Below are 144179 nucleotides of genomic sequence, written 5' to 3' on the forward strand. Positions count from 1 at the left end.
CTCGGCCATCACTCATCCATATACTTATATATACATATTCTCATTCAACCCTTTAGATTTATGTATTAGGTAGTTGTTGCCGGGATTGTTAGATTACTTGTTAGATATTACTGCACTGTCGGAACTAGAAGCACACGCATTTCGCTACACTCGCATTAACATCTGCTAACCATGTGTATGTGACCAATAAGATTTGATTTGATTTAGTGCATTGTGAACTACGATGAACAACCATACTGGGGGTCGAAGAACTAAACGTCATAAGTTAAGTGCATCCACAGGAATGGAGTCAACAAGTTCTTCTGGCCAAGCCCAAGAGATGATATCAACTGGTATGGGGATGACCAGAGTGTGTTTGTGTCTGATGCCAAAGTCGTTGCCAAAAGATCAGCTCAGATTGACCACGGTATCTGGAAGTACTTGGAGGAATGTGGGAAAGTGGCAGATGTGAACTGATTGCCAGAGAAGAAGCCATCAGTGGCTAGAAAGAAATAGAGAATGGAGAACAGATGGATGTGACACAATAACATGTCAAAGACAAACAATTCTCAAGTAAAAGTTAGAATGGGAAATAATTTGTACAGGAAAATGTAGAGGAAATAGGCCTATTCCATGAACATGTTTTACTGCATACAAAATGTTTCTCAGTGCGCTCGGGAAAACTTAGTCTTCGTTTACATTCATTGTTGTGTTTTCAATTGTTCTATACCTCTAATAGACATGTTATATGTTTGTATGACAATGTTGTGTTAGGAAAGACATTTTAGTCAATAGGCTTCATCTTTTGGTCTTAATCTTTGACCAATAACCTTCCTTTTAATGTTCATATGAAATCAACACATGGTATAAAATGATTTGTAATAAAAACTATTACTAAATTGATCAAAATTGGATGAAATAATCATAAGTTATGTCATTGGTTTCACATTCCGTCACTGGTGTTACTGCATGGCATATTGGTGTTCTAGCATCAGCGTTGCCAATTTTCATATGTTTATGTGTATCTACCCAAATGTTGCTGCATTCATTAGTAAGCATTTTAAGTTTTAAGAATATGATAATCCAATTTTGATGACTCAACCTCAATTATTTCTGTTACAACACAAAACACGTGGTAGAAATATTAAAATGTTGCACAATAGAACTTTACACATACCGGTTCAAAGTAAATTATTACTAATCAAAACAATGTCTTAATATTAGCATTAACCTTTTACATTCAGGAAAGCCTAGTTCACAATGCACCAAATCAAATTCCTCCGATGGCATTGAGGAGCAGACCACATCAGTCATTGGCTTCATCAATAAGTGCATCGATGATGTCGTCGCCACAGTGACCGTACGTACATACCCCAACCAGAAGCCATGGATTACAGGCAATATCCGCACTGAGCTAAAGGCTAGAGCTGCCACTTTCAAGGAGCGGGACTCTAACCCGGAAGCTTCTAAGAAATCCCGCTATGCCCTCCGACGAACCACCAAACAGGCAAAGCGTCAATACAGGACTAAGATCGAATCGTGCAACACCGGCTCTGACGCTCGTCGGACGTGGCAGGGCTTGCAAACCATTACAGACTACAAAGGGAAGAACAGCCGAGAGCTGTCCAGTGACAAGAGCCTACCAGACGAGCTAAACTACTTCTATGCTCACTTCGAGGCAAATAACACTGAAACATGCATGAGAGCACCAGCTGTTCCGGAAGACACTCTCTGCAGCCGATGTGAGTAAGACCTTTGAACAAGTCAACATTCACAAGGCCGCAAGGCAAGACGGATTACCAGGACGTGTACTGTGAGCATGCGCTGACCAACTGGCAAGTGTCTTCACTGACATTTTCAACCTCTCCCTGTCCGAGTCTGTAATACCAACATGTTTCAAGCAGACCACCATAGTGCCTGTGCACAAGAACACTAAGGTAACCTGTCTAAATGACTGCCAACCCGTAGCACTCACGTCTGTATCCATGAAGTGCTTTGAAAGGCTGGTCATGGCTCACATCAACACCAATTTGCATACCGCCCCAACAGATCCACAGATGATGCAATCTCTATTGCACTCTACACTGCTCTTTCTCACCTGGACAAAAGGAACACCTATGTGAGAATGCTAATCATTGACTACAGCTCAGCGTTTAACACCATAGTGCCCTCAAAGCTCATCACTAAGCTAAGGACCCTGGGACTAAACACCTCCCTCTGCAACTGGATCCTGGACTTCCTGACGGGCCGCCCCAAGGTGGTAAGGGTAGGTAACAACACATCCGCCACGCTGATCCTCAACACAGGGGCCCCCCGGCGATGCGTGCTCAGTCCCCTCTTGTACTCCCTGTTCACTCATGACTGCACGGCCAGGCACGACTCCAACACCATCATTAAGTTTGCCGATGACACAACAGTGGTAGGCCTCTCCCTCAACATGATCAAGACAAAGGAGATGATTGTGGACTTCAGGAAAAAGAGGACTGAGCATGCCCCCATTCTCATCGACGGGGCTGCAGTGGTGCAGGTTGAGAGCTTCAAGTACCTTGGTGTCCACATCACCACCAGACTAAAATGGTCCAAGCACACCAGGACAGTCGTGAAGAGGGCATGCCAAAACCTATTCCCCCTCAGGAGACTGAAAAGATTTGGCATGGGTCCTCAGATCCTAAAAAGGTTCTATGACTGGTTGCATCACTGCCTCGTATGGCAACTGCTCGGCCTCCGACCGCAAGGCACTACAGAGGGTAGTGCAAACGGGCCAGTACATCACTGGGGCCAAGTTTCCTGCCATCCAGGACCTCAATACCAAGCGGTGTCAGAGGAAGGCTCTAAAAATTGTCAAAGACTCCAGCCACCCTAGTCATTGACTGTTCTCTCTGCTACCGCACGGCAAGCGGTACCGGAGCGCCAAGTCTAGGTCCATGAGGCTTCTAAACAGCTTCTACCCCCAAGCCATGAGACTCCTGAACACCTAATCAAATGGCTACCCAGACTATTTGCATTGCCCCCCCCCTCCCACACCGCTGCTACTCTCTATTGTTATCATCTATACATAGTCACTTTAATAACTCTACCTACATGTACATGTCAGCAAAAAAATAAACTTTTTCAGGACCGTCTTTCAAAGATAATTCGTAAAAACCTAAATAACTTCACAGATCTTCATTGTAAAGGGTTTAAACACTGTTTTCCATGCTTGTTCAATGAACCATAAACAAATAATGAACATGCACCTCTGGAACGGTCGTTAAGACACTAACAGCTTACAGACGGTAGGCAATTAAGGTCAGTTATGAAAACTTTCTACTGACTCTGAAAAACACCAAAAGAAAGATGCCCAGGATCCCTGCTCATCTGTGTGAATGTGCCTTAGGCATGCTGCAAGGAGGCATGAGTACTGCAGATGTGGCCAGGGCAATAAATTGCAATGTCTGTACTGTGAGACGCCGAAGACAGCACTACAGGGAGACAGGATGGACAGCTGATCGTCCTCGCAGTGGTAGACCACATGTACCAACACCTACACAGGATCGGAACATCCGAACATCACACCAGCGGGACAGGCACAGGATGGAAACAACAACTGCCCGAGTTATACCAGGAAAGCACAATCCCTCCATCAGTGCTCAGACTGTCCGCAATAGGCTGAGAGAGGCTGGACTAAGGGCTTGTAGGCCTGTTGTAAGGCAGGTCCTCACCAGACATCACCGGCAACAACGTCGCCTATGGGCACAAACCCACCGTCGCTGGACCAGACAGGACTGGCAAAAAGTGCTCTTCTCTGACGAGTCGCGGTTTTGTCTCACCAAGGGTGATGGTCGGATTCACATTTATCGTCGAAGGAATGTGCATTACACCGAGGATGGTACTCTGGAGCGGGATCGATTTGGAGGTGGAGGGTCCGTCATGGTCTGGGGAGGTGTGTCACAGCATCATTGGACTGAGCTTGTTGTCGTTGCAGACAATCTCAATGATGTGTGTTACAGGGAAGACATCCTCCTCCCTCGTGTGGTACCCTTCCTGCAGGCTCATCCTGACATGACCCTCCAGAATGACAATGCCACCAGTCATGCTGCTCGTTCTGTGCGTGATTTCCTGCGAGAGGAATGTCAGTGTTCTGCCCTGGCCAGCGAAGAGCTCAGATCTCAATCCCATTGAGCACGTCTGGGACCTGTTGGATCAGAGGGTGGGGGCCATTCCACCCAGAAATGTCCGGGAACTTGCAGGTGCCTTGGTGGAAGAGTGGGGTAACATCTCACAGCAAGAACTGTCAAATCTGGTGCAGCCCATGTGGAGGAGATGCACTGCAGTACTTAATGCAGCTGGTGTCCACACCAGATACTGACTGTTACTTTTGATTTTGACCCCCTTTTATTCAGGGACAGATTATTCCATTTCTGTTAGTCACATGTCTGTGGAACTTGTTCAGTTTATGTCTCAGTTGTTGAATCTTATGTTCATACAAATATTTACACGTTAAGTTTGCTGAAAATAAACGCAGTTGACAGTGAGAGGACGTTTCCTTTTTTGATTTGTTTATGACCTCAACTAACCGGTTGACTGTGTACCGTTAACCCCCTATATATAGTCTCGCTGTTGTTATTTTACTGCTGCTCTTTAATTACTTGTTACTTTAATTTCTTATCCATATTTTTTTAACTGCATTGTTGGTTAGGGGCTCACGTGTAAGCATTTAACTGTAAGGCGAACACCTGTTGTATTCGGCGCATGTGACTAATAAAATTCAATTTGTCATCCAAAATATCGTTAACACCAGTGACAAAAAAGGTAGCACTTGCACTTTATGTAATTTATTAATCTTAAAATTAAGGTGCCACGTTGATTTATAATGGTTAAGGGTTAACTATTATCTGACTAAGTGTTGGGTAAAAAAAAAATATTTGAATGGATGGCTCTTCAGAATCCACCACTTCCGTAGAATCACCCATTTAACACATTTGGGATGAATTGGAACGCCGACTTGCGAGCCAGGCCTAATCGGCCAACATCAGTGCCCGGCCTCACTAATGCTCTGGCGGCTGAATGGAAGCAAGTCTCCGCAGCCATGTTCCAACATCTACTGGAATGCTTTCCCAGTAGAGTTGAGGCTGTTATAGCAGCAAAGAAGGGACCACATCCACATTAATGCCCATGATTTTGAAATGAGATGTTTGACTAGCCGGTGTCCACATACACTACATGACCCAAAGTATCTTGCAGTATAAATCATGTATAGAGGTTCCAGAGAAAAGCTGATTATATGGAAGACTAGAGGACTTGCTGTACATTTGACATCACAGACGACTCTGAAACGAGATCGAAAGCTAAACTTGAGTTTGTTCCAAGTTTGCACTCCCACCTAGTGGAGAAAACGAACAAGTTGCTCATATTCAAGGCAAAAAAAAAGAAGAAAAAAAAAGATGGATTCAGATCATATTAACACAGCGTTTGATCTGAAACATTTAGAGAAAAAAAAGTGAAATTCCATGTTCGTGCAATGCTTTGGCACATCTATTTTGAAGTCCAGTTAAGAGTGGAGGTCGACCGATTAATTAGGGCCAATTTCAAGTTTTCATAACAATCGGCATTTTTGGACACTGATTGTGGACAATTTATTTTACACCTAGGCAAGTCAGTTAAGAACACATTCTTATTTTCAGTGACGGACTAGGAACGGTGGGTTAACTGTCTTGTTCATGGGCAGAACGACAGATTTTTACCTTGTCAGGTCGGGGATTCGATCTTGCAACCTTCCGGTTACTAGTCCAACGCTCTAACCCCGTTTTTCATTGCACTCCACAAGGAGACTGTGTGGCAGGCTGACTACCTGTTACGCGAGTGCAGCAAGAAGCCAAGGTTAAGTGCTAGCTCGCATTAAACTGATCTTTAAAAAAAACGTAACATAATCACTAGTGAACAACACATGGTTGATGATATTACTAGTTTATCTAGCGTGTCATGCGTTACATATAATCGGTGCCTGTTAATTTCTCATCGAATCACAGCATACTTCGCCAAACGGTTGATGATTTAACAAGCGCATTCGCAAAAATAAGCACTGTCGTTGCACGAATGTACATAACCATCAATGCCTTTCTTTAAAATCAATACACAAGTATATATTTTCAAACCTGCATATTTAGTTAATATTGCCTGCTAACATACATTTATTTTAACTAGGGAAATTGTGTCACTTCTCTTGCGTTCCGTGCAAGCAGTCAGGGTATATGCAGCAGTTTGGGCCGCCTGGCTCGTTGCAAACTGTGAAGACCATTTATTCCTAACAAAGATCTAAATTAATTTGCCAGAATTGTACATAATTATGACATAACATTGAAGGAACCACCAGCTTTCATATGTTCTCATGTTCTGAGCAAGGAATTTAAACATGGCACATATTGCACTTTTACTTTCTTCTCCAACACTTTGTTTTTGCATTATTTAAACCAAATTGAACATGTTTCATTATTTGATGTATTATATTAAGTTAAAATAAGTGTTCATTCAGTATTGTTGTAATTGTCATTACAAATAAATAAAATCGTCTGATTAATCGGTATCGGCTTTTTTTGGTCCTCCGATAATCAGTATTAAAAAGTAAAAATAATCGGCCGACCTCTAGTTAAGACAGTAAACATTTTCGTAAATTATTTTATTCCAATATATTGGTATCCAATTAGGGCACAGGCACAGCAGGGTCTTCATAGAACAGCAGCATAAAACATCAAGGTGGCAGTATGGTTCACCATTAGGTGACTGAAGGGGCAAAGGACCACTCACCGGGAGATACTGGTGTAATTTCACCGGGAGATACTGGTGTAATTTCATGCAAGAAAGCTTTAAATGCCGAGTTAAAGGAATCCTTCAGGATTTTGCCGCAGAGGCCCATTATCTACTTCCAGAGTTCGATGAACCCATGGATAATAAAATTGTGTGTGTCCAGTATGAAGGAAGTTAACATTGGTTTGCAAAACTACCTTTTAACTGGTGTTATAACAAGGGCTGCTAGCAGATACCCATAGACTTCCAGGCATTGTTGTAATTATCCAAGTAGTAAGTTAAGCATGTGTTTCGTATCCGATTACCACTTTATCTACATGTTAAGTCAAACATGCTCAACATACACAAAAGACATATGGATGCAATGCATTCAAATAAATCCTGTGTCATTGTATTTGTTCCAAGATTGCCATTCTTGACATTGAGCGACTGGATGTGTTGCCATGACCTTATCCCCTGTGGAAACTGTGGCTCCCACCATGAATGTGTGCAACATCAGCTAATCAGATTCATTTAATATCACCTCTTTTTCCACAAACTTCAGTTAATAGCCAGTCAGAAGAGCAGCTTGATATTGACTAAACCATACTGCCATGCTTGCCAAACTTGGATCATTTGACTTAAAACCCCTACCCCATCAACCCTCCTATACAGGCTTCTCTCAATGGCCATCATCGGTCAAGTCCTCTGGCCAGTACTGGTCCTGCATGTAGTGGTTTAAGGTAGCGGGGTCTGGGAGAATGCCTGTGCCTCGGTCCGTCATTCTCTCTCGCATGTCCTGTTCCCACTCCCCCTCCACGAGTTTATACAGGTCCAAGGAAGCCAGAGCATCCTCCACTGAACTGTGGCCCCTCCTTCCAACCTGTCAGGGACAAGACAAAGACCACGTGACATCAGATTCAAAATGACAAACGTTAAACGCCAATGACCAACCCAACACAGTCAAGACTCTTAACTTCTCTAGGGTAGAGGGCAGCTTTTGGAATTTTGGATGAAAAGCATGCCCAAATTAAACTGCCTTCTACTCGGGCCCAGAAGACATATGCATATAATTAGTCGATTTGGATAGAAAACACGAAAGTTTCCAAAACTGTTAAAATAGTGTCTGAGTATAACAGAACTGATTTGGCAGGCGAAAACCTGAGAAAAATCCATTCAGGAAGTAGGAATTTTTGTGTGTGTAGTTTTCTATTCAATGCCATTACAGTATCCATTGACTTAGGACTCAAATTGCAGTTCCTATGCCATCCACTAGAAGTCAAGTCTTTAGAAATTGTTTCAGGCTTGTATTCTGAACAATGAGGGAATAAGAGCAGTCTGAATGAGTGGACCCTGCCGTGTCACAGAGAGAGTGCCTTTCTTGTATACCTTTTAATATGGACGACGTTATTGTCCGGTTGAAATATTATAGATCATTTAGGCTAAAAACAACCTGAGGATTGAATATAAAACATCGTTTGACATGTTTCTATGAACTTTACGGATACAATTTGGATTTGTCGTCTGCCTGTTGTGACTGTTTGAGCCTGTGGATTACTGAATAAAAACAGAGGTTTTCAGATACAAAGAGACTTTATCGAACAAAAGGAACATTTATTGAATAAATGAATGTCTTCTGAGTGCAAACATGAAGATCAAAGGTAAGGGATTAATTTTCTCTCTATTTCTGGCTTGTTTAACTCTTCTACTTGGCTGGTTACTGTTTGTAATGATTTGTCTGCTGGGCTATGTTCTCAAATAATTGTACGGTATGCTTTCGCCATAAAGCATTTTTTAAATTTGACACCATGGTTGGATTCACGAGAAGTTAATCTTTAAACCTATATTTTCTGAATTTTTATAATGAGTATTTCTGTATTTGAATTTGGCGCTCTGCAATCTCACTGGATGTTGGCCAGGTGGGACCCACATACCCTAGAGAGGTTAAGATATCCATCGATCTTTTCAGATCCCTAACCTCAGACGCTTTTAAAAACATGGTCACCAAACACACAGAGAGGAACGCTCACCTGTATTTTCCTGTTTAGGAGGCTGTTGGCCAGGATCTTGAGTGAGACGCAGCGCTTTGTGGGGAAGCCAGCCAGTCGCCTGAGCAGACGCATACCACTTGTGTCCCTGATCATGTGACCCGGGTGGTTGAAATCCAAGGCCCGGAAGTCGTTGTACAGAGCATGGCCGATCACCACTTTCCCATCCAGTATTCCTAGTATCTGGACCAGAAAAGCAGACATAGTATTGGTGGCCATTATCAACAGGAACACACTTAGAAGACAAATAGGAATAATCAAAGTATTAAACTAACCATAAACGGCTTCAAATTGCACATCTACTTTCCTTTGAGACCCTGGCTAGGTCCAGTTGGGATTTTTAGCATATAGACTACTGTAATCTTTGGTCCAGAAGTCACAAAGGAAATAATACTATTAAAAAGGCCAAATAGAACCAGACAATCTTGTGATGATTAGGGGTTAGTTCTCTTCTTACCTCTGTCCTAGCCTTGGGGAAGGGCAGAGCGTTCTGTAAATGGTGCCTCTGGATGCCACTCCAACGGGTCCTGTAGTCAGTCACAGCCTGGCACGGACGGATGTACTTATCATAGAGGACATTGCCATGGTAATCTACCAAGCTGCAGCGTGCCAATTCACTAGTGCGCCCAGCCAGCCCTGTACCAACCATCTCGCAGTCCATTGCCACCACCGTGGTCGGGCACATGGTGAGGCAGGGAGAAGTGCGTCCACTAGCAGGAGGGCTGGCCTCAGACGAGAATCCACTGTCCACCTCCCATAGTTCACTCAGAGCGGACCCAACCAGCTTTTTGCCTTCTGAAGTCTGCTGGTTGGCTACACGGTTGTCCCCAGAAGCAGCTATCGGTAAACCCTCTACTGTGGGGGGCAATGGCAGTCCAAATTTAGCAACATGAGTCCATGAGTCTGTGGTTTTTAGAGTGCCATCAACTTCTAGACACGTGTGTCTCGCAGGTAATTTTATATTTTTTACTCTTTGGATAGTGTCCGGCGTTTTATTGTTTTCCTCTATCCTTTTTCTCTTATTGGAGATGTTATTCTTCTTTTGATGCTTCTTCCGTGCTCTGGCGTTCTCCACTGCACTGAGGAACATGGCTTTCCGGGATAAATATCTGTAGTTGTTGATAAGTCCCCAAAATTTGCGATGGGTTTTACTTCCAGTTGAAGTGCATGCTTCAAACATCGCTCTTTCCATGTAGTATCACATCTGCAACACACATTTTAATTTATTTCATTGGCAAAAAACGAACAAAAAGACTAAATTAGACTATAAGTTTAAGTATGGCACAATAGCTAGAACTAGCTACCACAATTGAGAAAACTAACAAATTCATGACTAAAGAGTAGAAATTATGCCAAAGATAGTGTCTAAATGTCACATCTGTCCGTGCTCCGGACCGCGTGTTACCAACGTGGCAAAATCCAATGAATAATCAAAATGTCGAAAAATAACATAATAAGGTAATTGCTTAGCTGTATGACATTGACTAACCAAAACATTATGCTAACGAATTAATACATAAATTACCTAAATTACCTGTATGCTAGCATGGATAGCATACAGTACCTCTGCTGACACGTCCACCGTCCCGAACACTCGACTGAACAAGCCCAGGCAAGGTTTACTGACTTGGCACTGATTGGCTCGTAGGCAAGTAAAGCCCCGCCTTTGGCCTTCGTTCTCAACTTTGATTGGACCATAGTTAAACCAATCCTACCAATCAGAGAAAAATACCAACTCGTGGCCTGATGTGAGTCATTTCACAGAATCACTTCCAGGTTAACAAAATGTGCTGAAAAAGCCCAAGATGCTGCCCTCTACTGGAGAGGAAAATCAGTTAATTCCAGCGTTCAAGTCTGATTCACACAGATTGGAACTCGGAGACATAGCAACAGGAAGTAGGGGTACTGCAGCACCCCCCCCCCCAAAAAAATAAAATAAATGAATACAAAATATATTTTAGGCAAAAATATTGTTTCACAATAGTAGTGCACTGGGCCTTTACAAGTCCTGTATTTTTATTTTCCAGGCAAGTAATTTCAGAACAAATTCTCATCTACAAAATTGCTTCCAACACTCTACTCAGCAAACTGGATGCAGTTTATCACAGTGCCATCCGTTTTGTCACTAAAGCACCTTATACCACCCACCACTGCGACCTGTATGCTCTAGTCAGCTGGCCCTCGCTACATATTCGTCGCCAGACCCACTGGCTCCAGGTTATCTACAAGTCCATGCTAGGTAAAGCTCCGCCTTATCTCAGTTCACTGGTCACGATGGCAACACCCACCCGTAGCACACGCTCCAGCAGGTGTATCTCACTGCTCATCCCTAAAGCCAACACCTCATTTGGCCGCCTTTCGTTCCAGTTCTCTGCTGCCTGTGACTGGAACAAATTGCAAAAATCGCTGAAGTTGGGAGACTTATCTCCCTCACCAACTTCAAACATCTGCTATCTGAGCAGCTAACCGATCGCTGCAGCTGTACATAGTCTATCGGTACATAGCCCACCCATTTTTTCCTACCTCATCCCCATACTGCACACCAATATCTCTACCTGTACATGACCATCTGATCATTTATCACTCCAGTGTTAATCTGCAAAATTGTAATTATTCGCCTACCTCCTCATGCCTTTTGCACACAATGTATATAGACTCTTTTTTCTACTGGGTCATTGGCTTGTTTATTGTTTACTCCATGTGTAACTCTGTGTTGTCTGTTCACACTGCTATGCTTTATCTTGGCCAGGTCGCAGTTGTAAATGAGAACTTGTTCTCAACTAGCCAACCTGGTTAAATAAAGGTGAAATAAAAAATAAATAAAAAACAATGACGGGCTAGTTTGAGCAAGTGGGTTAACTGCCTTGTTCAGGTACAGAACGACAGATTTTTACCTTGTCAGCTCGGGGATTCAATTTAGCAACCATTTGGTTACTGGCCCAACGCTCTAACCTCTAGGCTACCTGCCACCCCAAATGGAATTAGCAGTTCGATATAGCGGTCTGTATGCAGACCTTTGCCACCTAGGAAATGTGACAAGACCTTCTCATATAGTACTCAATTACCCCTGCTCTTAACCATTCAGGTGCTTAATCTATGAATCAGTGGTCACAGAAGAATTTCACACCTCTGCTCAAAGATCAATGACATTACACAGCAACATCTGCAAAGTACAAACTGTTTTCACAAGAGGAAAATAAACCATTACACTCGACTTTGTTACAAAAGATAGTGCACACTGGTGTCTTTGGAAATGGCCTCTCATAATCAAGGCCGGTTTCCTGGAAACAGAATAAGCCTATTCCTGGACTAAAACACCCTTTCAATAGAGTATCTCCATGGAGCATGTTTTTAGGTCAAGGAGTAAGCTATAAAAACACTCCCATTAAAAGTGCAACATTCTACAGAATGGTCCTCTGTGGTTTTGAAGAATATGTTTTAGATTTCTATTCTACTACTAGAGTCATACACAGCTTAATAATGTTCTATACACCCGACTGAAAACAGATACATTTCTCCATAAATTCAAATAAAAACATGCATTTTGTTTTGTGGGCCTTTTATTCCCAATCCTTCCAAAATGTACAAAAATGTGGTTAAAAATAAAATTACAATAACCACCCCGCTTTCAGAAAAAACTAAACAATAGATGACTGGAAATTGGTCTCAAACCAAAGTGCATCAGAGGTACAGACCAGGGGAAATAATCTCAATTTCAAAACTGTCCCTCTTTCCATACATTTAAAAATCAGGCAGGCCCTGGCCACCACCACCACCACCTTCCAGTGTTCCCAGAGCAGCAGGACCCAAGGGAGGGTTCAGAGCATTCTGTAGTTCACTAAAAATTGGAATATAATTTAGTTCCGTCAGTGTTTCCCGCCTCGGAATGTTGGCTCCAGTTGAGCTTTTATAGCTCCGTCTGCTTCTTCTTGGACTTCTCTTCTTGAGCCACCAGAGGGTTGGTGGCCTCCCTCTTCAGGTAGGAGATAAAATCACTGACCTCGCGAGCACCCTGAAAAAAAAAAAAAAACATCAAACCCAGGTAAGCTGCTGCATCAACGTGAGACAATGAGGTCTAAGTGGGAGTACCCTTTCACTCTTACATGAGCCAGATACTTTAACCCAAGGCGTATATGTTATGTATACTCGGGACAAACCTCATATTTCTTTGGGCTCATTTTCTGTCCAGCTGGAGCAAAGAAGATGGTGGGGAATCTGAAACAGTGGTATGGGGGGGGGGGGGGGGGACATGAAGAATGAAGATCAAGGTGTAACACAGACGGGACTTGTTTGACATGTAGGTCCTGTGTGTGTCAAGTACTTTCCAAATAGTTCTGACTTGGAAGACTTATCACTCACCCCCTGACTTCGTATTGAGATGGGACATCATTGGCTGTGGCGTCCATCTTTGCGATGACAATGTTGGGATCACTGGACAGCTGTGAGGTAGGGGAGGGAAAGGGTTTGTCTCACGTGCCAATGTAGAATGGCCATGACATAGTCAAGATTTAAAAATCAGTAGCCCTTACCTTCTCTCCCAGCTCTTTCCACTTGGGCTCCAGGCTCTTGCAGTGGCCGCACCACGGGGCGTAGAACTCAATCAGCACGTCCTTTTCCTCGTTGTTCACAATGGCGTCAAAGTTCTCAGCCACCACAGTCTGGAGAACAGAGGAAAAAAAGAAAGTTAGCCTTGGTGAGAATGGTTTACACAGACAAACCTTGAGAAAACACGTGCTTTTTAAAAAAAAATGGCGTAAACTAGGGGAATCTCTCAAACAGCACAACATAAACCTAGGCCCTCCCCCCCAACACACTGCTCTCATTGGAAATCATTGAGTTGCAGTGTTTCTCCCCCAGGTTTGGGAGCACCCACCCTTAACCACTTGCAATTTCAGTCTCAAGTGCTGACTCACCTTGACGGGGCCGTCATTGTTCTCAGGGCTGGGCTCAGACTTGAGGTAACGCTTCAGCTTGCCGTCAAAGTAGTCCTGCAGGAAACGCTCCAGGGCCTTGCCGTCACGTCTGTGGAAGACCAAGACATTGGACTGAATCAGTAGGGAATAGCACGTGGGGAAATAAAACCCAGACACAGGACGTTTCTACTTCCACCGAGGTCATCAAGACCCATTAGTGCTTCTATATTGGGTGGAAAGTGTACATGATATCCTTTGCCACAGAGTTTAAATGTCACAAATTTGGCTCCAAAAGCACCAAGTGCTTTTTAGCATTCTTCAAGGGTCGCTTGAAATGTTAAATGGAATTCAATGGCAGGTTGTACTCACTGTTACGTGAAGGTGATGAGTGTGTGTGAATTCCCTAGGTAAATTACAGGTAGATCAATAAACTCATAACCACTAAATCATTAACCAGTCTGTCACCCTAGAGCTGGAACGATACAACGAAAAATTAGACATCCACATTGTCTTCCTCTTACCAAAGCATTTTGGCTTACATTGGTCATTTTGATACACAACGTTCCTGTAGATTGTTCTAAAAACCATTATTTGGTCAACAGTAATAGCCTATGCATTATGTTGATTCCTGCTACGAAAGTATCTGTTAAGTTCATGTTTTAAGTATCCCTATATTTCTGTTATTACGGGGCTATCACTCTGTCAAGAGTGCGCCTGCACAGGAAGTTTGGTTGTTGATGGACCTAGCCTTGAGTGGAATGGCTACCTTGTAGTGTGTTCATACGGTATAGTAAACTTTGTTAAACTGGAACCTTGTTGTGTCATTTCGAGTTAACAGTATCTACCTGTCCCTGTCGGCTGCTGACGCTCACTCCCTCGCCCCACTGTGCACAAAGACGAGGGAGCGATGCATTTTGAGAACCCCAAGCATACAGTGCCTTCAGAAGATATTCACAACCCTGGACTTTTTCCCACATGTTGGTGTGTTACAAAGTGAGATTAAAAATGGATTTAGTCGTTTGTCAACGATCAACACAAAATACTCATGGGGGGGAAAAAATCAAATTGATGTTAAAAATTTTTTTTGATTACATAAATATTCAACCCCCTGAATCAATCATGTTAAAATCACCTTTGGCAGCATTAAGTCTTTCTGGGTAAGTCTCTAAGAGCTTTCCACACCTGGATTGTGCAACATTTGCCCATTATTCTTTTCAAAAATCTTCAAGCGCTGTCAAATTGGTTGTTGATCATTGCTAGACAACCATTTTTCAGGTTTTGCTATAGTTTTGACTTAAATCTGTTTGAAAATCTAACTCAGCCACTCAGGAACATTCATGGTCCTCTTGGTAAGCAACTCCAGTGTAGATTTGGCCATGTGTTTTATGTTATTATCCTACTGAAAGGTGAATTCATCTCCCAGTGTCTGGTGGAAAGCAGACTGAACCAGGTTTTCCTCTAGGATTTTGCCTGTGCTTAGCTCTATTTCGTTTATTTTTTTATCCTGAAAAACTCCCCCTTAACGATTACAGGCACACAAACATGATGCAGCCACCACTATGCCGGGAAATATGGAGAGGTACTCAGTAATGTGCTGTAGCAGATGTTCCCCAAACATAACACTGTATTCAGGACAAAATTCAGGCTGCAACAACAAAACGTGGAAAAAGTCAAGGGGGTGTGAATACTTTGAAGGCATTGTATGACCGTTGCTCAAAATGCTATTGCGGGAAAAAGACAGAAAAACGACTGTCGTTATAGTTACAGAGGGGAGTGTAACAGCTTTCCTGAGAGTACATCATACATGCCTCACCTCATAATACTAATTTCATGGCGCCACTTTACAGCCGGAGTAGGCTGTAGTGTGGTATGGTGTTGATGTGCCGCGGAGCACACCGCTCACAGTGAATAGCCCTGCATCAAGTAGCCTAGCCCTGGACAATGTTTTTGTAGGACATTAGCCTACATTTACTGAGAGAGTCAGAAATTAAGCAGCAATACCATATTTTAGATTTAGCAATCTAGCTAAGTGTTTTGAGTTCCCACTTCCTCGGGTGGTCAATAATACGTCCCTTAGGCCAATGTGCACAAAGACGTCAGCAAATTCTCTGAGGAGTCGAAAAATACATAGATTATTCTGGATCAATTTTGACAGGTTGCACATAATATCAATGATGCATTTCCTAGATCAAAGAGTTTACTTTTTTTGAATCATAGGCCACCATCTCAGTTGTCTTGTCACTGGGAAGAAAATGTAAATTTAAAATTAAAAAAAAAAAAATAAAGTAAAACTCTAGAGCCCTGCTGCTTGTAATGTAAAGCAACTGTCAGTTAAATGTTATGGTATTTGTTGTTATCGAGCAAAAGTTACATTTATCGCGATATGGACAAAGTTATATCTCCCAGCTCTAGCACCCCCCCCCCCCCCCCCCCCCAAAAAAACATTGGAATTTATCGCATTTGTGTCTATATCGCCCAGTTCTACTTCACCCTAACCTAAGAGATACCATGTCCGAAGTGCCATTTTGAGTTGCATGGTGAGTGACACTTACGAGAACTCCTCAGCCATGACGTATTTGTCTCCCTTGGCAGTGCGGATGCCGACCACGGGCAGCTCTCCGGAGCTGGCATCCAGGCCCATCTCAGAGATGTCGTGGCTGAAGCTGTTCTTGCTGGCCACGGCAAAGTTCAGCGTTTTCCCCTGGTCCAGGAAGCTCTTGGCCACCTTCATTACCCTATAGACAGCAAGAGAGAGGGAGCTGGGTTCATACAACAATGCTTTGGAACATTTTGTCATGGATCCCAAAGAGTCCACTTGTATGCAAATCTGTTGCAAATCTCCATTGAACATGCTTTTCCCCATCAGTGTCCAGGAAACCAGAATTCAGAGTAAACTTGTACTTCATTTTGTGTAGTCTTGGGAACTGACAGCTAGAGAAAATACACTAAGGCACACAAAGGAGGTTCCCTCCTGGGAGTAAGTTATTTATTAGGGACCCTACCGGTTCCTCCAGTAGTTGGAGCCTTTGGGGTTCTTCTCATAGTCCACATCATAGTAGGCCACCAGCAGGTCCTTGTCCTTCATTTGGTCCTTATTGTCATCAGTCATGTGGGGGCACATTCCAAAGCTGATGGAGAAAAAAAATAATTATATCAGTGTAAGAGGGACAACTCGTTTCATTAATGTCAGCATCCAAAATGCAGTGTAAAAGATGTACAACTTGTTAGAAATATGTCACCACCTCATCCATCTCGACTGTGGGATTGAAAAAAAAGAAAAAAAATAAGGGCTGCTCTTCAGAGAAATTGGACTTAACTGGCCCATGCATCTCCCAAGAATTCATTAAATACACCAACAACAAAAATCAATTCAAACTGCCTATGCTTTTTTACTGCTGGCAACACGAGGGAGAACATTTTGAGGTGGTAAAACTCACATGTTGTCCTGGACAAACTTCTTGATCATGGCATTGGTGAACTTGTCCTCACTGAACTTGATACTGCTCTCTTCAAATTTGTTGCTGAGGCGTGCTGGACGGAACAGAATGATTCCCCTGCAATAAAACAGAACACAAGCAGTCAGATCGAGAGACAAGGACACTCAAACATAATCTATGAACTGATACACAAAACACCAGATTCAACATTTGAGTTTTTCTATATAAAGAATACAAAATTCTCGCAACCAATGGAATTAATTATATATATATATATATATGATACAAGCATCCCAGCTCTGCATATTCTGCTGTGAAGAGACAGAATCATTAGATCATTTGTTTTGTCCATATGTAGCTTGTTTTTGGTCACAGGTTCAGGAATGGCTGAAGAATTGCAACAATTACCTGGAGCCAACTCTGCAAAGAGCACCGCTGGGTGATTTGAAAAGTCATAGCCACACATGCTCTGAGCAAAAATTGTTCCATTTAATTTACAATCTGTAGAAACTATGCGCCTAGAAAGGTTCAGAACTTTAGTGAATCACAGCTGATTAATATATAGCAAATCATCTGGATGGTATTCAGAGATAGGAGGGGTTGAGGGTAACTGAAGGATGAGACTAAAAGCAAACAAAATAACTAATGTTGTCAGGGTCTGAGAATATGAAATATACTTATTCATGTCACTGAGGGAGAGAGGGTCACATTAAGGGAGAAATAAAAAGTGAATGGCCCGTACCACTTAGTGTGCTGCCTAGCAGTAAAGACAATGTTTTTACAGATGTGTAAGTGGACACTCAGCCTAGGAGGAAGGGTTAAATATCAGTGCTTGTGTGAAAAGGTTTGTGTCTAATGCAGCTGTATCGATCCTCTGGGAAGAATAAACTTGGTTGAGCTTTCATAGCGTCCATTGAGTTTTTTACTCTGAGAATTAGAACCTAACAATGTAAAATATGGTGTTTGTAAAATGTATATAGTATGTATGAGCTGGAAGTAGAAGCCTAAGTGTTGTTGTGCATTAGTTTACTCCAACTAGGGGAGGGGTTAGGGAAATTTAATAACACACAAATATATGGGGAATTGGAAATGATACAGACAATTATATTGGTAGAAGCCACAATCTGCAATATTAAAGCTGGTCTATCCTCGGGGTAAGTGGAGAAAACACAATGTTAAGAGGAGCACTCACTCTCCCTCCACGCCATGCTTCTGGAGAAGCTCCCCAGAGTTGGTGTGTGCAAAGCGGAAGGACTCTCGGAGGGCACTGGCCGACTTAAGGAACTCTGCTTGGGCTGGGCTTCCACCGTCAGCAAAGAAACCTGGACAGGACAAACACAGGAAATATGCCATACAGTCAAATATGATTGACAACAAAGGAAAAAGTTGAAAAACTTTACTCTGTCATTTAGTTGTGTTTATTTATTGAAGAGGTCAACTTCCAAAGGCTTAACCTACCCACAACACTTGCGTCACGGTCTCCGACATACTTCGTAAAATCTGCCTCGGTCTTGAGCTCTACGGAAGATGGGCCAGCCTGCTTCTTTAGATGGCTCACAATCCCATCTGACAGAGAGAGAGACCATTGAAATACCTGGTCAAAACATGCAATAGGTTACAGGCATGTATTATGCTTTTGTATCTAAGCGTATCAGACTTAACACGGCATGTTAAGTCCAAATACCTGCAGTTCTGGGCCCATCGTAGGCACCGGCATCCTCTCCGTCTTTGAAGATCTTCAGTGTTGGGTAACCGCTAACTCCGTACTTCTGGCACACATTGTTTTGGACCGTGCAGTCGACCTAAAGCACAATGACAGGTGGCCATTACTTAGTGAATGTGACAAAGAGCACAAACTAGGTGACTAACTCAGTTTATAAACCTTGTAGACATGGCTGTCTTTACAGGAGTATGGAGATTTCACACAACCGGTTGTAATCCAAAGGTAACATTTTAATGTACAAAAGGTAGGTGCATTAAGTGACTAAAGTACCTTGGCCAATGCGACAATGCCTTTCAGACGCGTTGCTGCCACCTCAAACTCCGGAGCTAGCCGTTTACAATGGCCACACCTAAGGGACACACAAGTGAGGTAAACTGAGATCAGTAAAACAAAAGCTTGACCCTTATGTTGCTGTTAATAATCCATTCAGACCTTAGTTTGAAATCTAGAGGATGGGTGGGCTTTAAAAGCAGGTGGAATTTGATACCACCGTGATGGATTAAATGTATGGGTGTAAATTAACGTTTTAATAAACGCAGCCGCAATGTTGAGGAAAAAGGAAATCCACATTATTGCTGGAAAATACAAATCTGTGAATGAAGTTATCAAATATGAACTATCTTGAAAAGGATAGATGGTTCTGATCACCCGATGAAGTCTTGTTCAAGTCTGACAGCATTGAACTACCTGCTAACTGTTCTGGGGACCAATCAGGAGTAGCCACCCAAACTTCACTGGCCAATCATAAGGTTACAAAAGTGGTATGCCAAGCCCCCACGTTAGGTGATTTTAAACCCATTTTAGCTCGCTTTTAGCCTCCAAGTTAAGCTTGAAAAGGTAAACAAGTTACATTTGAGGAAACTCATGCTCAACCTGAAACTCTACGAAATAAAATTCAATTTTCTATTATATGAAACATTGTGGCTTGCCAGGCCACATCCAAAGTAGCCAACTTAGTATGTAACTGTGTCCATTCTGAGACACCCAGCTAGCTAGTATAACATATGACATTTGATAACGAGCAACGCTATGTAGCCAGCAAAGTGCATGTAAGAAATAAGAAGCAGAAATGGGTCACTATGGCCAATTTGACATTCACTTCCTAGCAAATGTTATGAGTTAACCATTAAGTAGGTAACGTTAACGTTTGAAAATTGTTTGTTTCCTCAACCAGCTAACGTTAATACATATAGTTAGCTAGCAGTTAGCTAACAGTTAGTTGACAGCCAGAGTCAACTATTCAATTCTATAGAGCGTTAACTATTCTTTTTGTGTGTGTATGTATTCCTCTTGCGCGAGTTACTGGACAGTAGAGCTAGCTAACAGTGTATATTCACTGGAGACAAAATTGTAACAATTTAGCCTCAACATGTAATTAACTATGCGTTTCTGTAGACCTTACCATGGCGCAAAGAATTCCACTAGAATCATCCCGTGATCTCCAATTTTACTGTCGAAATCATCATCAGAGAATTCTATCACATCACTCGCCCGGGCAGCCCCGGCGAGAACAATGAAAAAAAACAATTTCAACATTGCAAAACGTGCCAAAAGAGGAGCAAATTCAAATGTTTTTTTTGGAAACACTCCTAATGTGATAATGTGCTAGGCCCAATGTTGGAGGCACTTGTGGAAAGAGAAAGAGAAAGGGCTATTAGTGGAGATGGTAAGGATGTGAATGACTGCGCTGCTAAACAAAGTGTGGCATCTCACCATTGGATTTTGAACAGCGTCATACTGTCTGAATCAGCCAATAAGAGTCAGGCACATATGATTTCCTTGTTCACTACCAATCCCCATTCATCCCCTTTATTTAATTTAAATCGCAAAAATGATACTGATAATATTGATCACAGACTTCAATTAATCTAAATACAGTACAACGAACGTTATTTGTTGTGGGAAAAATATAAATCACAGATATTAAAATAGTATGCATTATAATGTTCATTGCTTATTCATTACTATTGATACATTGTGTCTTTCTTTCCAAACAAAAATGTTCTGTGTCAGATGATACAATACTTTTTACATGTATTAATCACTACAGTATTTTGAACTAAGAGCCTGACAGAGTTGATTGATTTATGGAGTTACAGACAACGTAATAACAGGTGAGAGATTACGTTGTAGAACGATTATACTGTTGTGACATCACACATAGTAAAATATCATTTCGATTTATGACACATTTGTGTTCTGTTGAAGAGAACATTTCAGTCATGTCAAACTGCTTTGGTGAAATCATGTCAAACTGCTTTGGTGAAATCATGTCAAACTTATTTTGTTTTGCTTAGCTGAACGATATTCATATAGACAAATGGGGACACAGGTAAGTCATAATTTAACAATCCTTTTTTTTTCACCTTTATTTAACCAGGTAGGCTAGTTGAGAACAAGTTCTCATTTGCAACTGCGACCTGGCCAAGATAAAGCATAGCAGTGTGAACAGACAACACAGAGTTACACATGGAGTAAACAATTAACAAGTCAATAACATAGTAGAAAAAAGAGAGTCTATATACATTGTGTGCAAAAGGCATGAGGAGGTAGGCGAATAATTACAATTTTGCAGATTAACACTGGAGTGATAAATGATCAGATGGTCATGTACAGGTAGAGATATTGGTGTGCAGTATGGGGATGAGGTAGGTAAAATTGGGTGGGCTATTTACCGATAGACTATGTACAGCTACAGCGATCGGTTAGCTGCTCAGATAGCAGATGTTTGAAGTTGGTGAAGGCGATTTTTCAGCGATTTTTGCAATTCGTTCCAGTCACAGGCAGCAGAGAACTGGAACGAAAGGCGACCAAAAGAGGTGTTGGCTTTAGGGATGATCAGTGAGATACACCTGCTGGAGTGCGTGCTACGGGTGGGTGTTGCCATCGTGACCAGTGAACTGAGATAAGGCGGAGCTTTACCTAGCATGGACTTGTAGATGACCTGGAGCCAGTGGGTCTGGCGACGAATATGTAGCGAGGGCCAGCCGACTAGAGCATACAGGTCGCAGTGGTTGGTGGTATAAGGTGCTTTAGTAACAAAACGGATGGCACTGTGATAAACTGCATCCAGTTTGCTGAGTAGAGTATTGGAAGCTATTTTGTAGATGACATCGCCGAAGTCGAGGATCGGTAGGATAGTCAGTTTTACTAGGGTAAGTTTGGCGGCGTGAGTGAAGGAGGCTTTGTTGCGGAATAGAAAGCCGACTCTAGATTTGATTTTAGATTGGAGATGTTTGATATGAGTCTGGAAGGAGAGTTTACAGTCTAGCCAGACACCTAGGTACTTATAGATGTCCACATATTCTAGGTCAGAACCATCCAGGGTGGTGATGCTAGTCCGGCGTGCGGGTGCAGGCAGCGAACGGTTGAAAAGCATGCATTTGGTTTTACTAGCGTTTAAGAGCAGTTGGAGGCCACGGAAGGAGTGTTGTATGGCATTGAAGCTCGTTTGGAGGTTAGATAGCACAGTGTCCAAGTGTAACAGTATTATTTTTAAACCGTCCCCTCGCCCATACCCGGGCGCGAACCGAATCTGCACACATCAACAACTGACGCCTACGAAGCGTCGTTACCCATCGCTCCACAAAAGCCGCGGCCCTTGCAGAGCAAGGGGAACTACTACTTCAAGGTCTCAGAGCAAGTGACGTCACTGATTGAAACGCTATTTAGCGCCCACGCTAACTAAGCTAGCCGTTTCACATCCGTTACACTCACCCCCCTTTTGACCTTCCTCCTTTTTCCGCAGCAACCAGTAATCCGGGTCAACAGCATCAATGTAACAGTTTAATTTTTAAACCGTCCCCTCGCCCATACCCGGGCGCGAACCAGGGACTTTCTGCACACATCAACAACTGACGCCTACGAAGCGTCGTTACCCATCGCTCCACAAAAGCCGCGGCCCTTGCAGAGCAAGGGGAACCACTACTTCAAGGTCTCAGAGCAAGTGACGTCACTGATTGAAACGCTATTTAGCGCCCACGCTAACTAAGCTAGCCGTTTCACATCCATTACACAAGGACGGGCCGGAAGTATACAGAATGGTGTTGTCTGCGTAGAGGTGGATCAGGGAATCGCCCGCAGCAAGGGGGGGGGGGCGAAGCTGTTGGCCGAGGTTGGAGTAGCCAGGAGGAAGGCATGGCCAGCCGTTGAGAAATGCTTGTTGAAGTTTTCGCTAATCATGGATTTATCGGTGGTGACCGTGTTACCTAGCCTCAGTGCAGTGGGCAGCTGGGAGGAGGTGCTCTTGTTCTCCATGGACTTTACAGTGTCCCAGAACTTTTTGGGGTTCGAGCTACAGGATGCAAATTTCTGCCTGAAGAAGCTGGCCTTTGCTTTCCTGACTGACTGCGTGTATTGGTTCCTGACTTCCCTGAACAGTTGCATATCGCAGGGACTATTCGATGCTATTGCAGTCCGCCACAGGATGTTTTTGTGCTGGTCGGGGGCAATCAGTTCTGGAGTGAACCAAGGGCTATATCTGTTCTTAGTTCTGCATTTTTTGAACGGAGCATGCTTATCTAAAATGGTGAGGAAGTTACTTTTAAAGAATGACCAGGCATCCTCAACTGACGGGATGAAGTCAATATCCTACCAGGATACCCGGGCCAGGTCGATTAGAAAGGCCTGCTCACAGAAGTGTTTTAGGGAGCGTTTGACAGTGATGAGGGGTGGTCGTTTGACTGCGGATCCGTAGCGGATACAGGCAATGAGGCAGTGATCGCTGAGATCCTGGTTGAAGACAGCAGAGGTGTATTTGGAGGGCCAGTTGGTCAGGATGACGTCTATGAGGGTGCCCTTGTTTACAGATTTAGGGTTGTACCTGGTGGGTTCCTTGATGATTTGTGTGAGATTGAGGGCATCTAGCTTAGATTGTAGGACTGCCGGGGTGTGAAGCATATCTGTTTCATGTTGTAAATTTATGGCTATTCAAATTGTCATATGAATGGCATTCTTTAAAAACTTTAGTGTAAATTCAGGGTCTAATCACTGACAACAATTGCCGTAATTTGCATGGTCATTTTCCAGGAGCCCCCCTCCATGGATCTTCCCTCCTACAACAGCCACAATGAGATGGGCAAGTCAACCAATGAGAAGTTCCTTCCCAGAGCAGAGGTGGTCAGGTCCAAACTCATCCAGAGCTTCTACCTGCTGGACCAGTTACAGGAGGAGCAGAGAGGAAGCCCCAAATACTGCACCAATGATGTTTTAGGTAGCCCACAGTAATGACATAGCTTCCTATTTGGTCTGAATGAAACCGGCCTGAGTTGTTTTGAGAATTGAGGTGTTTGTCTGTGAAGAGATTTGTAGAAGTATGTTTACTTCAGATGATTACACACTTTGGTCCTGCTTGGCCTACACTTTACAATACAGGAATACTGTTACTCCATCGTGTGTATTTGTTTTTAAGAAGGCATTGGTAAATAACAAGGATGCTTATCTCGTCCGTCTGTCTGTCTGTCTGTCTGTCTGTGTGTGTGTGTGTTTGACAGAAGAGGAGAACTACACCAGTCTGATGGGGAAGGACACACACCAGCTGGTGCGTTTCGAGATCTCCCCCCAGAGGGGCAGCACCATCACCATGGACCTCCGTCGCCAGGGACGACTGGAGAACCTCCATGCCAACTATCCGCCCTTGAACATGTTTGCCCACTGGATTCTAGAGAGTATCCTTGCACCCAGTCCTGAATGGAAAACCAAAGCCTTGGGTTTTAGTTGTACCTGTAACTGCAATGACGTAAAGTGCGTAACCATATAGATGCAAGCCATTTCAAAACAAACCCTAAACAAACTACCTATATATATAGGGGGGGGGGGGGGGGGGACTCATGTATGTCTTTTTTGTTGTTTGGGCTCAAGAGTTTTTCAATGTTTTTCATGATTATTCATAGGAACATTACAAGTGTACAAGTGTTGTCTCAGGAAATAGCTTTGTACATATTCCTTTCAAGTGTACTGTTTACTTGACAGAATTCTCCAGGTAAAATATTTATGAATATCATTGTCATCCTCATCATTCTGAACACCATTGTCTTGGAGATACAAGCAGGTAAAAAATATCAAAGTCTCTCATCATATCAAGTCAATGTCAAATAAATCATTAACACTTGTAATGCATTTCATCCCCATATTTCCACAGCCGGGGTCTATGAGCATTGACTGGAATTTTCAATATGACATAAGATGTTTCACTACATAGATAGAATGCCTACTATATTGCGAAGTGCACGGTCCGGTTCTGTTAGTGCTCCAGTCCCCCCTGTCATAGTTAGCAACAGAGGACATGGAAAGCATGTTATTTCCCGTAGAAATGGTTATGTGGTCAATGTCAGTAACCTAATTTATGTTCCTCTAACTCCCCTGTCTAACCACTGTCATTCCAGCGATAACTCTGTCAGCAGAGAGCCGTTAGCTCGACCAGTGCTATCAGTTCCTATGTGAATTCAACAAATGGATACTCCCCTCGGTTTTCAAATCAATTAGAGGGCTTGGGCTGTTGCACATTATAACGTCACGTCAAAGATGGACCTTCTTGATTTCTGGGTGCATGACACATACCCTGATATTCTGTTTCTCACAAAGACCTGGCTCAGGGGTTCGATTATGAATAAGGACATTGGAATTGGGGATTACAACATCTTCAGGTGTGATATCCTGAAAAAAAAGAGTGAGGGGTGGCTATACATGTGAAATCAATGCATGTTCTCTAAGTGTCACTATCCACAAAAAAAGTGTGAGTGTTTGCTTATAGATGTGGCTTTATGCCAAAATACTAACTTGTTTGTAGCAGGGATTTAATGCCCTCCTGCTGCATTGGCGAATGCTGTTGGTACTATTTCTGAGTATTTATAACATTTTATGTAATCTAAATTAGTTATGTTAGAAGATTTGAACCTGGATTGGCTTAACATGGCCTCTGATCCTTTGAAGAATATTTGTCTGGGCTATAACCTGACTCAACTAATCTCCCCAAACCTACAGTGATTCATGTAAGAAACCCAGCAAAGTCCTCGCTGATGAACCTAATTTTGACAAATAGCTCCCACAAGCACTTATCAAGTAATGTTTTGCTAATGACATCAGTGATCATTGCACGTATTAGAGATACGAAACACAACACTTTGATCTTGATATAATTATGAAGATGAATTTTAAAAAGTTAACTCCCCAAGTATCTCTTCAAGATACTACTGTATGTTTTGCTCCAAGCTTTCCTCTATCGGCTGCATGCCTGACCCTAAACTTGCTCTATAACTTTTTTCATCGATTTTTATACTGTGTCTCTGGCAGACAAACTGACTCGGTAGCTGATTGGCAGTGTTTCAGGCAATTGAGAAATAGATACACTTCCTTAATTAAGAAAGCTAAATCAAGCTACTTTCTATCTTAGACTCTGCTGGTGAGCTGTAAAATTTGGGGGAAACAGTTAATGCACTGAAACGTGGAACTTCCTCTCCTTCCCTGCCTAAGCAAATCGTGTCAGACTGGCATCATTACTGAGAAAAATGAGTTAAGCTATGCTTTTAATCATCATTTTATCTCTGCAGGTTTTTTATTTTAAAGAAAAGGTGGTTTAACTGACCCTGGTCAGTTAGTCGACTGCTCTTCCCTCTCCCAAACTCCAGTTGGCGCAATGAAAGATCAGTCAACTTCTAGTGAATCTTTGTTCTAATTTCAACAACTTTCTACTGAGATGTGCTTGATGTGTAAAAAAATGTTTTTTTTAAAAAATCCACTGGAGCTGATTTGCTTAATCCTGTCTTGCTGCATCTTTCTGCTACCCTGATTGTGGAATCATTGAAATATTTTGTTATCTTGGGTGCTATTCCTAGGGTTTGGAAGGCTGCCCATGCGCAAAACAAAATGTAATCAACACTCATCTTATATCTTTCTTAGCTTCAAAATGTATTCTAAGGTTTGCAGATGATTCATCTTTGCTTTAGCCAACTCATTGACGGTTGTTGGCAGGACAACAAGCAGACCTGGCAACTTGACTATTCTTTCTGCCCAAGAGGTGTTTGACAACATGGACCCCAAGCTGGAGATTGTGAAACTGGTTCTGGAAATGTTGGACTGGAGCATCCTGGCCATCTTCTTCCTGGAGATCTTATTGAAGTGGTTGGACAACTTCTGGAATTTCTGGAAAAGCACCTGGAACATCTTTGATTTTGCTGTCACCATGCTGGTAAGAGCCAAACCAGCAAATAATTGAATAATGACTTGTCTCCATGTGAATGTACTGTAGATGTGATGTAGATAGATGCACATAAATAAATGCATACCTATATATAGAGGCCTATGCATTATGTAGATATACACATACAGTGCCTTCAGAAAGAATTCAAACCCCTTGACATTTTCCACATTTTGTTGTGTTACAGCCTGAATTTAAAATAGATTAAATTGAGATTTTGTGCCTACGCACAATACCCCATCATGTCAAAGTGGAATTATGTTTGTAGACATTTTTACAAATGCATAAACAATGAAAGGCTGAAATGTCTTGGGTCAATAAGTATTAAAATCCCTTTGCCTTGCAAGCCTAAATAAGTAAAGGAGTAAAAATGTGCTTAACAAGTCACATACTCAATCAATCAAATGTATTTATTAATCCCTTTTTACATCAGCCAATGTTAATAAGTGCTATACAGATACACAGCCTAAAACCCCAAACAGCAAGCAATGCAGATGTAGAAGCACAGTGGCTTGGAAAAACTCCCTAGAAAGGCAGGAACCTAGGAAGAAACCTAGAGAGGAACCATGCTCTGAGGGGTGGCCAGTCCTCTTATGGCTGTGCCGGGTGGAGATAACAGTACATGACCAAGATGTTCAAACATTCATAGATGACCAGCATTGCTCACAGTGGTTGTAGAGGGTGCAACAGGTCAGCATCTCATGAGTAAATACCAGTTGGCTTTTCATAGCTGATCATTCAGAGTTAGAGAGAGCAGGTGTACTAGAGAGAAAGTCGAAAACAGCAGGTCCGGAACAAGGTAGCATATCCGGTGAACAGGTCAGGGTTCCATAGCCGCAGGCAGAATAGTTGAGACTGAGGCAGCAGCACGACCGAGTGGACTGGGGACAGAAAAGAGTCATCAGGCCAGGTAGTCCTGAGGCATGGTCCTAGGGCTCAGGTCCTCAGAGAGAAGAGAAAGAGAGAGAGAGAATTAGAGAGAGCATACTTAAATTCACACATGACACCGGATAAGACAGGAGAAATACTCCAGATATAACAGACTGACCCTAGCCCCCCGACACAAACTATTGCAGCATAATTACTGGAGGCTGAGACAGGAGGGGTCAGGAGACACTGTGGCCCCGTCCAACGATATCCCTGGACAGGGCCAACCAGGCAGGATATAATCCCACCCACTTTGCCAAACCACAGCCCCCACACCACTAGAGGAATATCTTCAAACCACCAACTTACTACCCTGAGACAATACCAAGTATAGCCCACGAAGATCTCCCTCACGACACGACCCCGAGGGGGGGGTAACCCAGACAGGAAGATCACGTCAGAGACTCAACCCACTCAAGTGACGCACTCCTCATAGGGACGGAATTGCACCAGTAAGCCAGTGACAGCAAGGGTGGTTCTTCGCTCCAGTGCCTTTCCGTTCACCTTCACACCCCTGGGCCAGACTACACTCAATCATAGGACCTACTGAAGAGATGAGTTTTCAATAAAGACTTAAAGGTCGAGACAGAGTCTGCCTGGCCTGCACCCTATCCTGCTGCCTGGCCTGCACCCTATCCTGCTGCCTGGCCTGCACCCTATCCTGCTGCCTGGCCTGCACCCTATCCTGCTGCCTGGCCTGCACCCTATCTCATTGTGGAGCTAGAGGAGTTAGAAACCATACTAAGTTGCATGGACTCACTGTGTGTAATAGTGTTTAACATGATGTTGGAATGAACACCTCATCTCTGTACCCCACACATATAACGTAATGTCCCTCAGTCGAGCAGTGAATTCTAAACACAGATTCAACCACAAACATCAGGAAGGTTTTCCAATGACGAATCAAAGATCAGGGAGGTTTTCCATTGACAAATCAAAGATCAGGAAGGTTTTAAATGCTTCACAAAGAAGGGGACCTATTGGTTAAAATAAAGAAAGCAGACGTTGCATATCGTTTTGAGCATGTTGAAGTTATTGTTTATCAATACACCCAGTAAGTACAAAGCTACAGGCGTCCTTCCTAACTCAGTTGACAGAGATGAAGGAAACCGCTCTGGGATTTCACCATGAGACCAATGGTGACTTTAAAACAGTAACAGAGTTTAATGACTGTGATAGTAGAAAACTGAGGATGGATGAACAACATTGTGGTTAATCCACAATACTAACCTAATTGACAGAGTGAAAAGAAGGAAGCCTGTACAGAATACAAATATTCAGAAACACCCTTTTGCAACAAGGCACTAAAGTAATACTGCAAAAATTGTGGCAAAGTAATTAACTTTTTGTCCTGAATACAAAGCATTATGTTTGGGGCAAATCCAATATAACACATTACTGTGGACCACTCTCCATATTTTCAAGCATAGTGGTGGCTGAATCATGTTATGGGTACGCTTGTAATCGTTAAGTGGGGAGTGGGGAGTGGGGACTGGGGAGTTTTTCAGAATAAAAAATAAAGCTGAATGGAGCTAAGCACAGGCAAAATCCTAGAGGAACACCTGGTTCAGTCTGCTTTCCACCAGACACGGGGAGATTAATTAATTTTTCAACAAGACAATAACCTAAAACACAAGGCCAAATCTACACTGGAGTTGCAGTGAAAGTTCCTGCGTGGCCAAGTTTCAGTTTTGACTTAAAATTGTCTTGAAAATCTATGGCAAGACTTGAAAATGGCTGTCTAGCAATGATCAACAACCAACTTGATTTAGCTTATATAATTTTATATTGTACAATCCAGGCTAGCAAAGCTCTTAGAGACTTACCCAGAAAGACTAATTGCTGCTAAAGGCGATTCTATGTATTGACTCAGGGGTGTGGATACTTATGTAAATGATACATTTCTGTATTTCATTCTAGATAAATGTGCAACAATTTCTAAAAACGTGTTTTCACTTTGTCATGATGGGGTATTTTGTGTAGATAGGTGAGAGAAAAAAAATTAGATACTTAATCAATTTTGAATTCAGGCTTTAACACAACAAATGGAATCCGTGAATGGATGTGAATACTTTCTGAAGGCACTGTACATACACGTCCAAATCCCAGTTACAGTACTCAGGTTACCTCTCTCCTCCCCCAGTCTGTTATACCAGAGATCGTGAAGGTCTTCAAAGGGGTGGACACTGACGACCTGGAGATTGTGGCACTCCTAAAGAAGTTCCGTATCCTCCGCTCCCTGAAAATTATCTCCAAATTCAGGCAGATCCGCCTTATCGTGTTGGCCATCTCCAAAGCGTTCAAGGTAGGGAACCAACCATAGAAATACAGTATAATTGTTTATTCTATGTCTATGGATCCAACAGTTTTACACTCCCACTGCATTGGTGTCAGCATTTATTGTGCAGTTAGAGACTGAGTGATACAGACTTTGGGAGTAGGACAAACATGAATGACACAACTAATAAAAACATTAAAAGGTAGGCCTAATGATAAAACATGCATTTGCTGTAAGTATATACTGCACCTGTACATAGCCCACCTATAATTTAGCCCTATCAACTACCTCTTTCCCAACTGTATTTAATTTATTTATTTATTTTGCTCCTTTGCACCCCATTATTTTTATTTCTACTTTGCACATTCTTCCATTGCAAAACTACCATTCCAGTGTTTTACTTGCTATATTGTATTTACCTTGCCACCAAGGCCTTTTTTTGCCTTTACCTCCCTTCTCACCTCATTTGCTCACATTGTATATAGACTTGTTTATACTTTATTATTGACTGTATGTTTGTTTTACTCCATGTGTAACTCTGTGTTGTTGTATCTGTCGAACTGCTTTGCTTTATCTTGGCCAGGTCGCAATTATAAATGAGAACTTGTTCTCAACTTGCCTACCTGGTTAAATAAAGGTAAAATAAAAAAATAAAAAAATAAATATCACATAGCAGCAATTAGCCTAATATGTTTATTTTACTTGTATTATTTAGGCCCTAAATCATAATCGTATTGCAGGGCATCTCTCCTTTCTGACATGACTGGTTTATTTCCTCTACACAACAAATGAAGCTAACATTAATTCCATCTCTCAATCAATAGCCTGAGTATGCTCGAAAGTAATTAGTAGCCTACTTAAAATAATTGTGTGATAAGAGAGCGACATCATGGCCTGTAATCTCAGAGTTTATCCCAAGGCTGGATATTATACCAAGGCTGTATAATTTATTTTGAAATGGTTCAAAATGGCAATCACACTTCCAGAATGCGACGCCAGTATTTGGCACTCGCTATAGATGGCATGCATTTTTGGTTTGAAAAAAGTCACTGCAAAGGATTTAAACACTCTGCTCATGGCCCAGTTCCAGCATGTCCAAATTGTACAGCAAATGAGAGATTTTTTTGTCAACACAAAAGGTGAATGGATGACGTTTTTCAGGTGGGTATGTGTCTGATTTATCAATGAAAACATGCGTATATGTGGTGTGTGACAGTTTGATGAATCCCAATAATTTGTTGTGCACTTAAATCCTAGAATCTCCACGTACGCCAGATTTAGTGAGACATTTACACCGGTTTGTAAATGAGGCCCCAGCCAGGTAACATGGTCAACTTCTAGCCATACTATTATCACATATGACTGCCAAGCACTTCTGGATATCAGATTGACAGTTACTAACCTCGATTTCAACTTCAAATACGACTTCAACTCAGACTCAGCTGTTCCACTGCTCATACTGGACCATATTTCTTTGTTCCATGGGCTACCAAAACGCCGCGGGCGTAAACGTGGGAGACGAGGTGGAGTCCTGGTGAAATTGAGGCAAAGAGAAAACTGAAAGGCGTTCCGGTCTGTTCTATTGGCAAATTTCTAGGCACTCGAGAATATGATGGATGAGCTTCGTTCCAGAGTCTCCTATTATAGAGACTTGAAGAAGCTGCAATATTATATGTCTTACTGAAATATCACATTTACATAAGTATTCAGACCCTTTATTCAGTACTTCGTTTAAGCACCTTTTGGCAGTGATTACAATCTTCTTGGGTATGACGCTACAAGTGTGGCACTGTATTTGGGGAGTTTCTCCCATTCTTCTCTGCAGATCCTCTCAAGCTCTGTCAGGTTGGATGGGGAGCGTCACTGCTCAGCTATTTACAGGGATGTTCGATCTGGTTCAAGTCCGGGCTCTGGCTGGGACACTCAATGCCTTTCAGAGAATTGTCCCTAAAGCCACTCCTGCGTTGTCTTGGCTGTGTGCTTAGGGTCGTTGTCCTGTTGGAAGGTGAACCTTCGCCCCAGTCTGAGGTCCTGAGTGCTCTGGAGCAGGTTTTCATCAAGGATATCTCTGTACTTTGCTCCATTCAACTTTCCCTCGATCCTGACTAGTCTCCCAGTCCCTGCCACTAAAAAACATCCCCCACCGTAGGGATGGTACCAGGTTTCCTCCAGACGTGACGCTTGGCATTCAGGACAAAGAGTTCAATCTTGGTTTCATCAGACTTGACAGTTCTTCAAATACCTTTTGGAAAACTCCAAGCGGGCTGTCATGTACCTTTTACTGAGGAGTGGCTTCTGTCTGGCCACTCTACCATAAATGCCTCATTGGTGGAATGCTGCAGAGATGGTTGTCCTTCTGAAAGGTTCTCCCATCTCCACAGATGAACTCGGGTTCTGTGGGTTGGGTTCTTGGTCACCTCCCTGACCAAGGCCGTTCTCCCCCGATTGCTCAGTTTGACCAGCCGGCCAGCTCTAGGAAGAGTCTTGGTGGTTCCAAACTTCTTTCATTGAAGAATGATGCAGGCCACTGTGCCCTTGGGGATCTTCAATGCTGCAGAAATGTTTTGGTACCCGTCCCCAGAGATGTGCCTCGACACAATCCCATGTCTTGGAGCTCTACGTACAATTCCTTCGACCTCATGGCTTGGTTTTTGCTCTGACATGCAACTGTGGGACCTTATATGGACAGGTGGGTGCCTTTCCAAATTAATTGATGACAGGTGGACTCCAATCAAGTTGTAGAAACATCTTAAGGATGATCATCTTAAGGATGATCAATGGAAACAGGATGCACCTGAGCTCAATTAGCAAAGGGTCTAAAGGGTCTCATAGCAAAGGGTCTAAATACTAATTTTAAAAAGGTATCTGTTTTTTTATTTGTAATACATTTGCAAAAAAAAATCTAAAAAACAATTTTTGCTTTGTCTTTATGGGGTATTGTGTGTAGATTGATGAGCAATACAATTTCTGTAATACATTTTAGAATAAGGATGTAACATAACAAAATGTGGAAAAAGTCAAGGGGTTTGAATACTTTCTGAATGCACTGCACATACCATATACACACTCTATAACTAGTGCACTGAGAGTCGGGAAGCAAGTTCATGAAGTGAGTGTTTCAATAAATAAACGCAACTAAATACAATACAAAACAAGAAACACAATGCACCGACATGACACTGGAACAGAAACAATAACGCCTGGGGAAGGAACCAAGCGGAGTGACATATATAGGGAAGGTAATCAGGGAAGTGATGGAGTCCAGGTGAGTCTGATGACGCGCAGGTTCACGTAATGATGGTGACAGGTGTGCTCCATAACGAGCAGCCTGGTGACCTAAAGGCTGGAGAGGGAGCACACACTACACTGTCTCTCCCACACATTCACTACACACGGATACCGACACAACACAAACGCATACTCTTTATTTTACTCATATTATTATCTATCCGGATGCCTAGTCGCTGTACCCTGCCTTTATGTACATACACTATATATACAAAATGTGGACACCCCTTGAAATGAGTGAATTTGGCTATTTCATTCACACTCGTTGCTAACAGGAGTACAAAATCGAGCACACAACCATGCAATTTCCATAGACAATCATTGGCAGTAGAATGGCCTCACTGAAAAGCTCAGTGACTTTAAACGTGGCACCATCATAGGATGCCACCTTTCCAACAAGTCAGTTCGTCAAATTTCTTCCCTGCCAGAGCTGTCCCGGTCAACTGTAAGTGCTGTTATTGTGAAGTGGAAACGTCTAGGAGCAACAACGGCTCAGCAGCAAAGTGGTAGGCCACACAAGCTCACAGAACAGAACCCCCGAGTGCTGAAACGCGTAAAACTTGTCTGTCCTCGGTTGCAGCACTCACTACCAAGATCCAAACTGCTTCTGGAAGCAATGTCAGCACAAGAACTGTTCGTCGGAAGCTTCATGAAATGGGTTTCCATGGCCGAGTAGCTCAATGCCAAGTGTCGGCTGGAGTGGCATAAAGCTTGCCGCCATTGGACTCTGGAGCAGTGGAAATGCGTTCTGTGGAGTGATTAATCACGCTTCACCATCTGGCAGTCCGACAGACTGTGTTTGGCAGATGCTAGGAGAACGCTACCTGTCCCAATGCACAGTGCCAACTATACAGTTTGGTGGTGGTGGAGTAATAGTCTGGGGCTGTTTTTCATGGTTCGGGCCAGGCCCCTTAGTTCCACTGAAGGGAATCTTAACACTACAGTATACAATAACTTTCTAGACAATTCTGTACTCCCAACTTTGTGGCAACAGTTTGGGGAAGGCCCTTTCCTGTTTCAGCGTGACAATGCCCTGTATACGAAGCAAGGTCCATACAGAAATGGTTTGTCGAGATTGGTGGGGAAGAACTTCACTGGCCTGCACAGAGCCCTGACCTCAACCCCATCAAACACCTTTGGGAAGAATTAGAACACCGACTGTGAGCCAGGCCTAATCGCTCAACATCAGTGCCCGACCTCACTAATGCTCTTGTGGCTGAATGGAAGCAAGTCCCTGCAGCAATGTTCCAACATCTAGTGGAAAGCCTTCCCAGAATAGTGGAGGCTGTTATAGCAGCAAAGGGGGGACCAACTCCATATTAATGCCCGTGATTTTGGAATGAGATGTTTGACGAGCCGATGTCCACATACTTTTGGTCATGCAGTGTACTTACCTCAAATACATCATACTTCTGCACATTAATCTGGTACTGGTACTCCCTGTAAATACCGCCATTCTAGTGTATTTTAGTTTATTCCTCATGTTTGTTACTATTTTATTTTGTATTATTATTTTTAAAAGTTCGTAAGCAAGCATTTCACTGTAAAGTCTATACCAGTTGTATTCGGCGAATGTAATACATATGATTTGATTAGTCCTACCTGTATACATGTGTGGTCCTTTTGTGACCTCATGGAACATAGAAATGGTCCCACTGTTATGAAGAGCCTCTATTCTATTATATTCTACTGAAGGATGACAAAATATCTCTGTGTGTTTACAGGCTATGACCTTCATATTCTTACTGCTGCTGGTGTTTGCTTATATCTTCGCTGTGGTTGGAGTCATCCTGTTCGAGAGTTACACTCGCTCCAACATCGAGGGCCTGGTCTACAATATGAACTTTAAGTGTGTGACATTTGCTCTTACTATGAAAGCTTGGTTTCTTTGGAAGTATTTAACAGTAGTATTTCTCTCTTTCTCAGTTAAGATAATATAATATTAATGTGAACAGTGGTCATTGAGAAACATCACATTTTCCTAAATCTCACACATTTTAAGATGGCTTCAAGAATAGAATGCAAAGACTTGATATTACACTACAGATAAGGTTAAAGTCCAACCAGTCAGAATCCATTTCCGTTCAGGAACTAAACCTACTAAACCTGTTACATCTTTGAAGATTTTTGACACGTTTTCATGAACCTTCATCACCTCCCAGAGATATCTACAACTCCTTCATCACCCTCTTCATCCTCTTCACCATGGATCACTGGTACGCTCTGCTCGCCGACACCCGCAAAGTTCCAGAACTGGACAAAGCCATATGTGGCCTATACATCATCCTCTGGCTCCTCATAGGCTCCTTCGTATTCCGCAATATCTTTGTGGGTATTATGGGTAGGTACTTCCCCGTAATGCTTTGATAAAGCGCATCCATTTAGCTATTTCATTTTCTTTTTTCCGTATTCTCAGACTTGACTGTTTGTGGGTCTTTTATCTTTTATCTAGATATTTCACATTAAAATGGAAATTTAAAAAGTTCTCTAACTTTGAAGGCCAGCTGGATATAAAACGGTTTTATATCATACTGTTCCAATGTCCATGCTACTTGCATAAATACTACTGGGCATGCAGTCTAAGTGGTATGCTAATGTGATAGTGCTCAGATTTTTTTACCTAATTGTCTGCTTCCTTTTTGTCCGTCCAGTGAATAACTTCCAGGCCATCCGGAGTGACCTCTCTAAAGAGGTACAGCAGATTGAGATCCAGGCCAAAGCTGATCTCTTTAAAGCTGAGATCATAAACAGGTGAGTGTGGAGATGTTCTATTGGATTCTTCAGACCGGTGTGATTGGCTAATAGCGTTACAGTAAAGAAATGAAACCGTATTATCTTTTTCAAGATAGAAGTCTTTGATGTTCACCATTACTTTCTGGGCTAATATGTGAAACTAACCAATATATTATCTTTGTTTAGATAAAATATGTTGTCATTGAAATGTCTTTTGACAAATACCGTGAAACATGTATGTTTTTCTTTTCTTTTTGTAGGAGGATAAGTCATTCGAAATTTGCCGGGTAAGGCAGTTTCTTATAACCTTTAATGTACGTTCTCGTCCCTGTCGTAAAACGTATAAAACAATTTGATGTCAACACAATTTAATTAATTTCATTTAAATTCACAACTGAAAAAAGTTCAGGTTAGGTCTAATATATTCAAATATACATTTAGGCTGAGCAAAGTGGCAGAGGATGGTGAAGAGTCATTTTCCACTGAGGATCTACTACAGTTTACAAGATCTAATATTCCAGAAAAAGGTGGGTGTCACGGCTGTTGAAAGATGCGGACCAAGGTGCAGCGTACATATTACTTTATTAAAGAATGACGCCAACAAAAAAATAAACCATACAAAACAAACCGTGCCGCTAAAGGCAATAGTGCCCGCAAACAAAGACAACTTGCCACAAACACAGGTGGGGAAAAGGGCTACCTAAGTATGGTTCCCAATCAGAGACAACGACAGACAGCTGTCCCTGATTGAGAACCATACCCAGCCAAAACATAGAAATAGAAAATCATAGAAACACAAAACATAGAGTGCCCACCCCAACTCACACCCTGACCAAACCAAAATAGAGACATAAAAAGGATCTCTAAGGTCAGGGCGTGACAGTGGGTTCTTTTCAAACCTAACCACCATTGGGACACCGTAATAAACTCATCATACTTTGAATAGGGACCATTTCTTTGCGATCCTACAATGAGACAAAAGAGCAATTAATTTTGTCACAGAACAAAGAACATTCTAAGAACCCTACGTTTCTTAGAGCTGAGAGGTTAGAGGTTGTCCTATGGTTATTTTGCATACAACCTCCCCACAGTGTTTTGTGAATGGTGCAGGATAGTTGCTTGGCTTTGGAACATCTTCAGCACATTTAAGGAACTTGACAAAAAAAACTTTATTTCATTACTTTAACAGAACGATTCCTAAAAGTTAACACATGGTTACATTTAATTACATTTTGATAATATTTGAAGAACGTTCTCTAAATGGTTTGACATTGGGAATGTTCTCAAATTGTTCAGACAATGTTAAGAAACAACGGTCTTCTGTGAGAAATTCAGTACTTCAGCATACCGTTTCTTACAGGTTTCCTCGTGGTTTTATTTAAAGTCATGTTCATAAATTGTTCAGAGAACTTTAAGAAACAACTATCTTTTGTGGGAATTTCAGTACAGAACATTCTGCACAAGTTCCCATGTGGTTCTATTTAATGCAATATTTTGACAACATTCTGGGAACATTCTCAAAAACGGTGTAACTTAAGCAATTTTCTCAGAACTTTCCGAGAATGTATGGTTCTCTTTTATGTCCGTTCTTGGTAATATTCTGGGAATGTTGTAAAAAAAAATGGAATTCTAAATGTTACGAAAAACATTACCATCAATAAGCTCTAAATTCTGTTCTCAGAACATGAAGAAAACTTTCCAGAAAAAACACAGAAACTTAAGTAACTTTCAGAGAACGCTCTAAGAATGTTATTTACATATACATTACATTCTCAGCATCAACAAAACTCTCTAATCCTCCAGCTTGTTAAGTGTGTGCAAGATCACACCTACTGTGATTGTTGGCAAACTTTCACTTATAACTTAACAAAACTTTCATAACATTTAGAGAATGTTCTCAGAATGTTATTTAATTACCTTCAAATAAACTATAATTTCCATTCTCAGAGAGTTAATAAAACCTCCCAGAAACTCGAGTGAAATGTTCTCAGAATCTCCCTGCAACCAAAAAAATAAATGTTCCCATAACAGTCATCAGTTTTACCCGTCAGGAATCTTAGGGCTCTGTTCCTGGAAACCAATCTGAAACCAAAAACACATTCCCACAACTTCCAAGGAACCAAATTTGTGTCAAAATGTTGGTGATACCCAATAAATCATAGGGACTACATTTGGAGTGTGTGATTATATTTGGTACAGTACATCAATTCTGTTAAGAATAACAGTGAACATACCAACATACCCTGGACACTGAGATCTCATTACTATGATGCATCTGCCATCTGGGCCATCATAAAGGCACCAAACTTAAAACAAACTGAAACAGAGAGGGTATCCCTGGACTCGTTTTCATTTTTCTGTTTCATGCCCTAATGAACTGGTTTCCTCGTATTACCCCTCTCTGTTAGACTGGGAGTCGTACGTGGAGGAGAATATGAAGGTGATGCAGGAGCAAGAGGAGGACGAGAAGGTCACCTGGCCCCGGGATTCCCTTTTCAGGTACTTTGAGCTGCTGGAGGTTCTCCAGCACAACCTGGACGAGAGGAAGAGGCTGCAGAACTTAGCAGGTAAGGAATCACACGGAGGAGGAGCAGGAGGAGGAGTAGTAGTAGTAGTAGTAGTAGTCGTCGTCCCCTCCAGGACTGTATTTAGATGGCGAAGAGACTAAAAGGTTTTGCAAGGGGGAGGGGGCCCAATCAACCAAATCTCTCATAGGGCCCCCAAAAGGCTAGAGGTGGCAGTGCTGATGAAGGTGGATTGTGGTGGATTAATTTCTGATTTACCAAATAAGGAGAAAGAGACAAACTTCACACACCAGTCAGAGTTATACTTAAACTACATCTTTAATAATAATTAAGCTTTGCAATGGCATTTGACTTTCAACAATTCACTATTTCTAATGAACCGTTGAGAGTGACTACAGAAAATTACAAAGATCTTTTATAGCCAAGATACACCCCTCTCAACCTACATGACGGACCACAGATCTTAGGAACTCTTCACAAAGTGACTTTATAATTGACAAAGGAGTATCCCTTAGCCAGATAACATTCACTATAAATTATCGCTTAGTTTGGTCCATACGACAAGGTTCTAATCTCATTCCTGGTACTTCATAGTACAAAAACACCAACTCATCCAATGGCATATATCAATTGTCAACTCTAGATACTCCCATCTCTAGTAAACCCCCTCTTGACCCCACTCCTGGACAAGCTCACTGAGGGGAGTGAGCCTCTAGGTCATACACTATCCCAGGATAGATCAGAGAGGACATACAATGTTTCCAGACGCTGCCATACATCTGCCCCCAATGGGAAAAGGAGGGAGTGACTGGTGCACAGACATTGTTGAGACAAGTCATTGGTTCCCCATTAATCATGCCATCCCTTCACATGGTTTAAGAATAGGTAAAGACACATTCACATATGAAGACAATGTTCCATTCTGTCCTCTTCCCTTTCTGATATTCTGCATAGCACCAGGGACATGTGAAAGACAAGCCTGACCTCTCCCCTCTCTGGGCCCCAAGTGACTAAGACCCAGCTGAGGGAAAAGTGCAACTGCCAACACTATTGTCCAAAGGGATACATTCTAATGACAAGTATCTCACATGAGCATATTAGGCAAATAAAACATCTTAATTATCTATGTTACCCAACTAATTCTGATTCATCCGCCACAAGATGAGAAAGGGATAGGAAACCACTTGAGACTATGCACTTGGCAATAGTCTTGGTAGCCGAGACTAGTAGAAATTTGTCTGAACTATTGAAACAACAACAACACTTCTGAATAGGTTTCATGTGTTTTTGCCAGATGCCTTAATCATGTAATAAGTATGCCTCGCTTTAGAACCTCATTGTGAAGTACATAATAGACACAGTAGACCTACAGTATGTTTGAGTCAAAAATGTTCTCTCTCTCTGTCTGTCTCGCTCTGTCCCTCTCCCTACTCTCTCTGTCTCCTCTGACACAGTTCAGGCATTGCTAAACCTGCACGACTCATAGGACCCCACATCGACATCTATTCAGAAGAGCCACCATATTTTGAAGAAAATAAAACATGTTTTTTTTCTTCCCAGTATTGTCAGTGTCCATGTTCAATTAGTCATCTAGTTCACCCTTGAGAACTAAAGCTGATGTGGAAGGCAGAGAGAGCCAACGATAGCCTGGTTAAACCATACTGAATGCTGCGCACACCGCTGTTTTACTTCACCTCAGTTTGGATGCCAGGCTAAGGCAATGAGGTCAAATATATTTATTCCTAGTAGTAGTCAACTTGAATGGTCTCACAGTTCCACCCAATATGTAATAGGGGGCACTCTTACACAGTGTCACTGAGCCCCCTGGGAGGTCATGGACCGTGTCCACCACAGTTCTCCTTAAGATTATTCCCTGCCATCTTAGATTGACATGTGACATCCTAGACAGATCAAGGTTACATTGGTACTGTCCTATGCAATAGCTGGTGGACAATAACAATGGGGTTTTATTTAAATAAAAGAAGGCTACATTAAGTCCTCAGCGCAGAGGCTACTCTCAAAGTAGTCAAGAAATGGCTGCCAGACCTTAGAAAACTTTTGAGAGGAGCCACGGGTGGAATATTTTACCTTCTCAAGTTTGAGATGGGCCATAACATCACTAACCCAGTTTAAGATGGGCCATAACGTCCCTAACTCAGTGAGCATGCGATGGCGGGGTATCGGGTTTCCACTTAAAAAGGAATAAGTGGGCGGGCCAGACGGGACGAAAAGGCTATGGCCTCTGCTTGGGTAATGCAGAAAGTAATCCCTTCGTGAGCGCCTCAATAATAGGGACAAAAGGGAGTTGGGGCAATTTTCTTATTGCATATATTTGAGAAAGTCTCAAAGATAGAGGACCAGAATGGACCTGGTGTCAGGCATGACCAGTACGTGTGATACAGAGTGGCGGTTGGCTGATGGCATCTAGAGTAGGTTGGGTCTATTTCTGTTTACAATACGGAAGGTCTACTCCTGCAAAAGTGTAGGCAATGAAATACTTGAAAACTTTAGTAAATCATGTCTAATGCAGATAGAGGATATGTGTATCCTGTCAATTGCAGAATGCCAGGTGATATCGGAGATCTCGATTCCAAACGCTTCCTCCCATGAACGATTTACGTGGTCTGGCAGCCATTTCTCGACTACATTGAGAGTAACCTCTGCTCTGAGAACTTAATGTAGCCTTGTTTTATAAAAACGTTCTATTGTCCACCAGCTATTGCATAGGATAGTACCAATGGAACCTTGATTGATGCACATGTCTATCTAAGATTGGGGCACGCAATATTCTGAATAATGTCATGCAGCATAGAAATGTGTCCCTTTTTTTTTAGGGATCCAGGTTCAAACCAGCTGGTGGGTGGGAGAGATGGGGGGGGGGGGATCAGACTAAAGAGGTTGGGATGATGTTTGACATGAGTGCTATTCCATAAGTGGCCACACCAGTTGGTCCTTCCCCCTCTAAGAACGTAGAGACCCAAATGTTTATATTGTGAATATTGACAGTTCGGTAGTAATGGAGGAAACTGGGTAGAGCAAGACCCCCCTCTCCTTTATATCTTTCCAAAAAAACACTTTACGCAACCATGGGATCGTTTATATTCCAAATGAAAGTACATATACACTGAGTGTTCAAAACGTCAAGGACACCTGCTCTTTCCATGACATCGACTGACCAGGTGAATCCAGGTGAAAGCTATGATCCCTTATTGATGTCACTTGTTAAATCCACTTCAATCAGTGTAGATGAAGGGGAGGAGACAGGTTAAAGGAGGATTTTTAAGCCTTGAGACATGGATTGTGTATGTATGTCACTCAAATGGTGAATGTGCAAGACAAAAGATTGAACGAGGTATGTAGTAGGTACCAGGCACACTGGTTTGAGTGTGTCAAAAACTGCAATGCTTCTAGGTTTTTCACGCTCAACAGTTTCCCGTGTGTATCAAGAATGGTCCATCATCCAAAGGACATCCAGCCAACTTGACACAACTGTGGGAAGCATTGGAGTCCACGCGGGCCAGCATCCCTGTGGAACGCTCCCCGACGCTTGGCGGTATTGAATGTCAGTCTGTCCATGTGTCACTGTCTGTCACATCAAATGTGTCTCTTGACCTGTGTGCACCTACGTTGCAAACTTTCAATCATAGGCTAGGTTGTAGCAACCTCATGATGTGTATAGGGACATTTTAAAGTATCATGTAGTACCCTAAACCTATTGATGTTACGTTGAACTGGGTGAATGGAATATGAATGACAGTCTTTCAATACGCTGTAATAGAAATATGGCCATGCTCACCAAAAAAGTGTCGTCCTTCATCTGAAACGGCACTGCAGTTGCGGTATGTGATATGAGTGTCGACCAGCAATTGAGGTCCTGCTTAGATTTCTCCAAGGCTGACTTGAAATTAAAATTGAACAGGTCTTTGAATTTCCGAGTCACACAGACCCCTACATAGGTGAAAGTATTGGGGGCTACCGTGAAAGGAAATGAATAAAAAGATAGAGTATACGAAACAAAAACACCTGTGTACACCTGACTTCAGCCTTATTCAGACGGGATTTTTTTTTTACTGGGGGAGCTCGGGTAATGTAAATGTGTAAGAGCACAAATCACCACATCCGTCAATTTAGTCCTGTCCGATTCAGTAGGTTAAATGATTTACTTGTCAGGAAGGTCATTATACCATCCCTAAAAGCTTACTGTTTTTCGGCAAACGCTTTCGAAAAGTTGTAGTGTCCACGCCTCGACGAATTGTGGCTGATCATTCGGTAACCTACGGCGCTTCTTCAATATTCTTTACTCCCCAAATTATTCCCCCACTCCAGAAGCCCTAAAGCCCGTCTGAAAGGCGGGGTATTTCTTGTCGGATAGCCAGAGCCTTGGTAAGTATATCTTCCCGAGGTAAAGGCAGTTTCAGGTTGGATATTCGACGGATATTCGCCTGTAGTTTTCCTCACGTCCACCAACAACAGTTAGGGACCGTCAACATAGTGACAAATAAAAAATAAATAAAAACATTTCAATAGCTCTTTAACCATTACTCCGAACACTTTCAAAACTGGTTGTGGCTAACCCGATAGCATAGACACATTGCACACCCTTTAGCTTGTCCAGATACATCTTACATGGTTTTACATGAATTTTTCAAAATGTAGAATTTCAATAGCTCCTTGGTCATGTGATCTAGTGACTTCAAACAGGGTTCAGAATGTCCACTCAGTGGCCCTACATATTGCACATGCTTAAGTTTGTCCATTTTTTATCTCACATGGTTTTACCTGAATTTTTGAAATTTGCAATAGCTCCTTGGTCATGTCAATTACACACCTAAGAATCATGCAGTGGATATACACCCATATTGCATAACCTCTAGTCATGCATCTTCTATATTGTTGAACATTAATATTAGTTTGACAATTAGGGGGTTCAGTCCAGTGTTTACCATTTATCTACAATAATTGGTAGGTCTTAGTACTTATTTTCCCTGTTATTTATTTTCCCACAGTATTTAACAGTGGTACACAATAGGAGAGAGACTGATAATATCTCCGTTCGTCGTTAATATCAACCATAAAGGAAAAGGGGAAAGTACGAGACTATTAATTGTCCAAAGCAGGGATGGGGAGTGAGCTAGTGAGGAAGGCTGCAGTGGGTTTGCTGGTCAATACATATACTGAACATGTAACCACAGTAATGGTGGCCAGTAAATCAATGAATAAAAATGTAATGTTGACAAATTAAACAAATTGTAGACCTTTAATCTTTTCCAACATGTCAGACACTTAACAATGAAATGTTTTGTATTTAATTGAAGTTAACTTTCTCTTTATCCCAGGTTCATTACAGAGTCTCTTCAGTGTGGATGGGGTATAGCATACATTTTCAACAACAAAGGCCGCACTTCCAGTTTGTGTTCTTTACTCTGTTGAACTCTTTAGTCTTCATTCCTAGGCACAGTGCAAAACAGTCAATCTAAAACAAAACAAAGCGTAACACGTTATAAATAATATCAAATATCAATGCAGTATGACGAATGACGAATTAGCCATCCATTGTGTTATATCATAAATTGTCTTACATGCCATCACTGTTGTCAAAAGATTATAAACATGTTAAATAAAGTTACTAACCCAGCCAGTCTTTGAGGCCACATCCAGGTTCTTTATCAGTGGCACACATGAAGCAGTTGTTGGCTTTGTTGAACTCTGAAATCATAGGCATGAACTGAACATATGGCTGTCCCACACAACTACATAAAAATAAAGTATTTACATTTACTTTGAATTAAATGTCATTACATACCTGACATTTTTAGCATATCCTCAGCCATTGCTTTTCGCAGTTGCTCCATGTGTTTTTGAAGGTTCCATATCAGTTTGGGAGAGGATGTTGGGGAAGTTCTGTGCAACTTCCTTGGCCATCTACACCAAAAAATAAAATTGCGTTTTTGACCAAATTGTCACATAACAGCTAACCTGTATGGAAGTCTGTGTGTAGCTGGTGTATAGGAGTCAGGCGCAGGACAACAGATATGAGTAAATAAACATATTTTACTCAACATAAAATAATTTCAATACAAAAACAGAGCCCACAATAACATACCTTCCTACAAACAAACATATGGTTAAATAATGATTGAAACCAGGTGTGTACGACAAAGACAAAACAAATGGAAAATGAAAAGTGGATCGGCGATGGCAAGAAGGCTGGTGACGTCGACCGCCGAACGTCGCCCGAACAAGGAGAGGGACCGACTTCGGTGAAGTCGTGACATAACCATTCATTATTGAAAATATAACTATCAAACCTGCATTACCAAGACCCCACAGCTGAAGGTGTCCTGCTGCATGGTGTGAGTTATTCCCCTCCTTTCCACTTTATGTCCGCCCAGTCGTCTTTTCCAAGGCAGGATCTTCTCATATTGAAGTATTCTCTTTTTTATGTAAAAATAATGGAATTATGATTAGTTATAGTCTGTCATAGTTGAAGTGTACCGATGATGAAAATTACAGGCCTCTCTCATCTTTTTAAGTGGGAGAACTTCCACAATTGGTGGCTGACTAAATACTTTTTTGCCCCACTGTATGCAGTTTTGAAATATAACACAATACACAAAACAAGTCTATATACAGTGTGTGCGAATGAAGTAAGATTAGGGAGGTAAAGGCAATAAATAGGCCGTAGTGGTGAAATAATTACAATTTCGCAAATAAACACTGGAGTGACATGTGCAGAAGATGAATGTGCAAGTAGAGATACTGGGGTGCAAAGGAGAAAATAAAAAAAATAATAACAATATGGGGATGAGGTAGTTGGATGGGCTATTTACAGATGGGCTATTGATAAGGGAATTTATATGTTTAAAGAAATGACTAAAGAATTCCACCCTGAAACATATAAGACTATATTCCAATAATACATGTGTGGGACAAGTTAAGAGGGAGAAATATGTGGAGAAAACAGAGGCTGGTAGACTATACATGATAATTCTGAAAAAGCTGACAACAGGAGGGCCCTTCCAAGGCCTCTCTAATCTAGGGAGGAGAGGAGTATGGCGAGAAACTGCCAAGGCTGATAGAAAAGTGATACAACTGTGTGTGTGTGTGTGTGTGTGTGTGTGTGTGTGTGTGTGTGTGTGTGTGTGTGTGTGTGTGCATAGAGGGGGTTATAAAGACTGTTCAAATGTTGGTTGACTTTAGAGCTCTCATGAATAAACAACAATGAACATTTTGCAGAAACGGAGTCTTTGCCTAATTCTTATTAACCCTAGCTTTACAACCTAGGGGGAATTGGTCAAAGCTACAGTGATTGTTATCCTCATTGGGATTGAAAATTCTCGTGACAGCTATGTACAGGTGCAATGATCTGTAAGCTGCTCTGATAGCTGATGCTTAAAGATAGTGAGGGAGATATGAGTCTCCAGCTTCAGTGTTGTTTGCAATTCGTTCCAGTCATTGGCAGCAGAGACATGGAAGGAAAGGCGGCCAAAGGAGGAATTGGCTTTGGGGGTGACCAGTGAAATATACCTGCTGTAGCGCATGCTACGGGTGGGTGCTGCTATGGAGACCAGTGAGCTGAGATAAGGCGGGGCTTTACCTAGCAAGGACTTATAGATGACTTGGAGCCAGTGGGTTTGGCGACGAATATGAAGCGAGGGCCAGCCAATGAGAGCATACAGGTCGCAGTGGTGGGTAGTATATGGGGCTTTGGTGACGAAACGAATGGCACTGTGATAGACTGCATCCAATTTGCTGAGTAGAGTGTTGGAGGCTATTTTGTAAATGACATCGCCAAAGTCAAGGATCGGTAGGATAGTCAGTTTTATGAGGGTATGTTTCTCAAAATGAGTGAAGGATGCTTCGTTGTAAAATAGGAAGCTGATTCTAGATTTAATTTTGTATTGGATTTGCTTAATATGAGCTTGGAAGGAGAGTGTACAGTCTAACCAGACACCTAGGTATTTGTAGTTGTCCACATATTCTAAGTCAGAACCGTCCAGAGTAGTGATGCTAGGCGGGTGGGCAGATGCGGGCAGCGATCGGTTGAAGAGCATGCATTTAGTTTTACTGCATTTAAGAGCAGTTGAAGGCTACGGAAAGAAAGTTGTATGGCATTGAACCTTGTCTGGAGGTTAGTTAACACAGTGTCCAAAGAAGGACCAGAAGTATACAGAATGGTGTCGTCTGCATAGAGGTGGACCAGAGAATCACCAGCCGCAAGAGTGACATCATTGATGTATACAGAGAAAAGAGTCGGCCCGAGAATTGAAACCTGTGGCACCCCCATAGAGACTGGCAGAGGTCCGGACAACAGGCCCTCCCATTTGACACACTGAACTCTATCTGAGAAGTAGTTGGTGAACCAGGCGAGGCAGTCATTTGAGAAACCAAGGCTGTTGAGTCTGCCGATAAGAATGTGGTGATTGACAGAGTCGAAAGCCTTGGCCAGGTCGATGGATACGGCTGCACAGTATTGTCTTTTGTCGATGGCGATTATGATATCGTTTAGGACCTTGAACGTGGCTGAGGTGTACCCATGACCAGCTCGGAAATCAGATTGCATAGCGCCGAATGTACGGTGGGATTCGAAATAGTCAGTGATCTGTTCGTTAACATGCCTTTCGAAGACCTTAGAAAGGCAGGGTAGGATAGATATAGGTCTGTAGCAGTTTGGGTCTAGTGTCTCCCCCATTGAAGAGGGGGATGACCGCGGCAGCTTTCCAATCTTTGGGGATCTCAGACGATACGAAAGAGAGGTTGAAAGGGCTAGTAATAGGGGTAGCAACAATTTTGTCAGATAATTTTAGAAAGAGAGGGTCCAGATTGTCTAGCCCAGCTGATTTGTAGGGGTCCAGATTTTGCAGCTCTTTCAGAGCATCAGCTATCTGGATTTGGGTGAAGGAGAAATGGTGGAGGCTTGGGCAAGTTGCTGTGGGGGGTGCAGAGCTGTTGACCGGAGTAGAGGTAGCCAGTTGGAAAGCAAGGCCAGCCGTAGAAAAATGCTTCTTGAAATTCTCGTAATCATAGATTTATCAGTGGTGACAGTGTTTTCTAGCCTCAGTGGAGTGGGCAGCTGGGAGGAGGTGCTCTTATTCTCCATGGACTTTACAGTGTCCCAGAACTTTTTGGAGTTTGTGCTAAAGGATGCAAATTTCTGTTTGATAAAGCTAGCCTTTGCTTTCCTAACTGCCTGTGTATTGGTTCCTAACTTCCCTGAAAAGTTGCATATCGCGGGGGCTATTGATGCTAATGCAGTACGCTACATTATGTTTTTGTGCTGGTCAGGCAGTCAGGTCTGGAGTGAACCAAGGGCTATATCTATTCCTGGTTCTAAATTTTTTGAATGGGGCATGCTTATTTAAGATGCTGAGGAAAGCACTTTTAAAGAATAACCAGGCATCCTCTACTGATGGAATGAGGTCAATATCTTTCCAGGATATCCGGGCCAGGTCGATTAGAAAGGCCTACTCGCTGAAGTGTTTTGGGGAGCGTTTGACAGTGATGAGGGGTGGTCATTTGACCGCGGACCCATTACGGACGCAGGCAATGAGGCAGTGATCGCTGAGATCCTGGTTGAAGACAGCAGAGGTGTATTTAGAGGACAAGTTGGTCAGGATGATATCTATGAGGGTGCCCGAGTTTACGGATTTGGGATTGTACCTGGTAGGTTCCGTGATAATTTGGGTGAGATTGAGGGCATCTAGTTTAGATTGTAGGGCGGCCGGGGTTATGCATATCCCAGTTTAGGTCACCTAACAGTACAAACTCTGAAGATAAATGGGGGGCAATTAATTCACATATGGTGTCCATGGCGCAGCTGGGGGCTGAGGGGGGTCTGTAACAAGCAGCAACAGTGAGATACTTATTTCTGGAAAGGTGGATTTTTAAAAGTAGAAGCTCGAACTGTTTGGGGACAAACCTGGATAGCATGACAGAACTCTGCAGGCTGTCTCTGCAGTAGATTGCAACTCCACCCCCTTTGGCAGTTCTGTCTTGGCGGAGAATGTATACACATACATTGAGGCATTATTCAGCTGTGATTTTACCACTCAGAATCCAGAATGGATATGACAATGTGGCCAGCACAGGATGTAATACAGGATGTTATCTGGTAAACTTCTACTGTGTGTCAAGAAAAGAGCCCCAATTAGGGGTTAGTGTCCTCCAGTAAAAAAGCACTGGTTTAGATTAAAAACTATTGCCCTGTGTCCCCGTTCATAGGGGCATGAGTGACTAGTCAATGGTAGAATTGAGTTGGCACTTTATTGGCCCAAACACTCACTGAACCACAAGGTTGAGGTTACTCATGGACAGTAATTAGCAATAAAACACTTTTTGCATTGATGCATTGTGTCTTCTAACTGTCCACGAATAGGATCCAAAGGAAATATTTGTTCCCATAAATACAAAGGAGGATGTCTCTCCTCATACCTCTGGCACTTTAGTCAGACTGCCAGACTGTGCACCACAGAGCCAATCAGGAGAGAATACATACAGGTCAACGGTGCCAACTGAAAGTCAAGGGGTGTGTCTGTGCCTTTTGGATTACTCTCTCTTTACAGAGAACCCCTGTGGTTCAAGTCAAGAGCTACCCTTCCCCTTTCAGTTTGCTCTGCGCATGTCTGAAAGTGACAGAGCCAGCAGCCAAGAGAGATTTTCACAGTATGTAATAAAAAATCATTACACTTATGAATGTATGTAAAATGCTAATATGTATTAGATCCAGTACAATGGAATAACTAAGACCTTAATTTGAGAGCAGCGTGTTCCGATTCCTCCTTCACCAAAAACACTTGGCCTGATGGTTCATGCAGATACTGGGGAAGCAATATAGAAATGTATTGATCCCTTAAAGGATTTCACTATTAAATGACCCACATCACAACCCTCATACCTCTTCACAAAAATGCACCTAAATACATTTTGGAAAAAGGATTTTGCTCACAAAAGACGTAGGAATTTATTTTCCCAGTAGTAGGCCATGCATCAAATAACTACTTTCATCAGAAAAACAAACCCTCAAATGCAATATTGCATTTTGTAAGTTGTCTGCAGGTGGCTTGTTGGGAACACACTCAAATATCAAGTCATTATCAGGTTATGGAAACTGCGTTCTAATTCTCAACGTAGAAGGATTTGTCTTAATGTACAGTATATGAAAGTGATGCTATGAAAATAATTGACTGACAAATCACTGCCTATTACTGTGATTAAAAATAATTTATGAAACATTGTTTTTCATGAGGCCCACCTGTGCACCTTCCTTTAAGCACCTCTGTTCGAACACCTCTCCTGTCCTTGATCCATTCCACATACAGCCAATTGCGGATCTTTTCAGTGTCCATGTGTCCATGTTATTGCGAGGATGGAACATTTGTTGACTTAAACATATTTTTTAACACCCATGTAAAATGAAGGCCTGCAAAGCTTACAGATTTAAGTCTAATAGCATGATATGAAAGTAGACAAACATCAGAGTGTGCGATATGAAGGTATAGTAAGTGGAACATTGTTTGAGGTCAGTAGGTCACATGACCAAGGAGCTATTGAAATTCTACATTTTGAAAAATTCATGTAAAACCAATGTGAGATGAAAATGGACAAACTAAAGGGTGTGCAATATAGAAGGGTAGTCAGTGGACATTCTGAACCTTGTTTGAAGTTACCAGGTCACATGACCAAAAATGTTTCATGTAAAACCATGTGAGATGAAAATGGACAAACTAAAGGGTGTGCAATGTGTAGGCCCACTGAGTGGACATTCTGAACCTTGTTTGAAGTCACTTGGTCACATGACCAAGGAGCTATTGAAATGTTACATTTAGAAAAATTTATGTAAAAACATGTGAGATGAAAATGGACAAACTAAAGGGTGTGCAATATAGAAGGGTAGTCAGTGGACATTCTGGACCTTGTTTGAAGTCACCAGGAGCTATTAAACTTTGAATGTACAAAAAGTTTGCACTTTGATTACGCTCCCTAACTAATTCAACTTGGAATACAAGATGCTGCTCACATTTCCACATGTTTATTCGCTTTGGAAAGCAAAGTCATGTCCAAATCGTGAAAATAAGACCTCTGCAGTGGTGTGCGCAATTTTTCCAACATCAAGACACTTATTTGGAGTCTGTGACTCTAGTGGTTAGAAAGCTATTGAGGTTTGAAAGCGCGAATATCCGTTGAATATTCAACCTGAAAACTGGCTTTACCTCGGTGTATATCTGATAGTCACAGCAAAGCAGACTAACAGGGCAGTAGAACTCACATTTCAGCGGGTCTTTTTCAGACTGATATTATGACCTGTGACATGGTTGGGGGGAGTGACCCCTGCGTATATGTCACATAATATGGTGTCAGTTTAGAAGGTCCTCGTCAAAATGTTTGAATTGATCATTAATGTACTTTTGGCCGGAGGTGGTCACACCTGCTGAGGTTGTGATTTCAGGTATTAGGCCAGACACTGTTGATTGCCTCAGTTGTTGGCAAAGAAGTTTACTGGCCAGTTCCTTATACTCATCGTGGTTTTGTCTGGATTTTAAGTGAAGGTCCTCTGATCAAATTCCATCTGTAATGTGATTCTCTCTTTGCCGATGGCGTGGTTGAGTGCCTCTGATCAATGTCGTTTATAAGGTTAGCAAGTTCTGTAAGATGCCCTGACCTCTTATTCGTGCCGGCGTTATATGATATGATCTGGCCACGTAGGTATGCTTTCAGCGCTTCCCATAGGGTGTACATTATTGTCTCTGAAAGCCGATTTAACAAGTGACATCAATAAGGGATCATAGCTTTCACCTGGACTCACCTGGTCAGTGTGTGTCATGGAAAGAGCAGGTGTTCTTAATGTTTTGTATACTCAGGCCCTGGTTACATCTTACAACTGGTTACATGTGTTTTTTTTTGTGTGATCTAATCAAGATGATCCAGATACAACAAGTCCCTGTCTACCTCATGTAAGTGGTCAGGAAGATAATCAAAATCAGTCATTTTCATTTTCTACACCGGTCTAAAAATGTGGGCACAATTTTAACACCAGGTATAAAACAGGACTTCTGTGTGCTATGATGAGTCTGTGCTTTCTGGCTTGTCATTGTTCCCGTGCGTCCTGCAGCTCCACTGAAGGCTTGAGGATTAGTTGGCTGTGCACAGACAAAGCCCCCCTTGGAGTTCCTAGTTCCCGTTCCTCCATAAGACAGTTGCCATGGCAACGTACCATTTCTCCCTGTGAGATTTGGGAGGAGGACCAAGATCTGCAGACTGCAATGCAAAGCTGACGGAGGCGCTTCAAGGAGCTCGGCTGTATTGTACAGGGTTCAGTAGGCACCAAACGGAAAAAGAGCGGGAGGAACTGCTTATTTCTGTTCTCCGTTGCAAAATGTTTTGCTATGGTGTCAACAACCCAGATTTCAGTAACACAACATGCCGCTCCAATGCTTTTCAAACAATCACTGGTTGGATAGAGAGAGAGGGATTCTGAATAACACAGAGGCTGTTGCAATGTCAATGTTCAGCCTTAGGAACAAGACAAATTGTTCCCCTAGTGTTCTAGCACATATTATGTTACAATGTCAAATAGCCTGGCTGGCAGATCTGAAGTCAGTCGTCAAGAGACAGTGCTCTTGTTAGAACATCTAGTATCAAAACATGTTATCACTTCTTTATCCGTCTTTAATGAACAAGTATTAACGATTGTAGTAGTTGTGCAACATTGTGAATGCTACTCAGATTTATGACATTAAACTGCACGACAGTTTGGTGTATTGGCTACACATTATCAGAGTGTGTTCACACTAATCAGTGATTTACAGTAATTCAATCAAGTGCATAGAAAACCAATCAACGCTAACTCCCTTTGGCCATAAGTCTTGGTTCAGTACAGCGGTTGGTTATAACACTGCTCAGTGTTAAGAGGATCAGTATTGTCACATGACCCCAAACCCTACCAAGCTGATCACAATCAAGCACTGAGAGCTTGGTTACTATGGCGCCCATCCACTGTAATAAGTCACTCAAAGCATTGCTTTCAAGATGGGATGAAATCACGCAGACACACACACACACACACACACACACACACACGCGCTTTGAACAGTTACAGGTTGCAATGTGGTCGAGTTCGACACAATTCTATAAGCCTATGGGTCAACAACACACGGGCACCTGACAGGTTTATAATATTAATGACGAATGAGAGAGGAAATGTATTAAAGACATGGTTCCTTTAATAAGATCTGTCCGCGAATGACATTCAATGGTGGGCTGTAATGATATTGCTGCTTGATACATACAGTACATCATCGAGCACGGAGCACAGTAGTTTAGCATGAGTTATTATTAGTACGACTTAGTTTAACCCGTGTCTTATTAGAACCTCAGCATACAAACCCCTAAGAAGTCTTTTCAGTCCAACATGGTTGTTGTGCTGCATTCAAGTCCATTCAAGTCGTCATCTATCACTACATGGTTACACTCTGGGTGTAGACAGCCACAAACGGATGGATTACACTACCGTAGCAGTGTCAGTATAGCATGTAGCCGTGTTCCTCCACATCCCGATACAGAGGGAAGACGAGGAAGTAGTAGTATCGGACACACAGAGTATGGGACATGCTGTAGTCTAGGTGTAACAGGCCTAGGTGTCAGGTTGGAGGCTATTAAGTAGAAGGAGTCCCATTGCATATAGTTGCATTGGGATTAGAGCTATGGCTATGCACTAGAGCATTCTAAATGTGCATTCCTACCGGAGTGTAACGCTCTTGGAGCATTTGGTGCCATTTTAAATTCGACATCTCAAACAGAGTTGGGACTAAATCTGGACATTACCTATGGCTCTGAATGGGGATGAGACAGACAGGTCGGTAAGAAGAGGTATATATGGGTCGGAGGGGGTTGGGCAGTCTACTTCTTGAATGGCGGAGGGATCTTGATGTCCTGACCCTTCTCCAGCTTCTTCTCACAGTCGATCAGGTAGTTGACTCCGTCCACCACCGTCTGCACTAGCTGGACCTGATCACAGAGAGAGAGAGAGTCAGTGGGCGCGTTGGAGAGAGAGATGACTGCATCGCAGACCGCGCCAGATCTCACAAGATCCAGTTAACACATCAACTAAGCACATTGAATGACATAGGCCGAGCAATGTGATGCCCGACGGCGCAGTCGATGACGTGGCACAGGACCAATGGTTGCTGCAACATCTGCAATGAGGTCAGCCTGGAGTGTTCGAGGTCGACCGCCTTGCAGCGGATTCTGAGCCCTGCTTAAACCGATAACCTCAATCACGCGGACAGAGACGGTGGACGGTCGAGAGTTGTCTCGCGCTCTCTCTGTTCCTCACCCTCTTACGCTTTTGTTCTCTCTTTCCCGCATTCTTTCACTCACAGACCTTGCCCTTGCATTCCTCACCGATTGGTTCTGGAGAGCTGCAGTGTGTGCGACCCCCCCCCCCCCCCCCCCCCGTACCTGGTTAAAATAATCAACCGCATCGTGATTGGTGTGTGTGTGCGTCTAAATGTAGTGTTCGCGGAGGATCTACAGGTAAGTGCCAAAATCTAAAGGAAACACCGACATAAAGCGTCTTAATAGGGTGTCCGGGCCACCACGAGCCGCCAGAACAGCTTCAATGTGCCTCGACATAGATTGTACAAGTGTCTGGTACTCCGCACACATTGTGGCTCTCCAGGACCCACGCCAGCAACACACAGTACAGAATAGTCCCATTGTCTTCTTTTATCTATGTCACCATCTCGCATGCAGACACAGGCATGACAGCATGACTGGGTACACAAGGGGTTACACAACACACAAACAGAGGCAAGACGGTCTCTCTCTCCTCAAGACACTGTTCAAGCCTTCCAGTACAAGCCATGGCCGCATCTCAGTAGTCTAAAACGGCTTCCTCGCTTGTGTCCTCTCATTTACTATACAGAGCTGTAAAGCAAATGCATTTGTTACTCTTCACCGTATTGTTTTGGCCCACCTTCTCAGATTCTGAATAACAGCGTATTGATTTGCCTTCTTAAGCCCTTGGCTCCTAAGGAGCTGAGGCTATCGATGAATGTCCGCCATCTCAGTCGGTTCCTGGCAAGTTTTTCCAGGTTGTGCCTTAGCTGTAATATCCTCATTTGGGATAACTGTTATTGCATTGCCTTGTATTGTAGGCGCAGGTAAAGGAGAGGAGTGGAGAGTACGCCATTTTAGACTATTTGAGATGCACCCCGTGGCCGTGTGTGTGTGTGTGTGTGTGGGTGGGGTGAATTTTCCCCTAGCACAGATCTAGGATCAGCTTCCCCTTCCAAATCCAAACTGACTCAAGATCAGTGTCTAAGAGAAACTTCACCCTACACTATGTATTCCTTATTACCTCTGACTGGCCCAGTCTGTCCAGGTTGGAGATGTCAAAGGTGCTGCCCACAGCTGCAGTGTCCACTCCTCCGGTACCTCTCTTCTGCAGACGCAGGTTGTCCAGGATCTTTGCGAAGCGGGGGTCCTGCAGTGGGGTCAAAGACACACACTTTTACAGACGCGCCATTGAGAGCATCCTGTCGGACTGTATCGCCGCCTGGTATGGAAACTACACTGCCCTCAACCGCAGGGCTCTCCAGAGGGTGGTGCGGTCTGCCCAACGCATCACCAGGGGGCACACCGTCTTCCCTCCAGGACACCTACAGCACCCGATGTCACAGGAAGGCCAAAAAGATCATCAAGGACACCAACCAGCCGAGCCACGGCCTGTTCACCCCGCTACTGTCCAGAAGGCAAGGTCAGTACAGATGCATCAAAACTGGGACCGAGAGACTGAAAAACAGCTTCTATCTCAAGGCCATCAGACTGTTAAATAGCCATCACTAACCAGCCTCCACCCAGTACCCTGCACTGAACTTAAGTCACTAGCCGGCTACCACCCGGTTATTGAAAGCTGCACCTTAAGAGGCTGCGGCCCTATGTACATAGACATGGAATCCCTGGTCACTTAAATAATGTAACACTAGTCACTTTAATAATGTTTACATCCTATGTTCTACTGTATTTTAGTCAATGCCACTCTGACATTGCTCATCCTAATATTATTTATCTCTTAATTCAATTTTTTTTTTAAAACTAGACTTAGATTTGGTGTATTGCTGTGAATTGTTAGATACTACTGCATTGTTGGAGCTAGGAACACAATCATTTCACCACACCCGCAATGACATCTGCTAAATACAGTGCCTTGCGAAAGTATTCGGCCCCCTTGAACTTTGCGACCTTTTGCCACATTTCAGGCTTCAAACATAAAGATATAAAACTGTATTTTTTTGTGAAGAATCAACAACAAGTGGGACACAATCATGAAGTGGAACGACATTTATTGGATATTTCAAACTTTTTTAACAAATCAAAAACTGAAAAATTGGGCGTGCAAAATTATTCAGCCCCCTTAAGTTAATACTTTGTAGCGCCACCTTTTGCTGCGATTACAGCTGTAAGTCGCTTGGGGTATGTCTCTATCAGTTTTGCACATCGAGAGACTGACATTTTTTCCCATTCCTCCTTGCAAAACAGCTCGAGCTCAGTGAGGTTGGATGGAGAGCATTTGTGAACAGCAGTTTTCAGTTCTTTCCACAGATTCTCGATTGGATTCAGGTCTGGACTTTGACTTGGCCATTCTAACACCTGGATATGTTTATTTTTGAACCATTCCATTGTAGATTTTGCTTTATGTTTTGGATCATTGTCTTGTTGGAAGACAAATCTCCGTCCCAGTCTCAGGTCTTTTGCAGACTCCATCCGGTTTTCTTCCAGAATGGTCCTGTATTTGGCTCCATCCATCTTCCAATCAATTTTAACCATCTTCCCTGTCCCTGCTGAAGAAAAGCAGGCCCAAACCATGATGCTGCCACCACCATGTTTGACAGTGGGGATGGTGTGTTCAGCTGTGTTGCTTTCACGACAAACATAAAGTTTTGCATTGTTGCCAAAAAGTTCAATTTTGGTTTCATCTGACCAGAGCACCTTCTTCCACATGTCCACATGTCTCCCAGGTGGCTTGTGGCAAACTTTAAACTACACTTTTATGGATATCTTTAAGAAATGGCTCTCTTCTTGCCACTCTTCCATAAAGGCCAGATTTGTGCAATATACGACTGATTGTTGTCCTATGGACAGAGTCTCCCACCTCAGCTGTAGATCTCTGCAGTTCATCCAGAGTGATCATGGGCCTCTTGGCTGCATCTCTGATCAGTCTTCTCCTTGTATGAGCTGAAAGTTTAGAGGGACGGCCAGGTCTTGGTAGATTTGCAGTGGTCTGATACTCCTTCCATTTCAATATTATCGCTTGCACAGTGCTCCTTGGGATGTTTAAAGCTTGGGAAATCTTTTTGTATCCAAATCCGGCTTTAAACTTCTTCACAACAGTATCTCGGACCTGCCTGGTGAGTTCCTTGTTCTTCATTCAGAGATCCTCACTGAACTTCTGGAGAGAGTTTGCTGCACTGAAAGTAAAGGGGCTGAATAATTTTGCACGCCCAATTTTTCAGTTTTTGATTTGTTAAAAAAGTTTGAAATATCCAATAAATGTCGTTCCACTTCATGATTGTGTCCCACTTGTTGTTGATTCTTCACAAAAAAATACAGTTTTATATCTTTATGTTTGAAGCCTGAAATGTGGCAAAAGGTCGCAAAGTTCAAGGGGGCCGAATACTTTCGCAAGGCACTGTATGTGTATGCGACCAAAACAATTTGATTTGATTTGATTTTGACGGGGCACAAAAACGTAGGAATTGAAGAGATACTATCTGAAATTGTCCAACAGGAAACCCTCGTTTCCGATGTAAAAACGTTTTGCTAGGGTGTGCCCTCACAAGCACGGCGCTGGTAAGCGAGTGGAAAGGGATTTTCAGAAGACAAATGGGCCTTGAATGACTGGCAAGCGGGGATCTTGTTGGTCTGCTGGTGTGAGGGTATAAAGGTTTGTGTGTTTGTGAATGTGTGAATCTGTATAGGGGCAAGCCAAAGATGTATTATCTTAGTCAGATGTCTTATTAAGAAAATTAATCTTGTTTCAAGAAAATTGTATCTTACCCTACGTGTCAAGCTTTTTTAAGTCAAAATAAGCAACATTATCTGCCAATGTAGTGAGATAATGTATCTTGGTAAGAAAAAAAGTCATTTAAAATGTATTAGCACTCAAAACAAAATAAATAAAAATCTAGGTAAGACCGTTTTCGCCGTGTATATTTGTTGAGGCTCTGAGTAGATATTGCTGTGTGTGTGTGTGTGTGTGTGTGTGTGTTACCTTGCTGAGCTTGGGCAGGTTGACGTGTACTCCAGCGCGGAGCCCAGTGCCCAGGTTGGAGGGGCAGGTGAGGATGTAGCCCAGTCTCTCATTCCACATGAACTCCCAGCCTTTCTCCTGGATAAGCCTCTCCACCTAACCAAACATGACATGAGAACTTGAGATTAGATGAATACTAGACTGTCATTTGTCTTGCAAACATAGACTGTCGATCAGCAGCCATATAGTGATCGGGTGTGGGTGTGTGTACCCTTTGTCTTGTCCAGACATCTATCATCTTCAGAAAACCCAGGTTCTTGTACGCTACCATGTTTTATTGTGGGTCCTTCACATGGAATGTCAACTTTGGGACGTTATATATATAAATATATATGGTATGTACTTCAGGAAAGTATTCAGGCCCCTTGACTTTTTCCACATGTTGTTACATTGCAACCTTAATCTAAAATGGATTAAAACAAATTTTAATCCACAGCAATCTATACACAATACCCCATAATGACAAAGTGAGGGTTTTAGACATTTATGCAGACGTATACATTTTTAAGTATTATATATATATATATATATATATATATATATATATATATATGGATCCTTTGCTATAAGACACGAAATTGACGTCAGGTGCATCCTGTTTCCATTGATCAACGTTGAGATGTTTCTACAACTTGATTGGAGTCCACCTGTGGTAAATTCAATTGATTGGACATCATTTGGAAAGGCACACACACGTCTATTTAAGGTCCCACAGTTGACATGGCATGTCAGAGCTAAAACCAAGCCATGAGGTCGAAGAAATTGTCCTTAGCGCTCCGAGACCGGATTGTGTCAAGGCACAGATCTGCGGAAGGGTACCAAAACATTTCTGCAGCATTGAAGGTCCCCAAGAATGCAGTAGCCTCCATCATTCTTAAATGGAAGAAGTTTGGAACCACCAAGACTCTTCCTAGAGCTGCTCGGCCAAACTGAGCAATCGGGGGAGAAGGGCCTTGGTTAGATAGGTGACCAAGAACCCGATGGTCACTCTGACAGAGCTCCAGAGTTCCTCTGTAGAGATGGGAGAACCTTCCAGAAGGACAACCATCTCTGCAGCACTCCACCAATCAGGCCTTTATGGTAGAGTGGCCAGACGGAAGCCATTCCTCAGTAAAAGGCACATGACAGCCCGCTTGGAGTTTGCCAAAAGGTACCTAAAGACTCTTAGACCATGAGAGAGAAGATTCTCTGGTCTGATGAAACCAAGATTGGACTCTTTGGCCTGAATGCCAAGTGTCATGTCTGGAGTTAACCTGGCACTATCCCTATGGTGAAGTATGGTGGTGACAGCATCCTGCTGTGGGATGTTTTTCAGCGGCAGGGACTGGGAGACTAGTCAGGATCAAGGCAAAAATGAACGGCGCAAAGTACAGAGAGATCCTTGATGAAAACCTGCTCCAGAGCGCTCTGGACCGCAGGAGTGGCTTCGGGACAAGTCTCTGAATTTCCTCGAGTGGCCCAGCCAGAGCCCGGACTTGAATCCGATCCAACATCTCTGGAGAGACCTGAAAATAGCTGTTCAGCAACGCTCCCCATCCAACCTGACAGAGCTTGAGAGGATCTGCAGAGAAGAATAGGAGAAATTCCCCAAATACAGGTGTGCCAAGATTGTAGCGTCATACCCAAGAAGACTCCAGGCTGTAATCGCTGCCAAAGGTGCTTCAACAAAGTACTGAGTAAAGGGTCTGAATACTTATGTAAATGTTATTTTTTCCGCTTTTATTTTAAATAAATTAGAAAAAAAAATCTAAAAAACTGTTTTTGCTTTGTCATTATGGGATATTCTGTGTAGATTGATGAGGAAAAAAAACAAATTTGATCAATTTTAGAATAAGGCTGTAACCTAACAAATTTGGAAAAAGTCAAGGGGTCTGAATACTTTCCGAAGGCACTGTAGACAGGTGTGTGCCTTTCCAAACCATGTTCAATCAATTGAATTTACCACAGGTGGACTCCAAGTTGTAGAAACATCTCAAGGATGATCAATGGAAACAGGATGCACTTGAGCTGAATTTAGAGTCTCATAGCAAAGGATCTGAATACTTATGCAAATTAGGTATTGCTGTTTTTTATTTGTCATAAATTTGAAAAACCTGATTTTGCTTTGCTCATTATTGGGTATTGTGTGCAGATTGATGAGGAACATGTTTTATTTAATTCATTTTAGAATTAGGCTGGGGGGGTCTGAATACTTTCCGAATGCACTGTACTAATACCTGTGTGTAGTGTCGTCATTGCTACTGTTTGGCCATTACTACTGTTCAATAACAGTCCTTGCTTTAACAATTTGCCGTCTCCTGCGTCTAATGAGGAACTTGGAAAAAATTAGATAAATAACTAAAGTGTGTGAGTGTGTGTGTGTGTGTGTGTGTGTGTGTGTGTGCACCTCTTTCAGGCCTGTGCAGAAGCGGTCAAACACTCTCTTCATGTTGCCTCCCTTCTCCATAGAGATGACCCTGGTGTGGTCCTCCTCATTGATCCAGATGAGGAAGGTCTTCGTGTTGTTGTGCCTGAGTGGAGATGGTTTAAAAATCACAAAACACTCTCTTAAATCAATACTTCCCATTTATTTTTGGAAATCAACGGATCCCACCGCTGCCACCAGCGTCCGTAGACTCGTTTTGGGGGAGCTGAGCTCAACCATTGATATCGATGCTTTTCCTTAATGTTGGGTAAAAAAAAGAAAAAGAAACACAGTGCTCGGAGCCCTCGTCATAATGGATTGAGTGAGACAAGATCAATATACGACTAAGAGATAATTTCCCTATTCTCCATTGCACCAGCTCGAGTTGATGTCCCGGGTTCCGTTTAACATACATGTGGCTGCTTCATAACTTCATGCACAAAACACAGAGGTGATGGTCGCCGTCTACAGTATTGCCATATACGCAGTAATCTCACAGTAATGCATCGTTATGCATACAGTAATGCCATACAATTAAAAAAATCTCATTGTAATTGCACTGTAATGAATTGCATTCAGTAAAAACGGACTTCCTAAAAACAATCAGAGAAAGTAATGGATCGGTCTGGAGCCAGGAGAGCGGAGGGAAGGATGAAAGGAGGAGGGCCGTCAAACGGAGAGTGAGAGGGTGAATTATGAAGGAGAGAAGAGTTTGGTATGATGTAGGCACGGGGGGGGGGGGGGGGGGGTGTAAGAGGAAAGCTGGTTATCGATGCTGGAGCAGCACCAGGCTATTTCTGGGCACCAGGCTATTTCTGGGCACCAGGCTATTTCTGGACACCGGCTGAAACGCAATGCGGAGAGGGCATTGTCTACAGGGACATAGCCAGGTTCTGAGTTTTAGCGAGGTTTTGGATGAGGGTGAGAGGGGGTTGACTTTCTTATAAACGTAAAGAAAGTCAAAGCTCATTTACTGCGTTTCTATACAATTTACAAACTCTAAAATGTCATTTGGAGAACAAGCAAAAACAAAGAAAAAATGACCCCAGCCATTATCACATCGGTTGGTGTACTTCATTCACCTCAGTCAATCTACAAAGACATAGCCAATTGACTTTTCCCACATTTTGTTATGTTGTAGCCTGAATTTAAAATTAATTAAATTGAGATTTCTTTGTAAATGGCCTATAAACAATACCCCATAATGTCAAAGTGGAGTTATGTTTTTAGACATTTGTACAAATTCATTCAAAAATAAAGATGAAATGTCTTGAGTCAATAAGTACTCAACCCCTTTGTTATGGCAAGCCTAAATAAGTTCAGGAGTACAAATGTGCTTAACAAGTCACATAATAAGTTGCATGGACTCACTGTGTGCAATAATAGTGTTTAACATGATTTTTGAATGACTATCTCATCTCTTTACGCCACACATACAATTATCTGCAAGGTCCCTCAGTCGGGCAGGTAGCCTAATGGTTAGCGCGTTGGGCCAGTAATCAAAAGTTTGCTGGTTCAAATCCTGAGCTGACAAGGTAACAAAAATATATATGTTGTTCTGCACCTGAACAGGCAGTTAACCCACAGTTCCCCGGGAGGCCGTCATTGTAAATAAGAATTTGTTCTTAACTGACATGCCTAGTTAAATAAAGGTTAAATAAAAAATTTTGAAAAAAAGCTGTGAATTTTCAAACAGATTCAACCATAAAGACCAGGGAGGTTTTCCAATGCCACGCATATACCTTTGAGCATGGTGAAGTTATTAACACTTCGGATGGTATGTCAATACACCCAGTCACTACAAAGATACAGGCGTCCTTTCTAATTAAGTTGCCGGAGAGGCCAATGGTGTCTAAAACAGTTACAGAGTTTATTGGCTGTGATAGGAGAAAACTGAGAATGGATCAATGACATTGTAGTTACTCCACAATACTAACCTAATTGACAGAGTGAAAAGAAGGAAGCCTGTACAGAATAAAAATATTACAAAACATGCATCCTGTTTGCAACAAGGCACTAAAGTAATACTGCTAAAGAAAAATGTGGCAGAGAAATGAACGTTGTGCTCTGAATACAAAGTGTAATGTTTGGGGCAAATCCAATACAACACATTACTGAGTACTACTCTCCATATTTTCAAGCACAGTGGTAGCTGCATCATGTAATGGGTATGCTTGTAATCGTTAAGGATCGGGGAGTTTCAGGATAACAAATGGTGGACCAGACACTGGGAGATTAATTTATCTTTTAGCAGGACAATAACATAAAACACAAGGCCAAATATACACTGGAGTTGCTTACCAAAAAGATGTGACTTAAATCTACTTGAAAATCTATGGCAAGACCCGAAAAGACTTACCCAGAAAGACTCACAGCTGTAGTCGCTGACAAAGGTGCTTCTACAAAGTATTGACTCAGGGGTGTGAATACTTATGTAAATGAGATATTTCTGTCTTTCATTTTCAATAAATTTGCCAACATTTCTAAAAACATGTGTTCACTGTCATTATGTGGGATTGTGTGTAGATGGGTGAGTTTTTTTAATTTAATGAATCCATTTTGAATTCAGGCTATAACACAACAAAATGTGGAATAAGTCAAGAGGTATGAATACTTCCTGAAGGCACTGGATACAATTAGCCACTGCGGATTAACTCACACTAACACAGCACCGGGATTAAAAACTATAATTGACAGAGCGATCTATTGGCAGAAAAAGTATTTTATTAACAAAAGGTAAACAAATACATTTGCTTTACAGATTCTATTTTTTTGTTGTTGCAGTTTTACAGCTAATTTCCTGCAATTCTACACATTTTGCCATGCCGTATACCACGTTAATATGATACCTGAGCAAGAGTGACTAGCTAAAGCAATGGGGGCCCCCTGGAGGTCAGGGCCCCTGGGTATGTGCCCGGTCAGTAATTCGGCCATGATAACTAGAAATGTAGATAGCTGGCTAGACTAACTGGACTCATTTACCAATTTAAAACATTTGAATTGACTGGTGCAATGGGCTAGTTGAGTGACTTTCTATAGCTAGCTTTCCATCCAATTGGCAACAGATTTGAATGTGAATATTCTCAAATCCGCATTAAAAACAATAAGCGTGTTTTCCCCTCCAAAGATGTTTCCGTCCAATTGGCTTGTTGCAGATAAAACGCTGTGTGTGATGAGGTAGTGTACATAAAATACCTTTTGTATTTTCAACTCTACTGATGGTTTTGCTCACAACTGATTTTTGCCTTATATGGTAAGTGTGCCCACTCTGGTATTGGCAAGTGTGCACACCGCTACCGGCACACTGTTGCCACCTGTAGCCTACCGGATGAGATTATTATTATTATTATTATGGACAAAAGAGCGAGATTATTTTTACTTGTCAAACAGCAGTCAAGCATCGATTATCATGTCACCAGAATAAGACCCTCAATATTTATTGGAAAGGAGCATCAAGATCACCACCTTGCACTTTCACCACCCTGTGAAGTTCATCATCATTTATTGAATCTTATTGCCTAATAAACTGCATTCTTTCCCAACAAATCAGTGGGAGGATCACACAACATGTCACCGTGTGACTCCAACTTCGATAGGATGGTTATTATAGAAATATTTGCGCATGAAAGTGTTGCCACTGACATTTCTCGCATAATTCATTTTATTGTTACAAAACAAATCCCACCTTGTCAAGCGTATTTTGTTTTGTAGACATTTGGAAAGTTTACCGAAAAATTCCCTGCAGGCCTGTCATGAAATTGTACTTTACGCGCATAAAAAGGTTGGATGGAAACCTGGATAGTGAGTGACATATAACAAGAGAAAAATAGTCCAAATGAAATCAGGAAATCTGTAATCAATTGAGCTGTTTTTGCCCAGGAGATCTGTCATGTAATTTTACATCTAACTAAGATGTTAGATGTTTGGTGCAGTGTTTCTAAAGTGAACAAAATGTACATGAAAACTAGTCTTTTCTCATTGAATGACAACAAACACGTAATTAAAGAATCCCTACTGTTAACCAATCACAGCCGAAAGGGTGTAGACTTCATCTACTGAACTAGGACCACCCTCAAGAAAAAAAAGGTGCTCGAACAGCAAAGAATTTAATTTTAAAAATACACCAAAACCAACACAAATTTCACAACATTTTGTTAGAATATATGCGCGAACAGTATCAACTGGGAAGCATACAGTAAGCTATAGTAGTACGGTGGCCCTAGAGAAACTTAAGAGTTACGTGCCTTGCTCAAGGACACGTCGACAGATCGTTCACCTTGTCGGCTCGGTATTCGAACCAGCGACCTTTCGGTTACCCGACCAACACTAACTGCTAGACTACATGCACGTTTAAGGCTCAATCTAGAGGAGCTACAAGCTAGTGGGCATTAGTTTGCTAGAAGAGTCATGGTGATGTGTAGCATGAACTATATGCAAATAACTGTGAAACAATCAAAATCACCTCTCACTGTGATGACTGTTAATGACCACTAAGGGTCCGTATCTATAACTAACAGGTGCTTACCAGATACCGCGTGCATCTGGCCAATCACGAGCCATCCCCGAACAGGTCAGCAGAGGAGACACGGGTTTGTCAAACAGGAAGTGGTCCTGTGTCAACATGGTAGAGACAGGAAATGCGGTCTTAATGAAAGTGGAGCAATATCAATAACCCCCCCCCCCCAAAAAAAACAAATCCTTGCTATTATTTCCCTTTTCTCACTCTCCTTTATGTCCTTACAACACGTAAAATGGATTGGCCTCTTGACTCACGTCGATGAGCTGCTGCTGCTCCTGGTCGGTCATGTGGGTGAGGCTGTAGTAGGTCCCCGCCAGGTCCCCCTTCAGGCCAGCCAGGGCGTCAACCACCACCCTCTCCACCTCGCGGCGTTCCGCCCGGGTACATGCCGGGGGCAGGCTCAGCCCCCTGATGCTACGGCCCGTCCTGACCCGCGACGACAGCACGTAGCGCTCGTCAAAGTTGCCAGACGTGAGCTGCGAGCGGGGAGAAATAGAAAAAAAAAGAATGAATGGCGTCTCGTAAACTGTATCACAACACCAGCATTGATGGAGGACATTTGTGAATGATCTATGATCCCCAAAGAGCAAAAGGGTTTAAGCCAAGTTAAGACATGATAGTTTCTATATTTTGTTCCCTTAACAAATGATTTGTATGCCATATAATTTATTGTAGCTTATAATATATTCACGTAACATAACATTCCAGTATGGGCAATGGGATGTACTGCATAATTATATAATATTAGCTGGTATAACTGATTAGTGTAGTGCATTGACTGTATATGAATGGACAAAGACAACGTCACACCATTCATTGCTATGTGACGACTCAATGGCGCATTTGAAGCTCAGGAAGTCTGTTTTATCTTAGTAAGAAGTCTCATGGCTGGGATTCTCAAGACATAGCATTTGCAGCTTGAGCTACTCCAGGAAGTGCTGTTGTAAGCTGCAACCAGGGGAGTACGACTGCCCCGTCTCATGGAGCACCTCAAGTTGAATCCCGACCGGGGTACTGCAGGCTGCAACTAAGCTATCCTTATAACTTATTCTGTGTGCGATTTTAAAATAATTGGTTCAAGGACATACATCCGGTGTAATAGAAGCAATTATTGATACCATGATTGTCCTTGAATTTGTTCTTTATTTGCATGAAGATTGACCACGAAGATTGCCATTTTCCCATTCACTACAATAGGGGAACCCTGTTTCATTAAATCAACAGCCTCGGTGGGCCTTGAACTTCATGGCTTCAATAAAAGGAGGCAGTCGTTCTCCCCTGGTGTAGTGTCCAGCGAGTGAATCTGTCCACCTTCTAAACGTTAGATAACTTCACTGTCACATCTAGAGTAGCGTCCCAAATGGCATCCGACTCCCTATGTAGTGCACTACTTTTGACCAGGGCCTGCACCCTATTCCCTACGGGGTCTGGTCAAAAGTAGAGCACGATCAAAGGAGTAGGGCGCCATTTGGGACGCAAACCCTATACTGTGGTTTTCAGTGAAGTTGCATCTCTATACCTTGCTGGAGTCCAAGTCGGTGGGATGGGTCATAATCTGAGGGTCGTAGCCATTGTGCCGCTCCTTGATGACTGGGTCAAGGAGGTCTGCAAACACCTGAAACCCCCACATCCACATCAGAGGTCTGACCACATAACATCATCATATAGCCTACAACAGTTGTCACACCTATAAGTTGAAAGGATGGGAGTTCTTTAAATGATCATTGTCACTTTATAAACTACTAGACGGGCTTACAGTATAGTATTGTAATGCAGTTGAGTTAAGCAATAAGGCCCGAGGGGGTGTGGTATATGGGCAATGTCCACTCACTGGGCGGGGCACTAATGCACAGTCATAGCCACATGATGAGACAGAATATCATCTGCATACGAGTGAGGAAATAATAATGATATCACTTTCTATTTTGAGAACCTTTCAAGTTCATAGCAAGCAATGAGATCCCAAAATGACACGGTCTCCTTTATCCTAAAACCAGCACTCCCGCTGGTGCTGTGGTAGTGGGCCTCAGTCTAAAACAGGACTTGGGGGTTGGATGTGCCTATTCTCCATTGTCAGATTAAGAAGTGTCTGGGATTGTAATAGAATGTGGTCCATGAACCATTGCGCTCGCTACTGATCATTTTAGATGCCAAAAGTGTTATATAGGCCACAGGGTAGTCATTCATTCTCAATGTCTCTGAGATAAATGTAGACCATTGACTAAATTGGCTATTTATGGCAAAAGCAATTGCTTTTCTTTGTCGTTAAATATGCTCCACAACTTGACCTTCAACCATACATTTAGGGGGTGTCTGAAAATGTTACTAGCTGTCAAATCCTTTCTTCCTCCCCGTGCTCATTTCCCCAAATCCTCACCTTCCTCTCAAAGCTCATTGGAGGATGAGGTCCAAAGGGAGGGACTTCGGATCCTCTCCTCCTACTCTTTGAGAGAACAAACACAGCCTACGGCTTCACTACACTGACCTTGAACTACTGCCTCCAAAATAATGCCCCTTGCTCTGACCTCGTATGACTCCTCATCCCCTGCCACCATGCCCACGGTCTTGATGAAGGGGTGCCCGGGGTTGTCCACGCCAGTCTGGATGGCCTGGTCCAGGGAGTATCCGTTGGGCGTGGTCTTGTCCACCAGCTTGGCATAGATGGCTGGGGTCAGGTGGCTGGCCATGCAGTTGTTGTGCTTGCGTAGGTCCGGGTACTCGGCACTGTCAGGACACAGTCAGTCACTCACCCCCCAAAAATTGCTATATCATTGTAACTGAGAAACAACCACAAGGACAGTTTAAAATTCGAAATGAAATTGGAAATGTGCACATGACTAATTAGAGTTCATTATTATGATGCTCCTGAGAATTATAACCTAAGACTCACTGCAAGTCAACACCTACACAGATTTCCATCTATGGCTCTGATTGTTAAGATATAGCTATAATTATAGGTTGGTTACCTGTGCTTTTCTTTGGCATAGCCTACCACTAGGCTTTTGGCATGCCCTGCATGCATGCGCTATTTATACACCTGGCACAGAGCGATGTCTTCGCCAACGACATAACAGTGTATAGTAGCCAAATTTGATACAATCTGGTCACACCAGAAGTTGAGCATTCTTTTTACAATCTGGTCACACCAGAAGTTGAGCATTCTTTGGAAATTGAATATCCAACCATGCTTAATACACATTATGCAATCAGATTTTCCAGCTGAGCATTTTGTCTACAGCACCTCCACTCGGGGTTGGGTTTGCGCTAGATTGTGCCTATCATTAGGCCTATAAAGTCACAAAAGCAGAGTTTTCCCTGACCCTATGCAGGTCATAAAAGGTCGAATCTAGACAATTCCACCATGGTTCAGGAAAAAAACCTGTCTCATCAACAACTCAATTAGAACATATCAATGTGGCCTAGTATTTGTTGGCAAAGCATTCCCTCGTGGAACCATGTAGCATTCAGAGAATGATTTAGAAAATATGCATATTTAATTATTTATATCTATATTAATTATTCATCATTAGGCATAAAGAACATGTGGTGCAATATAAGTTAAATATATCTCGAGAATAAACTGGCTTAGGTCGGGTTATAATTTTTACAAATAGGTTAGTTTATGATCGAAAGACTCGAAATACCACATTCGTCTCCCAGTCGCTGGCATTGCTTTGATAGTAAAATTATTTCATTGAGGTCAGCATATTATTCACGTATTAAGCTACTCTATCTAAATACTTAATGACAATGTGGCAATACGCTCTCGCACTTGACATGGCTAAACTGAAAATGTCTATCTATAGCAGTAAAGGGCGTCGTGGCTTACCTGGCGGGGTACACTCTCCGTGCTTGCGCTCCGGCGGTGACATGTTCACGATTGAGCAGAAAGCCCGCTGTCAAAGACCCGGCTCCAATTAATGACAGAATCCTCACATTTCGTTTGGAGGACAACATTCTGGCGAAGTTGTTTGCCATTCTTTTATATCCACAGTTCAAGAGGTAGGGATGGATGAAAGGGAGCCTTGTTGATGCTAAGCGTCTAAAAGGAAAGGATGAAATCAGAGAGAGTGGATGAGTGAGACTGGAATAGAGGAGACTGCGTGAATGCTAAGGGGTCCAAGAGAGTACAGCAATATACGAAGCCGTCTACACTACACTAACGCAGCTGTAGGCTACGCTGTAGTCTGTCTGTATTTCCCCCTCCCATAGGTCTACACACTGGACACATACTTACTTAATTTAGTTGTGGCTAGACGGTGAAAGCAGGGTGCAAAGTGCATCTGTGGATTTTTGGATATACTCACGGACAAACGTCCCACAACTACAAGTAACCATGCAATGAGTCATGGATGGGTGTAGTAGGCTTTGGCAAGCGCTATAGTTGAATCATTCATGTGAAATTCGAGCAAATCGATAACTCTTGACAATTCCTTAATTGGATTATCAATCAATGTATTGTGGTTTGGGTTTGCGTAATTACCGACCAGTCACCATGTATTGCAGGAACCAAGAGTTTTAAAAGGGGCTGACTTTTACCAGGGATTAAGGACAAGTATAGTGACTAAATACCTTGCTTTTGACACAACTTTTAAAGATGCCTAGAAAAGCACACAGTCCTGTTCAGCTACAGCCTAATTCAAATGAATATATAGGCTATGAAAGGGAAAGGGAATATTAGTACAGTACTCTATTGCCTTAAGAGATCATGTTATGGTATTTAAACGGGCTGTGTGCTTTTTGAGTGGAAATCCCTCTTAAAACGATCTGCATGGGTAGCTACTTTATGCCATCACGTGGGAGGAAAACAAGAGCATTACTGTAGAAAACCAAAGGCATTATTCTGAGGGAGACTTGTAGGAAAGGCTATTTAGTAGGGGATAATTCAGTGATCAAGACATGAAATGAGGAAATAGCAAGCTTACATGGGTTATCTGATCAAAGTTCACAGGAGGAAATGATGCAAGAGGTGTTTTATATACAGGCCTATGGCAATTCCATTGCAGGATAGATGATTGCATAACATATGCTTTTGCAATATAAGTTAGTTAGTATTAAAAGACGAAATGCATATGCTACATGACCAAAAGTATGTGGACACCTGCTTGTCGAACATCTCATTCCAAAATCATGGGCATTAATATCTATTTGGTCCCCCCTTTGCTGCTATAACAGCCTCCACTCTTCTGGGAAGGCTTTCCACTAGATGTTGGAACATTGCTGTGGGGACTTGCTTCCATTCAGCCACAAGAGCATTAGTGAAGTCAATGTCATTGTATGCTGTAGCGTTAAAATGTCCTTTCACTGGCACTAAGGGGACTAGCCCGAACCATGAAAAACAGCCCCAGACCATTATTCCACCTCCACCAAACTTTACCGTTGGCACTATGCATTGGGGCAGCAAGCGTTCTCCTGACATCCGCCAAACCCAGATTCGTCCGTCGGACTGCCAGATGGTGGAGCGTGATTCCTCACTCCAGAGAACGCGTTTCACTGCTCCAGAGTACAATGGCTTTACACCACTCCAGTCAACTCTTGGCATTGCACATGGGGATCTTAGACATGTTCAGCCATGAAACCCCATTTCATGATGCTTCCAACGAACAGTAACAGTTCTTGTGCTGACGTGGCTTCCAGAGGCAGTTTGGAACTCGGTAGTGAGCGTTGCAACTGAGGACATACAATTGTTACGCCCTACACGCTTCAGCATTCGTCGGTCTTGTTCTGTGAGCTTGTGTGGCTTACCACTTTGTGGCTGAGCTGTTGTTGCTCCTAGACATTTTCACTTCACAATAACAGTGCTAGCAGGGCATACATTTGACAAACTGACTTGTTGGAAAGGTGGCATCCTATCATGTTGCCACGTGGAGTCACTGATCTCTTCAGAAAGGCAATTATAATGTCAATGTTTGTCTATGGAGATTGCATGGCTATGTGCTCAGTTTTTTTTTTACACCTGTTATCGACAGGTGTGGCTGAAATAGCCAAATCTACTAAATATTTGGTGTAACTGCAATAAATAATAATTGTTAAACACAATACAGTGCAGAAACAATTGCAATTGAGTTAACATTCATGGCAAACCAATTCTAAAAATGTGTACATCTATACTTTGGAAGTCAATTCTTGTGGCACACTACAGATGAAAAAAATATATGCAGGATAGTCTCACCTTGTTGCAGTACCCAGGTACTGGATGGCACTGCCTGTTGATGCCTTTGGCTGCCTGGCAGACCTGTGAGAGGCGTGGTGTCTCCTTATCTCCCTTAGAGTGGATTGTGCCTACCAGAGAACCTGATAAGACACATCATGACTAAGAATTTACATGCTCCCCTCCCCCCAATACCATAATATCTAACCATATATATATATATATATATATATATATATATATATATACAGTGCCTTGCGAAAGTATTCGGCCCCCTTGAACTTTGCAACCTTTTGCCACATTTCAGGCTTCAAACATAAAGATATAAAACTGTATTTTTTTGTGAAGAATCAACAACAAGTGGGACACAATCATGAAGTGGAACGACATTTATTGGATATTTCAAACTTTTTTAACAAATCAAAAACTGAAAAATTGGGCGTGCAAAATTATTCAGCCCCCTTAAGTTAATACTTTGTAGCGCCACCTTTTGCTGCGATTACAGCTGTAAGTCGCTTGGGGTATGTCTCTATCAGTTTTGCACATCGAGAGACTGACATTTTTTCCCATTCCTCCTTGCAAAACAGCTCGAGCTCAGTGAGGTTGGATGGAGAGCATTTGTGAACAGCAGTTTTCAGTTCTTTCCACAGATTCTCGATTGGATTCAGGTCTGGACTTTGACTTGGCCATTCTAACACCTGGATATGTTTATTTTTGAACCATTCCATTGTAGATTTTGCTTTATGTTTTGGATCATTGTCTTGTTGGAAGACAAATCTCCGCCCCAGTCTCAGGTCTTTTGCAGACTCCATCAGGTTTTCTTCCAGAATGGTCCTGTATTTGGCTCCATCCATCTTCCCATCAATTTTAACCATCTTCCCTGTCCCTGCTGAAGAAAAGCAGGCCCAAACCATGATGCTGCCACCACCATGTTTGACAGTGGGGATGGTGTGTTCAGCTGTGTTGCTTTTACGCCAAACATAACGTTTTGCATTGTTGCCAAAAAGTTCAATTTTGGTTTCATCTGACCAGAGCACCTTCTTCCACGTTTGGTGTGTCTCCCAGGTGGCTTGTGGCAAACTTTAAACAACACTTTTTATGGATATCTTTAAGAAATGGCTTTCTTCTTGCCACTCTTCCATAAAGGCCAGATTTGTGCAATATACGACTGATTGTTGTCCTATGGACAGAGTCTCCCACCTCAGCTGTAGATCTCTGCAGTTCATCCAGAGTGATCATGGGCCTCTTGGCTGCATCTCTGATCAGTCTTCTCCTTGTATGAGCTGAAAGTTTAGAGGGACGGCCAGGTCTTGGTAGATTTGCAGTGGTCTGATACTCCTTCCATTTCAATATTATCGCTTGCACAGTGCTCCTTGGGATGTTTAAAGCTTGGGAAATATTTTGTATCCAAATCCGGCTTTAAACTTCTTCACAACAGTATCTCGGACCTGCCTGGTGTGTTCCTTGTTCTTCATGATGCTCTCTGCGCTTTTAACGGACCTCTGAGACTATCACAGTGCAGGTGGATTTATACGGAGACTTGATTACACACAGGTGGATTGTATTTATCATCATTAGTCATTTAGGTCAACATTGGATCATTCAGAGATCCTCACTGAATTCTGGAGAGAGTTAGCTGCACTGAAAGTAAAGGGGCTGAATAATTTTGCACGGCCAATTCTTCAGTTTTTGATTTGTTAAAAAAGTTTGAAATATCCAATAAATGTCGTTCCACTTCATGATTGTGTCCCACTTGTTGTTGATTCTTCACAAAAAAATACAGTTTTATATCTTTATGTTTGAAGCCTGAAATGTGGCAAAAGGTCGCAAAGTTCAAGGGGGCCGAATTCTTTCGCAAGGCACTGTATATATATATGGCATATTTAACTCCCAATAACCTTATCCTATTATGCAGATTATTTGGGTTTCAGGTAAGGGTAGATATTATGGTATTGTATGCATAGTGTGTATACATATATATACACACACTGACTGTGCAAAACATAAAGAACACCTGCTCTTTCCATGACAGACTGACCAGGTGAATACAGGTGAAAGCTACGATCCTTCATTGATGTGACTTGTTAAATCTATTTCAATCAGTGTAGATGAAAGGGAGAAGACCGGTTAAATAAGGATTTTTAAGCCTTGAGACAATTGAGGCATGGATTGTATATGTGTGCCATTCTGAGGGTGTGTATCAAGTTTCCAGTGTGTATCAAGAATGGTCCATAACACAAAGGACATCCAGACAACTTGACACTGTGGGAAGCATTGGAGTCAACATGGTCCAGCAGGAACATGACACCTCGTAGAGTCCATTAAAAATGAATTAACAAAAAAAAAATGCGCTCGCTGTCTTTTTCGCCCATCTACACACAATACCCCATAATGACAAAGTGAAAACATGTTTTTAGAAATGGTTGCAAAATATTTAAAAGGAAATACAGAAATATCTAATTGACATAAGTATTGACACCCCTGAGTCAATACTTTGTAGATCACAGTTTTAAGTTTTTCTGGGTAAGTTTCTAAGATCTTTCCATACCTGGATTGTGCAACATTTCCCTATTACTATTTTCAAACTTCTTCAAGCTCTATCCAATTGATTGTTGATCATTGCTAGATAACCATTTTCAGGTCTTGCCATAGATTTTGAGGTAGATTTAAGTCAAAACTGCAACTCGTCTACTCATGAACATTCACTGTCTTGTAAGCAATTCCAGTCTAGACTTGGCATTCTTCTGAAAGGTGAATTCATCTCATCTCCCAGTGTCTGGTCGAAAGCCGACTGAACCAGGTTTTCCTCTAGGATTTTGCCTGTGCTTAGCTCCATTTAGTTCATTTTTTATCCTGAAAACCTCCCCAGTCCTTAACGATTACAAGCAAATCCATAACATGATGCAGCCACCACTATGCTTGAAAATATGGAGAGTAATACTCAGTAATGTGTTGTATTGGATTTGCCCCAAACATAACACTTTGCATTCAGGACAAAAAGCTAATTGCTTTGCCACATTTTCTGCAGTATTACATTAGTGCCTTGTTGCATGTTTTGGAATATTCTTTACATGCTTCCAACTACAATGTTGTTTGTCCATCCTCAGTTTTCTCCTATCACAGCCATTAAACTCTGTAACTGTTTTAAAGTCACCATCGGCCTCATGGTGAAATTCCTGAGTGGTTTCCTTCCTCTCCGGCAACATAGTTTGGAATCAGCACTTGTATCTTAATAGTTACTGGGTGTATTGATATACCATCCTAAGTGTAATTCATAACTTCACCATGCTCAAAAGGGATAATCAATATGTGCTTTATTATTTGTACTAATCTACCAATAGGTGACCTTTGTGAGGCATTAGAAAACCTCCCTGGTCTTTATGGTTGAATCTGTGTTTGAAATTCACTGCTCGACTGAGGGACCTTACAGATAATTGTATGTGTGGGTTACAGAGTCCATGTGACTTGTTAAGCAAATGTTTACTCCTGAACTTATTTAGGCTTGCCATAACAAAGGGGCTGAATAACTGCAACTCGGCCTGACACACTAGACCCACTTCAATTGGCTTACTGCCCCAATAGATACACAGACGATGCAATCGCCATCGCACTGCACACTGCCCTATCCCATTTGGACAAGAGGAATACCTATGTAAGAATGCTGTTCATTGACCATATCTCAGCATTCAACACCATAGTACCCTCCATGCTCATCATTAAGCTCTAGGCCCTGGGTTTGAACCCCGCCCTGTGCAACTGGGTCCTGGACTTCCAGGGCCGCCCCCAGGTGGTGAAGATAGGAAACAACACCTCCACTTCGTTGATCCTCAACACTGGGGACACAAGGGTGCGTGCTCAGCCTCCTTTTGTACTCCCTGTTCACCCATGACTGTGGCTACGCACACCTCCAACTCAATCATCAAGTTTGCAGATGACACAACAGTAGTAGGCCTGATTACCGACAATGATGAGACAGCCTACAGCGAGGAGTTGAGAGCCCTGGGAGTGTGGTACCAGCAAAATAACCTCTCGCCCAACGTCAACAAAACAAAGGAGCTGATTGTGGACTTCAGGAAACAGCAGAGGGAGCACCCCTCTTTCCACATCGACGGGACCGCGGCAGAGAAGGTGGAAAGCTTCAAGTTCCTCAGCGTACACATCACTGACAAACTGAAATGGCCCACCCACAAAAGCGCCTCTTCAACCTCAGCAGGCTGAAGAAATTTGGCTTGGCACCTAAAACCCTCAAACTTTTACAGACACTGTTAGAGCTAGAAACACAAGCATTTTGCTATAAAAATCTGCTAAACGCGTGTTTGTGACACGTACAATGTGATTTGATTTGAATAGTTCTTGACTCAAGACATTTCAGATTTAATTTCTATAAATAATTTTGAAAAATGGCTAAAAAACATTATTTCACTGATATGTGGTAATGTGTGTAGGCCAGTGACAAACACATCTCAGTTTAATCCATTTTAAATTCAGGCTTTCACAACACAATACAGTGCAAAAAGTCAATGGGCGTGTACCTTCTGTAGGCACTGTACCACTGATTGTCTGTCGTTTAGGATAATGTGCTTTACAGCTCTGACCTTTGAACAGGATAGGGTGATTTCTGATTTAGACTATCAGGTGCCTTTTATCACATATACCTGCTGATAAGCAAAGGACAATGGAGTTGGCCAGGAAAAACCTGGACACTTTTAAAGCAGTTAGGATTACTGCCCGTTCACTGTGTCCAGTCATGAACCAAAACTGTGATAAAATAATATAATAACTAGCAGCTTGTTTAAAAAATTGTGACAGGTACAGAAATTTTAACTAGAAATGAACAAAATAAGAGGTTTATGAACTGGTTTGCATGATCAAGCCTTGCCTGAGAACTAAATTATAATTTTAGCTCCCAAACCAGGGGTCACGACTCCATGTGGGGTCAACTGATAAGAAGACGGGGTTCGTGGGAGAATTTCCAAAATCCTGAAGAAATGTTTTTATGGTTGTGCTTGATTCAAAGCTTCTCAAAGTCAGGGGGTGTGGTCAACAGTTCACACCTCTTATACAGTACCAGTCAAAAGTTTGGACACACCTACCCATTCCAGGGTTTTCTTTATTTTTACTATTTTCTACATTGTAGAATAATAGTGGAGACATCAAAACTATGAAATAACACATATGGAATCATGTAGTAACCAAAAAAGTGTTAAACAAATCAAAAGATATTTAATATTTGAGATTCTTGAAAGTAGCCACCCTTTACCTTGATGACAGCTTTGCACACTCTTGGCATTCTCTCAACCAGCTTCATGAGGAATGATTTTCCAACCAAAGGCTTTGATTGAGTTCTAATTTGAAAATATGAAGTATCCTTATTCATGTCACTAAGGGAGAGAGAAGAACATTTAGAACATTTACATTCCGTCAGAATATTTTATTGTTAGACATCAGTGATCCTGTGGGGAGGAGAGAGGAATTTGGGGCAGAGGTCAGGTCAGATGAAGTGAGGAAGAACAGATATCACAAAGGTTCTGTCTAGCAACAGAGATGTATTGGCTTTTCAGATGTGTTGGAGACTCAGCATAGGAGAAAGGGTTATATACCAGTACTTGTGTTAATATGTTCTTTGTCTTATGCAGCTGTATGTGGGTGAATAAACTTGGTTTGAGCTTTACTAAGCATCTGTGCGTTTTTTACTCTGTTTATTTAGAACCTAACAGCTTATATCTATGTAATTGTCTGCATCATTTCCAATCCCTCATATATTATTGTTCAGTAACTATATATACACTGAACAAAAATAAAAAACTCAACATGCAACAATTTCAAATTTTTTACTGAGTTACAGTTCATAAAAGGAAATCATTCAATTGAAATAAATGAATTAGGCCCTAATTTATGGATTTCACATGACTGGGCAGTGGCACAGCCATTGGGGGCATAGGCCTACTCACTGGAGCCAGGCCCACCCACTGGTGAGCCAGGCCTAGCCAATCAGAATTTGTTTTTCCCCACAAAAGGGTTTAATTACAGACAGAAATACTCCCTCTTCCTCCTCCCCAGATGATCCCACAGGTGAAGAAGCCATATGTTGAGGCCCTGGATTGGCGTGGTTACACGTGGTCTGCGGTTGTGAGGCTTGTTGGACGTACTGACAAATTCTCTAAAACAATGTTGGAGGTATAGAGGAGGTAAAATGATGCTAAGGGTATGGAAATTAACATTACATTCTCAGATCTGGTGGACATACCTGCAGCCAGCATGCCAATTGCCTGTCCCCTCAAAACTTAAGGCATCTGTGGCATTTTGTTGTGTGACAAAACTGCGCCCAGCACAAAGTGCACCTGTGTAATGATCATTCTGTTTACTTAGCTTCTTGAAGTGCCTAATGTTAGCAATTAGCGTTAACTAGCTAATGCTTAATATCCCTGCCATGGTGGACTAGCTAGCATGTCATCACCCATGGGTTCTGGGGAAAAGTCTGACTATATGAACGATGAGCTAACGTAACTAGCTAGCTAAACGTAAACTAAATATCCGTGCCCTGGTGGGATAACATTAGCTAGCATGTCCCCACGTGGAAAAGTGTGACTACACGAATGGTGAGCTAACGTTAACTAACTGGCTAGCTAGCTCACAAAGGACTTGTTGGCTCAATGTTTTCCCATAGAAAACACAAATGGTTTTATTCCACGAGTGCATCTGTTGCACATGATTAACCAAATGACCTGTGAAGTCAGTTATACATGTCAGCAGGGATGGAAATTAAGCTAGCCCGAGGCTAGTACTTTTCAAACTGGGATAGTAGACAATGTGCCCAACTAGCCTGATACAACAGTGAAATGGCTAGTAGAGAATGTGCCAAACTAGCCTGACATAGCAGTGAAATCTTGCCTTTGCAAACATGGCATGCCATGTAGAAATTGTGGTCTGCTGGCCGTGCCCAAATCCTTATGTTACATTCCCTACATGTCAGTCGCTTTCAGACGATCCCGCTATCACTGTTGGTCCTCCTCAGTGACCTCACGGCTGAGGGTTTTAATTTTCCTCTCGAGAATTATAATCAGAAGTACAGTCATATAGCTCATCGCAATACTTCACCTCTTCGGGCAAATAGTACCCTAGACTGTCCTGATCATCTAGTTGAGCCTTCCAGATAATTCCTCCATCCCAGCAGAAATGTCCCATCCACACAGTAGGATTTTATATGTTGCAGATCAAATCAAATCAAATCAAATTTATTTATACAGCCCTTCGTACATCAGCTGATATCTCAAAGTGCTGTACAGAAACCCAGCCTAAAACCCCAAACAGCAAGCAATGCAGGTGTAGAAGCACGGGCATTTGAGATATACCATTTTATTTGACCATTACTATAGTCAAGTCTGTGGGTTATGGCATTTCAATATAGATGTTACCATTTTAGTAATCAACTTAGCTAGCTAGTAAAAGTAACTTTTTTTGTGTTGTCTTTCAGATGGGAGGACAGAAAACCTAGTGACAGCACTCGGGTCTGCAGCTGCCATTTTCCAGTGGGAAAATTTACCAGGAAAAGGTAGCTCATCCACCATGGCAGAGAGGAAGATCCAGACTATTGATTGGGAAACGAGAACAAACAATGAGGCATGAGGATTGGTTGTTGAGGGACCCCTTGTCACACATTGTCCAAGGTGGGTTTGTGTTATGACAAACGGTACATTTTCTCTCCAGATAAAGATGTTGATACGGCACTGACCAAATGTCTCTTTTTTGTTTTCCAGTCCAACAGGAGTGAATCCCTCAGGCCATCCGGTGCGTGGACATCCTGTACCTGTAGAGACGACAACAGATCGAGCCTGTGGACGGACAGGTCAGTAACTCATCAAATGTGATACAATATTGTGTACAACAGTGCCTTTGAAGAGATATCTGCGCGGTATGTTTGTGTCATGACTTAAGATTGGGCGTCGAGGGACCACTTGTCACGTTGTCAAAAGTTGGTATGTGTTACGATTGGATGGTGATACGGCATTGAAAAATACCTACCACTGACCAAATGTTTTCCAGTCCAACATGAGTGCATCCCTCAGACCATCCGGTGAATGGGAATCCTGTGTCAGTCTGATCCAGTCGTGGAGACTACAGCACAAGCCTGTGGATGAACAGGTCAGCAACTCAAAATATGATACAATATTGTGTAAAACAATGATTTGTAGATGCATAGGCATTTTGATGTTTCAGACATGAGGCGTGACATGCCGAACATCAAGCTCAGCCCACGAGAAGCAGTACATGATCAACGTCACCTTCAGCAAGGAGCTGTGATGGATGTCATGTCTCTCCCATCCTTAAGCCGGGTGGACACTACACGATTTTGGCCCCGATTTAGCTCTCCCAGACAAGTTTGAGGTTGGAGAAAAAAATCCTCATGTCGTTGCCTACAAAGGGGCGAGCGGCCATCGCCGACATTCATTTAATGCGAGAGGGTCAGAGACGCAATCTGAGGGCTAACGATCTCGTCTTTGTGCTGTTCCAGACGTCCCAATATTTTACAAACATGTTGGCACAAAATCTGCAATGCTCTGTAGTGTGAGATGTGCAACGACAAGTTTTGAGAACGGTGATCAGCAGAGAATAACATCGACGAATGCACGGATACGATGACTGAGTTCATCAGGAAGTGTATAGGAAACGTTATACCCACTGTGACTATTTAAACCTACCCAAACCAGAAACCGTGGAGAGATGGCAGCACAACATTCCCTCCGCAAGGCAATCAAACAGGCAAGATGTCAGTACAGAGCTAAAGTGGAGTCGCAATTCAACGGCTCAAACACGAGACGTATGTGGCAGGGTCTACAGACAATCACGGACTACAAAGAGAAAACTAGCCACGTTGCGGACACCGACGTCTTGCTTCCAGACAAGCAGTGCAGACTCAGGACAACTGAGTGTTGGAGAAATATGCAGATGTAAAGAGGAGTCCGTCATTTGATTTCTAACGATCGTGATCTTTTCCATCACACAAGTTCATGGATTTATCACTGCTGAAGTGAAAGCCATCCTCTCTTGGGGAATGCTGCTTTTTAGTTAGCTTTGTGGCAGTATCAAAAATAAGTTTGGGATTGTTCTTATTCTCCTCAGTTAAGTTGAAAAAATAGCATGATCAAGCAGCAGTGAGGGCTTTCGATACGTTCTTTCCAAGCTAGTCGGAAGACTTTCAGTTTGGTGGAGCGCCATTTCCGTTCCAATTTTCTGGAAGCTTGCGTCAGGGATCGGGTATTTTCTGTATACCAGGGAGCTAGTTTCTTATGACAAATGTTTTTAGTTTTTAGGGGTGCGACTGCATCTAGGGCATTACGCAAGGTTCAATTTAGTTCCTCAGTTTGGTGGTTAACCGATTTTTGTACTCTGACGTCATTGGGTAGGTGGAGGGAGTCTGACAGGGCATCTAGGAATCTTTGGGTTGTCTGAGAAATTATAGCACGGCTTTTGATAATCCTTGATCCTATAGAGATGGCAACAGTCGTTTTATTCAGTTGAACTTTGACATTACGGAGGTGGCCTTTGTTGGTGTGAGCATGCTTTGGTGTTGAGACATGGAGAGAGTCTTTAACAGGGGTCCCTCCAGAGCAAGTGAGCATGCGGGGGCCAAGGCTTGGAGATTTCCTGGGGGTTGTGGTGGTGGGAGTGGGTGGGTGGGGAAAAGTGGTCAGGAGGTGGTGTGGAACAAGAAGAGGGGGATTTCTGGGGACCATCAGGGAGGTCCTGCTCATCCTTAACAGGTGTGTTGAACTTTCCCATATGCCATTCGGAAGACCTCTGACATTCACTTTTCTCTGGCGTTGTTTCAGCGCCACCCACAGCAGAATTGTCTGGAATCCTAGACAGAGACACCTGTGAGGAATTTCTGTTCGTTCTCTGGGCTATTTTTTGCTGGAGTCATAAAAATAGCCTATTTGCTTCTAGGACTCTTGAGCAGACTGCAGAACTTGTTGGGTGTGTTCATCAACAGCCATGGAAAGCTTCGGGTGAAAAGAAGAGGCGACTCTGGCACCTTGAAGGGTGCGTTCCTTTCTGTAACTCTGGGTTTCTGTGGAGACGATGACCAGGTGACACACTTCCTGGGCGTTCTGGAGCAGGGTGGGCTCTGGAGTTGGCAAGCTCCGGAGGGTGAAAGAGAATCCAGTAAGGTCTTGACCGGGGGTCCTCAGGATGCCCTTCAGAGGGCACTCCTTTTGGGGCCTTTCCAACACCAGGCTCCTCCTGGCTGGGGATCTGAAGGGGCTGCCTCTCAGGGCCATGCCGTCCTGCCCGTGAGAGGGCCCTGCCACCGGGCTGTCTGTGACCGAGTAGCCCTGGACCCTGTAAGGTCTGGTTGTTCTGGGGTTCTGAGGGCTTCTGGGTGTCTTGTTCCCTTTCGCAAACCTACCGTCTCTACCAGGCGACTTTGAAGGAGTTTTCTTTGGACTCTGAAAGGAAAACCAATCAAATATTTCCAATAAGTATCACAAACTAATCAGCATTGTTATTCTTTGCCTGGAGAAAACAATGTGGTATACGACAACTGAAGAGGTTCAACGAGATGGACCAGTTATCTCGAAGACATCAGAGTTAGTGGACAGCTGCCTCCGGCTGGACCTGGTAGCAGAAGACTGAGTGGCTCCAAATAGGAGACGTACCGGAGACCGTACTGATCGCAGGTTTACCGCATCTACAGCATTTGAATGATCAAATTGTCAATATGTGTCAGTTGAAAGACTCCACAGAATAGTGAACAGTAATAACTGTAGTGATACGCCTGTAATAATGGTGTTTAGTCCACCGGCCTATTTAGCTGTCGCTGAGTAGGAGCTGGGAGGAGAGAGCTCTGTCCAGGTTGCTGGAGTTCAGAAATGTCTGTTTCATATCCACTCTTAGCAGCAGTCACTGACCTGGGGGCTTCACTGGCGACTCCTTCACGATGCACTCCTCTGTCGGGACAGACCTGGCAAATCAAACAGTCCGAACATTTCAAATGTTTCTTACGCACCATTATCCCCACGGTGTACTGCTACCAAATCAGTTACAGTAATAACTTCTCCTAAACAAATACATGTTAAACTCATATAACGCAAACCCCATTTTGCCTTGCCACACAAAAGGGATTGAATACTTTCAGCTTTCATTTTGTATTCATTTGAAAGCACGTGTGTCGACTTAATCTATTTTAAATGAAGGCTGTAGAACAACACAGCAGTGGAAAAAGTTAAGGGGTGTGAATACTTTCCGAAGGCCCTGTATCATTTTTTACCTTGTGGGAATGGGCCTACATGGATATGAAAATCATATGCTGGATACATTCAGTAACATGATATGAATTTCCCTTGGACAATGCGGGGTAGGTGCAACATAAGAAAAAAATATATACCACGGTTTGTGTGAGAGGAGTAACATTTGTCTCCAAGTGGCCACACACCTCTCCAAAGTGTGCACTGATCCTAAGTCATTTTGATGCCCTTTGATGACTCAAAGAAGAGTCTTCAACTATAAGGTGCTTTTCTTAGCTCTCCTAGCTGTGCTGTTGAGGATCTAAAGCGAGCACACTTGTAGTTGTTTTGGTTGGAACACAACCCTGCATCCCCGCACGCACACAGTTATTGCAGTGTTAAGCTTTCGCAATGACATTCAGGGAAACTGATCGTAATTTTGGTGAGAATAGAAAGAAGTCACGAGTATATTCCGGTGCTAGTTTTCTTCACAATAGACAGTCTCATTTGGTTCAGCACAACGCAGGGTGTAACGACTTGTCATCTTGTAACTGCACATCAAACATAGTGATCAGAAATATTGACACTGTTTTATGACGTGAGTTTTATTCTATGGAAATGTGCACATTTGGACTCAAGTGTTTGGCTTGCATGACATCAAAGCGGTATTTATTACAGTCCTCAATGTCTCAGCTTTCAAAATACAGTCTTCTTAATTTATGGCATTTCACTCACTCAGACAACAGAACATTTGCCAAATTTGACCAATTAGCGGTAGTTATGGGGGCAACTTCTTATCGCGCGACGTGCTCAAGGTCAGAACAGCTGTCAGTCAAAACCCATACAGGACTGTGAAGCGCAGAGCCAGAGCTCTGACGTCATGTATAGCATGTTACTGTACAGCCACTGTATTCCAAATTAGGCATTTATCAGTGTCCAAATCTGCCATTTTTAACCGAATACAGGTATGAGTGTAAAGGGCTACATCCTGGTTAAAAAAAAAATCACATGTCCAACTCACCTGCCCATCTTTTGCCTGTGCAGCAGGCGATTGGACACCTGCTTGTGAAGTGGCGTCTCCATCACCTTTTTGGTCCGGAGGGCATGTCGATCTGAAAAGGGCAGATTTCCTCTGGGTCAACAGTGCTAACAAAACATTTTCTCTTGTTACTGAAGCTATGAGCTCTTGGAATGCCGAAATATCAGGGAATGCATACTGGCGAATAATTAAGTATCAGAGTGTCTCTTTACCGCCACCTTCTGTCGTCTGGGGGCGTTTGCGCTTTAGGCCCTCTACGGCTGAGACAGGCTCCTGGGCATCTTGGCCTTGTTGGAGGGGCAAATGGTCTCCTGGTTGACCTCTATGGAACAAATAAAGTTGTATTGAATTGAATTGGACAATCACAGTATGATGATCTAATAGAGGAGTTGGAGGATGGCATCGATATTACTTACCTTATGCAGCCTGCTTTTTTTTAACTGCTTTTTTTCTGACCCCCCCCCCCCATACTCTAACACCCATACTCTTACGATGAGGGCCATGGGATCTTCAGTGACCAGAGTCACTGAAAGACAGTCACTTAACCATAATTTATTCACATTACATTACTTCAATCAAACATTTCAGTTGTGTATATTACATGTTTCATTTGATGACTTTATTATTTCATTCCAAGTCATAATTTCATCCCTATAGAGCTGCTGGCTATGCTGTTTGACATAATCACTATTTTAGTAGTTATTCAAAGTAAATAAGATATTTTATGACTGCTGAATACCAACTATTAATCCCTTATGAGTCAGACAGATACATTTACGTTGGATGTTGGGTCCAGCCGTGGCCCCGTCTCCCTAGCCTGGCTCTTCTGGGCCATGTTCAGATGGGCAACGTTAAGCATCTGTAGCGAGCGGTTCATCGTCTTCATCTTCTGCCTCACCTCAGGTGCTGGGCGCCACCTGCAGGCGGGTGGGGAGATGTGGACAGACATTCCGCAGGGGAAGATCAACATAGTAACGAGCTTCTCGCCATTGTAGGTTTTGAGCTGTTACACTGATCGCGTATCACAGAAGAATCGATGGCTGATTAGTACAAAATAGAGGCGTAATTTTATACTTTAGAGCCATGAGCCTTTCATATTGATAAATTCCAAACAGAGCTCACTGCGGGCATAGACCTATGATATGGGGGAAAGGCAGTGCCAGTTTGTCACGTTCGCATTTGTCACGTTCTGACCATAGTTCTTTTGTGTTTTCCTTGTTTTAGTATTGGTCAGGACGTGAGCTGGGTGGGCATTCTATGTTGTGTGTCTAGTTTGTCTATTTCTATGTTTGGCCTGTTATGGTTCTCAATCAGAGGCAGGTGTTAGTCATTGTCTCTGATTGGGAACCATATTTAGGTAGCCTGTTTTGTGTTGGGTTTTGTGGGTGATTGTTTCCTGTCTTTGTGTTTGCTGCACCAGTTAGGACTGTTTCGGTTTTGCCAAGTTTATTGTTTTGTAGTTTGTTCATGTTAAGTGTCTCTTATTAAAGAACCATGAACTTCAACCACGCTGCGTTTTGGTCCGCCTCTCCTTCCCAGGAAGAAAGCCGTTACAGCATTCTTGTGTTCTAACTACCCGCAATTCAAAGCACTCTGAACAAATTAAGGGAATTGTTCACAAACATTGGCACATCCTAAAATCCGATGATAGTCTCGGTAATGTGTTTTCGGACCTTCCCATGGTCGTATTCTCGCGGGGCAGAAATCTCAGAGACCAATTGGTACACTCTGATTTACCACCCCAAGATGTCCCTGCACAACGTCTATTTGCGCCCCTACTGGATGTAAACTACAGGTGTAATGGCTGTGCTCAATGCAATGGCACTTATAAATGCAGATCCTTCAAACACCCCCAAACAGGGAAACAGATCCCAATCAAAAGTGTTCTTACGTGCTCCACGAAGGCAGTTATTTATCTTATAACTTGTCCTTGTGGTAAAAACTATGTGGGTAAAACAAAACGTGAATTAAAAGTGCGTATCTCAGAGCATTGGGGTCATTGTGCACCATCAGGTGCAAAAACATGACTTACCAAGTTGTGGCCCACTTTTTGGAGGCAGGCCACTCGATTTCGTCTCTGCGTTATATTGGCATCGAACATGTCACCCTCCCTAGGAGAGGGACCTTGACCTTGATAATTTATTGTTAAAACGAGAGGCTGCCTGGATCTCAACTTAGACTTTGATCTGAAGCCATTCTTGTGATTATTGTGACTTTGCCATTGTAATTGTTTGTAAGCTTGTGTAGTCTAAAATGAATCTATGATCGTATGCTATCCATTTGTTTTTTTGTATGCTGTTCTTTGTATGCCATTTTAATATTTGAGAATTAACCAATGATATTAGGCCACTCTTGGCCATGATTACAGACACCTGTGTGTTTTTTGACACTATATAAATGAGTCATCCCACAGTGTTAGTGAGTATACCCTGATGAAGACAGCTTGGCTGTCGAAACGTTGGTAATTACATTTTTGCATCTGAGCTCCTAGAGTGTGCGGCTCTCTTTTATTTTCAAGTTTTCTACTCCACTAGCCAGCACCTCGCCTAAACAGGTGTGCGTTTCTTTTTCTTCTTGTAACGCTCGTCTGAGTGGACCAAAGCGCAGCGTGGTACGTGTTCATGATTTTTTATTAACTCAGAACACTTTGAACAAAATTAACAAAGAGACAAACAAACAGTTCTGTAAGGTAACCAAACTAAACAGAAAACAACTACCCACAAACCCAGGCGGGGAAAAGGCTACCTAAGTATGGTTCTCAATCAGAGACAACGGTAGACAGCTGCATCTGATTGAGAACATCACCCGGCCAAACACAAAGAAATAGAAAACATAGAAATAAAGACACTAGAATGCCCACCCTAGTCACACCCTGGCCGAACCAAAATAGAGAATAAAAGCCTCTCTCTGGCCAGGGAATGACACTTCTAGACCGGGTTTTATTACTTAAAAGCCGGTTGGAAATTTAGAGAGAACTTTCTGTCTCTTGCCCTGCAGTATTGGGAAGGTAAAAATCTCTTTGTTACCGAGAGACTCTTTCCGCCCATAATTTCATCAAACAATGGACACTGAGACAATATATCTCAACATCTGGATGTTGGTAATAATGAGAGATGGAATGTGGAAAATGTTTGTCTATTTTGTGATGTCATTAAAATTGTTTCTTGTCACGCTGTATAATGCTAGGAGACCGGCGCAGGAATACGAAATAGGGGATTTTATTTCTCTACCCATACTAGCGTACGTCATGAACATGATGGGGACGAAGCCCAAAACAAACACGTATGTATAGAACACAGGGCTGTAACTAAAACAAAGAGCAAGGTGTCGTGTCTTTACTATCATTAACTGAAGACTGATCGTTTTTATCAAAGATTCTCTGTAATTAGTTATTACGCGATTAGACTGATTAATCATGTAGCCGTAATTACTAGGAATTCGGGGCACCAAGGAAAAATATTCAGATTACAAAGTTATCATTTCTTAAAATAACTTTTCAGATATTTTATCTGATCAATTAGTCTTCAAATTAATTAATTATTTACTTTAGTTAGTCTCATTCCAAACGTCGTAAATTGTTGGTTATCTGCACGAACCCAGTCTTCACTATGAGTCATCCATACATCAATTGTCTTAAATTCGGAAGGGTAGAAAAAGGGCTGTCCAGGAGGCCTGTCCCTAACTGGGCTCAGGGGGGGTCCTCTGATTTAGTTCAAATCAAAAGGGAATTGTATTTTCCTTCATTAAACAGTCCAAAATCATATTACACAATTTTACAAACAGTATCATACTCACTCATTCATCTTATACAACAATTAGATGTAAACCTCATATCTGAGGCTATTATGTAAACAGCGTTATGGTAATGTTGCCACACCTTCTCCCATGAGCTTCCCCAAGTTGTGACAAACAGACCAGTTCGTAGCTGGATTCTTCACCGATCTTTTATACTTTCTCCGGAACATGAAATTTGTTCGTACCTCAAGTTTTGTCGCTCTCCCATTAACATCAGTATTATACACACCTGGCATGGTACATCAGGTGAGCGGGAGTACTAATTAAGGTTATACGACATACAGTTAGTATGATAACAAAGGGAAAGGGTAACCTAGGTAACCTAGGGTCCATACGAATAGTACAGTTTACCACCATGTTCACTGGCCTGACAAATACAAATACAGGTGGGACAAATACAGGTGGGGAAAAAAACTAATTAGGAAGAGAATGTGTTTTTACTTTCATCTGGTCTTAGATCTGCAAAGGTGTTGGGAAAAAATAAGCAGATTAAGTCTAAATGAGATATTAATAAACAAATGAAATAACTGACTATGAAAACATTACAATTTAATAAGTATTCAAGTACAGGAAAGAACATGATAGGTACAGTTGAAGTCGGAAGTTTACATACACTTAGGTTGAAGTCATTAAAACTCGTTTTCAACCACTCCACAAATGTCTTGTTAACAAACTATAGTTTTGGCAAGTTGGTTAGGACATCTACTTTGTGCATGACACAAGTCATTTTTCCAACAATTGTTTACAGACTGATTATTTCACAGTATCACAATTCCAGTGGGTCAGAAGTTTACATACACTAAGTTGACTGTGCCTTTAAACAGCTTGGAAAATTCCAGAAAATGATGTCATGGCTTTAGAAGCTTCTGATAGACTAATTGACATCATTTGAGTCAATTGGAGGTGTACCTGTGGATGTATTTCAAGGCCTACCTTCAAACCCAGTGCCTCTTTGCTTGACATCATGGGAAAATCAAAAGAAATCAGCCAAGACCTCAGGACAAAATTGTAGACCTCCACATGTCTGGTTCATCCTTGGGAGCAATTTCTAAACGCCTGAAGGTACCACATTCATCTGTACAAACTATAGTACGCAAGTATAAACACCATGGGACCATGCAGCCGTCATACCGCCCCAGGAAGGAAACACGTTTCTTTCTCCTAAAGATGAACGTACTTTGGTGCGAAAAGTGCAAATCAATCCCAGAACAACAGCAAAGGACCTTGTGAAGATGCTGGAGGAAACAGGTACAAAAGTATCTATATCCACAGTAAAACGAGTCCTATATCAACGTAACCTGAAAGGCCGCTCAGAAAGGAAGAAGCCACTGCTCCAAAACCGCAATAAAAAAAAACAGACTATGGTTTGCAACTGCACATGGAGAAATGTCCTCTGGTCTGATGAAACAAAAATAATGTTTGGCCATAATGACCATCATTATGTTTGGAGGAAAAAGGGGGAGGCTTGCAAGCCGAAGAACACCATCCTAACCGTGAAGCACGTGGGTGGCAGCATCATATTGTGGGGGTGCTTTGCTGCAGGAGCGACTGGTGCACTTCACAAAATAGATGGCTGCATGAGGATGGAGAATTATGTGGATATATTGAAGCAACATCTCAAGACATCAGTCAGGAAGTTAAAGCTTGGTATCAAATGGGTCTTCCAAATGGACAATGACCCCAAGCATACTTCCAAAGTTGTGTCAAAATGGCTTAAGGACATCAAAGTCAAGGTATTGGAGTGACCATGACAAAGCCCTGATCTCAATTCAATAGAAAATATGTGGGCAGAACTGAAAAAGTGTGTGCGAGCAAGGAGGCCTACAAACCTGACTCCGTTACACCATGCTCTGTCAGGAGGAATGGGCCAAAATTCACCCAACTTATTGTGGGAAGCTTGTGGAAGGCTACCCGAAACATTTGACCCAAGTTAAACCATTTAAAGGCAATGCTACCAGATACTAATTGAGTGTATGTAAACTTCTGACCCAGTGGGAATGTGATGAAAGAAATAAAAGCTGAAATAAATCACTCTCTCCACTATTATTCTGACATTTCACTTCCTTAAAATAAAGTGGTGATCCTAACTGAGTGTGTGTATGTGTGTGTAAATTGTATTTATTTAAAAATGAATGTGTAGCCTGTAATCTGTAAGAGAACAACAAGAGCATGTATTTTTTGGCACAATTGCAGACAGATATAGGCACTACTCATAAAGCCTAGACATAGTAGGGGAACTTCAGACATGGCCATAAAGGGAGAGAGGTCAGGGCACTGGAGATCTGAGGGACAGAGAGGAGTGGAGGATAGGTGTGTCTGTGTGACTCTGTCTCTGAAAAAAAGCAAATCACGTGTAGCCATAACACAGCTAAATAAACAAATGGCCGCTGGACGTCATGGACCATGACGTTGGAACATAACTTCACAAAAAGTTTCAACACCCTGGTTTTCAAGTAGTTTTAAATGAAATAAATATATTCACCTTTAGTCATGTAAGAGATCAACAAGAGCATCTGTGAATTCTCCTGTGTATGAGTTTCAATTCTGTCAATTCAGAAATCTATGTAACACTAATAATGAATGCTATTCTAAGACTTTATAAACAAATTACTTTATGAATTGACTGAATGCAAACGAAACTGATGTGTGTGTGTGTGTGTGTGTGAAAAGAAAAATACAATGATGGAAGTCAAAACAACAACCAGACAACTCCTCTCCTCTTCCTGTCCTTCCTGGTGAGCTGGTCGGCTAAATTGACTCCATCTCTGGAAGCGAAGAGAAAAACAACACATACAAGCTTTACGTAATATAACACCATAAAAGGTGAGATTTATGTTAACTAAATACTGCTTGTATAGTGTAGTTAGTGGCATAAATATTGGAACAGTGTGGTAAAGGTGGTAATTCTCGCTGTTTACTCATGGAATTTGTATTTCAGATCAAAAGATGAATATGACAGGCAAATATTTAGACAGCAAACTGTTGTTTTAGGATATTTTCTAACCCAGAAACAACAGCTATAAATTTGCCTCATATTAATACTTTGATCCGAAATACCAATTAGCCTACATGAGTATACTATAAAAATCTGGATCTGGGGGCTGGTACCTACGATGACGCCTGGTGTGACGTTGTTCCTCTTTGTTTCTCTCCTCGTTTGTCTCCATGGCCAAATCCTGTTCAACGAGGTCCTCAGTGATCACTTCCTTGAGGTTCATAATCATCTCAGGTGGTCCTAGATCCAGAGGTGCTTCCTGCATTTCATCATCTTCCATGGCTGCACCGAAGGTGGCCATACTTGTGGATGATGTAGACGTTGTAGAGGGTCTCGCTGCAACGGTGGTGGTCGCACTAGTAGATGACAGAGGGTCTCCCTGCACCGGTGGAGGCGATGTGTGTGCATATCTCATGTTATCATTTAGCTCGTTAGTAAATAAATAATCATATCAATTTGTGTGGTACGGAATGATCAGTGAGACCCAGGTTTGTGCAGATTTATGAGGTCTGCATTACACTATTTTCTTCAGGAAGGCAGTGAAGTAGTCAAAAATATAAATAGTAAAGTACAGATACCCCCCAAAATTACTTAAAGTACTTTACACCACTTAAGTACTTTACACCACTGAACCACTGAGCCCCAGCTGAAACTGTGCCAGGCAAAGTCGGAATGCGACCCTCTTCTGTTAGGACAAAAATGCATGATTCAGAACCGAGTATAGAACAAGACCCAAAAACTGAATGCGCCATACCCCCTTGTCACCGTCCTCATCGCCCATGGTGAAACTGCACATGCCCTACTCACCACTCTTGACAACCATGTGTCTGAACGTGGGGAAGGAAAGGTGAGTTCTGAAACCCAGCCCACACCGGATTCAGGGAGTTCCGAGCTGGGATTAGCCCCCTTGTTAGCCTCTGAAGCTAAGTAACTCACCACTCATCGGCGACGTCTTTAAACAGGAGTAAGCGATGCTTCACCACTGGAGAGACAGGAGGTAAATAACTTCCCCCGAATCTGGAGGAACTCTGCTGCAGGGGAGAAAAACTCCATCAAAGGCGCATTCACCACCAATGGTTCACTCTCCCCCGCAGAATCCAAAGCAAGGGCTCAGGCTTCCCCGGACTGAAGTCAACCAATTCACACTCTGAAAACCCTCCAGAGCCAATCAAGGACAGTACAGTGCCTTGCGAAAGTATTCGGCCCCCTTGAACTTTGCGACCTTTTGCCACATTTCAGGCTTCAAACATAAAGATATAAAACTGTATTTTTTTGTGAAGAATCAACAACAAGTGGGACACAATCATGAAGTGGAACGACATTTATTGGATATTTCAAACTTTGTTAACAAATCAAAAACTGAAAAATTGGGCGTGCAAAATTATTCAGCCCCCTTAAGTTAATACTTTGTAGCGCCACCTTTTGCTGCGATTACAGCTGTAAGTCGCTTGGGGTATGTCTCTATCAGTTTTGCACATCGAGAGACTGAAATGTTTTCCCATTCCTCCTTGCAAAACAGCTCGAGCTCAGTGAGGTTGGATGGAGAGCATTTGTGAACAGCAGTTTTCAGTTCTTTCCACAGATTCTCGATTGGATTCAGGTCTGGACTTTGACTTGGCCATTCTAACACCTGGATATGTTTATTTTTGAACCATTCCATTGTAGATTTTGCTTTATGTTTTGGATCATTGTCTTGTTGGAAGACAAATCTCCGTCCCAGTCTCAGGTCTTTTGCAGACTCCATCAGGTTTTCTTCCAGAATGGTCCTGTATTTGGCTCCATCCATCTTCCCATTAATTTTAACCATCTTCCCTGTCCCTGCTGAAGAAAAGCAGGCCCAAACCATGATGCTGCCACCAGCATGTTTGACAGTGGGGATGGTGTGTTGCTTTTACGCCAAACATAACGTTTTGCATTGTTGCCAAAAAGTTCAATTTTGGTTTCATCTGACAAGAGCACCTTCTTCCACGTTTGGTGTCTCCCCCAGGTGGCTTGTGGCAAACTATAACCGACACTTTTTATGGATTTCTTTAAGAAATGGCTTTCTTCTTGCCACTCTTCCATAAAGGCCAGATTTGTGCAATATACGACTGATTGTTGTCCTATGGACAGAGTCTCCCACCTCAGCTGTAGATCTCTGCAGTTCATCCAGAGTGATCATGGGCCTCTTGGCTGCATCTCTGATCAGTCTTCTCCTTGTATGAGCTGAAAGTTTAGAGGGACGGCCAGGTCTTGGTAGATTTGCAGTGGTCTGATACTCCTTCCATTTCAATATTATCGCTTGCACAGTGCTCCTTGGGATGTGTAAAGCTTGGGAAATCTTTTTGTATCCAAATCCGGCTTTAAACTTCTTCACAACAGTATCTCGGATCTGCCTGGTGTGTTCCTTGTTCTTCATAATGCTCTCTGCGCTTTTAACGGACCTCTGAGACTATCACAGTGCAGGTGAGTACTGAAGCATGTAGCTCTGTAAAATCGTCTGTCCTCGGTTGCAACACTCACTACCGAGTTCCAAACTGCCTCTGGAAGCAATGTCGCCACAAGAACTGTTGGGAGCTTCATGAAATGGGTTTCCATGGCTGAGCAGCTGCACACAAGCCTAAGACCACCATGTGCCATGCCAAGTATTGGCTGGAGTGGTGTAAAGCTTGCCGCCATTGGACTCTGGAGCAGTGGAAACACATTTTCTGGAGTGATGAATTACGCTTCACCATCTGGCAGTCCGACGGACGAATCTGGGTTTGGCGGATGCCAGGAGAATGCTACCTTTGGAATTGGAACGCCGACAACATTAGTGCCCGACCTCACTAATGTTCTTGTCTTGTGGCTGAATGGAAGCAAGTCCCCGCAGCAATGACCAACTCCATATTAATGCCCATGATTTTGGAATGGGATATTTGACGAGCAGGTGTCCACATACTTTTGGTCATGTAGTGTATTTACTGTGTGAGTGCGTGATATGGGGGTTGGAGACAATGTTTATTTCGACATTACAAATAAAATATTTTAAAAACAACGGCAACACTAAGCCATGCTGTTGGAAAACCACATCCGTGTCCGACTTTCGGCTGTCGCAGATGCACTTCCCCCAACTTCACTCCTGGGACTTTCGTCTACAGTTGGTTGCTTTCACCTTACCACTCAAACGAGCCAATTCACTTTCAATTGAAGGAAAGCGAGATAAGCGGACTGTGTCGACCACTGAGCAACGTGAGCATGGGCGAGGAAGCTGAATAGGACCGAGACTAAAGTTGGGGAAAGCTGAGCTCTATGCAAATCCTCCGCGATATCGCGAAGTGAGTGACCAATCGATGCTCCCATGGCTATTGGATTAGCTGACAATGGCTGTTGATACATAGCACAATCTAACTTGCTTGTTAGCACCCTGCATGTTGCCACCTCCTGTGTGGATAGTGAACTGGAGAAGAAAATTATATCCTTTGTAGGAAAGGGGAAAAAACGTAATCACAAAATAATACATAAAATACCTTTGCATCAAAACCCATCCCACTCCTTCAGTCACAGTCCAATCCAAATCACATCCCTACACAGCGGCCTCCGACTTCTTGTTACTTTGGCTGTACAGTTCATCATATGTGCAATAAAAGTAACAAAGTCTACAGCTATTTACACTGCCTCCACACAGGAGACCTGCTGGACAGCCCAGATACTTGCTACTGCAACATCCTTCCCCCTTACAGGGCATTTGGGGAAGTCAGGTTTTCTGTTTTTAACAACACATGTACTTAACAAATTTAAATGTAATATTCAAATGCCGTTTTTATGCTTTTATGCCGTTTTGTGTATAACATGATGTACACAAATATATATGAGCTGTTTTTAATTCAAACTTGACAACTTTTCCAAAATAAAATTTGTTTCTCAAGTACCTGTGCATATCCCAATGTTGGGATAATTGCCACTTTGTTATATTTAAATAATGTTATTACATTTATATTAAAATATTTAATGTGCATAAATATTGAAGGAACATTTTTGTTTACAATGTACAACTTAAAATGATGAACAGGAATGACATTTACTCTCACGGGTTTCCAAGAATAACTATGGAAGCCACGCCCCCAATAGGCCACCCGACCTGAAAATAACCTATGGATTACAATAAAAAAGACCCAGCTGCTAAGTCAACCCAGCATGAGTGAATAAAAACCAAACTGATGGTTAAATTAACCCATGTTTGGGTAATCAGGTTATTTTCAGGAGGGGTGGCCTATTGGGGGCATGGCTTTCAGATAGTTTTTTTTGTTTTTTTTGCAGTGAGGTTACGTTGGGGTTAAAGTTAGGGTTAGGTTTAAAATCAGATGTTATGAATTTGTGATAGCGCTAGCTAGTGACCACTGCAGAGCTGCCTCCAGAATAAGATTAATCCCAAAAAATTGCTAACCTGCTGTAAATTTGCAGACTCAAAATGGTACTCCTGAACTCAAGATTTCTTACATCATAACCTCATCTAAAGCTTGGGTCATATGAATGATTATCAATTCACCTCCAGGGGTCAAAAACACCATCTCTCATTCAAATGTTGGCATCATGGAAACAATTACAAGATTGATACTGTAACATAATGTCAAGTTATTAAATAAATCCTGTGACCTCTAGTCTCTGTTTCTCCATCTTCTAGCCTCCCTATTTTATTCACAGTTAGCTTGAAGGGTTTTAATACCCGTTTGTGGCCAAATACAAATCAAGACAGCACTATGTGCCAGTGCTGACTGCTTAGAATAAGTGAGACAGAAATAGACAATGTGCCCTGGCACCAGACAAACACCAGACAGCAAAGCTCTTTTCCCAGCCTCAGTGCTCTTCCAAACAGTAAAAGAAGGGCCTATAATGGGACTGAAAATGTGGGTTGTGTCCCTCTGTTAGACATGTCACATAGTAGTGTCAGTCAACAAAATTTGACCAGGTAGGCTATAAGGGTTTACAAGACTACTGAAGCTTAAGGCACATCCACAACCAAATAAGTTAATATCACCCTAGACACAAACTCTTTCAGGGCTGGTTTCCCGGACAAAGAATAAAAGGGCTCTATTCAATCCATATGGCGGAAGTTCAGCGTTACAGCATTGACATTTAAAGGCAAATGTCTTAAATTGTTCCGGACGCTAATGGAGACTGCATTCACGGTAAACGCTGCACATGTCGGCTCATTTGTGAATTACACTTCAGCGATACATATGGTTTAGAGCCCTTAGCCTTAGTCCGGGACTAAACAGCATTTTCAATGGAGGATCTACATGTTAAGTGATTTTTAGTCCAGGACAGTTTTATCTGGGTCTGGTAAACCAGGCCTCAATATTTAGGAGTAATTCCCTCTTCAACAAGGTAAGCAGTGATGTGAGTGTTTGAAAAGCAGGATTCAAAGAGTTGGCGTTACACAGTGAAGGTTTCATTCCAAGCAGTTGAAAATGCCAAGACTTCATATTTGTTCGTTCCAAACCCACGAAAAGTAGCTGATTGGTTTTGAATGTGTGTCATCACTGTCATGGTCTCCCATCTCTGTCAGCTGTCTATGAGCAGATGACTGGCAGAGACTGCAGAAGGAAAATAGCTGGTCACTAGAGGCTGTTTTTCTTGTTCTGGCATGCTAAGTGAAGTGTTGAAAGACATTGCATCTCTCTCTCTCTCTCTCTCTCTCTCTCTCTCTCTGAAAATTCTCTCTCTCTCTCTCTCGGAAAATTCTCTCTCTCTCTCTCGGAAAATTCTCTCTCTCTCTCTCGGAAAATTCTCTGCTTCACTGCATTTGGCTTTGATCTCCAACTTCATGCAATCCCTCTGGTTGTCTCACCATCCAATCACAGGTCAAATCAGAAACAGACACACTCCATATGGACTTTTGATCATAATTTATATGGGGCTCCCGAGTGGTGCAGGGGTCTAAGGCACTGCATCCCAGTCCCTGGTTTGAATCCAGACTGAAAAACATCCGGCCGTGATTGGGAGTCCCACAGGACGGTGCACAATTGGCCCAGCGTCGTCTGGGGCAGGCCGTCATTGTAAGTAAGAATTTTTAACTGACTTGCCTAGTTAAATAAAGGTTATATTTAGAGTCCCTGTATACACATTTGGCACTGTCTATTGTGTCACCAAAATATCAGTTTCATCAGAACCAAATGTGTTATACATCAGTTGCACAACCTGAGTGTGTACTGGTTCTAAACGTTCCCACAAAGAGAGATGGTCTCTACACAAACAAGGAGCTTTTGGCATTCAAGGATCAATGATTATTGTTGACCTGAGACAGAACAGTTCAGTAGCTCATGTATGGTAATTGAGCAATATATATTTTTTTCAACTCAAATTTGAAATGCAAATGTCTTCTTTTCAAGCCTTTGAATGCAAACTAAGGTTCCAAGGCCAGTTTAGGTTTGTCTATCATATAGACAGGTTGGCTGTTTATTAACAAAACCGACACGTGTGCAACTATGGTGCAAAACAGACAGGGTTGGCTTAGATTGTTGACAACATGAAAACTATATATCGTCTCCAATGTAAATTGAAAACATAAATACATTTGCACAATTTGCACTTGTTGTCTTTCAAGTACATTGTTACAGTTGTTGGTTAGCTAGCTAGGGAATTTTAGCCATATTCGCATAGACGTGACATCAGTAAAAACACCTCAAAACAAGACATGGTTAAGGCACTGCATCGCTGTGCCACCAGAGACTCTGTGTTCGAGCCCAGGCTCTGTCGCAGCCGGACGCGACCAGGAGGTCCACCGGGCGACCCACAATTGGCCTAGCATCCTCCGGGTTAGGGAGGGTTTGGCCGGGAGGGATATCCTTGTCACATCGCGCACTAGCGACTCCTGTTGCGGGCCGGGCGCAGTGCACCCTGACTTCCTGTCATTGTTGCTAACTATCTGGCCATCCAGAATCACAACCGACGCCGGACAAGAGAAGCAGGTACGGGGAGGACATTTATTCGGGAACAGACATGGAAACAAGTCAGGAACAGCGTGAGAAGCAGGGAACACAGCTTGGGGACAGATATAGGGAAGGTAATGACACAAGTAATTGAGTCCACGTCGAGTCCAATGATTGCTGATGCGCGTGACATGGAGGAGGCAGGTGTGCGTACTGATGGTGGCTTGAGTGCGTAATGCTGGGGATCCTGGCGCTGCGCCGGGAGAGGGTGGGGAGAGCGGGAGCAGGCGTGACACACACAGCTTTTTGCCCCATTGAAGTGCGCACATCGTTTCTGTGACGTTGTCAGCTAACCCGTCTCTATAGTAAACAATTAAGTACCCACTAAACTAGAGACTGCATTTATTAGCCTACTTTAAATATCAATAGATGGAATTATTAATAAGGGGGTTATCAGCAGAAGTGCACATATGGACACCCATGCACACTCTCACCCGAACAATGACAAGAACCCACTTTACATGATAGTGTAACAAGCAGTGGGTGGATTTTCAAAGAGGTGCTTTGAAACTACAGTGAAAGAAAATTGTTCCAAAGCAAATATTGAGGTAAAAAATATCCATTAATGTGATTAGGTATTCTACATGAGTGGCTCAACAAAAGGTCTGGTTGGCGTCAGTGCTAGTTGTAGGCTTACGTGCCAAATGGTACCCAATTTCCTACATCACGTACTACTTTGTTTTGACCAGAGCTCTATGGGCCCTGGTCAAAAAGCAGTGCACTAAATAGGGAATAGGTTGCCATTTGGGAAGCAGACATCCAGGTAATTGGGCCAGCTGGGGAACAAGACTAGTTAAGACATGTTTCCAGCCCACTCACAGGCCCTTTTTCTGTGTGTGTGCGTGTCTTCCTTCCTGTCTGATAGTAAAAAATGTACACTGTCCTAAAGAAGGTTGTAGTACAGGGTACTACAGGGTAGTGTTACCCTGTTATAATGTATCAATTGAACAAAAAATACATTCAGCCAACATAATCATATAAACCTTAGAGAAATGGGGACAGAGTGAAATATCAAGGGCCATTATCTCCAACTTGGTTGATGGCAATAGTTTATAATGATTGTACACTCCGTATGAACAGCATGTGTCAGGTACCAGAGGTGGGACCAAGTCATTGCTTTACAAGTCACAAGTAAGTCTCAAGTCTTAGCACTCAAGTCCCAATATCTAGAAAGCCTGTGACGTCGACTGCTGAACATCGCCCGAAGAAGGAGAGGGACCAACTTCGGCCAAAGTCGTGACACCCGAGTCAAGTCTCAAGTCAAGACCGTCAAGTATCAAGTCAAGTCACCCCCCAATAATTGAGGATGGCTATGGGGCGCAATCGGGCGATGTAGGCTTGCACACAATCGCCCAACCTTAAAAAACACACACTCTCTCTCTGTGTGGTTACAGTATTCTGAATTCACCCGCCAACGATCCTCTGCATTGCCACACACACTTTTTCTAATAGCATCATTTTTTATATCTGGGCTTGGGGGAAGGGTATCAAGTCAGGTCGAGTCATAAGGCTCAAGTCCAAGTTAAGTCACGAGTCACTGGTGTTAAAGTCAAAGTCGAGTTGCAAGTCATCATATTTGTGACTCGAGTCCACACCTCTGTCAGGTACAATCATTATACGTACACCTCAGGAACTGATAGACAAGTAAGATACAACCATTCAAGTCCTGTTACCTCTGATGTCAAGCTCAACAAAGATAGCGGTTGACATGACCGAAATGTTCTGTCTCGCTAGTGTTGCACTTATAGAGAGGATTTCTGTCGATTTCCCAAATCCTGGGTAGAATTTCATCTCGTTAAGGACGGAATGACTGTCATCAAACAAACAAAATGTAGGCACAAATTGGAGCCCAAATCACATGTAGCAAATAGCATGACCAAGAGAGTCGTGTTCCTGAGGCATCAAATGAAAGAAAACTGACTAAAATAGGGAGGGACTACCTGAACTTGTCCATTAAGAATGTATAATTTTTGTTTTCTGTTGCAAAACGTTTTGCTGTGTGACCTAATGTATCGTAATCTAAAATGTCCCCATTTATTTAAAGGAAGTACTAATGAAACTGTGCCCTAAACACTGGCACATTTCTCTTGATTTAATATGATGAGGCATGGGGTAAATACGAACTCAAAACATCTCCAGATTGCCTTACCCGTTCTTTGGGTTGTGCCTCAGAGGTGGGTACTGTAGGGGAGAAGGATATCAAAGATATCTACATATATTTCAGGATGTTGTGTATCCCTGGAAATAATCAGAATTCATGTAAACATTGCAGTAAACATAGCTTGTGTGAAAGAAAAGGGGTCTCTTGGCACAACTTATCCTGGGTATGGAGTTAGTTGAGCCCGTCGGGACAGGGTTAAGACAGCTTCAAATTTCTGTACTGAATAAAATATTACCACTACTTTTTAAAAATCTGTGTCTATCTTTATTTCCCAAACACAATTCAACACTGTCACAATAGCTTATTTTTTGTTGTTGTCTTTTGTCGATAATGCCACGTATTACGCCTGGGAAGAAAACACTTCAGTTTGCTCAACTTGCCATTGGCTCAACCATTGGCTCAACCATTGGCTCAACTTACCCTACGGCCATGGGCTCAACTTGCCCCAAGGCAAACATTTGGATTATATTAGCCCAGACAGATACAAGGATGCACTTTCATGCTAGGTTTATGACCTAATATTGAAGCTTATAGAGACCCCAACTGATGTATAGAACAATCGTTCAATTATCTTCTTTGGTTTAGATACAAACATCATGAAACCTCTAACACAATCAATTAATTTGACTTAGTTCTTTGGACATAATTTGCTTACCACTTTTTCCATGTGGTTTCTTCCTTCACAGACTCCATGACATGAATACCTCTTCCTAAATATTTAAAAGTATTAATTTTGTGTATGGTTTCCTAGAAACAAAGGTGCCTCAACTTACCTCTTTGGTTCAACTTACCCGACTCTCCCCTACTGTATGTGAGTTTATGGGCAAACTGAAGTTGGATTGCCTTGAGTGGACAGGTCAGTGAAGAAACATGCTGTTAGCCAAGGCTGATGAGATACAATGGAAGCTTGCAATTATAGGAGTGTTTTATAGTACGACATTTACACATGTATCAGAGAAATGGGTTTGGGGGGAAAGTGGTTCAATTGTAAATAAGAGTCTGTTGTGATGTGTGTGTAGCATGAATGTTCGTGTGTGTGTTCGTGTGTGTGTGTGTGTGTGTGTGTGTGTGTGTGTGTGTGTGTGTGTGTGTGTGTGTGTGTGTGTGTGTGTGCGTGAGCGTGTGTGTGTGTGTGTGTGTGTGTGTGTGTGCGTGCGTGCGTGCGTGTGTGTGTGTGTGTGCGCGCGTGTGTGTGCGTGTGCGTGTGTGTGAGCATGTGCGCGTATGTGGATGTGTTTGTGGATGTGTGTAAGTCTGTGTGGGTGTGCGTGACTCTGACTCTCTCTACTGCAGTCCCGTTTATGTGGATCGGGGCATGTTCCCTCCTCTGCTTCCTGAAGTCAACAATAAATTCCTTTGTTTTGCTGATGTTGAGGTTGTTGTCCTGGCACCACAATGCCAGTTCACTTACCTCCTCCCTATAGGCTGACTAGTCGTTGTTGGTTATCAGGCCTACAACCGTGGTGTCTTCAGCAAGCTTGACGATGGAGTTGGTGCCGTGCAAAGCCACGCAGTCGTATCTGAACAGGAGAGAGCCGAGGACACACTGAGTCAGTGTGGAGGAGGTGTTGTTGCAAATCCTCACAGCCTGTGGTCTGCCCGTCAGGATTCAGTTGCAGAGGGTGGTGTCTAGACCCAGGGCTCTGAGCTTGGTGACGAGCTTGGAGGGAACAATAGTGTTGAATGCTGAGCTGTAGTCAATGAACAGAATTATCATATACTGTAGCTGTTCCTCTTGTCCAGATGTGTTAGGGCCATGTGAATAGTGATGGAAATGGCATCTTCTGTGGATAAGTTGGAGAGGTAGGCAAATTGGAGTGGGTCCAGTGTGCCTGGCACGCTGGCCTTGATGTGGGCCGTGGCCAACCTCTTCAAGCAATTCATGATGAGAGGAGTGAGCGCTGTGGTGTAAATTCTAACCAAGTGAGAGAAACTTTGTTATTTCTTCAAAAAAATCTATCTTTATTATCGATTTAAGGATTGCAATAATGGAGCTGGTCAACGACCACCCATCGGGAATCTTTGAGAGCCCGACGAGCAGATTTGGGTTACAGCTATAACGTTGGCTTCCAACTCACTCTCAAACACGTAGATCCCCTGAATGCAGCTCACTTCCCAGCTCACACTCTCAAACACCGAGATCCCCTGAACGCAGCTCACTCTCCAGATCCCAATCACCTGAATTCTGATCACACACCTGTATGTTATTATCACACACTGTTTAGTTCAGTTCTTTGCACCCCATCATTGTGAGGTATTGTTTGTTTTGTGACACACTTCTATTCAGAGCTCTGTTTTTCCCTGTAATTTAATCCTACCGTGTATGATAGTTTTTGCCTGCCTCACTAACGACGCCTTTTGCCTATTCCCTGCCTGTACCTTAGCCTATCAGATTTCCTGTTATCAACCTGTTGCCTGTTCTCCTGGATGACGTTACTAGCCTTTTCCCTGTCTGTACTGTTGCCTTTTTGGACCCCCTGTGTATGACCTTCTGCCTGCCCCTGGACCCAGCTACCTGCCTCCTCCTGTGGTCCTTTACAAATAAACACCTGCTGCGCCCTGCGCTTGAAACCAGCTCTCTGTCTCCCATCGTGTTCATTAGAACAGCTCTTTCTAGCAAAGTACATCCTCCTGAATGTTCATGACAAACAAGTTTCACACTCCTTAACACACAGATGCTGCACTAATCATTCAATGGAATGCAGGCTGTAGGTTCTATCACCAAGCCATCATAGATCAATTGCTGGCGCCAAGCCCCAGAGGCCCAATTCAGACCCACAGACACAGATGAGACAGTACTGAGAAACCTTATTCGATGCATAAACAGTATTGAAACATTATCTTGTAACTTTTTCTACCACAGTGCGATGGGGCGATAGTGATTTGGACATGTCACCTTAGTTTTTCTTGGGCACTGGGATGATGATAGTCTACTTGAAGCAAGTGGGGACTGCAGCATGTGAGAGGGACAGGTTGAAGACGTCAGAGAAGACGCCCGCAGGCTGGACAGCACACTCTCTGAGGACACGGCCAGGGATTCCATCTGGGATAGCGACTTGGTGAATATTCACTCTTTTGAGAGTTTTCCTCATGTCAGCCTCGGAGAGCGAAAGCACCTGGTCTTCCGGAGCAGCGAGTGTCTTCCTGGATGGCTCAGTATTGTCTGCCTCAAAGCGAGCATAGTATGTATTAAGCCACGGTGGGTGTCTTTGATATCTGTGGTAGTCTGTGCTTATTGCCACATGCGTCGCAATCCTGAGTTGTCGAATGTCGATGCAAGTTTGAGTTTGTACTGTCTTTTTGTGTCCCTAATGGATTTGCGGAGCTCGTACCTTGTACACATCGCTCGCTTGCCTTGTACACATCGCTCGCTTGCCTTGTACACATCGCTCGCTTGCCTTGTACACATCGCTCGCTTGCCTTGTACACATCGTTCGCTTGCCTTGTACACATCGCTCACTTGCCTTGTACACATTGCGCACCACCAAGTCATCAGGGTTCCTTCTGCTGACATTGAATGCTGCAGTACAGGCTCTCAGCATTGTATGGATTTTTGCATTTATCCAGAGTTTTTGGTTGGGGTATGTCCAGACTGTTATTGTGGGTACAACTTCATCGGGGTGGCAGGTAGCTTAGTGGTTAGAGCATTGGGCCAGTAACTGAAAAGTTGCTTGATCGAATCCCTTAGCTGACAAGGTTAAAATCTGTTGTTCTGCCCACATTTCCTAATGAAGCCTGTGACTGATGGTGTACACTGAGCATATCAAACATTAGGAACACCTTTATAATATTGAATCGCTTGCATCCACCCCCCTTTTGCCCTCAGAACAGCCTCAATTCATCAGGGCATTGTGTCTAGGGTGTCGAAAGCATTCCACGGGGATGCTGGCCCATGTTGACTCCAATTCTACCCACTACCAGATGCAGACACAGGAGCCAGATAGTACAAGTCTCACAGTTTATTATAGTTCAAGAGGCAGGCAAAGGGTGGTAATCTAAATCAGAGTCAGGCAGGTACAGGACGGAGGGCAAGATCAGGGTCAGGACAGGCAGAAAGGTCAGAACTGGGAAGACTAAGAAAAACTAGCACACAGGAACACGCTGGTGGTACTTGACAGGACAAGACGAACTGGCAACAGACAAACAGAAACGCAGGTATAAATGCACAGGAGAAAATGGGGACAAATGGGAGACACCTGGTGGGGGTTGGAGACCAGCACAAGACAGGTGAAACAGATCAGGGTGTGACACCCACAGTTGTGTCAAGTTTGCTGGATGTCCTTTTGGTGGAGGACCATTCTTGATGCACACAGGAAACTGTTGAGCTTGAAAAACCCAGCAGTGTTGCAGTTCAACCGTTTGAAGGCACTTAAATCCTTTGGTCTTGCCCATTCACCCTCTGAATGGAACACATACATAATCCATGTCTCAATTGTCTCTCGGCTTAAATATACTTCTTTAAGCTGTCTCCTCTCCCTTATCTACACTGATTGAAGTGGACCAGAAGCCATGGATTACAGGCAACATCCGCACTGGGCTAAAGGCTAGATCTGCCACTTTCAAGGAGCGGGACTCTAACCCGGAAGCTTATAGGAAATCCTGCTCTGCCGTCAGACGAACCATCAAACAAGCAAAGCATCAATACAGGACTAAGATCGAATCGTACTACACCGGCTCCGAAACTCGTCGGATGTGGCAGGGCTTGCAAACCATTACAGACGACAAAGAGAAGCACAGACGAGAGCTGCCCAATGACACAAGCCCACAAGACGAGCTAAACTACTTCTATGCTCACTTCGAGGAAAATAACACTGAAACATGCATGAGAGCACCAGCTGTTCCGGATGACTGTGTGATCATGCTCTCCACAGCTGGTGTGAGTTAGACCTTTAAACAGGTCAACATTCACAAGGCCGCAGGGCAAGACGGATTACCAGAACGTATAATGTGAGCATGCGCTGACCAACTGGCAAGTGTCTTCATTCACATTTTCAACCTCTCCCTGTCCGAGTATGTAATTCCAACATGTTTTAAGCAGACCACCATAGTCCCTGTGCCCAAGAAACACTAAGGTAATCTGCCTAAAATACTACTGACCTGCAGCACACACGTCTGTAGCCATGAAGTGCTTTGAAAGTCTGGTCATGGCTCACATCAACACCATTATGGCAGAAACTCTAGACCCACTCCAATTTGCATACCGCCCTAACAGATCCACAGATGATGCCATCTCTATTGCACACTGCCCTTTCACACCTGGACAAAAGGAACACCTACATGTATGTGAGAATGCTATTCATTGACTACAGCTCAGCGTTCAACACCATAGTGCCATCAAAGCTCATAAATAACCTAAGGACCCTGGGACTAAACACCTCCCTCTGCAACTGGATCCTGGACTTCCTGACGGGCCGCCCCCAGGTGATAAGGGTAAGTAACCACACATCCACCACGCTGATCCTCAACACGGGGTCCCTCAGGGGTGTGTGCTCAACCCCCTCCTGTTACATTACACTTCCGGCGCCGACAGAGATGGCCGCCTCGCTTCGCGTTCCTAGGAAACTATGCAGTTTTTTGTTTTTTTACGTGTTATTTCTTACATTAGTACCCCAGGTCATCTTAGGTTTCATTACATACAGTCGAGAAGAACTACTGAATATAAGATCAGCGTCAACTCACCATCAGTACGACCAAGAATATGTTTTTCGCGACGCGGACCCTGTGTTCTGCCTTACAAACAGGACAACGGAGTGGATCCTATGCAGCGACCCAAAAAAACGACTCCGAAAGAGAGGGAAACGAGGCGGTCTTCTGGTCAGACTCCGGAGACGGGCACACCGTGCACCACTCCCTAGCATTCTTCTTGCCAATGTCCAGTCTCTTGACAACAAGGTTGATGAAATCCGAGCAAGGGTAGCATTCCAGAGGGACATCAGAGACTGTAACGTCCTTTGCTTCACTGAAACATGGCTCACTGGAGAGACTCTATCCGAAGCGGTGCAGCCAACGGGTTTCTCCACGCATCGCGCTGACAGAAACAAACATCTTTCTGGTAAGAAGAGGGGCGGGGGCGTATGCCTCATGGCCAACGTGACATGGTGTGATGAAAGAAACATACAGGAACTCAAATCCTTCTGTTCACCTGATTTAGAATTCCTCACAATCAAATGTAGACCGCATTATCTACCAAGAGAATTCTCTTCGATTATAATCACAACCGTATATATCCCCCCCCCCAAGCAGACACATCGATGGCTCTGAACAAACTTTATTTAACTCTCTGCAAACTGGAAACGATTTATCCGGAGGCTGCATTCATTGTACCTGGGGATTTTAACAAGGCTAATCTGAAAACAAGACTCCCTAAATTTTATCAGCATATCGATTGCGCAACCAGGGGTGGAAAGACCTTGGATCATTGTTACTCTAACTTCCGCGACGCACATAAGGCCCTGCCCCGCCCCCCTTTCGGAAAAGCTGACCACGACTCCATTTTGTTGATCCCTGCCTACAGACAGAAACTAAAACAAGAGGCTCCCACGCTGAGGTCTGTCCAACGCTGGTCCGACCAAGCTGACTCCACACTCCAAGACTGCTTCCATCACGTGGACTGGGAGATGTTTCGTATTGCGTCAGATAACAACATTGACGAATACGCTGATTCGGTGTGCGAGTTCATTAGAACGTGCGTTGAAGATGTCGTTCCCATAGCAACGATTAAAACATTCCCTAACCAGAAACCGTGGATTGATGGCAGCATTCGTGTGAAACTGAAAGCGCGAACCACTGCTTTTAATCAGGGCAAGGTGTCTGGTAACATGACCGAATACAAACAGTGCAGCTATTCCCTCCGCAAGGCTATCAAACAAGCTAAGCGCCAGTACAGAGACAAAGTAGAATCTCAATTCAATGGCTCAGACACAAGAGGCATGTGGCAGGGTCTACAGTCAATCACGGACTACAGGAAGAAATCCAGCCCAGTCACGGACCAGGATGTCTTGCTCCCAGGCAGACTAAATAACTTTTTTGCCCGCTTTGAGGACAATACAGTGCCACTGACACGGCCTGCAACGAAAACATGCGGTCTCTCCTTCACTGCAGCCGAGGTGAGTAGGACATTTAAACGTGTTAACCCTCGCAAGGCTGCAGGCCCAGACGGCATCCCCAGCCGTGCCCTCAGAGCATGCGCAGACCTGCTGGCCGGTGTGTTTACGGACATATTCAATCAATCCCTATACCAGTCTGCTGTTCCCACATGCTTCAAGAGGGCCACCATTGTTCCTGTTCCCAAGAAAGCTAAGGTAACTGAGCTAAACGACTACCGCCCCGTAGCACTCACATCCATCATCATGAAGTGCTTTGAGAGACTAGTCAAGGACCATATCACCTCCACCCTACCTGACACCCTAGACCCACTCCAATTTGCTTACCGCCCAAATAGGTCCACAGACGATGCAATCTCAACCACACTGCACACTGCCCTAACCCATCTGGACAAGAGGAATACCTATGTGAGAATGCTGTTCATCGACTACAGCTCGGCATTCAACACCATAGTACCCTCCAAGCTCGTCATCAAGCTCGAGACCCTGGGTCTCGACCCCGCCCTGTGCAACTGGGTACTGGACTTCCTGACGGGCCGCCCCCAGGTGGTGAGGGTAGGCAACAACATCTCCTCCCCGCTGATCCTCAACACTGGGGCCCCACAAGGGTGCGTTCTGAGCCCTCTCCTGTACTCCCTGTTCACCCACGACTGCGTGGCCACGCACGCCTCCAACTCAATCATCAAGTTTGCGGACGACACAACAGTGGTAGGCTTGATTACCAACAACGATGAGACGGCCTACAGGGAGGAGGTGAGGGCCCTCGGAGTGTGGTGTCAGGAAAATAACCTCACACTCAACGTCAACAAAACTAAGGAGATGATTGTGGACTTCAGGAAACAGCAGAGGGAACACCCCCCTATCCACATCGATGGAACAGTAGTGGAGAGGGTAGCAAGTTTTAAGTTCCTCGGCATACACATCACAGACAAACTGAATTGGTCCACTCACACAGACAGCATCGTGAAGAAGGCGCAGCAGCGCCTCTTCAACCTCAGGAGGCTGAAGAAATTCGGCTTGTCACCAAAAGCACTCACAAACTTCTACAGATGCACAATCGAGAGCATCCTGGCGGGCTGTATCACCGCCTGGTATGGCAACTGCACCGCCCTCAACCGTAAGGCTCTCCAGAGGGTAGTGAGGTCTGCACAACGCATCACCGGGGGCAAACTACCTGCCCTCCAGGACACCTACACCACCCGATGTCACAGGAAGGCCATAAAGATCATCAAGGACATCAACCACCCGAGCCACTGCCTGTTCACCCCGCTATCATCCAGAAGGCGAGGTCAGTACAGGTGCATCAAAGCTGGGACCGAGAGACTGAAAAACAGCTTCTATCTCAAGGCCATCAGACTGTTAAACAGCCACCACTAACACTGAGTGGCTGCTGCCAACACACTGACACTGACTCAACTCCAGCCACTTTAATAATGGGAATTGATGGGAAATGATGTAAATATATCACTAGCCACTTTAAACAATGCCACCTTATATAATGTTACTTACCCTACATTATTAATCTCATATGCATACGTATATACTGTACTCTATATCATCGACTGTATCCTTATGTAATACATGTATCATTAGCCACTTTAAACTATGCCACTTTGTTTACATACTCATCTCATTTGTACATACTGTACTCGATACCATCTACTGTATCTTGCCTATGCTGCTCTGTACCATCACTCATTCATATATCCTTATGTACATATTCTTTATCCCCTTACACTGTGTACAAGACAGTAGTTTTGGAATTGTAAGTTAGATTACTTGTTATTACTGCATTGTCGGAACTAGAAGCACAAGCATTTCGCTACACTCGCATTAACATCTGCTAACCATGTGTATGTGACAAATAAAATTTGATTTGATTTGATTTGATTTAAGTAACCACACATCCACCACGCTGATCCTCAACACGGGGTCCCTCAGGGGTGTGTGCTCAACCCCCTCCTGTACTCCCTGTTCACTCATGACTGCACTGTCAGGCACGACTCCAACGCCATCATTAAGTTTGCCATTACATTTTCCGATGCCAGTGGTAGGCCTGATCACCGACAACAACTTGACAGCCTATAGGGAGTAGGTCGGAGACCTGGCCGGGTGGTGTCAGGAAAACAATCTCTCCCTCAATGTGATCAAGACAAAGGAGATGATTGTTGACTACAGGAAAAGGAGGACCGAGCACACCCCATTCTCATCAACGGGCCTGTAGTGGAGCAAGTTGAGAGCTTCAAGTTCCTTGGAGTCCACATCACCAACAAACTAACATGGTCCAAACACACCAAGACAGTCGTGAAGAGGGCATTCCAAAACCTATTCCTCCTCAGGAGACTGAAAAGATTTGGCATGGGTCCTCAGATCCTCAACAGGTTCTACAACTGCATCACTGGTTGCATCACTGCCTGGTATGGAAACTGCTTGGCCTCTGACCGCAAGGCACTACAGAGGGTAGTGCGTACGGCCCAGTACATCACTGGGGCCAAGCTTCCTGCCATCCAGGACCTCTATACCAGGCGGTGTTAGAGGAAGGCCTTAAAAATTGTCAAAGACTCCAGCCACCCTAGTCATAGACTCTCTCTGCTACCGCACGGCAAGCAGTGCTGGAGCGACAAGTCTAGGTCCAAGAGGCTTCTCAACAGCTTCTACTCCAAGCCATAAGAATAACATTTGATTTGATTTACACTGGTTTCACCTGGTCAATCTCTGTCATGTTCTTAATATTTTGTACACTCAGTGTGTCAACTCACCCTCGTTCTCTCACTTGTTGTTTTCAGCCACAGTTTTTGACAACCATCTACCTCCCATCCACCACCAACTATAATAACCTGTCATTGGAACTCCTTTTGCCTAGCGGTGGGGTTTCGATACCAGCAACCTGTGCAACCAGCCATAGAGCAAACTGCCATTATATCATCTGGCTCCAAGGATCTTCCCTAAGAGACGAGGCCATTCCCCAAACTATTTAATAAAATGTAATATTGCAATCCGTCTTTGTTGTTCATTCGGTTAAGCCTGTACTCGATTGAACTGATATTGGGCTCCCCTGAAAAAGAAGCCGTTTATACCTGGTGCTAATACATGGTTGTCGTCATCTGATCAAGATGATCCAATCACTATTTGATCAAGATGATCTACGTCTGCACATGGCATTAAAATGTGTCTCGTCTGTCCACAGTGTCTGCAGTGCCTGGTCCAGATCCGTCTACACTTGTGAGCTATCGATACATAGTGCGTCCCTGACTACCTCCGGAGGTGGTCAAAAATATCTGATTATAATCAGTTCGCAGTGTGTTTTTTGATCGTCTACACCTGTCTAAAATATGTGAGCACAATCAGGACAAATGTTAGCAGGTATAAATGGGGCTCGGGATTCTTATCTCAATGGGACTCACCTTGACTATCCTTTGGACAAGGCATGGATGCTCAAAAGGCAAAACAATGCAAAAATATTAATAAGCACAGCACAAGCAGGAGTTCTGTGCATGTTGCCTTGTTGTTTACTCCCATTATTGGCACGACTCTTGTCCCCACCACTCTCTTTCCCTGTGAGACTCCATCTGATCTGGAACTGAAATCTTTATGTAACAGAACAGACAGAACAGAACAGTTACATAAGAAACGACAGAACAACTGATGATTCCACAGTACTGCCCAGAACAACAACAAAAAAACATTTCATTGGAACACAAACACCTCAAACAAACATTAGGCTTAACAGTTTTTGGAGACATAGGGTGAGATAAAATATTAGTTATACTAGTGTATCTCAATATTCAAGTGGCCAAAATACAGCAGCACAGTGAGGATCACCAACTGTGAAACAACATTAATGATAAGGAAACTGAACATGTTGTTGAGCCGGAATGGTTCCTCATGATCAAAATGTCAGAGGGAGTTAGCATGAGGGGGAATGAAGCGGTGTTGAGTGTCAGCCTTGGAGGAAGGTGTTGCCAAAAGCGAAGGGTGGGGGTTGTTTTTTGTAAATCACATTTTTATCACTCGTTCCCATCTCCAGGGCAACAGCATAAAAAGTAGGTTGTGGGAGAAGGAGAGCGAGAAAGGAGACATGAACTAGAGTGGCCAATCTGTCACCACGACACGAGCAATGCGAAAAACATGTATCTCTTTCTTGCTCTCCTTCTTTCTCTCCCCTCCATCCCTCCCTTCCCTCAAGTCCTGCCTTCTGATCTGTGAAACAAATGTTTGTTGACTTGCATGGTCTGGTAAAATGAGAAGAACATGTATGAGATATATGACACCTATAGAAGGTCATGGTAAACACAATGATTAGCGTGTTTTGGGGTTTCTTGGGGGTCCTGGTGGGGTCATTGACTATTTATATGCATCCAGCTGTCTGGAGTGCTGGATCTGTTTACGACATTACACGAGCAGGGAGACCAAGCAGGCTCATGACCAATTCACACACCATTGGTGTGGAGTGTAATAGATCATGCATGTGCACAAGCATAGAGGTGGATGCACCCATAAACTTACACACACATGCACACACGTGCACATGAGGGTGAGTGAAACAGTTATTCCATCAAACTTCAAATGACGAGAATAGTTAAAGGTGTGCAAAAAGGTCTCCACAAATACCATAACACTTAATATTAATGCTCATTTAGGCTTGATTAAATAAGCCTAGACAACATTTTTTGTCTATCACTACATTTTAGTTGTTGTTTTAGTTGTATAACTCGGAAATAAACATCTACAGTGTATGTCAATAATGATTACTAAGATAATGAGCTATGATCTAGCTAGCTAGTTAGCTATCTATAGCCAGACAGTGTATTCCCAATCAAGGTGATGAGGCTGCCATTGTTAAGACGGCTGTTTCTAGCTTCTAGCTCCTAAGAAACTTTTTTTTTGTGTGTGTGTTATTTCTTACATTATTAGCCCAGCATTATTTTGGTGTTATTACATACAGTTGGAAATAACTTTTGGATATCAGAGCAGCGGTAACTCACCAGCATTACGACCAGGAATACGACTTTCCCAAATTGGATCCTTTGTTTGTACCCCCCAGGGCAATTTAACTTATTCCAGAGGCTGCGTCAAAACACTGCCGGCAGAGAAGAGGTATTTGGAATGGACTTCTAGTCCGAATCAGGAGGCGTGCACACCATCCCAGTATATTACTCGCTAATGTTCAGTCTAAGGATAATAAAGTAGATGAGCTCAGGGCGAGGATCTTCTTCCAGCGAGACATCAGGGATTGTGACATACTCTGTTTCACGGAAACATGGCTCTCTCGGGACATACTGTCCCCGTCCATACAGACATCTGGGTTCTCAGTACATCGCGCAGACAGGAATAAATAACTCTCCAGGAAGAAGAAAGGTGGTGTATGTTTCATTTAAAAAATATATATATTTCACCTTTATTTAACCAGGTAGGCTAGTTGAGAACAAGTTCTCATTTGCAACTGCGACCTGGCCAAGATAAAGCGTGGCAATTCGACACATACAACAACACAGAGTTACACATGGAATAAACAAAACGTACAGTCAATAATACAGTAGAACAAAAGAAAACAAAAAGTCTATATACAGTTAGTGCAAATGAGGTAAGTTAAGGAAATAAATAGGCCATGGTGGCGAAGTAATTACAATATAGCAATTAAACACTGGAATGGTAGATCGGCAGAAGATGAATGTGCAGGTAGAGATACTGGGGTGCAAAGGAGCAAAATAAATAAATAAATACCAGTATGGGGATGAGGTAGGTAGATAGATGGGCTGTTTACAGATAGGCTATGTACAGGTGCAGTGATCTGTAAGCTGCTCTGACAGCTGGTGCTTAAAGCTAGTGAGGGAGATATGAGTCTACAGCTTCAGAGATTTTTGCAATTCGTTCCAGTCATGGGCAGCAGAGAACTGGAAGGAAAGACGACCAAAGGGGGAATTGGCTTTGGGGGTGACCAGTGATATATATCTGCTGGAGCGCGTGCTACGAGTGGGTGCTGCTATGGTGACCAGTGAGCGGAGATAAGGCGGGGCTTTACCTAGCAGAGACTTGTAGATAACCTGTAGCCAGTGGATTTGGCAACGAGTATGAAGCGAGGGCAAACCAACGAGAGCGTACAGGTCGCAATGGTGGGTAGTGTATGGGGCTTTGGTGACAAAACGGATGGCACTGTGATAGACTGCATCCAGTTTGTTGAGTAGAGTGTTGGAGGCTATTTTATAGGTGACATCACCGAATTAGAGGATCGGTAGGATGGTCAGTTTTACGAGGGTATGTTTGACAGCATGAGTGAAGGATGCTTTGTTGCGATATAGGAAGCCGATTCTAAATTTAGTTTTGGATTGGAGATGCTTAATGTGAGTCTGGAAGGAGAGTTTACAGTCTAACCAGACACCCAGGTATTTGTAGTTGTCCACGTATTCTAAGTCAGAGCCGTCCAGAGTAGTGATGCTGGGCGGGCTGGTGCGAGCAGTGATCGATTGAATAGCATGCATTTTGTTTTATTTGCGTTTAAGAGCAGTTGGAGGCCACGGAAGGAGAATTGTATGGCATTGAAGCTCGTCTGGAGGTTAGTTAACACAGTGTCCAAGTAGGGGCCAGAAGTATGCAGAATGGTGTCGTCTGCGTATAGGTGGATCAGAGAATCACCAGCAGCAAGAGCAACATCATTGATGTATACAGAAAAGAGAGTCGGCCCAAGAATTGAACCCTGTGGCACACCCATAGAGACTGTCAGAGGACCGGACAACAGTCCCTCCGATTTGACACACTGAAATCTATCTGAGAAGTAGTTGGTAAACCAGGCGAGGCAATCATTTGAGAAACCAAGGCTGTCGAGTCTGCCAATAAGAATGTTGTGATTGACAGAGTCGAAAGCCTTGGCCAGGTCGATGAATATGGCTGCACAGTAATGTCTCTTATCGATGGCGGTTATGATGTCGTTTATAACCTTGAGCGTGGCTGAGGTGCACCCATGTCCAGCTCTGAAACCAGATTGCATAGCGGAGAAGGTATGGTGGGATTCGAAATGGTCAGTAATCTGTTTGTTAACTTGGCTTTCGAATACCTTAGAAAGACAGGGTAGGATAGATATAGGTCTGTAGCAGTTTGGGTCTAGAGTGTCACCCCCTTTGAAGAGGGGGATGACCGCAGCTGCTTTCCAATCTTTGGGAATCTCAGATGACACGAAAGAGAGGTTGAACAAGCTAGTAATAGGGGTGGCAACAATTTCGGCAGACAATTTTAGAAAGAAAGGGTCCAGATTGTCTAGCCCGGCTGATTTGTAGAGGTCCAGATTTTGCCGCTCTTTCAGCACATCAGCTGACTGGATTTGGGAGCAGGAGAAATGGGGAAGGCTTGGGCGAGTTGCTGTGAGGGGTGCAGTGCTGTTGACCGGGGTAGGAGTAGCCAGGTGGAAAGCATGGCCAGCCGTAGAAAAATGCTTATTGAAATTCTCAATTATAGTGGATTTATCAGTGGTGACAGTGTTTCCTATCTTCAGTGCAGTGGGCAGCTGGGAGGAGGTGTTCTTATTCTCCATGGACTTTACAGTGTCCCAGAACTTTTTTGAGTTAGTGTTGCAGGAAGCAAATTTCTGCTTGAAAAAGCTAGCCTTGGCTTTTCTAACTGCCTGTGTATAATGGTTTCTAGCTTCCCTGAACAGCTGCATATCACGGGGGCTGTTTGATGCTAATGCAGAACGCCATAGGATGTTTTTGTGTTGGTTAAGGGCAGTCAGGTCTGGGGAGAACCAAGGGCTATATCTGTTCCTGGTTCTATATTTCTTGAATGGGGCATGCTTATTTAAGATGGTTAGGAAGGCCTTATAAAAAAATAGCCAGGCATCCTCTACTGATGGGATGAGATCAATATCCATCCAGGATACCCCGGCCAGGTCGATTAGAAAGGCCTGCTCACTGAAGTGTTTCAGGGAGCGTTTGACAGTGATGAGTGGAGGTCGTTTGACCGCTGACCGATTACGGATGCAGGCAATGAGGCAGTGATCGCTGAGATCTTGGTTGAAGACAGCAGAGGTGTATTTAGAGGGCAAGTTGGTTAGGATGATATTTATGAGGGTGCCCGTGTTTAAGGCTTTGGGGAGGTACCTGGTAGGTTCATTGATCATTTGTGTGAGATTGAGGGCATCAAGCTTAGATTGTAGGATGGCTGGGGTGTTAAGCATGTTCCAGTTTAGGTCGCCTAGCAGCACAAGCTCTGAAGATAGATGGGGGGGAAATCAGTTCACATTTGGTGTCCAGAGCACAGCTGGGGGCAGAGGGTGGTCTATAGCAGGCGGCAACGGTGAGAGACTTGTTTTTAGACAGGTTGAGTTTTAAAAGTAGAAGTTCAAATTGTTTGGGTACAGACCTGGATAGTAGGACAGAACTCTGCAGGCTATCTTTGCAGTAGAATGCAACACCGCCCCCTTTGGCAGTGCTATCTTGTCTGAAAATGTTATAGTTTGGGATGAAAATTTCAGAATTTTTGGTGGTCTTCCTAAGCCAGGATTCAGACACAGCTAGAACATCCGGGTTGGCAGAGTGTGCTAAAGCAGTGAATAGAACAAACTTAGGGAGGAGGCTTCTAATGTTAACATGCATGAAAACAAGGCTATTACGGTTACAGAAGTCATCAAAAGAGAGCGCCTGGGGAATAGGAGTGGAGCTAGGCACTGCAGGGCCTGGATTCACCTCTACATCGCCAGAGGAACAGAGGAGGAGTAGGATAAGGGTACGGCTAAAAGCAATAAGAATTGGTCGTCTAGAACGTCTGGAACAGAGAGTAAAAGAAGGTTTCTGGGGGCGATAAAATAGCTTCAAGGTATAATGTACAGACAAACGTATGGTAGGATGTGAATACAGGGGAGGTAAACCTAGGTATTGAGTGATGATGAGAGAGATATTGTCTCTAGAAACATCATTGAAACCAGGTGATGTCATTGCATGTGTGGGTGGTGGAACTAATAGTTTGGATAAGGGATAGTAAGCAGGACTAGAGGCTCTACAGTGAAATAAGCCAATAAACACTAACCAGAAGAGCAATGGACAAGGCATATTGACATTAAGGAGAGGCATGCTTAGTCGAGTGATCAAAAGGGTCCAGTGAGTAGTGAGGTTGGTTGGGGTCACGACGATTTAGACAGCTAGCCGGACCATCTGTAGCAAGCTAGCATAGGATGGAGGTCTGTTATTAGCCACCTCGTGCGTTTCCGTCGGTAGGATTAGTGGGGTTCCGTGTGGTAGAGGGGATGAATCCAATTCATACAAAAAAAAACAATAGATATAGTTATAGAGGCCCAAGAAGAAAATACAATAAAATAAATAAATTGTCCAATAGGTCTATTCAGATAGCAGCCGATAAGACAGCTAACGGTTAGCGGACCGCAGATGGGCATTCAGGTAACGTCGCGACGGAGGAGCCAGCCGGATAACTCCCTCGGGTAGATAACGTCGGTAGTCCAGTTGTGAAGGTCCGGTGGGGCTCAGCGTTGGCAGTAAAACGGGTCCGGATAGGTGATTGTAGCCCAGGAGTGATTGATGGAACTCTTCAGCTGGCTAGCTCCGGAATAATTGATGTTTGCTCCGGAATCGACGAAAGCCGGATAGCAGCTAGCTAGCTGCGAGATCCAGGTATAAATGTCCAGAGTTAGCGGTTGAAGTCCAGGGACATGGAGAGAAAAATAGGTCCGGTATGTTCCGGTCCGAGCCGCGCCGTACAAAACTGGCGATAGATTTTCGAGCTAAACCGTGGTTAGCTGAATACTAACGATTAGCCAGTAAAGAAGCTAACTAGCTTCTGATTAGCTTCTGATTAAATTCAGGCTAGCTTCTGGCTAGCTTCTGGATTAGCTTCTGGCTAGCTTCTGGATTAGCTTCTGGCTAGCTTCTGGTTAGCTTCTGGTGGAGGATTACAGATTTGAGGTAAATAATACTTTCTTTTTTATAAATATAAATTGGTGAGGCGGGTTGCAGGAGAGTGTTTTGAAGATGAGTTTATGGAAAATAAAATATATATATAAAAAGGTATGCGAAGAAAGTTGTAAATATATATATATATATATATATATATATATATACGGGACACGACAGGACGAGGACAAAAGACGTCTGAACTGCTATGCCATCTTGGAACAATGAGAGAGTATCCTGTCGGCATCTGCACTGCCCGCCACCGCAGGGCTCTCCAGAGGGTGGTGCGATCTGCCAAACGCATCCCCGGGGGCTAACTACCTGCCCTCCAGGACACCTACAGCATCCGATGTCACAGGAAGGCCAAAAAGATAATCAAGGACTTCAACCACACGAGCCACGGCCTGTTCACCCCACTATCATCCAGAAGGCGAGGTCAGTACAGGTGCAGCAAAGCTGGGACCGAGAGACTGAAAAACAACTTCAATTTCAAGGCCATTAGACTGTTAAATAGCCATCACTAGCCGGCTTCCACCCAGTTACATAACCCTGCACCTTAGAGACTGCTGCCCCATATACATAGACTTGGAATCACTTGCCACTTTAATAATGGAACACTAGTCACTTTAATAATGTTTAAGTAATGTTTACATACTGCTTTATTCATCTTATATGTATATGCTGTATTCTATTCTACTGTATATTTGACAATGGCACTTGTTGTGAACTGTTAGATACTACTGCACTGTTGGAGCTAGGAACACAAGCATTTTGCTACACCTGCAAAAATTGGGCTCCCGAGTGGGGCAGCAGTCTAAGGCACTGCATCTCAGTGCCAGAGGCGTCACTACAGACACCTAGTTCGAATCCAGGCTGTATCACAACCGGCCGTGATTAGGAGTCCCATAGGGCGGCGCACAGTTGGCCGGTGTAGGCTGTCATTGTAAACAAAAATGTATAATCAATCCTCAGGGTGTTTTTCAAATATCTATTCCATAATATATCAACCGGGACAATTGGCTTTTCAGTAGGAGCGAGAGGAAAAATGACTACCTCTGTCTTTCACTCTGAGAGCCCTCAGCTGGCCACTTACGCAATGTAGTCGTTTACGCTCATTCTTCAACATAAAGGCGTGAAACTACGTCAAAATGCTGTAGACACCTTAGGGAATACGTTGAAAAAGGAATCTGGTTGATATCCCTTTCAATGGCCAATAGGGGTACATAGGAACACAACAGTTTCAAAATAAGAGGCACTTCCTGATTGTATTTTCCTCAGGGTTTCGCCTGCAATATCAGTTCTGTTATACTCACAGACAATATTTTGACAGTTTTGGAAACTTTAGAGTGTTTTCTATCCCAAACTGTAAATTATATGCATATTCTAGCATCTGGTCCTGAGAAATAGGCGGTTTACTTTGGGAACGTTATTTTTCCAAAAATAAAAATACTGCCCCCTAGTTTCTTAAACAGCATGCATCCCTCCTATAGGGGAGAAGGGCTATGTAAAGGGCTCACTTCTGTTGTTCTGAGCATATGCAATGTGTCTGCCTCGACATAAAACAACTTTTACTTCTTTACTTATTTTAGGTTTAAGGAAGTGTGTAGGTTGCAATCTTTCTCATAGGGCTATGAAATGTATTTAGATCCGCCTGCTCGAGACAAATTTGGCGATTGCTTTGCCATGTCTGTGCCGTGAAGCAAGCAAGCTGGATAATTGTTTTTTTTAAGGACTGTCCCTTTGACGTAATGTTTCAGTGAAGTGATATAAATGGATGCAATGATGCAACCAACCACCAGAGGGAGGCAAATGCACGTTTATTCGATAGAGGACATTTACATGGTCCTAGGAAGGTCTGGATGGCTGTCTTCTCACATGAAACGGTCAGAAATGAATCAAATACATCATGTAAACATATACATATATTTTTTAAGTAATTCTAGTGGCCAATGTTTTTTTCACAAAAAGTAAGCTATCTAACTGCCGCCAGAAAGCTAACTAGTTAACAAAAACGTGGCTAACTACTCAGATAATTCAGCTATTTCTGATCAAATGTTACCATGTATGGCTAGCTAGACCCTTTCTGACCAATGTACTGTACACAAGGTTAGCTAGCTGGATAGCTAGCTAGCAAACATTAGCTAGCCCATGTGTGGCTTAGCTAGCCTAGCATTTTCTCTATCACAAATTCTCTTGCCACTTTAAGATGTCCATAAATAAAAATCACTGTAAACAGTAGTGTCATTACAAGTGATTTATTATGGCTAGCTAGAAGGATAACTGTTTCTTGCCTTCTCATTCTGCAGCACAAATCCGACTGACCACCTACCTTCACATTGCAGCACAAAGGAAAAATGTAAACTGCTTTGAAATCCCGGCACTGGATTATTTCCTGACTGGAATAGCTGGATCAAATGTAAAACATGAAATAGAGTTCTGATTGTGTTCTCAACAGTACAATACTGAGCATGTGACCTCAGAGATGTGTGAAATTGTACATTCAAATCTGATCACTTTTAACTTTTTCAAATTATGGCATTTTCACAATGCCCTTAAATGACATAATTTCCAAGCATTCCAGAGGAGCACGCTGACAGGTAGCGATGCCTCTTTTAGTCTTATACCAAGGATACAAAATCTACCCTGACCTAAAAATTACTTCAGATCATTTTATGACACACTTAGCTGTTGCATAAAGAAAGGTTTGGAAAAACAGGGAAACCTTTGCCTGTCACTTTTAAGAGTCAGTGGCCCATAACAAATAACACTTTTTGCAAATTCGTAACATATTGTACGTTTTGCAAATGTGTAACATATAGTGTGAATTGTAATTCTTAGCTTAACATACTAAATGGGTGATGGACATTCACAAATGAATACGTACCATACGAAACATAATATATCTTACCAACAGGAGTGTCTTGATTTCCTTACAGAATAATACAAAATGCCCTGAGACCAGGTTGCGCTAATAGGAATATTCCAAGTTCAGACAGAAGGGGGAATCAGATCGCTATGGTCTCCAGGAACTTTATTCAGTGGTTTATATTTTCACTTGTTGCATAACTAGTACTGCCTGTTGATGTTTAGGAGGCAGCTACAGTAACTGGAAGATATTAACATATTCCGTTTGTATTTTATTTCACCTGGGCGCTTATGTACCCTGCTAGCACCCTGGTACTATCTGTAGCTCCCGTCATCAGTAGGTCTCCAAGGGACAGCTGAAGGTTTCATGAAAACTGAAGAGGACACTATCCTTCCAGCAGGGTTTTGTTATGGTTTTGCTTGCTGACGCAAGCTGAACATGATTTAAGTGCGTCATGAAGCCAGTGAGCGTGAAGAAGAAGGTCAAGTTCCTCAGTTGAGTGTTTATATATGAACCAGACCAGAGGAGTTTGGAACGTGGCAGAAATATGTGCAGAGAGATGTGATTTAAGGATGTGCATTTGCGTGAAAAAAAGCTGTGCACCTGTTGAAAGAGGCCGTATGCAGAACCTTTGATTCTGGGGCTGTTCCTGAGACAAAAGGGGTCCCCTAAATGGACAGAAATATATGCATATCCTATCCTATTCTCTCATGAGGTAATAGTTTGATTCCTATTATATCATAATATGAACCATTCAGCTAACATTCAAACCAAAATGTTATGTAACTAATTAACAACTAACTTCTACATTGTATCTTCAAGTGTTCGCATGTGAGCAAAAGAGAAAACAGGTGGATATCGTTGCAAATATTTATTACACTTGAAGCAAACTAACAAATATGGATGTAAAACAATGTAAAAAAAAAAAAAAAGATATTCATCTTAGAAATCAAGTGTGACTTTAGAAATCAAACGAGTCAACGACAAAATAATATTTGTAGATTTGCTGTTACAAACAAAATAAGAGAATAAATATTTTCACATCTGTGGAAAGGCATTTTTTTTTTGTGAGTGGCATTCGCTAGCTGTGGAGCTTAACATAGAAATAAGAGCAGTGCCAAAACATTGCAAAGTAACTGCTAACTTCAGTTAGCATTGAGTATCTTTCCATACACAGAGTTCAGTCAGTCAAATCTGAATGAGCTGTCTCTTTCAATCACGACTGCACTTGGAGAATCTGTTTGAAGCAGAATACAAAACAAGTACAACATAGAAAAACAACATTGTTCTTTCTTTTATATAAAAGGATGGAAACAAAGACATTCCACATTTAACCCATTTCAAGTTCCAAAGCCCCTCCTGGCCTGAAGTCCTCGCCAGTAGAAGAGGAATATATCTGAAGAAGAATATCTCTGAAGTGGTGTATTCAACACTGCATCATAGCTTGTATTCTACACCTAGCTTCTCTAAGAGGCGTTAGCAATATAACCAGCCAGTGATATATATTACAGGGTAGCGTTCTTTACAAAAATGTGTCAAATGCATACCGTAGCCACATATATTGGTATGCTAATATATGTGTATGTGGAAACATATATTTTCAAGGAGAATGGCCTATATGCACAGGAGCAGCTTGGATATCAGTTCAGTTCAGTTTAGTTCATTGGGCTCCTGTGTGAAGCAGAATTGGAAGGGCAAAGGGGCTTGTGCCAGTGCCAGGCAGGGTGCGTACACTTCTCCACTTCTCCTCAGGTCCTGCCCGTCAATGGGCAGAGTCAGAGTCACTAGAGTCCAGGCTTTGCTGTGTGGCCGTGGCCGTGGGCGTGCGTCGACCAGTCGTCGGACAGTAGAGCGCCTGCGTGCTCCGGCGAAGGTTCTCCAGGGACTGCAGGAAAGACCGGCGTGCCCTCTCCTCTTCCAGGGGCGAGGCGCCCTCCTCCTCCACCTCGGTGATCTCGGCGAAGGTGACGGGCTGGGTCTTGAAGCGGGCCTCGCGGGCCCGGCGGGGGCGGCTCTTGCCACGGGCGTGCCCCTTGGGGACGGGGAGCTGCTGGGGGAACTCCTCCATGGTCGAGGAGAGAATATGGGCAGGTAGCATGTGGTGGAAGCCCTGGGTCTCCATGGGCATCTGACGGACAGCAGCCATGTGTGGAACACTGGGTGTGAAAGCAGGTGGAAAAAGCAGTTGTTTTGCTCCTTCGTATGCTATTGTCCCACAGTTCTCCCTCTCTCCCTCTCTCTCTCTCTCTGGTGCCTCCTCTATTGTCAGATGCTCTTTCTCAGGAAAGACGGCGAAGCAAAGTTCTCTTAACCATACCAAAATCTCCCAAAGTCCTGGATGATGAAACTCTGTGTTTGTACCAAAGAGCTGCTGTATCAGATGTCAGCCTCTTTTTTCCAATTCTCTAATCTTTGAGTCCTTGTCAGTACTGCAGAGCCGGTGCGAGCAGAGGTTGCTACATATGTCCACTCGTGCTGTAAGCTGTTCCTCCTTCTTGTTGTTGTTGTTTCTCTATGTCGCTGTATCTGCCTCAGTCAGCGAGTGTTACTGACACAGACAGCTCCGGCACCGGCTTTTATAGCGTCGTCTCACTACCCACTCAACTTTACTACTCCACCCCCTTCCCTCTCGGGCTCAGTCGTCACTAGTTAACACAGCCGCAATGCCATAAACCTGCCTATTTCTACAATTTCTCTTCTTAAAATCTGATTTTTAAACCTAACCTTAACCCTTACCTTATCCACTATGTTAACCTTATGCCTAACTTTAACCTTAAATGAAGACCAAAAAGAAAATGTTTGTTTTCAATAATTTTTACGATAGAACACATTTTGACTTTGTGGCTGTATTATCTAGTGGAAAACCTCGATATCTCTCTGTGCCAAAATCAAATCGCTCCTTCTCAGTCATCGTTCCAGCTTTCATAGCAGTTACCCAGAGTCAGTCTCCCTAAATAGACAGAGATGAAGTGAGAGAGGAGTAAGAGAAAGAGGGGTGTGCCATGTGGTAGAGAGCGAGAGAGAGAAAGAGAGAGAGCGGGATGGGTGGGTGGAGAGTGGGAATGGATGAGAGTAAAGGGGAGACTGAAATAAACCAAAAGATTTAGAGGTTGAGGGTCCTAGAGGGGCATCAGCTGTTACTCTTCCAAATTGTTGGGGGAAACATGTAGCTAGTTACCTGTGCTTATATGTATGCTAACAAGCAAAGATAAACAGTGGCATTAAAGGGCAACTGTACTTGGCCTCATTTTAGATTTGGCCTCATTTTAGATTTGGTTCATTAAGAAATGCTAGCGGCCATGACTGAGTTGGTTTTGGGAAGTGTTTTGATGTGTGTGTCTCTTGTGTGTGTTCGCAGGTGGGAAGAGTTACACAAATGATTTAGCCAATTAGGTTCAGCCGGCTGGTGTGCGACCGTAGCAAAATTGGTTTGATTTTGGACAGTCTATCTCCGGGTCTGGATTTACCACGCTTTGCGATTGGGTCGCGTTCAGCTGCACTCCAAATTGATGATTACCTGTGGGCACGTGGGCAGGATTGAAACAAACCCAACCTTCATTTACGTTGTGATGCAGTCACGACCACAAAACTCAGTTTTGGACGAGACTGATAAACAAATGATAAATGATCCTATTTACACTTTTTTGGGTCCATTTTGACTGTAGAATCAATGTTCCTGACTCATATCAATGCCACTTAGGCTGTTTTCTAAATGGGGAGTTAAGATTTTAGAGGCAGTTGCTCTTTAATAAGTTATGCGGTCCCCACATAAATACATACACACATGCAGAGAACAGATTAAGGACATACAGGAGGATGCCAAGGATTTCAGAGCATGTGCCGGACCATTTAACCATAGAGATCCTATCAAAATCATTTTCTATAATTCTCTATGCTTTTACCATTGACTTCCTAATTTAGACAAAAAGTATCTGAATAGGGCGTTGGGCCACCACAAGCCGGCAGAACAGCTGCAATGCGCCTTGGCATAGATTCTACAAGTGTCTGGAACTCTTGTAGGCAACATTCTTTGACCTCAAATTCCATAATTTGGTGTTTTGTTGAGGGTAGTGGAAAACGACGCTCAAGAATCTCCCATAGGCGTTCAATTGGGTTGATATCTGGTGATTGAGACGAAATGAGGCTGTTCTGACGGCAAAAGGGGTTGCAACTCAATATTAGGAAGGTGGTCCTAATGTTTTGTACACTCAGTTTGCGATAACCTCCCCCAAAAAAGGAGTAGCTTTTCGATGTTTTTCACAACTGTATATGTCTTGTTGTATGAAAGTCTATGCAATAGAATGTTTGCAGGCTGATAACGGAATGTTGAGACAAGTTGGAATGTTCACATGGTCATTGAACATGACTGTTACATTCTATTGAGTGGATCTCATCTTAAAAAAAAAAAATAGTATTTAGTACTGACCTCGCCTTTTATAAAAAAAATATTTCACCTTTACTTAACCAGGTAGACCAGTTGAGAACAAGTTCTCATTTACAACTGCGACCTGGCCAAGATAAAGCAAAGCAGTGCGACACAAACAACAACACAGAGTTACACATAGAATAACCAAACGCACAGTCAATAACATAATAGAAAAAAGTCTATATACAGTGTGTGCAAATGGCGTGAGGGGGTAAGGCAATAAATAGGCCATAGTAGCGAAATAATTACAGTTTGGAAAATTAACACTGGAGTGATAGATGTGCAAGTCGAAATACTGGTGTGCAAAAGAGCAAAACAGTAAATAAAAAAAATGGGGATGAGTTAGGTAGATTGTATGGGCTGTTTACAGATGGGCTGTGTACAGCTGCAGCCATCGGTTAGCTGTACAGATAGCTGATGTTTAAAGTTAGTGAGGGAAATATAAGTCTCCAGCTTCAGCAATTTTTGCAATTCGTTCCAGTCATTGGCAGCAGAAAACTGGAAGGAAAGGCGGCCAAAAGAAGTGTTGGTTTTGGGGATAACCAGTGAGATATACCTGCTGGAGAGCGTGCTACGGGTGGGTGTTGTTATCGTGACCAGTGAGCTGAGAGAAGGCGGAGCTTTACCTAGCAAAGACTTATTGATGACCTGGAGCCAGTGGGTCTGGCGACGAATATTTAGCGAGGGCCAGCCAACGATAGCATACCCGCAGTGGTGGGTGGTATATGGGGCTTTGGTGACAAAACGGATGGCACTGTAATAGACTGCATCCAGTTTGCTGAGTAGAGTGTTGGAGGCTATTTTGTAAATGACATCGCCGAAGTCGAGGATCGGTAGGATAGTCCGTTTTACGAGGGTATGTTTGGCAGCGTGAGTGAAGGAGGCTTTGTTGCGAAATACATAATAATAATAATTCTAGATTTCATTTTGGATTGGAGATGTTTAAAATGAGTCTGGAAGGAGAGTTTACAGTCTAGCCAGACACCTAGGTATTTGTAGTTGTCCACATATTCTAAGTCAGAACCGTCCAGAGTAGTGATGCAAGTCGGGCGGGTGGGTGCGGGCAGCGATCAGTTGAAGAGCATGCACTTAGTTTTACTGCCGTTTAAGAGCAGTTGGAGGCCATGGAAGGAGAGTTGTATGTGTCCAAAGAAGGGCCAGATGTATACAGAATGGTGTCGTCTACGTAGAGGTGGATCAGGGAATCACCCGCTGCAAGAGCGACCCGAGAAGAGTTGGCCCGAGAATTGAACCCCGTGGCACCCCCATGGGGCAGCTGGGAGGAGGTGCTTTTGTTCTCCATGGACTTTACAGTGTCCCAAAACTTTTTGTTGTTAGAGCAACATGATGCACATTTCTGTTTGAAAAAGCTAGCGTTTGCTTTCCTGACTGTGGGTATTGGTTCCTGACTTCCCTGAAAAGTTGCATATCGCAGGGACTATTCGATGCTAGTGCAGTCTGCCACAGGATGTTTTTGTGCTGGTCGAGGGCAGTCAGGTCTGGTGTGTACGCCAAGGAACTTGAAACTTTCCACCAAAACACAAAAATGTAGGTACTGCAAACACAAATGACCTATAAAAAGGAACACTGGTGATTATAAGTTATTCTGTCCCTGACCATCAATATTCTTAAAATTATTCTCTCTAACCTTCAACCATACACGTTATTGAATTACATTTTAGGCATTAGTTCAGCGGCTGGTTGACAAATTTAGTTGAAATTATGCAATTGGTGATTAGAAAAAAATGCTGCCTTTTTAGCAATTGGACCGTGCCTTCGACAACCCTTAGCAGCCACTAACCAATACATATTTCAGTAGGCCCTATACTACAATGTGTATTTTTCTCCATGTAGAGACTATTTATAAAGGCTGTAAAACTAAGGCTTTAATACTTCACCAATCACCAGCTATATAAGTTGATACCCTCATCATCAGGTGGTTTGTTAGAATGTTATGTTGGAATGCAATGCATGACAGATTTCAAGATATACATTTTATATTGAACAATATGGTTTAATATTATCATTCTAATCATTACAAACCAGTAAAATATCCCTTCAGGGATATTATAGATGTAAGTCACAACTGTAACTCAGCCACTCTGGAACATTCTCTTGGTAAGCAACTCCAGCGTGGATTTGGCCTTGTGTTTTAGGTTATTGTCCTGCTGAAAGGTGAATTAATCTCCCAGTGTCTGGTGGAAAGCAGACTGAATCAGGTTTTCCTCTAGGATTTTGGATGTGCTTAGCTCCATTCCATTTATTTTTATCCTTAACGATTACAAGCATACCCATAACATGATGCAGCCACCGCTATGCTTGAAAATATGGAGACTGAAAGCAGACGACATTTTGTTATTGAAAATAAAATGTAGAAATTAAGGATACAAATGACACAACATCAACATTTTTGGGAGCAACTAATATTTTACAAAGATTATATATTTTGCAAACCTGGCTAATTCGGTTATGTTATCTGCACAACAAAAAAAAAAAATGTGTTATAGTTAAGCATATTCCACCTATTATTGAAAGAAATATCCTAGCCTCATACAAACCATCCTGATCGCGCAAGTTCACATTCTGTTTCCCTAAACAGAGATCAGGATGGTTTGTACGAGACTACAAATGTCTGACCAATCCAATTAAAACTAATGGAGCTGGTTGCCCTATGGTTAAATCATCAATAACTAGGCATCATTGTTTAGACTTTTCCTAGCTTTATGTAAAGTTTGGTGCACTCATTATGGGTGGGTAAGCTGTATCTCTTTGCTGGACATAATGCATTCCAATGAGATATCATAGGGTCAATGTACAGGGCAGGTTTCATGTCACATTTCTTGACATTAACACAATTTATAGAATCATAATGTGTATAATTTTTATCAACATGCATCAGTGAATGATTCTAGAATATTTTCAGTGTTTTAATGCAATATATTTGAAATGGCTCCAAGATCAAGCAATTCGCACAGCATTCTGCATATTTTACCAGCATTCTGGTAATATTTAGCTAAATACATATAATTGACATACGTGGGCCATCATTTTGATGTGTCCTCATTGTAACACACATTTTAAGCCATTATTGGTCTTATTACACCAATTATTTATTCAGCTATGGACATGCAAAATCATTGCAGTAACTCCACATTAAAGTGAATGGCGACCATCTTGAAAATATATAGCTAAAAAAACATTCTCAATGGGTCTACTTGTTCTGGGAAATGTAGTGCAGTTATCATCTAGGGTACCATAAAGCAAATCCCAACACTCAATATACCCCAAAATGCGTACATGTATGACCTTTGACACCCCAAGGTGGGCCCATAGAGATGTCATTGCCATTTCAATTGTTTCATACCTTAATTTGTGTTGTACTATGAAGTTAATTACATATCAATTACCTTCATTTGAGAAAACTGTTCCCAGATAATAAAACATATTTAATTCCCTCAATCTTGTTGGCTCAACAAACCGCATAGGGTCATAACATATAATGCAGTGATAACCACATTCAGCTACCTCCGATGATGTTATCATACCAAAATATAACCCACAGAACATGGACCTCAATAAAAATAAACATAATGAGACCACCACTACAAAGTGGACAAATATGTGAAATTTGGCCCTCCGACCCGTGGATTAATAGGAACTGGCAGGGTCAGGGACGTCCCTAGGCCCTAGCTGGAAATGTCATTGTTGGCATGGCAACGCAGAGCCAAATACAAGGAGTCCACAGGCAACCCCCAGCGCAGTACATACAGTTGAAGTCAGAAGTTTACATACACCTTCGCCAAATACATTTAAACTCAATTTTTCAACATTCCTGACATTTAATCCAAGTAAATACTCCCTGTCTTAGGTCAGTTAAGATCACTTTATTTTAAGAATGTGAAATGTCAGAATAATAGTAGAGAGAATGATTTATTTCAGCTTTTTAATTTCCTTCATCACATTCCCAGTGGGTCAGAAGTTTACATACACTCAATTAGTATTTGGTAGCATTGCCTTTACATTGTTGAACTTGGGTCAAACGTTTCGGGTAGCCTTCCACAGTAAGTTTGGGGAATTTTGGCCCATTCCTCCTGACAGAGTTGGTGTAACTGAGTCAGGTTTGTATTCCTCCTTGCTCCCACACACTTTTTCAGTTCTGCCCCCCAAAAAATTATAGGATTGAGATCAGGGCTTTGTGATGGCCACTCCAATACCTTGACTTTGTTGTCATTAAGCCTTTTTTCCACAACTTTGGAAGTATACTTGGGGTCATTGTCCATTTTGAAGACCCATTTGCGACCAAGCTTTAACTTCCTATTTATTTTTTCTCTTCCTGGTTTTGGAGCAGTGGCTTCTTCCATGCTGAGCAGCCTTTCAGGTTATGTCGATATCGGACTCGTTTTACTGTGGATAAAGATACTTTTGTACCTGTTTACTCCAGTATCTTCACAAGGTCCTTTGCTGTTGTACTGGGATTGATTTGCACTTTTCGCACCAAAGTACGTTCATCTCTATGAGACAGAATGCTTCTCCTTCCTGGGGCGGTATGGCGGCTGTGTGGTCCCATGGTGTTTATACTTGCGTACTATTGTTTGTACAGATGAACGTGGTACCTTCAGGCGTTTGGAAATTGCTCCCAATGATGAACCAGACTTGTGGAGGTCTACAATTTCTTTTCTGAGGTATTTGCTGATTTCTTTTGATTTTCCCATGATGTCAAGCAAAGAGACACTGAATTTGAAGGTAGGCCTTGAAAAACATCCACAGGTACACCTCCAATTGACTCAAATTATGTCAATTAGCTGATCAAAAACTTCTAAAGTCCTGACAAAATTTTCTGGAATTTTCCAAGCTGTTTAAAGGCACAGTCAACTTAGTGTATGTAAACTTCTGACCCACTGGAATTGTGATACAGTGAATTATAAGTGAAATAATCTGTCTGTAAACAATTGTTGGAAAAATTACTTGCGTCATGCACAAAGTAGATGTCCTAAATGACTTGCCAAAACTATAGTTTGTTAAGAAGAAATTTATGGACTGGTTGAAAAACGAGTTTTAATGACTCCAACCAAAGTGATTGTAAACTTCCGACTTCAACTGTATTTGCATAGCTGTTGTCATCCCCTTCAGTATCGTCATCTTGACTGTAATGCATAGCGGTAATAACAAAAATGATCTAATGTGTCTGTGGATTAGATACTTGCTATCCGGGATCTTCGGGACGTCCCTAACACATTGAAGTTTACATTTAAAATGGTTAAGGTAAGGGTTAGGTAAGGGTTTATGGTTAGGAGTTAGGGTTAGTCTAGGGTATGGACTTCCCAACGATCCCGGATAGCAATAACCCTGTGGATTGAGGCACATCATCTCTGAAGCAAGTTTGCCAGGGCTGCAACAACATTGACCCTTATGGACAGTACATTTACGGCTTTGATGTCATCCTAGGGTTATGGCAATGACGGCAGGTTCTAAAATGGTTTCATCATGTACTGTATTCTTAGGATGAGACCTCAGGAGAATTGGAAGGAGACTGGGTTGCCTTATACCAATACCCTTCACTTAAACACACATCAGGGGTGTATGTCGATGTAAAGTCGTAAATACACCCTACACCTCTCAGCTCTATTTTTGGTAACTCAGCAGTAAGGTCATTCCCTCAGGCCACCAGTTGCCATTCAAGTGATATCACACTCACATGACATTCTTGTTTGGCGGTAAGACCATGTGTGTGCACTTGCGTTTGTGTGTGCATCTGTGTGTGTGTGGGTGCGCAAGTGTGTGTGTGTGTGTGTGCAAGTGTGTGCAACTGCATATGATTTACTACTTTTGTATCCACCCATGCTCCTAGACAAATGAGCAGTTTGCACAGTGTTGGCCCAGAGACAGGCTCGTTGTTGGGAAAGACTTGAATGTGCCCTCTGTGGCACATTGTTTTTCCTATGATGATCTGGCACATGGGGCATGTAGATGAGGTTTTGTAACGGGGCTGTAAAAACAAGTAGAACGAACGAGAGGAGTCTCGGACTGCTCAATTCTATCTTGAACACAGTTCTGGTTGCGTACACTCGTAGACAGAAGGGTTCTTAGAATGTCACCATAGGAGAACCCTTTTTTGAGTCCAGGTAGAACTCTTTTTGGTTTCATGTAGAACCCTCTGTGTAAAGGATTCTACCTGGAACCAAAAAGGATTCTTCCAAGGGTTCTCCTATGGGGAGAGCTGAAGAACCCTTTTAGGTTTCTAGATAGCGCCTTCTTATCTAAGAGCGTAGCTATGAAACCTCATTAAAGAAGACAAGGTCGTCGGGGCGGATGGAAAACAAATGTCTGTGTTTTAATTCATGGGTAGGCTTGCCTTTCACTTTCCATTGGGTAGATTAAGTAATGCCAGATGGTTGGAGTACAGCGGTCTATGGGGGAGAAGTGTCACCCGGCTCAATAGAGGCGATCCTCAGAGCGGAGGGACTGCAGAGAGGGAGAGGATTGTTTTTCACTCGTTATGTCACGCCAAGGCCGGAGGACAGAGGAGGCTTGTCAATCTGTCTGCGTGTCATAGTAATATGTAAGCTACAGTATACAAAAGAGGTCCTTGGTGTATGATAAAAATGTAAAGAGTAAATGGTTGCGGTGACGTTAACCTAACGCTGTCAAACTCATGTCAAAAAAGGGAAAGGCATGCTCAATTATACACTTCACAACACATCAGTTATCTGCACAAAGATCCAACACTTCTACCCTGTTGTGCTGGCCTTTGAAATGAGCTCTAGACCAAAAGCACACATATGTGCATGTGTTCAAACTACATAAACACACGGCTCCATGGCTCCTCACGGCTCCTTGGCTCCAACCAACCTCTAAAGGGGCTCCACCCTCTCTTCGTCCTCCTCCTCTCCTCTACTTTCCAACACTTCCGAGTAGAATGTATGACCCACTCTTCGATTTTTTTACATTTTTTAAATGTAACCTTTATTTAACTAGGCAAGCCACTCTCTGGACCAGGGCCGGCTGCTAGGGGCCCCCCGATCCCCCTCTCCCTCGATTCTTATTCTTTTGAGAGTAAGAATAGTAGAATACACCAGGTGTCATTTCAACACTTGACTGTGCATCAGCAGTTTTTCTCTTGTTATGATTGTCACAGACAGTCACTCAATTAGCCATGTCAGCTAGCACATTTTTGGGTTGGTAGTCTAGCCAGCTATCTAAACTATGGCCGAATACCATTCAGGCACGCAGGGCACATGCCCAGGGACCCTGACCTCCAGGGGGCCTCCATTTATTTTGTTAGTCATTCTCACTCAGATATCAAATTAACATGGCATAAGTTATGGAAAAAATCTGTAGACCTGTAGGAAATTAGCTTCAAAACTGCAAAAATGTCTCACCACTCCATGGCAAATGGGTAGAATTTCAGGGAATTTGCTGTAAAACTGAGAAAAAAAACATGTATCTCTACACCACGGCAAAATTAGTTGAATTCAATTAAATGTGTTAAAAATGTGCTACATTTTCTCTCCACCCCATGGCCAAATTTGTAGAATTGCTGAAAATGACCTTTAAAACTGCAACATGTTCTCTATGCAACAGTGGCAAATGTTATATATTTGCAGGAAATTAACTTCAAAAGTATAAATGTTCTTTCCGCCATAAAGTGATGGGGGCCACCAAAAGGCCCTGCTCTGGAACAATCCCAATTGTTAGCCCAGGACCCATGCTAATAGATACCCATAGACTTCCAGTCATTGCGCCAATGCTAGTTAGCATTGTCACGAGAAACTACCTCTAACTTTCTTCATACTGGACACAGAGACATACAAATGGTATCCACGAGTTCATCTGACTCTCAGGAAGTAGAGAAAGGGTCTCATTGTCAAAATCCCAAAGTATTAATTTAATGCCACATAGACCTAAAACAAAAATGGGTGGAAAGTGAACGCAACAGTACGGTGGAAACTACCTATTTCTACCACGTGGCTAGGCAGAGGGTTTTCTACCTATTTCCTTTGTAATCTATGAAAGGACAAGTGTTGATGGTTAGGGAACAAGGGTCGATTGGACAGGGTCGATCCAGTTCACACACCATTTAGCAATGTCCTCTTTTCAATATGTGAGCGATTCTCTTTCCTGTGTGTGATTTGGCATTCTCACGGTCTCCATCTGTGTGTGGCTAACTTTAAGGAATTGTAATGTAATTATCGTGTGCTGTCACCTGATAAATATTGATTTCAAATTAATGTCAGAGAAACAGGGTGGCAAAATTACAGAAACTTCACAGAAAAGCCACTTAGATGATTTCCGGATTCAGGAAGGAATAAACTGGAAATCTGCAATCCTGTAAAACCTTGAGGAAAGTTTCTCTCAGAAGTTAAATTTATACTTGGTTTCCTCTATGGTAGTCACTCCTCTTTCACCCTCTGTAAACTGGTCATCTCTGTATACCTGTCGCAAGACCCACTGGTTGATGCTAATTTATAAAACCCTCTTAGGCCTCACTCCCCCCTATCTGAGATATCTACTGCAGCCCTCATCGTCCACATACAACACCCCTAATGCCAGTCACATTCTGTTAAAGCTCCCCAAAGCACACACATCCCTGAGTTGTTCCTCTTTTCAGTTCTCTGCAGCTGGGAACTGGCTGAAAAAAAACCCTCAAACTGGACAATTCTATCTCCATCTCTTCATTCAAAGACTCAATCAAGGACACATTTACTGACTCTTGCTGCTTCGCTTGATGTATTGTTGTGTCTACCTACTTGCCCTCTGACATTTTCAACATGTCTGTAATACCAACATGTTTCATGCAGACCACCATAGCCCCTGTGCCCAAGAAAACTAAGGCATCCGGCCTAAATGACTACAGACCTGTAGCACTCACGTCCGTAGCCATGAAGTGCTTTGAAAGGCTGGTAATGGCTCACATCAACACCATTATCCCAGAAACCCTAGACCCACTCCAATTTGCATACCGCCCAAACAGATCCACAGATGATGCAATCTCTATTGCACTCCACACTGCCCTTTCCCACCTGTACAAAAGGAACACCTATGTGAGAATGCTATTCATTGACTACAGCTCAGCGTTCAAAACCATAGTACCCTCAAAGCTCATCACTAAGCTAAAAACACCTCCCTCCGCAACTGGATCCTGGACTTCCTGACAGGCCGGCCCCAGGTGGTGAGGGTAGGTAGCAACACATCTGCCACGCTGATCCTCAACACTGGAGCCCCTCAGGGGTGCGTGCTCAGTACCCTCCTGTACTCCCTGTTCACCCACGACTGCGCAACCGTACCAGGCGGTTGCATCACCGCCTGGTACGGAAACTGCTCAGCCTCCGATCGCAAGGCACGACAGAGGGTAGTGCGTATGGCCCAGTACATCACTTGGGCTAAGCTGCCTGCCATCCAGGACCTCGATACCAGGCGGTGTCAGAGGAAGGCCCTACCGCACAGCAAGCGGTACCGGAGCGCCAAGTCTAGGACCAAAAGGATTCTCAACAGTTTTTACCCTCAAGCCATAAGACTTCTGAACAGGTAATCAAATGGCTACCCGGACTATTTGCATTGTGTGACCCCCCAACAGCTTTTACGCTGCTGCTACTCTTGGTTGATCAAATATGCATAGTCAGTTTAACTATACATTCATGTAAATACTACCTCAATTAGCCTGACTAACCGATGCCCCTGCACACTGGCTACCCGGACTATCTGCATTGTGTTCCGCCACCTACCAACTCCTCTTTTACGCTACTGCTACTCTCTGTTTATCGTATATGCATAGTCACTTTAACCATACCTACATGTACATTCTACCTCAAATCAGCCCGACTAACCGGTGCCTGTACATAGCCTCGCTACTGTATATAGCCTCTCTACCGTATATAGCCTCTCTACCGTATATAGCCTCTCTACCGTATATAGCCTCTCTACCGTATATAGCCTCTCTACCGTATACAACCTCTCTTCTGTATATAGCCTCTCTACCGTATATAGCCTCTCTACCGTATATAGCCTCTCTACCATATACAGTCTCTACTGTATATAGCCTCTCTACCATATGTAGCCTGTATACAGTATCTACTGTATACAGCCTCTCTACCATATGTAGCCTGTATACAGTCTCTACTGTATATAGCCTCTCTACCGTATATAGTCTCTCTACTGTATACAGCCTCTACCGTATACAGCCTCTCTACCGTATACAGCCTCTCTACCGTATACAGCCTCTCTACTGTATATAGCCTCTCCCGTATATAGCCTCTACTGTATACAGCCTCTCTAACGTATACAGCCTCTCTAACGTATACAGCCTCTCTAATGTATACAGCCTCTCTACCGTATATAGCCTCTACTGTATATAGCCACTACTGTATATAGCCACTACTGTATATAGCCACTACTGTATATAGCCTCTACTGTATATAGCCTCTACTGTATATAGCCTCTACTGTATATAGCCTCTACTGTATATAGCCTGTATACAGTCTCTACTGTATATAGCCTCTACCGTATACAGCCTCTCTACCGTATACAGCCTCTCTACCGCACACAGCCTCTCTACCGTATGCAGCCTCCCTACCGTATACAGCCTCTCTACTGTATATAGCCTCTCTACCGTATATAGCCTCTCTACCGTATACAGTCTCTACACCGTATACGGCCTCCCTACCGTATACAGCCTCTCTACTGTATATAGCCTCTCTACCGTATACAGCCTCTATACTGTATATAGCCTCTCTACCGTATATAGCCTCTATCGTATATAGCCTCTCTACCGTATACAGTCTCTACCGTATACAGCCTCTCTACCGTATATAGCCTGTATACAGTCTCTACTGTATATAGCCTGTATACAGTCTCTACTGTATATAGCCTCTCTACTGTATATAGCCTCTACTGTATACAGCCTCTCTACCATATGTAGCCTCTCTACTGTATATAGCCTCTCTACTGTATATAGCCTCTACCGTATACAGCATCTCTACCGTATACAGCCTCTACTGTATACAGCCTCTCTACCATATGTAGCCTCTCTACTGTACATAACCTCTCGTGTATACAGCCTCTCTACCGTATACAGCCTCTCTACCGTATACAGCCTCTCTACCGTATACAGCCTCTCTACCGTATACAGCCTCTCTACCGTATACAGCCTCTCTACCGTATACAGCCTCTCTACCGTATACAGCCTCTCTACCGTATACAGCCTATCTACCGTATATAGTCTCTCTACCTTATATAGCCTCTCTACCGTATATAGCCTCTCCACCGTATATAGCCTCTCCACCGTATATAGCCTCTCCACCGTATATAGCCTCTCTACCGTATATAGCCTCTCTACCGTATATAGCCTCTACTGTATATAGCCTCTCTACCGTATACAGCCTCTCCACTGTATATAGCCTCACTACTGTATATAGCCTCTCTACCGTAAACAGCCTCTACTGTATATAGCCTCTACCGTATATAGCCTCTCTACCGTATACAGCCTCTCTACCGTATATAGCCTGTGTACAGTCTCTACTGTATATAGCCTCTACTGTATACAGCCTCTCTACCGTATACAGCCTCTCTACCGTATACAGTCTCTACTGTATACAGCCTCTCTACCATATGTAGCCTGTATACAGCCTCTACCGTATACAGCCTCTCTACCGTACATAGCCCCTCTACCGTACATAGCCTCTCTACCGTATATAGCCTCTCTACTGTATATAGTCTCTACTGTATACAGCCTCTCTACCGTATACAGCCTCTCTACCGTATACAGCCTCTCTACCGTATACAGCCTCTCTACCGTATACAGCCTCTCTACCGTATACAGCCTCTCTACCGTATACAGCCTCTCTACCGTATACAGTCTCTACCGTATATAGCCTCTCTACCGTATACAGCCTCTCTACCGTATATAGCCTGTGTACAGTCTCTACTGTATATAGCCTCTACTGTATACAGCCTCTCTACCGTATACAGCCTCTCTATCGTATACAGCCTCTCTACCGTACATAGCCTCTCTACCGTACATAGCCTCTCTACCGTACATAGCCTCTCTACCGTACATAGTCTCTACTGTATATAGTCTCTACTGTATACAGCCTCTCTACTGTATACAGCCTCTCTACCGTATACAGCCTCTCTACCGTATACAGCCTCTCCACTGTATATAGCCTCACTACTGTATATAGCCTCTCTACCGTAAACAGCCTCTACTGTATATAGCCTCTACCGTATATAGCCTCTCTACCGTATACAGCCTCTCTACCGTATATAGCCTGTGTACAGTCTCTACTGTATATAGCCTCTACTGTATACAGCCTCTACCGTATACAGCCTCTCTACCGTATACAGTCTCTACTGTATACAGCCTCTCTACCATATGTAGCCTGTATACAGCCTCTACCGTATACAGCCTCTCTACCGTACATAGCCCCTCTACCGTACATAGCCTCTCTACCGTATATAGCCTCTCTACTGTATATAGTCTCTACTGTATACAGCCTCTCTACTGTATACAGCCTCTCTACTGTATACAGCCTCTCTACTGTATACAGCCTCTCTACCGTATACAGCCTCTCTACCGTATACAGCCTCTCTACCGTATTCAGCCTCTCTACCGTATACAGCCTCTCTACCGTATACAGCCTCTCTACCGTATACAGCCTCTCTACCGTATATAGCCTGTGTACAGCCTCTACTGTATACAGCCTCTCTACCGTATACAGCCTCTCTACCATATGTAGCCTGTATACAGCCTCTACCGTATACAGCCTCACTACTGTATATAGCCTCTCTACCGTAAACAGCCTCTACTGTATATAGCCACTACTGTATATAGCCACTACTGTATATAGCCACTACTGTATATAGCCTCTACTGTATATAGCCTCTACTGTATACAGCCTCTCTAACGTATACAGCCTCTCTAATGTATACAGCCACTCTAATGTATACAGCCACTCTACCGTATATAGCCTCTACTGTATATAGCCACTACTGTATATAGCCACTACTGTATATAGCCACTACTGTATATAGCCACTACTGTATATAGCCTCTACTGTATATAGCCTCTACTGTATATAGCCTGTATACAGTCTCTACTGTATATAGCCTCTACCGTATACAGCCTCTCTACCGTATACAGCCTCTCTACCGTATACAGCCTCTCTACCGTATACAGCCTCTCTACCGTATACAGCCTCTACCGTATATAGCCTCTCTACCGTATACAGCCTCTCTACCGTATATAGCCTGTGTACAGTCTCTACTGTATATAGCCTCTACTGTATACAGCCTCTCTACCGTATACAGCCTCTCTACCGTATACAGCCTCTCTACCGTATACAGCCTCTCTACCGTACATAGCCTCTCTACCGTACATAGCCTCTCTACCGTATATAGCCTCTCTACTGTATATAGCCTCTCTACTGTATATAGTCTCTACTGTATATAGTCTCTACTGTATACAGCCTCTCTACCGTATACAGCCTCTCTACCGTATACAGCCTCTCTACCGTATACAGCCTCTCCACTGTATATAGCCTCTACCGTATATAGCCTCTACCGTATATAGCCTCTCTACCGTATACAGCCTCTCTACCGTATATAGCCTGTGTACAGTCTCTACTGTATATAGCCTCTACTGTATACAGCCTCTACCGTATACAGCCTCTCTACCGTATACAGTCTCTACTGTATACAGCCTCTCTACCATATGTAGCCTGTATACAGCCTCTACCGTATACAGCCTCTCTACCGTACATAGCCCCTCTACCGTATATAGCCTCTCTACCGTATATAGCCTCTCTACTGTATATAGTCTCTACTGTATACAGCCTCTCTACTGTATACAGCCTCTCTACCGTATACAGCCTCTCTACCGTATACAGCCTCTCCACTGTATATAGCCTCACTACTGTATATAGCCTCTCTACCGTAAACAGCCTCTACTGTATATAGCCTCTACCGTATATAGCCTCTCTACCGTATACAGCCTCTCTACCGTATATAGCCTGTGTACAGTCTCTACTGTATATAGTCTCTACTGTATACAGCCTCTACCGTATACAGCCTCTCTACCGTATACAGTCTCTACTGTATACAGCCTCTCTACCATATGTAGCCTGTATACAGCCTCTACCGTATACAGCCTCTCTACCGTACATAGCCCCTCTACCGTACATAGCCTCTCTACCGTATATAGCCTCTCTACTGTATATAGTCTCTACTGTATACAGCCTCTCTACTGTATACAGCCTCTCTACTGTATACAGCCTCTCTACCGTATACAGCCTCTCTACCGTATACAGCCTCTCTACCGTATTCAGCCTCTCTACCGTATACAGCCTCTCTACCGTATACAGCCTCTCTACCGTATACAGCCTCTCTACCGTATATAGCCTGTGTACAGCCTCTACTGTATACAGCCTCTCTACCGTATACAGCCTCTCTACCATATGTAGCCTGTATACAGCCTCTACCGTATACAGCCTCACTACTGTATATAGCCTCTCTACCGTAAACAGCCTCTACTGTATATAGCCACTACTGTATATAGCCACTACTGTATATAGCCACTACTGTATATAGCCTCTACTGTATATAGCCTCTACTGTATACAGCCTCTCTAACGTATACAGCCTCTCTAATGTATACAGCCACTCTAATGTATACAGCCACTCTACCGTATATAGCCACTACTGTATATAGCCACTACTGTATATAGCCACTACTGTATATAGCCACTACTGTATATAGCCTCTACTGTATATAGCCTCTACTGTATATAGCCTCTACTGTATATAGCCTGTATACAGTCTCTACTGTATATAGCCTCTACCGTATACAGCCTCTCTACCGTATACAGCCTCTCTACCGTATACAGCCTCTCTACCGTATACAGTCTCTACCGTATATAGCCTCTCTACCGTATACAGCCTCTCTACCGTATATAGCCTGTGTACAGTCTCTACTGTATATAGCCTCTACTGTATACAGCCTCTCTACCGTATACAGCCTCTCTACCGTATACAGCCTCTCTACCGTATACAGCCTCTCTACCGTATACAGTCTCTACTGTATACAGCCTCTCTACCATATGTAGCCTGTATACAGCCTCTACCGTATACAGCCTCTCTACCGTACATAGCCCCTCTACCGTACATAGCCTCTCTACCGTATATAGCCTCTCTACTGTATATAGTCTCTACTGTATACAGCCTCTCTACTGTATACAGCCTCTCTACCGTATACAGCCTCTCTACCGTATACAGCCTCTCTACCGTATTCAGCCTCTCTACCGTATACAGCCTCTCTACCGTATATAGCCTGTGTACAGTCTCTACTGTATATAGCCTCTACTGTATACAGCCTCTCTACCGTATACAGCCTCTCTACCGTACATAGCCTCTCTACCGTATATAGCCTCTCTACTGTATATAGCCTCTCTACTGTATATAGTCTCTACTGTATATAGTCTCTACTGTATACAGCCTCTCTACCGTATACAGCCTCTCTACCGTATACAGCCTCTCTACCGTATACAGCCTCTCCACTGTATATAGCCTCTACCGTATATAGCCTCTACCGTATATAGCCTCTCTACCGTATACAGCCTCTCTACCGTATATAGCCTGTGTACAGTCTCTACTGTATATAGCCTCTACTGTATACAGCCTCTACCGTATACAGCCTCTCTACCGTATACAGTCTCTACTGTATACAGCCTCTCTACCATATGTAGCCTGTATACAGCCTCTACCGTATACAGCCTCTCTACCGTACATAGCCCCTCTACCGTACATAGCCTCTCTACCGTATATAGCCTCTCTACTGTATATAGTCTCTACTGTATACAGCCTCTCTACTGTATACAGCCTCTCTACCGTATACAGCCTCTCTACCGTATACAGCCTCTCTACCGTATTCAGCCTCTCTACCGTATACAGCCTCTCTACCGTATATAGCCTGTGTACAGTCTCTACTGTATATAGCCTCTACTGTATACAGCCTCTCTACCGTATACAGCCTCTCTACCGTATACAGTCTCTACTGTATACAGCCTCTCTACCATATGTAGCCTGTATACAGCCTCTACCGTATACAGCCTCACTACTGTATATAGCCTCTCTACCGTAAACAGCCTCTACTGTATATAGCCTCTACCGTATATAGCCTCTCTACCGTATACAGCCTCTCTACCGTATATAGCCTGTGTACAGTCTCTACTGTATATAGCCTCTACTGTATACAGCCTCTCTACCGTATACAGCCTCTCTACCGTATACAGTCTCTACTGTATACAGCCTCTCTACCATATGTAGCCTGTATACAGCCTCTACCGTATACAGCCTCTCTACCGTACATAGCCCCTCTACCGTACATAGCCTCTCTACCGTATATAGCCTCTCTACTGTATATAGTCTCTACTGTATACAGCCTCTCTACTGTATACAGCCTCTCTACCGTATACAGCCTCTCTACCGTATACAGCCTCTCTACCGTATACAGCCTCTCTACCGTATACAGCCTCTCTACCGTATACAGCCTCTCTACCGTATATAGCCTCTCTACCGTATACAGCCTCTCTACCGTATATAGCCTGTGTACAGTCTCTACTGTATATAGCCTCTACTGTATACAGCCTCTCTACCGTATACAGCCTCTCTACCGTATACAGTCTCTACTGTATACAGCCTCTCTACCATATGTAGCCTGTATACAGCCTCTACCGTATACAGCCTCTCTACCGTACATAGCCTCTCTACCGTACATAGCCTCTCTACCGTATATAGCCTCTCTACTGTATATAGTCTCTACTGTATATAGTCTCTACTGTATACAGCCTCTCTACCGTATACAGCCTCTCTACCGTATACAGCCTCTCCACTGTATATAGCCTCACTACTGTATATAGCCTCTCTACCGTAAACAGCCTCTACTGTATATAGCCTCTACCGTATATAGCCTCTCTACCGTATACAGCCTCTCTACCGTATACAGCCTGTGTACAGTCTCTACTGTATATAGCCTCTACTGTATACAGCCTCTCTACCGTATACAGCCTCTCTACCGTATACAGTCTCTACTGTATACAGCCTCTCTACCATATGTAGCCTGTATACAGCCTCTACCGTATACAGCCTCTCTACCGTACATAGTCCCTCTACCGTACATAGCCTCTCTACCGTATACAGCCTCTCTACCGTATACAGCCTGTGTACAGTCTCTACTGTATATAGCCTCTACTGTATACAGCCTCTCTACCGTATACAGCCTCTCTACCGTATACAGTCTCTACTGTATACAGCCTCTCTACCATATGTAGCCTGTATACAGCCTCTACCGTATACAGCCTCTCTACCGTACATAGCCCCTCTACCGTACATAGCCTCTCTACCGTATATAGCCTCTCTACTGTATACAGCCTCTCTACCGTATACAGCCTCTCTACCGTATACAGCCTCTCTACCGTATACAGCCTCTCTACCGTATACAGCCTCTCTACCGTATACAGCCTCTCTACCGTATACAGCCTCTCTACCGTATATAGCCTCTCTACTGTATACAGCCTCTCTACCGTATACAGCCTGTGTACAGTCTCTACTGTATATAGCCTGTATACAGTCTCTACTGTATATAGCCTCTCTACTGTATATAGCCTCTACTGTATACAGCCTCTCTACCATATGTAGCCTGTATACAGCCTCTACCGTATACAGCCTCTCTACCGTACATAGCCTCTCTACCGTACATAGCCTCTCTACCGTATATAGTCTCTACTGTATATAGTCTCTACTGTATACAGCCTCTCTACCGTATACAGCCTCTCTACCGTATACAGCCTCTCCACTGTATATAGCCTCACTACTGTATATAGCCTCTCTACCGTAAACAGCCTCTACTGTATATAGCCTCTACCGTATATAGCCTCTCTACCGTATACAGCCTCTCTACCGTATATAGCCTGTGTACAGTCTCTACTGTATATAGCCTGTATACAGTCTCTACTGTATATAGCCTCTCTACTGTATATAGCCTCTACTGTATACAGCCTCTCTACCATATGTAGCCTCTCTACTGTATATAGCCTCTACTGTATATAGCCTCTACTGTATATAGCCTCTACCGTATACAGCATCTCTACCGTATACAGCCTCTACTGTATACAGCCTCTCTACCATATGTAGCCTCTCTACTGTACATAACCTCTCGTGTATACAGCCTCTCTACCGTGTATAGTCTCTACCGTATATAGCCTCTCTACCGTATACAGCCTCTCTACCGTATGCAGCCTCTCTACCGTATACAGCCTCTCTACCGTATACAGCCTCTCTACCGTATACAGCCTCTCTACCGTATACAGCCTCTCTAGCGTATACAGCCTCTCTACCGTATACAGCCTCTCTACCGTATACAGCCTCTCTACCGTATACAGCCTCTCTACCGTATACAGCCTCTCTACCGTATACAGCCTCTCTACCGTATACAGCCTATCTACTGTATATAGTCTCTCCACCGTATATAGCCTCTCCACCGTATATAGCCTCTCCACCGTATATAGCCTCTCCACCGTATATAGCCTCTCTACCGTATATAGCCTCTCTACCGTATATAGCCTCTACTGTATATAGCCTCTCTACCGTATACAGCCTCTACTGTATACAGCCTCTCTACCATATGTAGCCTCTCTACTGTATATAACCTCTCGTGTATACAGCCTCTCTACCGTGTATAGTCTCTACCGTATATAGCCTCTCTACCGTATATAGCCTCTCCACCGTATATAGCCTCTACTGTATACAGCCTCTCTACCGTATACAGCCTCTCTACCGTATACAGCCTCTCTACCGTATACAGCCTCTCTACCGTATACAACCTCTCTACCGTATACAGCCTCTCTACCGTATACAGCCTCTCTACCGTATACAGCCTCTCTACCGTATACAGCCTCTCTACCGTATAAAGCCTATCTACTGTATATAGTCTCTCTACCTTATATAGCCTCTCTACCGTATATAGCCTCTCCACCGTATATAGCCTCTCCACCGTATATAGCCTCTCTACCGTATATAGCCTCTCTACCGTATATAGCCTCTACTGTATATAGCCTCTCTACCGTATACAGCCTCTCCACTGTATATAGTCTCACTACTGTATATAGCCTCTCTACCGTAAACAGCCTCTACTGTATATAGCCTCTACCGTATATAGCCTCTCTACCGTATACAGCCTCTCTACCGTATATAGCCTGTGTACAGTCTCTACTGTATATAGCCTCTACTGTATACAGCCTCTCTACCGTATACAGCCTCTCTACCGTATACAGTCTCTACTGTATACAGCCTCTCTACCATATGTAGCCTGTATACAGCCTCTACCGTATACAGCCTCTCTACCGTACATAGCCCCTCTACCGTACATAGCCTCTCTACCGTATATAGCCTCTCTACCGTATATAGCCTCTCTACTGTATATAGTCTCTACTGTATACAGCCTCTCTACTGTATACAGCCTCTCTACCGTATACAGCCTCTCTACCGTATACAGCCTCTCTACTGTATACAGCCTCTCTACCGTATACAGCCTCTCTACCGTATACAGCCTCTCTACCGTATACAGCCTCTCTACCGTATACAGCCTCTCTACCGTATACAGCCTCTCTACCGTATACAGTCTCTACCGTATATAGCCTCTCTACCGTATACAGCCTCTCTACCGTATACAGCCTCTCTACTGTATATAGCCTCTACTGTATACAGCCTCTCTACCGTATACAGCCTCTCTACCGTACATAGCCTCTCTACCGTACATAGCCTCTCTACCGTATATAGCCTCTCTACTGTATATAGTCTCTACTGTATATAGTCTCTACTGTATACAGCCTCTCTACTGTATACAGCCTCTCTACCGTATACAGCCTCTCTACCGTATACAGCCTCTCCACTGTATATAGCCTCTCTACCGTAAACAGCCTCTACTGTATATAGCCTCTACCGTATATAGCCTCTCTACCGTATACAGCCTCTCTACCGTATATAGCCTTTGTACAGTCTCTACTGTATATAGCCTCTACTGTATACAGCCTCTACCGTATACAGCCTCTCTACCGTATACAGTCTCTACTGTATACAGCCTCTCTACCATATGTAGCCTGTATACAGCCTCTACCGTATACAGCCTCTCTACCGTACATAGCCCCTCTACCGTACATAGCCTCTCTACCGTATATAGCCTCTCTACTGTATATAGTCTCTACTGTATACAGCCTCTCTACTGTATACAGCCTCTCTACCGTATACAGCCTCTCTACCGTATACAGCCTCTCTACCGTATACAGCCTCTCTACCGTATACAGCCTCTCTACCGTATATAGCCTGTGTACAGTCTCTACTGTATATAGCCTCTACTGTATACAGCCTCTCTACCGTATACAGCCTCTCTACCGTATACAGTCTCTACTGTATACAGCCTCTCTACCATATGTAGCCTGTATACAGCCTCTACCGTATACAGCCTCACTACTGTATATAGCCTCTCTACCGTA

The 144179-nt window shown here is 43.1% G+C and overlaps 6 protein-coding genes across 9 annotated transcripts; 1 reads left to right on the forward strand and 5 right to left on the reverse strand.

Moving 5' to 3' along the window:
* Positions 1 to 6619: 6619 nt before the first annotated feature.
* LOC110492018 (apoptosis-enhancing nuclease) lies at positions 6620 to 10389 on the reverse strand. Of its 3 annotated transcripts, none has more exons than XM_021565976.3 (4): positions 10354 to 10389; positions 9247 to 9993; positions 8772 to 8972; positions 6620 to 7624 (listed from the first exon to the last, which is right to left on the reverse strand). In XM_021565976.3, exons 2-4 carry the CDS (start codon positions 9979 to 9981, stop codon positions 7424 to 7426), a joined length of 1137 nt encoding a protein of 378 aa, XP_021421651.2. In that variant the 5' UTR covers positions 9982 to 9993; positions 10354 to 10389; the 3' UTR covers positions 6620 to 7423. The 3 variants fall into 3 exon arrangements, with proteins under 3 accessions (XP_021421651.2, XP_036806911.1, XP_021421658.2); XM_036951016.2 differs by having other exon boundaries at positions 10324 to 10389; XM_021565983.3 differs by having other exon boundaries at positions 10315 to 10389.
* Positions 10390 to 12331: 1942 nt separating this feature from the next.
* On the reverse strand, positions 12332 to 20596 carry pdia3 (protein disulfide isomerase family A, member 3). Its single transcript, XM_021566005.3, has 13 exons — positions 20265 to 20596; positions 19133 to 19211; positions 18824 to 18941; positions 18598 to 18705; positions 18332 to 18461; positions 17140 to 17256; positions 16705 to 16830; positions 16255 to 16437; positions 13703 to 13811; positions 13319 to 13447; positions 13149 to 13228; positions 12947 to 13004; positions 12332 to 12801 (listed from the first exon to the last, which is right to left on the reverse strand). Exons 1-13 carry the CDS (start codon positions 20396 to 20398, stop codon positions 12697 to 12699), a joined length of 1476 nt encoding a protein of 491 aa, XP_021421680.1. The 5' UTR covers positions 20399 to 20596; the 3' UTR covers positions 12332 to 12696.
* A 2960-nt stretch (positions 20597 to 23556) lies between these two features.
* LOC110492043 (cation channel sperm-associated protein 2) lies at positions 23557 to 40366 on the forward strand. Of its 2 annotated transcripts, XM_036951017.2 has the most exons (12): positions 23557 to 24074; positions 24355 to 24528; positions 24843 to 24911; positions 26875 to 27047; positions 30127 to 30288; positions 35274 to 35398; positions 35712 to 35890; positions 36201 to 36300; positions 36543 to 36569; positions 36724 to 36809; positions 38691 to 38849; positions 40262 to 40366. In XM_036951017.2, the coding sequence occupies exons 1-12, from the start codon at positions 23876 to 23878 to the stop codon at positions 40291 to 40293; spliced, it is 1485 nt and encodes a 494-aa protein (XP_036806912.1). In that variant the 5' UTR covers positions 23557 to 23875; the 3' UTR covers positions 40294 to 40366. The 2 variants fall into 2 exon arrangements, with proteins under 2 accessions (XP_036806912.1, XP_090058879.1); XM_090202753.1 differs by lacking the exon at positions 40262 to 40366 and having other exon boundaries at positions 38691 to 39060.
* Positions 40367 to 53004: 12638 nt separating this feature from the next.
* Positions 53005 to 69161, reverse strand: LOC110492055 (creatine kinase U-type, mitochondrial). Its single transcript, XM_021566037.3, has 9 exons — positions 68869 to 69161; positions 67565 to 67763; positions 66559 to 66654; positions 65294 to 65515; positions 65046 to 65131; positions 60503 to 60626; positions 58078 to 58212; positions 55165 to 55290; positions 53005 to 53810 (listed from the first exon to the last, which is right to left on the reverse strand). Exons 1-9 carry the CDS (start codon positions 69015 to 69017, stop codon positions 53703 to 53705), a joined length of 1245 nt encoding a protein of 414 aa, XP_021421712.1. The 5' UTR covers positions 69018 to 69161; the 3' UTR covers positions 53005 to 53702.
* A 7844-nt stretch (positions 69162 to 77005) lies between these two features.
* Positions 77006 to 83656, reverse strand: LOC149985156 (uncharacterized). The gene is made up of 4 exons (XM_090202771.1): positions 83437 to 83656; positions 82101 to 82153; positions 79213 to 79318; positions 77006 to 79022 (listed from the first exon to the last, which is right to left on the reverse strand). The coding sequence occupies exons 1-4, from the start codon at positions 83496 to 83498 to the stop codon at positions 78869 to 78871; spliced, it is 375 nt and encodes a 124-aa protein (XP_090058897.1). The 5' UTR covers positions 83499 to 83656; the 3' UTR covers positions 77006 to 78868.
* Positions 83657 to 120073: 36417 nt separating this feature from the next.
* c2h11orf96 (chromosome 2 C11orf96 homolog) lies at positions 120074 to 122194 on the reverse strand. Its single transcript, XM_021566081.3, has one exon. It carries the CDS (start codon positions 121361 to 121363, stop codon positions 120980 to 120982), a length of 384 nt encoding a protein of 127 aa, XP_021421756.1. The 5' UTR covers positions 121364 to 122194; the 3' UTR covers positions 120074 to 120979.
* Between the last annotated feature and the right edge of the window lie 21985 nt (positions 122195 to 144179).

This window comes from Oncorhynchus mykiss, chromosome 2 (assembly GCF_057628025.1).
Source record: "Oncorhynchus mykiss isolate SJ-2025 chromosome 2, ASM5762802v1, whole genome shotgun sequence".
Classification (NCBI taxonomy): domain Eukaryota; kingdom Metazoa; phylum Chordata; class Actinopteri; order Salmoniformes; family Salmonidae; genus Oncorhynchus; species Oncorhynchus mykiss.

What these genes read in the sequence shown, in the direction of transcription:
- LOC110492043 (XM_090202753.1), top strand. Translation starts at nt 23,876, where the DNA reads ATGGTCATTTTCCAGGAGCCCCCCTCCATGGATCTTCCCTCCTACAAC. An exon ending in CTGCACCAATGATGTTTTAG is followed by an intron (nt 24,075 to 24,354) that starts GTAGCCCACAGT and finishes TGTGTTTGACAG; the next exon opens with AAGAGGAGAACTACACCAGT. An exon ending in ATTTTGCTGTCACCATGCTG is followed by an intron (nt 27,048 to 30,126) that starts GTAAGAGCCAAA and finishes CTCCTCCCCCAG; the next exon opens with TCTGTTATACCAGAGATCGT.
- LOC149985156 (XM_090202771.1), bottom strand. Translation starts at nt 83,498, where the DNA reads ATGGAGACGCCACTTCACAAGCAGGTGTCCAATCGCCTGCTGCACAGG. An exon ending in GTCGCCAGTGAAGCCCCCAG is followed by an intron (nt 79,319 to 82,100) that starts GTCAGTGACTGC and finishes GTTCATCCACAG; the next exon opens with GCTTGTGCTGTAGTCTCCAC. An exon ending in TGGAAAACATTTGGTCAGTG is followed by an intron (nt 79,023 to 79,212) that starts GTAGGTATTTTT and finishes GTCCGTCCACAG; the next exon opens with GCTCGATCTGTTGTCGTCTC.
- LOC110492018 (XM_021565976.3), bottom strand. Translation starts at nt 9,981, where the DNA reads ATGGAAAGAGCGATGTTTGAAGCATGCACTTCAACTGGAAGTAAAACC. An exon ending in TCCCCAAGGCTAGGACAGAG is followed by an intron (nt 8,973 to 9,246) that starts GTAAGAAGAGAA and finishes TTTCTGGTCCAG; the next exon opens with ATACTAGGAATACTGGATGG. An exon ending in TCCTAAACAGGAAAATACAG is followed by an intron (nt 7,625 to 8,771) that starts GTGAGCGTTCCT and finishes TGTCCCTGACAG; the next exon opens with GTTGGAAGGAGGGGCCACAG.
- pdia3 (XM_021566005.3), bottom strand. Translation starts at nt 20,398, where the DNA reads ATGTTGAAATTGTTTTTTTTCATTGTTCTCGCCGGGGCTGCCCGGGCG. An exon ending in GCATTGTCGCATTGGCCAAG is followed by an intron (nt 18,942 to 19,132) that starts GTACTTTAGTCA and finishes ATTGTGCTTTAG; the next exon opens with GTCGACTGCACGGTCCAAAA. An exon ending in CGATGGGCCCAGAACTGCAG is followed by an intron (nt 18,706 to 18,823) that starts GTATTTGGACTT and finishes TCTCTCTGTCAG; the next exon opens with ATGGGATTGTGAGCCATCTA.
- c2h11orf96 (XM_021566081.3), bottom strand. Translation starts at nt 121,363, where the DNA reads ATGGCTGCTGTCCGTCAGATGCCCATGGAGACCCAGGGCTTCCACCAC.
- LOC110492055 (XM_021566037.3), bottom strand. Translation starts at nt 69,017, where the DNA reads ATGGCAAACAACTTCGCCAGAATGTTGTCCTCCAAACGAAATGTGAGG. An exon ending in CGGAGAGTGTACCCCGCCAG is followed by an intron (nt 67,764 to 68,868) that starts GTAAGCCACGAC and finishes GTGTCCTGACAG; the next exon opens with TGCCGAGTACCCGGACCTAC. An exon ending in GGGATGAGGAGTCATACGAG is followed by an intron (nt 66,655 to 67,564) that starts GTCAGAGCAAGG and finishes TGGGGGTTTCAG; the next exon opens with GTGTTTGCAGACCTCCTTGA.